A 113,776-nucleotide genomic window follows, 5' to 3' on the forward strand; every position below is an offset into this window, starting at 1 on the left:
TGTGGCCCCAGAAGCCCGTATGTCGGCCCACAAAGTTAGCCCAAAGTGTGATGTCTACTCCTTTGGAATTGTACTTTTGGAGATGCTAACGGGCCGGGCTCCTGACGATGGTGGGCCCGATAACGATGGGAAAGGGTTAGAGGGCTTTGTGAGGAAGGCGTTTCGGGATGAAAGACCGTTGACCGAGATTATTGACCCGGTGTTGTTACAAGAAGTTCATGCTAAAAAACAAGTTGTGGGTGCATTTCATATCGCGTTAAATTGCACCGAGATTGACCCGGAAGTTCGACCGAAGATGCGGTTGGTCTCGGATAGCCTAGACCGCATCAAATTGCAGTGAAGTTGGTTAAATTGTTTTGGTATGTAACTGACTCAAGAGTAGGAACAGAGATGAAAGCTTAAACAAAAGGTGCATTGTTCCTTTTGGCTGGTTTTTGATGTTAGAAATTGAAAATTTGTGTATGTTTTATGTTTTGTAATTAGGGTTAATTTGAGGGAGGTAATTGCAGTTAGAGTTAACTTGAGGGTGATAAGTGCAATTGGGTTGAACTTGAGGATGATAAGTGCATTTATGCTTAACTTAAGTTTTATATTTATTTCTCTTTAAAATCTAGAAATTTAAACATGGTTTAAATTTATACAAGTTGCTATTAACGATAATTACAATTATAAAGTGTGCATTACATCTACTAACTTGTATATGTATGCATTATAATTTCAGTTTAGTCTAAGGGGGTGTTTATTTTGGTTTCTTTAGATTGTAAATTATCTGGGCCTCCTTACACACACCATAAGGACTCTCAAACATTATTTAACTTTTCAAAATGTTAAAGAGTCATAAGACTATGTGTTGTTAAAGTTGGCGTGTGAATTCATCCAATCATATTGTCACGTGGTGATGACTGGACCCAACCCTTCAACCCTTGTCGGTCGCGTCGCCGGTGAATTCATCCATTCACGAGCCAACCCATCAATCTTCTTCCTTTAGCCCAAGCGACCACGCTCACCCTGGGTAGCGGCGAGTGGTGAGGTGAGGGTGTTGTGTTTGTGGCCAATGTGGCTCGCGCCACTCGCTGAAGCCGGTCGCTCGCTTGCCACAACGCATGGAATCCCAAACACCCCAAGTAAATCTAATTATAATTTTAGTGGTTTCTAAATTACAATCGTCACAATTCACAAACAAAGGCGTGTATACATCGACACGTATTATATGTATCATCTATCACTTGCTCTAGGTTATAATAGTAACAAACAAAAGCGTGTAATCTACATAACCCAAGTTGCATCGATACATGTTATTTTTTCAATTTTGTCTAAATTGTTTTGATAACAATAAAATCATCCATAACTTACTCTTAAGTTAAAAGTCAAAAGCTCACCGTAATCAAATCCATCAAGGAATTTAGTAGGGCGGTGGTGTGGTGTGGATTTTTGTTTTTGTTTTTTTTTTGGTTTTTTTTTTGCAACTTAAAAAATAAAAACAATATTTTACTAGAATATAATACAACTTAAAAATTATAATTAAAAAATAAAAGTTACAATAAACGTCTACTCCTCGTCTGAATCCAGAAATTCCAAACCTAAATAACCTATAAGTTCAACTAGATCCCATCTCAACCAATGGTGAATATTGTCATCCCGCAAGTCTAATTGCACATCATCGGGCCTCATGCGCGGCGTAAAGACGTGTCTTGTTGGTTTTCGTAGAAACTTTTTGCCATACAATTTAATAATCGCGTTAAAAAAGAATTGTAGACATTCACGTGAAGTTCTCTCAGACATTTGTAAGTATTCATCGAATTGGTCGGGTAGGTTACATGTCGCTAATTGACGAAAAGCGGATATGCATTTTTGAAGCGCCGTAAAACTTCGTTTGCCCCTCGCGTCGCAAGATTCTTGAAACCATTCTTTGCTTGCTTCGACGTCGGCTACAATATTTAAAAATAAAGATTTCGGCAAACGAAAGCGTTCCCTAAACGTCTCGTCATTGTATTTCGGCTCCTCCACAAAATAGTTGTTTATTAGCACTTCGTGGGCATGTATACGATCATGATCCACCATTTTTTTTTCTTTAGACGGCTCGGGCCTTCAAGTTCGTTATATAACAACGGGAACCATTCGAGAATGTCATCATCCGAAGATGAAGAGCTATCGGTGTCTAAGGAAACCAAGTTGTTCGGAAATTCCATATTTTTTTGTTTTGAATAAAGTGGAAGATTGAGAGTGTTTTGAGTTGGATTTGGTTTTGAATTAGATTGAAATGGTTGTTTATTTATATTGTTTAATTTTTTTTATTTAAATCCCCCCCCCCAACGGTCAAAACCCATCCCAACGGTAATATTTTTGGGTTTCCAACGCGTGATGGCCACCACGCTAACCCTCTCATCACGCGTGATGAGAGAGCCGGCGGCGGTGTTTGCCAAGCCATCACGTGTGATGGCTGCACACGATCCACCCGGTCCGCCCTAATACATCGATAAAAATAGATAAGAAAAAACAGATAAGAAAGTGAAGTCAATGCTAAAACCTTATAATCAAAAACTTTAAAAAAAAAATGATAAAAAACAATATTTTACAACCCAATCTATATATAGCTTTAAAAAAGTGTAATTGTTTACACCTGTAAAGTTACAATCACTATGCCACAAGGGAGTGTCGAGCAGTCACACGTACCAAGCGTATCAAAATTACAAAATAAATCATAATTATATTTATAAAAAAATACATATATTTATAATTATCTTTTCTAAATTGGTAGTTTTGATCATTTGTTTATGTGGCACATAAACATTCAAACGTCATCAAAACTTAGTAACAAATTTCTATTTTGGGAAATTTCCTAAATAACCCAGATGAAGAGAGAAAATTAAAAAGATCCAAAAGGTTCTAAGTTTCCTAATATAACCCAAATATTTGTACTGAAGGGACACATAGAAAATATAGCCGACGAGATTTAAGAACCATTTAAAAGCTGACATGTGGCAAGATTCTGACAAATCCGACCATATTTTTGAAAATCTTGGAGGTTCCGTCCAAATTTTTTCTTTAAATCTTTTTGTAAAAAACAGTATTTTCAGACGGTTTTTTTATGTTTCTTATCTGGTCCATTCAGATTTTAATTATCCCTAACTTCTTCATTTTCATCTACATCTTCCTTCATCTTCTTCAATCATCATCATCATCATCTTCATCTTCTTCAACTAATAATAAAAATATAAGAGGAGTATGAATTCAATGACGCCAGATCATAGTGGAAACGCGGGAGTCGGAATGGCGGCTAATCCGTTGCGGTTTCTTACACCTAGACCGGAACGTAGGCGTCCGGATTCAAGAGGTATAGATTGGAATTCGACTAAAGGCGACAAGGATCGCGATGAAGCAAATATCCAGTTTCTGATTAGATGCAGGTATATGTTGTTAATTTTAGCTAGATGTTTGATTTACGTGTGTTGTTTAGGATCCTGCTTGAATAATGGAATTGATTTATATTAAGGTTTGTGTATTCGTTGAAGAAATTTGTGTTAATTGGCTGCAAACAATATATTTTAAAGAGCCTTTTTTTTTTCTTTTCAACTGTGAAATCCTTTTTTAGTCTTAAAATCTTTAATTTGATTGATTGATTGAAGAAACCAACATGTTCATTGAAGATGAAGATGATAAAGATGAAGAAGATGAAGGAAGATGTAGATGAAGATGATGAAGTTAGAGATAATCAAAATATGAACGGACCAGGTAAGAAACATAAAAAAACGTCTGAAGAGACTGTTTTTTACAAAAAGATTTAAAGAAAAAATTTAGACGGAACCCCCAGGATTTTCAAAAATATGGTCGGATTTGTCAAAATCTTGCCACGTGTCAGCTTTTAAATGGTTTTTGAACCTCGTCGGTTGTATTTTCTATGCGTCGCCTCAGTACAAATTATTTGGGTTATATTGGAAAACTTGGAACTTTTTGAATCTTTTTAATTTTCTCTTTCTTCATTTGGGTTATTTAGGGAATTTTCCCTTCTATTTTTCTTCTAACGACTAACAAAGAAAAGTTTATTAAACAACCAAACGATATAACAAGATACTAACCAGGCCAGGTACGCTCTACCTCCGATGAAGAAAAACACCAAAAAAACAAAAACAAACGCCACAAAAACGCCTCCTTACAAGTTAAAAGACATCCAATTCTCCCACGTGATATCCGTCATTTTCGATCTATTCTACACCATAAATAGCCCAAAGCTTTTATATTTCCCGCTACAATACCTAAATATGCCGATTTCCCACTAAAATCACGTCATTCCGGGTCTTCCAAAGACACCAAATTGTCGTAAGGCAAATTACTTCACATTTTTTTATCAAGAAAAATGTCTAGGATAATGTTCATAAGTTTAACTGACCTGACCAGTGAACCAGTAAAACATCAATTTAGTTACCGCTCCGTTTGTGAAAACATTATATTTAACCATAGATGGATCCGAATTAAAACTCAAACCTACAAAATTACAAAGTAACCAACACAAAATACAACCAAAAAACATGATATCAAACATCATCCAACTGCAAAACAAAAGTTGGTCTTTTACTCCTACGTTGACTCAGGGTCAAAGTCAACATCTTTCTCCTCATAGCATGCAGTCAGTTCTTGCAGGCAATCTTCTAAAGAAGTTCAGTGGCACAGAAGGTAGTTTGCGACGAAACCTCGGGTGTCGCAAGACATAAAACCCGGTGAGAATTGCGATGACTTGGAAAGGCGTCACGTAAAGCACAACCGCGGCAAGTAAACAAAATATCACAAATAGCGACGTAGTTCGCGGGTCTCTCCAGCTTATGAGAGACTGAAACCGTTCACCTTCCGTCGCTAAATCACCAATCACCGTTTGCATCCGACCCGCAATACTTCTGATTCGATCATACCGATCATACCGCATACGAATCACATCCGGGGCCCGGCTTGTCGGGAACGTGTCGAATTCTTCGTCTAGCTCATCCGGGAGCGCTGTATCCGCACAGGATAACCGGGTATCCATATGTGGCGGGTTTTTAGGCTTCCATCGGTAATACCATATCCCGATTAGAAACATATACAAGAGAATCGTTGGGAGAATCAGTTCGGGGTATAGAACGAGTATTAGAAACAGAATGTGGATTAAAACAGTTGTGATCGGGTTTCTCCAGCTGCAAATTTGGTCGAACCATTTCCCGACAGCGATTAACCCGCTCAAAACCGACATGATTCTCAAAAAGTTAGCTTTACTTCTTCTCATACTCCACATATGTGACCCGACATCGAGCATATACTCGACTATTTCTTTTCTTAACGGTGGTTCGGCCCGACCCAACCGGGTTGACACGATCTGGGTCGCTTGGTGCCTCAAACTATCAAGCTGGCTAACCGTTAACGGGTGCACGTAATGCATTTTGGGTAACAACGGTTGCGAGTACATATGCATCATGTTTATCAAAGAAGAGCAAGTAAACCGAACCGCCAAATGGATCTCACCCATTTTCTTAACGCCCGACGGGTGCAAAACGAGAAGCGGGTACGAGTGAGTGTAAACCCGGTCCGTTTCAAGCGTGGATAACCGGATTCGAACCTTCCCTATTCTTGAATCGCGGGCCCACCGGGGTTATCTCCACCTTGTAAATGACAGTTGTCGAAAACCCCGATGGTTATAACCGTACACGGGTCGAAAACTTCCCACGTGTACTGCTCGTTCCACTTAGGCATGAAACTATCGACTATGGTTCGGGTTCGGACCCATTTCGTACCGTATTTCGCGACACAATAAGCGTCGGTTGTGGTCCGACCGTCCTTTGTTTTCATCGGGGAAAGCCCTTTAGCACTCAAGATCCCGACCTCAAGAACCCCGATACTACTTTTCCATAACTGTTTCGCGGTGGGTCTGAGATCGCTACTATAATGGGTCGACTCGTCAAGAACATGATACCCGCCATCTAAACAAACCCGCATGTGGACCCGACTCGCGAACTTAACTTCTTTCTTCTTTTCGCCTTCAACCATCACATGTTTTTCAAGATTAAACCACCGGGAGTTGATCATTCTATGGTCTAACCTCCGGTCAACATACTGTAACGAGATCCCGCACTTCCCGAGACACTCTTCTTTATTCGGCCCGACCCGATCCTCGACACTCAAAATCAACGGTTCCTCAAACGGTTCCGCTGCAACAAACATCAGATCCTCGTTCCATAACGGGTTTATCGTCTTGCTAGCCGAAACCCGGGTCCGTAAAACCTGATTCCCGAGCGTCGCTTTCACGTAAACCTCGGGAAACCGGGTTTTATCGTTCGGGACTAAATCTTGGGCCTCGATTACATTAACTCTAAGATACCAAAGTTTTGGTGATAAATACACTTTCGACTTAATATTAGCGAGCCCGTCAGCGGTTACCGCTGCGGCATCCGAATGCCACGCTTCTGGAAATGCTTCGTCCGCTTGCGTACCCCACCAAACCGCTAACATAAGCTCACCTTTCAGCTTATCGCCTTTTTGGTTGGCTAACTTGTACCATAGTGGAGCTAACGGGCTATCGGGTGGGACCCGTTTCGGGACCTCGTTAAGATCAAACAAAACCCCGCCTATGAAATCGTCTTTTAACACGTCTTTGTCTTTTATTATTACCTCGAGCATGATTGATTGAATTCGGTCTTTTGAGAATGCAAACACTTGGTTCCATTTGGGTTTAGTGTTTTTTTCAAAATGACGGGTTGTGCCCTTGTAGTTACCCATTCGGACCTCTACATACGGGTCACAGCTACCGGTTAAGTCTTTTGCGGGTAGGTCTTTTGCTTTTACCACACGAACGTATAAATATTGCATTTGTTCCACGAGGTCATAGGTGCTTGTGAGCTTGTCGCCTGTCGTTTTACCGCCACCGAGGTGCGGTTTGGTTTCTTTGAGTGAGAAGTCTTCGGGTGGTGGTCGGTTCATCATCTGCAGGTCCATAAAAATGAATACAAAATGGTTAATGATTAATAATTGAAACAAAAGGTTTGGATATGCGTTCTGAAAGCAATTTATGCTGTTTTAACCCGTTTGACCCGTTAGAAAAACAATGTTTGACTTTCGAGTTTCAAGTAATCACCAGCCTATATGGCCCTGTTTGACCTACTCGACTCGTCTGACAATTTTCCTATTTTACCCATTTGACCCGTTGAAACAAGATTTGACTTCTGAGCAATTAACAGCCTATTCAGGCCTGTTTGACCTGATCGACCTGTTTGACCCGTTAGAAATAAACATAATCTGTTTGACCCGCAATAGATTAAACTTAAACCAAATAATCTCATTCATCAGTTAATAGGTAAACTTGGTTAACAATCAGTAATTAGAGTTAGTGATTCCTTACGGGTGTAAATGAACCGAGCCGCTCGCGAGCTAACCGAGATCGGTTCATTAAAAGCTCAAACTAACCTAAATAGGAGCTCATGGATTAACCGAGCTCAAGCCCGAGCTTCATATACAAAACTTGACTAGCTTGAACTAGAAAAATTATTTTTTTTTTTATTTTTTTTTTCTTTCTGAATCCATCACAATCGAAGTTTTATATAATTTACTATAAAACGATTACAATAAAGTGGCAGGCAAACGGGCAACAAGCAGCGCCGCAACCCCCTTTTGAACAGCAAAGCCAATCCTGCTAAAAACGAAGCTTTGGGACCTAGAAGCTGAAGAGGTTCCGTGTACGACGCGCTGAACCCTACTCAAAAATTTCACAGCCTCTGGAGCCAGAAAACCAAATGTATCAAAGGCAAATGGTAGAAAGACATGTTGATTATCTAAACAAGCTTTCTCGTGTTTAACAACTTTGCCCGATTCAGCCTTCAACGCAGCCTGACCCACAACAAACCCACGGTCCCTGAGCCCAACAAGAGGAGACACTCCTGTAAGATCCACACAGGCGTGTTTCCCCACTGCCCACCCGAACACAAGAATATCAGCTGGTCGTAAAGTAGACCTCCCTTCAATAGGATCCGTGAGAATGTGTGTCAGTCATAAATTATTATTGAAATCACATTTTCAGCTAAAAAAATATAAAACTTTTTGAGGGAAACAATCAAAATCAAGAACTATAAAACCTAAGGCAAACAAAAATATCAAAAACCTGCAAAGATATGTATGAATGTGTGTCAGTCATAAATAGTAATCTATGCATATGGATATGGCTATTCCTTATAAAAACAGATTCCTATAAAGATTCTTGGGAAGGTTGCACAAATCAAAACCCTAACATAGTAATGTCATTTTCAGCTACAAAAACTAAAACTTTATGAGGGAAACAGTCAAATTCAAGATTCCAAACCTGATGCACACAAAAAAATATTAAAAGCCCACAAAGAACAAGAACAGTAGAGCAATATATGTCAGCCATAAATCATGATGATGTGTATATACATATACATATGCAAGAGTGATTTTTGTAAAGATTCTTTGGAAGATTTACTGAAATCAAAACCCCAACATAGTAATCACATTTTCAGCTAAAAAAACTGAAACTTTATGTGGGCAACATACAAATTCAAGATTTTCACCTTCATAAATACAAAAATTTCTAAAACCCACAAAAAAACAAGAATATTAGAGTAATATATGTCTGAATGTATGTCAGTCATAAATCATGTGCAGACATACACATATTAATGCATACATTTATTTATTGTCAAAAAGAAAGATTTCTGTAAAGATTTGCAGAAATCAAAACCCTAACAGGATAATGACATTTTCAGCAAAAAAAACAATGAGACTTTATGGGAGAAATAATCAAATTCAAGATTATAAACTTCATAAATACAAAAATATCAAAATCCCACAAAAAGGAAAGAATGTTAGAGCAAAATAATACACATATAAATGCATACATAAAGATTTGCAGAAATTAAAACCCTAACAAAATAAAGACATTTTCAGCTAAAAAATTGAAACTTTATGGCAGAAGCAATCAAATTCAAGATTATAAACTTCAGGCATACAAAAATATAAAACCCCACTAAAAACAATAATATTTTAGCAAAATATGTACTCAGTACTCATAAATCATATGATGTGCATACACATATAGATTATTGAAAATATTTGCAGAAATCAAAACCCTAACAGGGTAATGACATTTTCAGATAAAAGATTGAAACTTTATGGGAAAACAAACAAATTCAAGAGTTTATAGTGATATATGCATATGGGTATATTATATATACCTTGCTGTGTAAAGATTGTTGCAGAAATGTTGATGGAGGTTAAAAATAAAAACAGGGTTTTTTGTGTGTGAGAACAGAGGGTTTTAGAGAGAGAAACAAGGAAGGAAGGAGATGGAAAATGAGGACGCCTGTAAATCTGTGTGTTTTTGTCCCAGTGTGTGTTTCTCTCTTTATTGCATGTGACCTAAAAGTTGGCCAAATTAAATTTAAAAACCTTGTTTTTTTCTTTTCTTTTAACCGTTGGCAAATAGAAAATCGTATAAGTATTCCGTGTGGATTAATATAATGACAACAAGTCACCGTTAGTTAGTTTAACCCGGTCGTACGGAGCTCTTAAGCGCCTTCAATTTATCTCCCGAAAAAAACTCATCATGCGAAAAACCCACTGATGGTAACATTTAGATGCTCTCAGGATCGAATAAGAGATCATAACGATCTCAGTCTTCTTTTATCGAGCTACTCACCCCCCCCCCTAGTGTATGTGAAGATTGAGCATTAGTCTTCATTCATTGATAAACTAAACATTTATATCATTCTACCACATTCAAAATGACCTGTTTAATCAATCCATTAAACTTTTATCTCATTTCATTATATTCATTCATGTATGTATATCTCTGTTTCATTATTTTTTTTTTTACAAATAAATTAGCCCAAGTTTAGTTTTGATTATCAACCGAACCACCTAGAGTTAGTTATTTTTTTATTGTTTTGAACCGACAGTTAATCAAATAAACCGAAAGAACCTTATCATTCATATTTCCATATATATTTTTAATTTATATACCCTAATTGCATGTATTTATATCTTTATCTCTTTTATTTCTTAACAAAATGTGTAGCCTAGGTTTGATTTTGATTAATAACCGAACCGAAAGCCAATAAATAAACGAATAAACCGAATCGATCAATTGAAGACCAGTTATACATAGAATTAAAAGGCATGGTGGGTGTCGGAAGCACCATCCATGTCAAGGGTCATGTTTTAATTCGGTAACATCATTAACTTTTATTGTTTTACATGTCAAGGGTCATGTTTTGATGCTGCAACGAGCTCAACCGTTGACTCGTGTGTATGTGTTGGTTGGTTAATATAATAGATTAACCGATGATTTCGGTTTTGATTTTGCTTTCTGATTTAGACTAGTAATCAATTCCTTATCCACAAATAAATAATTACACTAGAAATTAATATATTTCTCTATTATTTTCAATCAAACGATATTTTTTTTATACATTTAACATTATTTTTTTTTCACAACAATTTCATAATATAATAATTTTTTTGTGGTGTGAACAGTATATTTCTAAATTTACCCATTGTAACAACGTGAAAATTTCGAGTTTAAAATAACAACTTTTTCAAAGTCTAGGGACTAAAATTGCCAAATTCCAAACCCCATGGTTTAAAGTGAAAATTCTGATTTCCTGACTTATCGCGTACCGCGATGGGGTACCTAACACATATTGACACGTGTGCCACGTGGCACACGGTGGCACTGGTTACCGCCACGTGTCACCACGTGGCAACACTGCTGCCACGTGGAGCGATGCCTGCCACGTGTCGACACGTGGCAGGTCTACACTGTGAGTCAGCAGACCTATATCGCGGTACGCGATAGGTCTGCTCAGGGACCCATCGCGTACCGCGATGGGAACCAATTTGAGCTCTATAAATAGCAACCTCCGGGATTTCATTTTCCACACACCAAACTGAGTTCTCAACTCTCTCTCTCTAACATCTCACTAGAATTCCAAGTTCGTATACTCGATCCACCTCGATAAACGTGCCATATTTCATCGTAAAGCGTGTCCGGAACCTTCATTTGTATACCGACGTTTCCTTTAAGTTTATACCACCCTCCACCCACATACCAAGAAGGTGTTTGTCGTTATGGCGATGAGTCTCGATAAGCGTGCCATCGTATGTTGAAGATTTGGCGTACCTCGATTTGCGTGTCGAGAAAAGAAAAGAAAAGCGGCATTGGAGTGCTGCTCGAGTCCCTAGAGTTCCCATACGCCAATAAGGTTAGGCGTAATATCGAATTCAATATAATTCAATATTATATTAAAGGTTTGAGTCTTAAGTCGAGGTTATAGTCGATACCTCAATAAAAGAAAAGAAATATAAACATAACAAAGAAATGAATAAAAGATTGATTATTGAATATTGTTGGATACGTATATATGTGTGTAAGTATATATATAAATATTATTTGTTATGAAATATTATTTAATGAATAAGATTATTCTTAAATAATAAAAGAAAAAAGATTACGTTTCTTGGAGAAGAAGAAACGTCGGGTTTTCATATAAACTAAAAGTTTATAATTTACTTTTAAACTAAAGGTTTTCAAGTAAAAGAAAATGAACTAAAGGTTCATCGAGGATTGAGATATAAGACTAAAGGTCTTAAGTCGGATCGTGTATCCGACTAACAAATATTTATACTTGTACTATAGGTGTGAGATAAAGAAAGGGAAAGACCCTTGGACGGTGAGTGAAGCCGATCCTAAAGCGAGAAGGTGAATACACCCCAAACTTTTACTTATTATAAAAATGAGTCAACTTGTTTTGTGAAATTGTTTACAATGAACTATGTGTTCCTAAAACCGTTATAAATAAAGGGTATAAACCTAGCCCTCAGGCTGTGGTATACGTATGTCTGGATCCTTACATAGGTGGTACTATGCGATGAATGGGCATGATCGCACCACCCTTGGTCGTAGGACGCTCTCCTGCAGGGAGTACGACCGTTGTGTATATTTACGGGTACTTAACTAAGTTGAACGCTGCGGTGTTTGCTGAGGTGACCTAGAGTAGAGGCTCATATTTATAATATGTTATTTGACTTTGTTATTCCTAAGCCACGTTGGGCCGAGGCAGGCGTAGTCTCGAGGGGTAATAAAGTAAAAGAAATATTTTTGAGTCAGCGTGTTCACCAGCATTCGTTGCTGACGTATTTTATTACATTTTACAGGTGAACAAGGATAGCGCTTGGAAATGACGAAGTTCTACTAATATCCGATGGCTCGGATTTCTTTTGTATAAAGTTAATATGGTGGTTTGTAAACATAAAACTAGTAATCTTTTGTTAACAACTTTAAACGGGTATTTTTATAATTCCCGTCTTTTGAATGTATATATAAATTACACTTATTATGTATGTTTTATTGCTAACTGAGTTTTAGACATTTTAGAGTTGGAATTCTATACATTTTTTTAGTTGAAAGTTTTGAATTAATGATATTTTGTAGTTTTATAATTTTATAATTGAAAAATTTTGTACGAAACCAAGCAAAACCAAGCCGAACCAAGCCGCTCAATTTAAAACCAAACCAAGTTCAAGCATAAACATATCGCTCGTTTCTTTAAATTCAAGCCGCTCGGTTCGGCTCGGTTTTAAACCAAACTAAGTATGAGCATGTCTGCGTTCGGTTCTGTTCGGTTCGTGAACAGCCCTAGTGACACCCATGAACACTAGCATTTTATTTCTCTTTCAGTTGGGCTATGTGTAGCGGAAAAGCTACAAAATAGGACGACTTGTGTCACGCGACGCCAGTAAGCAAATGGTGAGTTTTGTTTTTAGGGGGTGTAATGGTGTTGTAGCCCTATATATACATATATCACCCACATATAACATAATAATAATTATTCAAACCCAAACCAAGCGACAAATAACACTCGGCACTCGCCCCCTCCCCAATCGCCCATAATATTGCTGGTTGGGGGGGGGGGTTCCTCAAAAATGCTGCCCTCATCACCTCTTTTTGTATCTCCATTACGCATAGTCTTACAATTACTCACAATCAGATCCTATACCATAAGGGTGCAAACGAGCCGAGCTGTTCGCGAGATATCGTGAATAAGCTCGATCAAGCGAGCTTAAACGAACCTGAGTCTGAGCTCGAGCCTCGTTTAATAAACGAGCCCGCGTTTCATTTATTAGGTTTGAGTCGGCTCGTGAGCATAAACGATTCGTCATTTATACAAATTCTATAACATATATAAAAACAGTTATTAACTAGTAAATATAATGTAATGAAAAATATTAGATATAATTATAATTGAGAAAAAAATAGATAAAAATAATTATAAATACATAGAATATAACTAATAAGTGGTAACTAGCCCTTGAAAAACTACTCACGAGCCAATCTTAACGCCTTGTTCTTGAGTTTTTTAATTAAGGAAAGAAAAAGAAATGAGAGGGAATGATAAGAAATGGAAGTGAAGGGAATGAATTTTTTTTTAGTTAGGTGTGTTCTTGAGTTGGAAGAAAATTAGAGGAAAGAAAAAGATAACTATATTAAAAAATAGTTATCCTTAGTAATCATCTCATTTTTGAAAGGATAACTTATTAGGAAAATACATTAATTTAATCCTTCCTAACTCCTCCTACTCTTCCTTTCCATCATAAAAAAAACTAAAGAACACCCATTTTTTAACTATCTTTAGTTTTCCTTTCCTTCCTTCATTCCTTTAAAAAAAACTAAGAACAAGACGTAAGCTCATGCTTTACTCGTTTGCACTCCTAGTGACAAACCGAACCAAACCTAACCATACCATGACATTCCAGGCACACCGTCCGTCCACCGTCCATATGACCATAACCAACTATCATAAAAAAAGTCGTCTCCATTTTGACCTCTCCTGCCATCCTGCCACATCTCACACACACACACACACACACACACACACACTCTTTCATTTCAAATCCAATTTCCCCAAATTCCACTAACCCTAACACACACAGATCCATCCAATTCCACCAAATTCACCACCATGAACGACTCACCTGAACTACAACCACCATCACCATCACAACCACCACCACCAACTCACATCCACCCACGCCGTGAACCATTCGAGCACGGCTCATTCCCTTACAAAAACTCATCTTCACCGATGGCGCCCAAACCCTAACCTCCATCCGAGACAAATTACTCCAATCCTCTTCCAATTCCAACAACAACCGAGTCAACTCAGTTTCCGTATCCGAAACGTTACAGATCTCGCTGGAGCACGCGCGGCTGGTAGTGGATGCAATTGCGTCCGTTTTGCATTTGGATTCCGATCCCGTTGTGACTGCGAAACCGGATGAGGTGGATTCGGTTGGGGTTAATGTCTATGATTTGATGATGTTTTTGTATATACAGTCCTATAAGAGGTTGCTACCTAAAGGACATAAGGATTCCGCTGCCGTGGCGGATGTGTGGCCGTCTACGTCCGCGTTTGACGGGTTTCTGTCTGCGCTTACGCCGTTACAGGTGATTTTGATTGTTTGTTGTGACTTGTGTTTTTATTAATTATGCGGTTTAATTGTTGAAATTATGTTAGTTGCCATAATTAGATGATTAGATCGTGTATTGTAGTGGTATGTGTAGCTGTGTACTGAAAAATACCGAAAATGAGTGAAACCATATGCTGAATATTGAATATTGTATTGGTAAAGTTAGTGAAATGAATGGTACTGGTATCGAAAACGTGAAAATTGAGTACTGTTATGGACTATATTTGGTCGGTGTTGGTATTTGGTAAAAAATGATAATTCTTATTTGGATATGCTTTTGAATTTGTGATTTGTGATTTGAGATTGGGAATTATGATTAGTTAAGGAACTATTAGATTATTGTGAGGTGGAATGGATGAATAGGTAGTTTGGTTTTAGATTTTGCCATTTTGGTGATCATTTATGGCAATTATTGTTTATTTAATATTTAAGGAACATATAGATACAATGAACAAAAAAGGTACATTCTTGACTTCTTGTAATATGAAATGGAAGGAAGTTTTTCTCAAGTTAGGTTAAAAGAATGGATAAATAGGTAGTTTGGTTTTGCATTATTGATATCTATTTTCGGCAAATACTGTTTAGCTAAGGAATGTAGATAAATTGAAAGAAAGTACATTTTTGTAATGTGATTCATCATTCATGCGAAATGAAAGGAAAATTTTCTTAAGTTAGGTTTAAATAATGGATAGACCCATAGTAGGATTTTGTTTTGCTCTTTGATAAATGATTATCGGTTTTTTAGGTGGTATGAAATTATCAAAAACTTAAAATTTGACTCCTAGGTAGTCACATCTAAACCGGAATAGGTTCTTCAAACATTAGGATTTGGTTATTGATGATTAGCCCCGAAATGAACAAGTCAACAAACCACACTATTATTTCCATTGATTTTTACATCATGTATTTCTGTTTACATGCTTAGGAGTTTGGTGTACGCACTAAATTGATACATATAAAGCTCTAATTCGTAACACACACATGAATGTATGTTTTTATGTAGTATGTATATGTGTATGTATTTCTGATATCACCGACTTATTTACTGTGCATGAAAGGTCTAGCATTTGAACAGTACTGATAAATAAGATGCTGTTTTTATGCACGATAAATAAACATATTAGTTATTTCACTTAAAGCTCATACGGTCATGATATTTTGTGTGTAGCTTGTGCGAAGCAACAGCAGGAGGTCTATGCCATCACAAGCTGATGAAGAATCTCACCAGTTATCTTATTTACAAAAGCATATAGGCAATATAATCTCTCTTTTGGCTGACTCTGTGGAAGGTGAAGGCGAAGATACACTGGTTTGTCTTCTTACTCCACCAATGTTGCCATATTATTATAGTATCTACTGATATCTTTCAATTAGTAACCGCTTTATACTATTTTATATACCTGAGATCTGTACAAGCTTTGTGAATGAAAACTTGCGTCATTTCTAAATCTAGCTATAAGCTATATATTATGTCAACGATTGCCTCATCATCCAATCAATGGAAATTGAAAGCTAGTTAGCGCCTAATTGAGTGACACGTGTCCGGATCAAATAATTTTCCGTAACGAAGATTCATTTAATTAAAAACATCTCTGTAGTAGTTATTTGGATGCTTAAAAGCTTGCACCTTTTTGATTTTTGCTTCAAACTTTGCAGGTTTTAACGATGGAGAAATTTGAGCATCTCGGGTTTTTAATCTACTTCGGTGAAAAAGGAATGGAAAAAGTCCCTTTGAGCCAAAACGCACCGTTTTTTTGCAAATTCAGATCCCGATATGCCAGCTGTCCCTGTTCCCGCATCTCAGGTTCATGATTGGATTTTACAAAATATTTCTGATGCGTTGGATCGCATCTCAGAAAGAGCTGCTGCAAAAGAAAACGGTCAAACCAGTCCTTCTGACCAAGATGTTTTAATGACTGATGTCTCTCCTAATTTTAAAGCACCAACAAGTGGTAAAGGTCCCAGTTTTATAGAAGGTGTTTCTAAACAATCATATGTAAAACAAGCATCTGAACTTAAGGGATCTTTTGTAAAGGTTAGTTTTTTTTGCCTTAATAGTTATTCTTATGTCTTATATATGTAGAAGACAATAGTCTTAGATACGTGTTAGGGTTACTAGTTTGATTAGGATACATATTATTATCTATATGCATGAATTAGTATAATTATTTTGGTTATTTAACTTCGATTATTATTTTGATTCTTTGCAGGTTGTAAATTGTCACGAATCTGTGATTTATGTGTTAGCTCCATTGAAATATGCCACCATATACGGGTGCTCGGATGCCACTGTAGTGCTTGGTGCTGTTGGAAAGGTATGTTTAGAATCAGAGGACCTCTGATCGATTTTTGTCAAATTATTGTTAATGTGCTTAATTGCCACAATTAGCATAAATAATAGTATCTGTTGTAAGTTGATTATATGTTGCGTTTTTTTTTTTCAGGCTGTAAGAATTGAACACTGTGAAAGGGTTCATGTGATTGCAGCAGCAAAGCGAATCTGCATTGCTAATTGTCGTGAATGCGTATTCTTTTTGGGCGTAAACCAGCAACCCCTTATCGTTGGTGACAACCATAAGTTGCAGGTTTGTTTAATGAAATAATCATCATTTTTAATATCTAAATTCCAACATTTTTAACCTTTTATGATAATATATGGTTTTTAATCTGTAGGTGGCCCCATATAATACATTTTACCCGCAATTGGAAGAACACATAAAACAGGTAGGAGTCGAGGCTAGTCCAAACAGATGGGACGAGCCCGTTGCATTGGGCCTGGTTGATCCACATGATTCTCTCTCTCATCCAGCTGGCATATCCGACTGTCAAACTGAGTCAGCAACCTGTGTGGACCCTGATCAATTCACAAACTTCTTGGTATGCTTCTTTGTTGTTTCTTATCTTTTGAGTTTTGACCTAACATATTCACATCTAATAGTTTAAAACCACCTTATATGAAACGGGCCAAAATGGTATCCTTTACTTGACGCGCTTGTTTTGTGTTACAGATTCCCAATTGGTTAGAAGGTCAAGCATCTGGATCCACTAAAGATAATCCATTTCCACTGCCTGATGCTTATTTGTCATCTCAGCGAAGAAATGTATGATTTCTATTACATTATTTCATGATTTTATTATTTGTATTATTATTATTATTATTGTTATTATTATTATTATTATTTTATTATCTGTTATGTTTTTGCAGGACAATAATTTGGTGGAAGTTAAGCAGATACTGAAAGAAGCACCACTTGAAGATAGCAGGAAAAAAGAATTATCAACTGCACTTCATGTGCACTTTAAAGATTGGTTATACGGTAATATACTTATGGCTCTTTTTATATGCGCAGTTTTTATAAAAAGTTTAGCGATAATTGGCTAAATTTTATTGATTATTTTTTTGCAGCTTCTGGAAACATTAGACAGTTTTATTGTCTGCAAGGGGAGTAGAGATGTTAATTGTTAGTTGCAATTAAGCAAAAGATATAAACTCTCAGGTGGGGCAAATTACATTTTGCCATTAATATTGGTGTTGTTATATGTCCCTCTAGATGAATAGAATAAGAATATTCTGTTTTTTTGTTTAGGGTTTTTCAGCATCGTTGTGTTAGAAACATGCATCTTTGTTGTCCAAATCTTTTACGTTCATTATGATTTATTTTGGTATTGTTGCGTTGTTTTGTTTTAGAATAAACCAAATGGGGCTTTGTTCATGTTTTGCTTGTTAGGTAATGAAATGAAGTTGTTTATGTTTGTTTGTTGATGTGTTAAACAATTACAAATGAATCTTTTAACGAATAAATCTTGATTTAGGGTGAAATGACATTTTTTTGTTGATTTGTAGATGAAGTTAAATTGTTTAATATGTAACAGCTTATTCCATTGTCCTCTTGTCTTCTTGTATGTGATTAACATTTTTTTTCTTGATGTCCTAAAACCATACTAGTATTCTTTTGTGAGGGTGACATCCCTTATGCTAAAGGTCACAAACCGGGTATTTTTAAGAGCCGGAATTGTGTAGGAACCGGTTCCGGGTATAGTCGGGTATTTGACCGGTCTTTTCAGGTTTTTCCTGGGTTTTGAGTTAGGTAGGGTCGGGTTTTGATCGAGTATTGGTGGAACCGGTTCCATCGGGTCCGGGTCAGTTTTGGTTCCGGGTACAATTCTAGGGAGAAACCCAAAGCCCGTTCCCTACCCGTAGGTAGGGTAGTCCGGAACCGGTTTTTTTTGCACCTCTACCTTATACTTTGGTAGAGCAACATATGCACAAACCACAGCAATAAACCAAACTATGATCTAGGAGAAGTGGAAGCAGTGACTTTAAGAACATGAGACGACACAGGAAACAAACGAAAGAAGATGTGGGTAAGCTGAGAAGATAGGTTGGCACCTCATCGGCTATTAGTATATGTGGCCACTACACAAGACGGTAGAATGACATGGTCATGACCTGTGCCATGGATATTGACGTAGCGGTATGCACACATGAGTTGTATAAGGAAAACAGGGTCAACTATAGTGACAAAACGTGTGAGCCCTCTTTGAACCAAAAAGGATGTAACACCCTTCTCCCATAAGCATGTTCAAGACTTAGAGGCCTGATCACAAGTTTCCCATAGCGGAAATTTAATTTAAGCACTTAAATCATCGACACTAGATATAAGTCCCTCCTTTACTCTCTCACGTTAAAACCTGGTTGGTCTGTTGACCCCTGCCTCGGGTCAACATTTTAGAAATGCAACAAGAGAAATCCATTTCACCCATGACGATACTCATGGTGTTACTTGTTTCATTAAATCACTCCTGAGAAGTCCACCTCATTCGCCCACTATTATTGGAGTATGGACTCTTGTAGTAACACTATTAAAATAATTTGATCAAGGATGGTAAAATATTTGTAACTACATTTATTTATTAATTAAAACATATAGTTTATCTGGAATTCAGTGCAATTTGTTGCCGAATGACTTCAAAAAGCTTACCACCTGCATACTGATATTTTACCCGGATTCGAATCCTAAAACAATGATGTTCTCCCCAATTAGTGGCATACACTTGTTGAAATTAAACCGATACCCGTAGGAGGTTTCATAAAACTCTTGACACATGTGTGGTTTGAACCATGGTAACTCCCATTGACTCAAATTAGGTCTGCAAAGTAACCACAAACATGTTGGTGTTTGTTTGTTTGTTTAAATTTAAAACGAACACAAACAATTGCAATGTATCTTTGTGAGTTCGTTTTAAAAAATAAAAAAATAAAGCCTTCGGCGTTACAAAGGCGATATATAACCAGTAGTCAATACAAGTCACTGCAACAAACAACTTCATCATAATAATCGGCGATCGGAAGTATGCACAACTCCTCCTCTGACGACGTTCGCAACCTTCCCATCGACATCGCTTTTGCTCGTCTCAACGGTATATATCTATATCTATATCTATAACCTCCTCAATTACAACACTACTTTATTGTTCTCATTTCCCCCAAATTAATCAATTAATTGAAGAATGGCTGGTGGATCGGAAACGAATACCGTCCGATTGGAGGAAACGTGTGGCGGCTGTGAAAGCTAAGATCTCTGCAGCCTTTCAGTCTCTTCCCAAAGACGCTCATCCTTATTTCCAAACCCTAGACCTTGACGGTTACCTTACTTATTATTATTATTCATTACTTTTTCGATTTTGATTATCGGTTAATCAGTAGATTCTAAATGTGCTAATTAACTTCCCTACACATACTGATTGTTAGAATTAATTCATGCATATAGGGATGTTAATAAATGAACTGAATCGAATCGTACAAGGCCTTGTTCATGTTCGCTTGTTGAACAAGCAAACTGAACGGCATTTCTTGTTCATGTTCACTTGTTGAACAAGCAAACTGAACGCCATTTCTTGTTCATGTTCACTTGTTGAACAAGCAAACTGAATGGCATTTCTTGTTCATGTTCGTTTATTAAGGAAATGAACGCTTCACGAACTAGTGTTGTAGAACTCGCTGGGCGCTAATCGGCCGGTGGAGTACCGACTAGCGATTAATCGGCTAGGATTTTTTATATGTGGTTTTCAGTTATACACACACACACACACATGTTTATGTGTAATTTTCAGCTTTACACACACACACACACATACATTATTATTAACACAATTTGGCTGGTGATTTGGTCCGACTAGACCCAACTAGAGGCAATTTGGCTGATTAGCTAATAATTAGTCGGTATACCTCTGACTACCTACCAGTAGGGTGATTTTTATTTGATTTTCTTAACACTGTCACGAGCACGAACGAACGAACACAAATGAACACAAACAATGTTTTTTTTTATTTGGAAAACTGAGAATGGTCAGTGTCATAGGTTTGGTCCGGCTACGAAGTTTGTGTTGGTGTTTTTTTTAACATTCGTATTCATATGTTAATTTTGCATATAATTTAATCACATAACACTCATATGTATGTTTTTGCTTTGTAGATAATAATTTTGCTTAAATCGATATTATAAGATTAGAAATGGCATTAAAACTATTACAAACCTTTAACGAACAGACATAAATTAACAAACATTAATGGACATAAACGAACACAATATCGAATGTTCACTAACACAACTGAACGAACAAACATAAACGAACTTCCCGCTGATTGTTTAGTTCATTCATAGCCCTAGATTCATATATACAGAATTGTACGCATAGTTTAGTTTTGAGATGCATATATACAAATTGATGCAACTCATCTTAGATCCTACTGGTTTCATTCTATCTTTCATGAATTCATGGCCTTAACTTTAATGCTTATTCAAAATAATATTATTATGTGTTAAATAGGGATTGGATACTTGGAAGCTAAGAAAATATATGATATTCTTCTAAAATCAACTCCGGAAACCCGCAACATATTTGGCCGACTTTCTGGTGCTGCTGTAAGTCCATATTTCACATAACATACTCTTTATTTTGGTCACAATCTTTATTTTTTATTATTTTATGTTATGTAACTTTCAACTTTTGGCAGGGTGTTTGGGAAGCAATTGTTCATGCTTATGATAAGGACCATATCTACCTCGGGGAGGCTGCTCAACTTATGGTTCAAAATGTCAATTATGAAATGTATATATTATCAGAATGATTACATACTTACTATTACTGTATTAGCACTAATTGATTTTTTAATTTTGTTGATAGCCCGTATCAAAAAAAGCTTATTCAAAAGACTCAACAACAGCTTGCTGAGCTGGATAGGAAGGAAGCTGAAATCAAAAGAAATGCAGCTCTTTCAGCTGCTAAATATGCAGAGGCATGTCAGGAATTAGGATTGCAGGTTAGAAATTTTGGGTCAAATTAAAACATTTGATTTATTTTATACATTTATTTTTACTTAAATTATCTGTTTTTGTGTTGCAGGGAATTAATGTCAAGTTGGAACTAATAGAGACTGCATCAAGTTCATTACCTGACACATTTACTAAAATGCTTGAAGTTTTGAATTGTGATTCGGTTTCACGAGCGATTGAATATTATTCCAATTTTGTTAGAGATGCTCACACAGAGAAAGATGTAGGGTCATATCTGTCATTTCATGTTACGATATATACTTATATTGATCTAATTGATATAATTGTTTATTGACAGAAAATTGCAGAGATGGTATTACCAAACTTGAAGGACATAATTGAACACCCTCCAAATCTTGATGTTTTTGCAGCATCTGAAGTGGTTGATTCTGTTAATGTTTTAACAAACCCTAACGAACCGAATGACTTGACTTTTGAAGTCAACCCTGCAAGTGACAGCATTGACTGGGATATTACTGTAGATAGCTCACAGATAGATTGGGATATTGGCACCGTGGATGAACATAATGGTAATGGGTTGGGCCCATATGAAATTGTTGATGCCAGTGAGATTCCACAACATGATGACGTGGCATCTGATGAGGTTAATAAGGAAAATATTGTCTCGGAAATCTCTTGGGATATCTCTGTTGACCATCCTGAAGTTGAGTCGACTCAAGCAGATGCTTTTCAAAGTGAACATGTTTCGGGGATAAATGTGCTAAATGAAAGTCAAAGAATTGACCGTGTTAGGAGCCGGCTTTTGGAAACCGAGTACAGGAGTAGGATTCTCGATGATCTGTTTGAGGTATTAACTATAAACTTGCTATTTTTTTGCTATCGCTGAGTTGGCAATTATTGGTTTAGCTAAGTTTCTTTTTTTCTGATTTTTTGTGTCAGATTAAAGCGTTTTTGAATCAAAGAATTATGGAGTTGACCAACACGGAGACATTGACCTTACAAAATCAAGTTCAAGCAGTGGCTCCTTTTGTATTGCAGCAGTACACCTCTGATGCTATCCAATCGATGCTATCTGATATTTCATCAGCCATTTCTTTGCTAACAAATAGAAAAACAAGAGATCTGATTATGATTCTTAACTCTAAAAGGTATGCTTCATTTGAATAGTTTGTGATGAATATAATTAAAAAGATACATTATTAAATTAAAAATGTAAGTGATTTCGGACATACTTTTTAACATCTATCATTGGATATGTTAGGTTTTTAGAAAGATTGGTGAATAGTTTGGAAGAGAAGAAACATCATGAAGCAAAGTTGAAAGACGGGTTAAAGGATTTGGCAATCAAACGCATGGAGCTCCAAAATTCACTATCCTCTGTGTGGCCTAAACAGGTAACCCCCCCCTTCCCAAACCCAACCCAAAACACACATACACAAAGAAGATAAATTCTTTTACTTGGAATACTTTTAACTTTTGGCCCAAAATCGGTTTATGGGCAAAATAATAAAAAAATGCCAAGTAATCAAGAAAACGGCACCTCACCTACGAACTAAGCATTTATACTTGCTAAATAGAAGATTATAGATCTAAAACGAACTTATTTCTATCAAGAAAGGATAAAGAATGCTTGCATATTTTCTTTATGAAATCATGTATCCTTCAACAGTTGTATTACTTGTCGTATTGTTTATCACTAGTCTCATTGAAGTTTCTAAAATTGAAATTAGGTGTAAATTTTTTTCATTTTTGACTAAAAAAAGACTCAATTTATTAGGCAAAAGTTTATAATTTCTGTGGAAGGATTTTATTACATGTAAATAAGGTATTGAATGAGGAAAATAAAGGTTTTTAAGTTCTTTATTCAGTTTAGAGGTTATGAGATGGCTCAAATGCAATGTTTTCATACATCTGTTACCACTTACCTTACCAATCCACTAGTCGGATCGGTTTCAAAAACCGGATGACGTCATAAAAATTTAAAAGTTAAAATATTTATATATACAGTAATTTGAACAAAGTATGGATTTCAGTTTTAATAAAATAATTAAGCCTCAATTAGTAAGTTAATCAGTAAATTAGATTCTGACAGAAAAAAAAATATTGAAATTCGGCCAAAGAGGCTCAACTGACCGGTTTTTTACCCCAATCAGTTCGGTTTTGAAAATATTGCTTAGACGAGGAAAACTATTTTTAATGACCCAGTGAGACAAAAACATAAACACAGTAAATTGTCCGAAGGACATTTACTTTATACTAGGTAATAGAATTAGAAAAAATGTTATTTATTTTAAACGTGTTACTTAAATGGTTAAATGCAGGAAGCGGCAATTGCGAAAACAAGGGAGTTGAAGAAGGTTTGTGAGAGTACACTTTCATCCATGTTTGATGGAAGACCCGTAAAGATTATCGGAGAGATTAACAGCATGTTAAGTAATGCAGGTGCCTAAAGTAATAAGTTTTTTTTTTGTATACTTATAATCAGTTTCCATCAAGCATTTTGTTTTCTAATTTCTATAGATGTTAAATATGACCTGCTAGCTTTAAAACTTTTAACCTGTTATTTTCTTTTTCTTTTTTAATTTCTTTATTGACCTGCTTGAAGCGAGGCACAACCAAATCAGTAATTTCATAAGTAAATGGCTAAAAATGCATTTGGGTGCTGCAAAAACTTAGGTAGTTAAACACGCAAGGCATGAAGGACTCGCGTGCCACCTAAGTGCAAGGCGTGGATAAATGCCTGCTAGCCAAGAAATGAGTAATGGTAAAAAAGTTAGAGAAAATTACACGGAAGGTCCCTTCAAATCTTCAATTATGGATTTCGTTCCTAAAGGCTAAAAGTTATGAATAGGTTTGGGACATATCGGGTTTGGTCAGAACGAACCGATTTTTAAAATGGTTGATTTGGTTATGGTTAGGAATAGGATGGGCCACTTTAAAAGTTGCTGAACTCCCAAAAGAGAGACTAAAAGCTGTCGCATAAGTTTTTTTGACTTTCAAAGTTATTTGCATGCAAAGAACTCTACAACTTGCAATACAAAGCAACAGCTTTAAACGATAAAACAGAATTGGAGTTCACTTTTGACTTTTGAGTAATAGTTACTTTCCCGATTCTATGAGATATATACATAAATGTGTAAATTAAACTGCTGTTAAAACATGAAAGCAACATTATGAATGTACCTAACAATACTTGGCAATCAAGTCTAATCTTTTATGATGAAGCTAAATCAAATGAATGCAACTCAAGGTGGAGTTAGCCAAGTTTCTTTTGTAGCCATTTTGACAGTTGAATGACCAAACTCAAAAGATTGACATCACTTGCTAATTATGTTGACAATAAAAAAATGATTTTTTATATAAATATCACTGCAAGAGTTCATTCAACAAGAATCATGTGTAACCAATTTAAAAAAATAAATGTGTAACTCTCTCTCAAACAAACACTTGTAAACTATGGAAAAAAAATCAAAATTAATTTGTTTCGATCTCTACAAGGGTAGATATAATGAATCGCGTGCCACCAGTGGAGTCGAAAGAAGAATTAAAGGAGTCCAGTCGAAACAAGAAAGTGTAAGATCACCCGTAGTGGAAAACGGCAAAACGCTCCCACCTCCCATCTTCATTGGTTGGTTTCTCTCCTTGGCCCCACCATTTTATTCATCCAACGTTGTGTACAAAACGGTTGAGAAGAGTTTTTGAGGGCCAAAATGCCCAGGGGGCGGTGTTCTGGGAGTTTTGAGGGTGGGGAGCGCCCCATTACATGTGGTCTAATAAATTTGTTGAAGCTTTCTTTAAGTCGGCTAAGCTTGTTTTGTTTGGTAAAAATATATAATTTAAAATTTTAAAGACTTGTAAGAACTAAAAAAAGTTAGTTCTATTGTAAAATTTCATAAGTACGTTATCATGATCGGTAAAAACATGAAACTTGGTTGTTAATTTGGGTTGTTTAGCCATTACATAAAGTTCTTTATTAGTTGCCATATGGGGTCCTTCAACTTACTTTTTTGTCAGCAATAACACAAACTTGATCCAATAGACATTTGAATGAGCTATTCAAAATATAGGAGATATTGAAAACCCATCAATACTAATTGAACCATTCATACCGAAGCAAGCCGGCCGGTTTGATATCCTTACATTAGTTCATGGTTTGGTTTTTGCATTTTGACGGTTTCGGTCCCAGCCGTGTAAATCGAACTGTCCGTTTAAACATATATATATTTTTTGAAGAATGTTTGTGTGTATACATATATGCGCGTGTTATAATTACGAATCATTAAATGGTTTCAAACGGCCAAACATATTTTACTAATGATGTATATATGTGTGAACCCTCGGATGGGCAAAAGTGAAATTGCACTAATTTTGACGTTATTTTACTAATCTCGTGAAAATAACGTTAAAAGTGACGGATGGTTAATCAGGCATCATGTAGTGGCGTTGATAGCTGAAAGATAAGGGTACATGCACCGATCAGCCGGTGTCCCGATGATTGAGTGCTATGTGCCTTATGTCCAAGGCTTGATGCAAAACTACTATCGAGCCGGGGGTCTCACCGGAAGCAGCCTCTCTATCCCTATGGGGTAGAGGTAAGGCTGCCTACATCTTACCCTCCTCAGACCCTACCATAGCTTTGCTATTGGTGGGATATACTGAGTACGATGATGATGATGATGATGATGATGATGATGATGATGAAACGGCCAAACATCAAAATCAAACCATTAAACCCCCAAATTGACTATTCGGTTACCCATCAAACCCGGTTGAATTTGTTTGCCAAAACCGTAGTTTAGCCCATAATTTTTATCAAACTGACTAAACAGAACCGTGAGCAACCTTATAAATAAGGAATGGATTTTACTCTATGGATATTAATCTACTATTTAATATATTATTCTTCCTTTTTTAAGGCAAATGTATTAATATTCTATCCAATCCTATTGAATTATAGGATTTACTACGAGCAGTATAATAGGACAATATGTTCTTTTTTACATTATACTTGTATCTAGCGGTTCGAGTTGGCTGATTAACAGTTATCATATTCTCATACGAGTGATGATCCATACATGAAAACATCAACTTCAGGATTGTCATTTCTAACACTTTTAGCAATTATGTCAGTGTTTTGGTTGACATGGTTAATTAAGCATTTTGATCGAATCAAAATTATAATAAACAAAATAAAAAATATATATACATTTTATAAGGTAAATCAACCCATTTATTATTCTTTCAACTCATTTAAAACTTGATACAATTTATTTAAAATCTGTCAACTAGTTTTACTCATTTAGATAAATGGTTGCATTTATTATCCATTTAACGCATTTAAAACTTGATTACAGTTTTTTTTAAAACTTGTTTAACTAGTTTGACTGGTTGCATTTATTATCCATTTAACGCATTTAAAACTTGATTACAGTTTTTTTTAAAACTTGTTTAACTAGTTTGACCCGTTTAGATCACATATAGTTTACACGCGTCATCTTTGAGTTACACAATTTTAAGCTTGTTTTGATTATAGTTAAATTCTTTGACGTAAATAAATGTACGGGTAATGTTCGGGTTTATCAATTCAACCTGACACCTTATCACACTTAAATACACACTTAATTAAGGAACAAGATTTTACCAAAACTTGGTTAATATTATAAACCTGCAAAAAATGTCAATGCATCTAAAGCATTACAAAAGTTCATGAAATACGAAACAAAAAGAACCCGTTTATGACATGACCGAACCAAACCCGAAAATCCCTCAGCTTTTCAGCACCACCCAACTGCAAACTTCACATGCACTAACGCCAACTTCAGCCGCCCTTCGTGGCTTGTTTTTCCTCCTGCTTCCATTATGCCTAAACCCTGCAGGTTTTGTTAACTCAGGCTCGTTTGTTTCGGTCCCGACACTGTGTTCATCTTTCAACATGTCCAGGCTTTCCTCAGTCTCTGAAGACGGGTTCTTTCTCTTGTTTTCAAGTTTAGCGTCGGTTTTTTCATTAATCCTTTCGATTTCTTCTTCTTCTTTTTGAGCTTTTGTGGGCCGTCCTCTTCGTTTGGCGAGCTTGTTTTCTTCTTCTCCGCTTCGGTCCTCACGGTGAGCAATAACTGAGCTTTTTTTAGCTTTTCCCTTGCCTCTACCCATTGTAAATATAATAAAAAAGATGTGATTTTTTAATGATCAGGTGTGAGATCTGCAAGAAACATACAGTCGGTCATGTTTGTATTTAATAACGAAGTGTATATTAAGGGTGTAAACGAGCCAAACCGCTCGTTAGCTATTCGAGATCGGCTTGTTAACACTTAGCTAAGTTTAAACGATCCCGAGCCTAAAAAATAAGCCTGTTTGATAAACGGGCCCGGGCCAAAGCCTGAGCTTCATTTATGAAGCTCAAGCAGGCTCATGATCCTATTATTTTAAATAACTTTTATTTATTATATTAAATATATTATATATAATATTATGTAAAAATAACTAAATAATATATATTTATGCTATATTTAAATATTATAATATATATATATATATATGTAAAATAATTATAAATGTATATAAATTAATTCATATTTCATAAATAATAAACAAGTTGAGCCCAATACGAGTTTGAGCTTTAGAAATAGAGCTTGAAACAAGCTGAAGCTCAGGCTTGGCTTGACTCATTTACACCCCTAGTGTATATTGGTTCCAAATGCTAGTAAAAGTTTTTTAAGCGATCATTTGATGTTCAAAAATCACAAATCCGGTGTTTGGTATAAGCTTATCATAACTGATAATTTTATTATTGTGTTTCCATAGAATAATACATTGTTTTCAGAGTGTTTGGGAGTAACAGTTTTGAATAAGCAATCCCAAACATAAAGTAAAGAATATTCTGATAGATCAAACAAGATAGAAAGAAACAAAATCAACAAAATTTGTCAAACACGGGCAAAACTGATTATTACAACTTCAAATCACAATAATCAGGTTTGCAGCACCATCCAAACAAACCTTACAATTATTTTTATGCCAAAAAAAACAACTTCTACGATAAACTATGCAATCTTCGCGTACTTGTTTCCAATCAGTTTATAACAATATCACAACATTATAATAAACTCACACCAATTAAACAAAATCCAAATCTTGCACCTTTTTTTTTACATAGAATAAGAATAATTATCATGAACACAACATTTACTTCTTTGAATCAAGAAACAGTAACAAAAAAGAAAAATATAATTGTACCAACAAGAATAAAGAATCAAGAACAAGTCAAGAAACATAAAAGTACATATTTTGAGGTTCTTCATTCTCAACCTTAGTCAATGCAAAAACCTATGCAGTCAAATGCACACAAACCGCGCAGCTAACTAACATGCAAGCCCTTTAAAGTCACAACTACAAGAAACTAAAAGTGACCCAAGATTCATAAATTTGAAATCAACAAGAAACATATGAGTATATGCTACCTCTTGCATCAAAAGTCAAACTTTTAATTTTTTTAAATGCAAAATGAGATTTTTATTTTTGAAATTGATGTAAACTGTACCTATAGTTTACAAGAACACTTAGGAAATAATAACCTTGAGCAATAATCCGTATCTTAAATATTAGCATTAGAAGTATCAAGTTTGAATCTTTTCAAGTCAAACTTTGACTTTCATACTTGATAATCAATATTCAATAATACCTATAAAATCCCAAAAACTGTAACAGCTGAAATCTAAAAAACAAGAACTGGATTTAACCTAAAACACCCAACTTTCAATCAATTAAAAATATATAAATAAATAAATATATCAATTAAATAATCAAATCACCAATCAATCTAACAAAATAGCATAATATGAGACTGAATAAAAGACCACATACCAGTTGAAGATGAACTGATGAACATCAACAAAAAACCACCATTTGAATCTTTTAACAGAAACCCATTTCAGAAACAAGATTTGATTTATTGGGTTATTAAAGAAATCAATAAAACTGATGAAAAAAATGAAAAAGATTGTGTTTTTATGATAAAATAGGCAAAAAGATTGATGGGTTTGATCTGATATGAACAAGTTGTGAATCAGATCAGAAAAAAAGTGAAAAAAGATTGAAGATTTGAGAAAAAAAGATTAATAATAATAAAGATTTGAGAGTTTAATGGATTTGAAGCAAAGAGAGAAGAGAACGAGTGAAGAAGGGAAACAAGGAATTGTGGGCGTTTATCGTGGAAATATACAAGAAAAGTATGTATTCATTTCATTGAAATAAATAATAATATATAAATATAATAATAATCAAAATTGTAAATATGTGTACTTTTTTTTAACTAGGTTTACGTGCATTGACTATTTGAATATGGAGATAAGTGAAATGGAAGCAACTATCGAATTTGGAGATCGGCTAGGGACGAACTTACAAGGGTTCGAACAGCTTATTAAAAAATCAATTGAAGGTGAAAGGCGACAAACAGGTTTGAAATGAATTTATTGTCCTTGAATGTTAGAGGCATTGGGTCGGTTGGGAAACCGGCTTGGGTGAAAAAATTGGTGTCTAATCATAAAGTAGATGTTTTGGGTTTACAAGAGTCGATGTTGGCTGATGTGGGTAACTTCGACATAGCTTCGGTTTGGGGGAATGGTGGTTTTGAAGCTGATATAGTTGGGGCCAGGGGTAAATCAGGTGGCCTTATTACTCTCTGGAACAATAGGAAGTTTAAGAAAGTTTCTTCTATTAAGGAGCAACACTTTCTTTTGGTGTCCGGTAACTTAATAGAAGATGGGTCTTTGGTTAACATTGTGAATGTCTTTGCGCCACAGAAGGTTGGGGAGAAAAGGGTGTTATGGGATAGCCTTTTGGGTTTGATGCAGGGTAAGTTGGGTATGTGGATATTTTTTGAAGATTTCAATTCGGTTAGATGGGTGGAGGAAAGAAAAAAATCGAAGTTTAATGTTAGAGCGGCTCACGATTTTAACAATTTTATTAATGAAGCTTGTCTCCAAGAATTTAATATGCAGGGAAACAAGTTCACTTATTTGACGAGTATTGGTGATTCGATCAAGATGAGCAAGATAGACAGGTTCCTAGTTTGTCAAGATTTTTTTAACAGATGGCACGGGGCTTGTTTAAGGGCTTTAAACAGGGAATTATCAGATCATAATCCGATTTTGTTGACAGTTGTTGATACTAACTATGGGCCCAAACCATTCAAATGGTTCGACTCTTGGTTGGACAGGGATGATTGTTTTGATGTCGTTAAAAACGCTCTCTCCAATGCTTATTATGAGGGTCCTGCAGATATCTCCTTGTTTAAAAAGCTTGCTGAGGTAAAAAGGGAATTAAAGAATTGGTGGAAATGTGTGTCGACCAAAGAAGGGGAGGAGATAAGTCGGCTTTAGAAGGATATATCTCGGCTGGAAAATAAAATGGAAGACGAGGCTCTTGATGAACAAGACTTATGGATTTGGGAGGAGAGCAAGAAAGAGTGGGCTAGTTTAACGATGATGAAAAATAAAGATTTGAAGCAGAAATCGAGAGTGAAGTGGGCCTCCTTTGGTGATGATAATTTGGCTTACTTCCATCGTTGTGTGAATGGGAGAAAAGCGGCTAATATGATCCCAGGGGGTTTTGGTGAATGGGGAGTGGGTTTCAAAACATTCTTTAGTTAAGAGAGAAGTGTTGCGGTTTTATAAAGAGATGTTTAAAGAAAAGCATGTCAGCAGGCCGGGTTTAGTTTGTCCTGGGTTGAAAAAAGTATCCGAAGAAAATATTAGTATGTTGACTGCTCCGTTTTCGAAGGGTGAGATCAAAGACGCCGTGTTCGAGTGTGGGTCGGATAAGGCTCCAGGTCCTGATGGATTTAATTTTCGTTTCATTAAATGTTTTTGCCGAGTTTCATGACACGGGTATGATCAGCAAAGAGTGCAGTTTGTCATATATTACATTGGTCGCTAAAAATAAAACGCCTTTGGGTTTAAAGGACTACAGGCCTATAAACCTGGTTGGGGTTATAAATAAGGCGATATCGAAGGTAGTGGCTCGCAGGATTAAGAAAGTGTTGGGAGATGTGATTTCCGATTCACAGTCGGCTTTTCTTAAGGACAGACTCATCCTTGATGGTCCCCTTGTCCTTAATGAACTTGTTGGTTGGATGAAGAAGGTGGGGAAAAAGGCGCTTCTGTTTAAGTTAGATTTCGAGAAGGCGTATGACAACGTGAATTGGGAGTTCCTCATCTCCATCATGCAACAAATGGGGTTCCCGGATAAATGGTGTTCATGGGTTAGAGGTATTATTCAATCTGCTCGGTCCGCGGTTCTAGTGAACGGGTCCCCGACGTTCGAGTTTGATTGTAAAAATGGTCTCCGACAAGGCGACCCCTTGTCGCCTTTTTTGTTCTTGATAGTCATGGAGGCTTTGGCGTCTTTACTATCTAGAGCGGTTCAGTTAGGGGACAGTGAAGGTATTTTGGCTCCAGGTGATGGTCCTATTATCTCGCACATGTTGTATGCTGACGATGCTCTCATCATGGGTTCTTGGTCCCCCGAGAATATTGTTCAAGTTACAAGGCTGCTCTGTATTTTTCATATTGTTTCCGGGATGAAAATAAACGTCCATAAGTCGTTTCTTTATGGTGTGGGTATTCCGGAAGCCGAAGTTAGAAGTTTGGCAGACTCTATGGGATGTAGCGTTGGCGTATTTCCATTTCTATACCTGGGGATTAAAATCGGTGCTAACATGAACCGTATCTCCCATTGGGATATGGTGATTGAAAATGTTAGAAGCAGGCTGCAATCTTGGAAGGCGAAGGTCCTCTCCATTGGAGGTCGGATCACGTTAATAAAATCGGTGCTTGCGAGCCTACCGGTTTATTATTTATCTATATTTCGAGCGCCTAGTACTGTGGTAGATATCATTGAGAGATTGATGCAAAAGTTCTTATGGGTTGGAAATAAGGATGGGAAAGGGGTTCATTGGGTTGCTTGGGAAGTTGTCACGAGACCAAAAAATTTCGGGGGGTTGGGTATTTCTAAGATTTCCGAGGTGAATGCGGCATTACTGGTAAAGTGGGCATGGAGATTCAAAAACGAGCATGAGAGTATGTGGCAAAAATTTATTATCAGTCTTCATGGAGGTCGCAATAAATGGGCTTTTGTTCCTGGGAAAAAGTCTCTAGGTGGAGTTTGGAAATCAATTGTGTCTGTACTAAACAAAGTTCGGTTTGATGGCAGAAGGGTTGAGGACCTCTTTTCTTGTAAGCTTGGAGATAGAGATGTTCAAAACGGTTTGGGACTAGGAACCGGAACCGGTTCCTAACCGGTTCCAATATTCAAAACCCCCTTTGAAACCGGTTCCAGGCTCGAACCGGTTAGGGAACCGAACCGGTTCTCCCACCCTCGGACCCCTAACCTATGGAACCGGTTCTTACCGGTTCCTAAACCGGTTCCTGTACCGTAACCGGTCAAAAAACGGCTATTTTTGACCCCAACGGTCAAAAAACGGCCAAAAAAACGGTTAGGAACCGGTTCCGGTTCGGTTCCGGTTCCTACCCGCCCACACTCAGAAATGCAAGAACCGGTCACGGATCATCGGGTTGAATCAGATAGGGTCCGGTTCCTACAAAAAACGGGTAGGAACCGGTTCGGTTCCAGGAACCGGTTTTTTTGATCATCTCTACTTGGAGATGGGTCTCGTATTGATTTTTGGAAGGACGTGTGGTTCGGTTCAACTCCTCTGTACAGACGATGGCCTTTCCTTTTCTCAGCTGACAAGAACAAAAATGTCACGGTTGCTGCTCGTTTGAAGACATAAGGCGATCAGACATCGATTAAGGATCTTTGGCAGCTGGGTATGACTTCCGTTGAAGGGATTTCCGAGGTTCAAGATGTGGCTTACATGCTTTTGGTCGTTCGAATTACTAAGGTTGTTGACTGCTGGTTATGGGATCAAAACGCCCACAACGGTAAATTGTCCGATGTGCAATGTTGGTGAGGAGACAGTCAGCCATATTTTTGTTGCGTGTGGTTTTGCTTTCGGTGTTTGGAGCAAGGTATGGAGTTGGTGCCGCCTAGTTCCGGCCTCTAGTAACACTATCGAAGACTTGAAGACTTGGCCAGATTTCTCCTCAGTGGCGGGTAAAGGTAAAAGGATTGTTCGATGTGTTATTATGGTGACATGTTGGGCTATTTGGAAAGAGCGAAACAAGAAAGTCTTTCACAATTCGGACCCGAAGGTAATTGAGGTTGTGGCGGTAGTTAAAGCTATGTCGTTTTTATGGTTAAAGGCTAGATCGAATATAGATAAGATAGATTGGATTGATTGGGTCAAGTACCCCTTGTACATGTTGTAATTGGTTTGTTGAGGGGCCTTAGTTTTGAGGTCTCTCTCGTTTTTTTGAATGAAGTTTAATGTTTAAAAAAAAATGAGTTCGTTAGCTTTGTAAAAAACAGATTTAACTTGTGGTTAAAAGGACATGAATTTGGTTGTTATCAGTTAACTTTGTTATGACACTAGCATAAACCCAAAAGTTAAATTAGTAAATGCATAGAAAACTCGTGTAGCTTATGATACAAAAGATAACATATTTATAATGACGTTTATATGGTATGTAAGACTTTAGTGTTGCAGCGGCGAGTCGATGTAAATTAGTGACCCATGTGATCATGGTCAATTTTGAGTGACCCAAGTAAAATCGACGCTTTAGTTCTAAACTCTTTTTTGGCATATCGGTTTTTAAGAACATGCCAACCTATATTTGGTGTTATAAAAACATATATAGGATACATGACCGGTAAATCAAAAATTGCCATCTTGGTGATTATGTTACTTGTTAATGGATCGTAGCTAAATGATCTGAGCGTTATGAGTGATCTAGACAAAATCGATGATCTTGCCTGCTATCTTTCCCGATCGCTTGGTTTTTCAGATCATATCGACCTATTGAACAGGTGAACTAGAGAAGCCACTTATCCAGTTTTTAAATTGGAATTTACATAATTATGAGTGTAAGGTCATTAATCATGGGAAGGTAATATATATCATGGATTGATTTCTTTTGAGAACCGCTTTGAGTTTTAAGAACTCGAAGGAACTCAACGTAACAACTTTTTTTTTTGAAGTTTTGTTACACATGTGTAATACGTAAGTATAAGTAATGTACAAAAAATTACCGTAATTTTTTACACACCGAATCGACTTTTTACACATGTGTAACTAAAGTTTAAACTTGTGTAACTAACAAAAATCTTTATTCTCTCTCCTTATTCATTTTTTAATCAAATTTAATCTCAACCACATATTCTAACTCATTTAATTAAATGTGTGGTTCAAAATTGAGTTCTTAAAGTTCTTACAGTTCATCAAATTCTCAAAATATCCCTCTCCAATATATCATAACTTGTGATAAAATTAAAATTGAGACATTTCAATTAAATATTAACATGTGTAACTCAATTGGTATAAATAAATAGACAGAAATATTCTGATTTATGTATTTAAGGATTGTTTATGTCGTGATAACATAAAAATAATATAAAAACTAATGATCAATTTTATATAAATAATAATGATCTTATATGGTATGGTATGTGATACATAATTCATAAAAATACCTATCCATTAAATTTTAATTCCTATTTAATATAGGAAAAAATGATTTGTCTTTAAGTATCATGTATGAAATATGATGTAATGATCACATCAAAATATACGAATACAAAATATTATGAATATGAATTTTTATATGTTGTTTTCGTCCTAATAATTTGTCAAAATCTGCAGTTTTAGTCCAATAGTTTTAAATTTACGATTTCCGTCCATGTGGTTTCATTTCACTTGCAATTAAACCTGAATTCATTAACTCCGTTAAGTATGGTCGTCAAACCCATCAACGTGCCCCTCACATGAGAGGCATTTTTGTCCCTTTTCTCCCCAAATAAACACAAGTCGGCAAGTAGCAATTCACAAGCCGCCCTCACGTGAGGGGCTGTGTGTATTTGGGGGGGGGGGGGGGGGAAGACAAAACTGTCCATCACGTTAAGGGTACGCTGATGGGTTTAACCACCAAACTTAACGAGTTTAATGAATTCCGGTTTAATTTCAGGTGAAATGAAACCATATGAATGAAAATCGTAAATTTAAACTATTGGATTAAAATCGTAGATTTGGACAAATCACATGAACGAAAACCACAATTTACTCTATTATATATGATATTTAATTGCAAAGAAAAGGATAAGCAAATTGAAAAATTCCGAATAAATAGATTAATAAGTATATTTAAACAGAGCAAGGTTAAAATAAGAAGTAAATTTATTCTAAGAAGTGTAGAAAGTGTGTTTTCACCACTATATCTATTAAAACACACCGAACAAAAAACACACCACAACTAAAATAAAACACACCGAACAAAAAACACTTTCCATATCCACCGTCAAATCAACATATCTAACGCAACAGATTACTTCTTACACTTCTTAGACAAACTCCACTTCTTATTTTAACCCCACCCTATTTAAACAAACGTATACTTAACTATCAACGTCTAAGTTAAAATTTCATATTTCATGTTAGAAAATCAAAAATAAAAACTAATTCATCTTATAAAAATTGATCGTTTATGTTCATGAACCGTACATCTTCCTATTGAACAAACCTGTAGATGAATAGATGATCAAATACTCATGGTTAAAAATTAATAAAGCATCATTATCACCATGTTTAAACGGGCTGATCTTGAAAAATCAACTCATAAGCCAAGCTCAAGCTTTAGAAAAAAGCTTAAAACGAGTCAAGCTTGGTCTCGGCTCGGCTCGGTTATACGGTTTAAATTCTTTTGGTTAAAGAAATATTAGAAAGAAAGAAGTTTACTGAAACACGGTGTTGTTCCTGCCCATGATAACGTGTTGGTGGGCCACCCGGTTCAAATTCAAAAAGCCCCCATTTCCCACCTGTCGGAGAAACTTCACTTTTCCTAAACTACCCCTCACTTTCTTATAAACTCATACTTATATCTTATATTGTACCTAGGGCATTTTTGTCATTTTAAATGTAATTAATGGCTTCTAGCTGTGATCTGAAGACATATTCGTTGTTTGTTTTTAGAAAACATAGCATAAGTGGTCCTTGAAGTTATGTGCATATACAATATACACCCTTGTAGTTTTCAAAATTACATCCAGACCCTCCAAGATCCAATATTTTAAGTAGGGGCCAGGGGGTGTATATGAGCCGAGCCCAAACTTGACTAGGCTTGAACTCGGCCCGCGAACAATTTTTTCAAGCTCAAACTCCGCGCGTTTATAATTGATCAGTTTATAATTTTATATACAATTTCAATTATTTTATATGTTGAAAAAAAAAACTAAAAAGGGCCTAAGCTTGGCTCGAGCTCATGTGCATTACCTTATACGAGCAAAAGTTTGCTCGAGCTTGGCTATGCAATTTGAATTTAGTTAATATATAGAAGTTCAAAAGAGATTAAACTTAAAAATACACAAGGCTCGTTGAAACTCGGTGAACCTAAATGATCTTCCCATGCAACAATCGAGCTCGGGCTCGATAACTAAGCGAGCTTATCTGAGGCTCTGCCACTCAGGCTCTACTTGTTTCGAACCTTTTATCGATCCAATCTTAAATAGCTATTAAATAGCTAGTGAGAGACTAGACTCGTTTGCACCGTTAATTATAAGCACACTAAAAGTAAATAAGTGGAGTTTGAAACACAAAACTGGAGGTGTTAATGAGTCAAAGTTATTTGTTAACTACTTAATACTGACTCGTTAAACGCTTAAACGTTTGAGCCTTAATTATAGCTTATTTAATAAACGACCTCGAGCCCAAACTTTATACCAAGATTGACTAGGCTCACGAAAACAAACATGTATCCATTTATAAGTATACTAATTTTTACTTAATAATATAATTATTATGCTAATAAACAAAAAAGAAGTTTAATAATATTTAAATAATTTATTTATATAACTACAATTTTGGGAGGACTTGGCAATAAAGGTTGTACCTTATGCAGAGTTATTAGTACGTATTCATCAGGCATGTGGCTTCGTCAGGTTGGTTTGCCATGTCTTTGTGTCACAATTCTAGCTATTTTTGTTTTCTTTTTCGAGTCTCCTTTCACAAATAATTTGTTCTCCACCACTTCTAATGTACTTAGATCTAATTTTCACCCTAATTTGATATTTGTGAAGGCTTTGTGAAACCACGTCCGGTGTTGTTCCTTTGACTTCATGTGGTTTTTGGCATAGAGGCTATGATGATAACAACGTTTGAGACGGATCTGAGATGGCTTCAAAGAAGCAACCAGGTTGCGTCGTTTACTCTGAGCCTACAGCGATGTCGTCCTTGCTTATAATAATTGCCTAGACATGGTTGTCCTTTAACTTACTCCCTACATCAGTTTGCCTAGACATCGTTATGCTTAACTTATCACCACCAACATTTGTTTTAGTTTTACCCGGTGTTTAGGTGGTTTATTGGTTAAGTCTAAATATGATCAGTGTTTTTGTTGCGATGTTGTCGGAGGCTCTCCCGCCTTCTACGACGACAACTTTAAGTTGTTTGGATGATAAAGGATAGGGTGATGGCGTAATGGTAAAGACTATGATGATGACATATATACGAGCTTTCCTTCTTCGTTGGTTCTCAACCGTTTTTTTTATTTTCACTAGGTTCGGCAAATGTTGATCATGAAACATTTGACGGTCACAATGTGGGCTTTAATCGTTTTCTAAACACCGCCCACCGCCGCATCACGGCGGGGCAACCTACTAGTTAATAATAATCTGAACTCAAACTTAAAATATTCCGAGTCTGTTTACACTTTACACCAGCTCAATAATGCAACTACATCTAGAACAAATTAACAAATACTAACTTTATAAAAAAAATATTCAAAAAACTTATGGCCCACATAAAAATCTTGACTTTAACACTAAGTCAAATTTGACTTTCATAAGTCAAAAGTATACATTTTCTAGTTCATCTACATCTTTACAACCATCAAATCAGAAAACAAACTCAGTACACCAAAACTCATTAGTTGCTTCAATTTCAACCATATATTAAACCAAATAATGCAGCTTTCTCAGTAATCTATATAACTTTTTCATCAGGGAAAAACTGTTTCTTAAAATTATCCCAAACAATTAACCCTTCGGGATCGCGCTCTACATAAACTCTTACAAACATTTTATCAGAGGTAGCAAGAACCGTACTTAACGCTAAATTACTATTCACTTTCCCGCGATCCATTAACCAATTAAACATTGCGAATCTAAGTTTAATTTTCTGAATCGACGACCCTAAAAAAGCAGGATATTTAACTAACGATGAAACGTCATACCCTAAACCATTTACAAGAAAATCAATCTTCGTTTCAAGTACCTCTTTAGTCTGGTTGATAACATGAGGTGCATGCTGGACCATTTCTGCAACATCATCTCGGGTCAAACCTGCGTTGACCAAACAGTCAAACCTCTCTTGAAGCTCCGCTCCACTGCCTCTAAATGCATTCAAAGCTTTAGTCATTTTATCTGAGTTTTCAACAAATCCCAAATTCGATAAAAATCGAATCTTTTCCGGGGAAAACTTGTTTCTTGTTTTTGGTAACGGGGTCACTTTTTTCCAAACAACCCAATTCTTTAACTCAAACGGGTTTTCTTTTAAGATGTCACGGAGACGTTTTTTCCCGGTTTTCAATCCGTTTAACAAACTTTTAACGGTTTTTAGCGTACAAGATCCGAGCACATGCCAGTGGGTACGAATAATATTTGCAATATCATCATCATCCATCTCAATCTTGACAAGAAAATGACAGCAATTCTTTATGTTTGATTGCAAAGTTTGAATCTTGATTTGTCGGAGTTGCTTAAAACCTGATAATATGTCATCATTGGAAACTCCAAACTTAATCAAGAACACGAGTAACGAAACAGTCGCATCTCCCGATTTTTCCAAAAGAACATTTGGATTCTTACATAACAACTCTTTTAAATCCGCTTTGCTAAAACCAAACCCCTTAATCAAACACAAAGTTTCAAGAATCTTGTTCCAATTATAAGAATCTTCCTCCAAAACATTCTCCTCAAACCAACTATGCACGATCCCAAGATTCGTTAAAGATTGTAAAACCTTCAAGAAACCGTCATTTACCAAAACATTCGGGCTCGAAATCACAAGTTTTGCAACCCAGGATTGCGTAAAGCCCCTTGCTTGAAGTGACTTAAGTTGTGACAACAAAATCCCATCATCAAATCTAAATGCTTCTCGAGCTTCTAAACAAATCTTTCCTATTTTCTTCGGAGATATACCATACTCACATAACACATGATAATTCGACAGCAACCGTTGATCATCGGCTAAATACATCATATCACGCGGCAAAAGCGAAGAATACTCACTAAAATTCATACCCACGCTCTCGAAAAACGGCTCGAACTCGTTAACCGGGTGGTAACGAAACAATCTTCTTAATGATTGTTTAACATCCTTATTTTCCACACTTTTCACCAACTTTTTAACAAAAGTAGGTGAGTTTCGACTAATGTTTTCGGCATCAGAATACTGCAAGTTTCTTGTGGAGTGAAGATACTCAATCAGAGCATCTTGTGCTTCAATAACATTTTTGTTTTCTTTGGTCAAATCAGTTGACTGAATAATAATATGTGGCTTTCTACCATAGAACCTAGGGTTTTGGGTGAAATTAGTAAAAGCCCATTTGATATAAGAACAAGTTTGAAGCTTTAAGAGGTTGTTCATGATAAAGATGTATAAAGATTCAATCTTTATAAGGAATTGATTGTGTATAAGAGTTTGCTAACCTTAAATGCAGATTGGAAGCTTCAAAGATTCAATTTTGATTACGGTTTTGTATCGGCCATTTGAGAAGCTCAGGTTTTAGGGTTCGTGATTGAGGGTTTATGGAGGAGAGGGTGTATCATATTCTTATTAATATTATTATTATTCATGTTAATTTTTTTAATTATTTTTTTTAACAACCAACGAATAACGTCCGGCTATATAGGGTAGACGTGCACAAACCGAGTATTTTCAGGAGTTGGGTAGAAACCGGTTCTGGGCATAGTCGGGTATTTGACCAGCTTTTTCGGGTTTCGGGTAGGGTTAGGTCGGGTGTTGACCGGGTAAAGGTGGAACCGGTTATGTCGGGTCCGGGTCTGGTCCGGTTACATGAGTAGGAACCGGTTTCAGATCGGTATACCATGTTGGGTCGGAATGGGATATTCTGTGCACCTCTAACCTGGGGTAATCCAATGACAAAAGACAATCTCATATGCTCGCGATCACAAACAACACATGGTAGTCGAAGCCAACCATCTCCTATTTGGATTATACGAAGGCCCACTACAGTAAAACCTTTTATTTATTATGATACAGATTTTATTAGGTGAATTATACCTAGTTGTGTGTTTATATCCAACTTAATCATTTTTTTTAACGAACATAATAGACCGAACTGCTAATACACGGTTGGGGTAAAACAACAAATCAAAGTGATTGGGTTTGAGGGCTTGAATTGTTTTTCTTGTTTTTCATTCTTAAAGTTTTTGATGATTTGTATTAAAATTTCAAAATTAATATATAAACATGGAAAAATCATCATCATCATCATCATCATCATCATCATCATCATCATCATCATACTCAGTATATTCCACCAATAGCAAAGCTATGATAGGGTCTGAGGAGGGTAAGATGTAAACAACCTTACCTCTACCATTTAGGAATACAGATGTTGCTTCCGGTGAGACCCCCGGCTCAATAGTAGTTTGCATCAAGCCTTGGACATAAGGCATAAACATGGAAAAAATGAAAAGGTTAAAAAGTTACTTCAGGTTACACGGTTGTTTCATGTTCCCAACGTCTATTGAACCGTCAAATTGTCAAAAACAGAAATGTGAACCATCAAGTCTCAAACAAACCGGATACTCAGTTTTACAAGTCTACGAGCACCCCTCGACATAACAAATTAAACTATTACGTCTGATAAAAGTACAAGACCTTGTGTTAATAAAATTGTTTTTAGTGTTATATGACTCGCGTACTGTTTTTACTGTACTATATGTCCCTTCAAACAGTTAGGCATTTTGTTAACAAGTGAAATTAACTTCCAATTTGATTTTGTTTAGCAAAAAACTTGTTGATAAACGAATCTTAGATATTTTCAAAGAATGGAAAGATATTTTCCTTTTATGTATTTTGTTCTTGATAACTAAGAGAGTCAACTTCTATATATATAACACTACTTGATACCTGTGTTAGTTAACTTATAACTAAAAGTCAAACCAAGTCAACATTCTATTAGACACACAAAATAAGTTGCTCAATAATATTTAAGCTATACAAGCCAAACTCCACAATCTAATATACCCAGTTTAATAGACATTATAAAGACTCGATTTGTAAGCTAACGAGCATTTCTAACATGTTGACCCGAGGCAGGGATCAACAGACCAACCAGGGTTCACCATAGGTGGTGCAGCTGCAGTTTCTTTGCGCGGTGTGTACTGCATGTATGCCATTTGGGGCTGGACTGAGTACTGCAGAGGAGCGGCCGCAGGTAGTGGCTGTCGGTGATGGTAAGGAATGCCAACTGGATAATTGTAACCAGCCATGTGTACAGGAACCATTCTTACTTGTGGCTGCACACCTTTGTTCTTTGAGTTGTCAGCAGGTGTTACTGTAATAATCCTACCCTGCATTTCATCAAATTAAATTTCATATTATTATTATTATTATTATTAATATTAATAATAATATAAATAAATGAACACTTACCCACAACATCTTTTGTGGATCACCAATAGCTTTCTTTGCAGCCTCAACAGTCTTGTAAGTAATAAAACCGAAACCACTAACAAAGCATACAAAAAGAGAACGAATTCGCTTTAAAAAAGGGTAATGTACTAACATGATGAATATACATGTAAAGTATTTACCGTGATTTATATGTTTCCCTGTCATACGCAACAGAACCTTCTATATCACCATGTTTTTGGAAAAACAGAAGCAGCATTTCACTTGTTATTTCAGGGGCCAAACCGCCAATATAAAGCTTTCTTTGTGCTTGATCACTACTACTTGCAGTCCTCGCACCTTCACAAGCCAGGCTGCAAACTGTCATTCGGCCCTGCATATATAAAACAAAATATGTTTTAAGTCAAACGTTGATATAAGTATTTGGTTCTAGCATGATAATCACTGTATAAGGATTACTTACATCAATCAATTTAGCTGGTGTTCCTAAAGCCTTTCGAGTCGAATACATATCTTTATATGTGATAAAACCATACCCGCGTGCTCTTCCAGTTGTTTTATCAGTTATAACAACACCCTCCTCAATTTCACCATGTTTAAGAAACGCCTAGATGCAAATATGTAATCATAACAATTATCAACAATCTATGGCACAAGCATAACAGTAAGTGTTGTAAAAATCGGTTCTAGATAGCGATTAATCGGTCAAAGGCAGTCAAAATTGGTCAAAAGTGGTAAAATTTCGATCAGTTCATAACTTATTCATCCGGTCCAATTAATAAGTTTAAAAAAACTATAAATAAAATTTTGTATATATAGATATAAGTTTGAAAATTACATATAAAATTCTTTAATAAGTTTGAAAGGCAATTAATAACTTATTCATCCGGTCCAATTAATAAGTATGAAAGACAATCAGTTTTTTTACCACATTAACTGCATATTTGGACAACCCAGCTCGTTTTGCCACGTGTACCAAGAAGCATGAATAGGGCTGTAAACAAACCGAACCGAACCGGACGAGACCTTATTCTTGTTCGCCCGTTAAGCTTTTTTCCCGACAAACGGAAGGTTCGTGAACACTTTATCAAGTAAAATTTTGTGTCCGTGTTCGTGCGTTAAGGAATGGAGCTTGTTTGTGTTCGTCCGTGTCCGTTCATAAATTTTGTAAACGGACACAAACGAACGTTGCCGGACACTAAAGGACATAAAACAGAAAAGAACACAAACGGACATATAAATTGGAGAATAATAGTCACTAAATCAACACAAAATCACCAAAAAATCTTGAAATACACCACATAATTTCCAAAAGAAGCTTGATATAGTAACCATAAACATAGTTTCATCACAATAGTAATGGTATATAATAAATATATATAAAAATAAAAATAGTAAAAAGTATATAAATGAACATATATATGAAAACAAACATTAACGAACGTTAAATAATGAGCCTAAACGAACACATTACTGAACGTTCACGAACACAAATGAATGGACACAGAGTCTGTTCGCATTCGCTCGTTAAGCTTACCAAACGAAATTCTTTGTTCATGTTCGTTAATTTATAAAATGGACGAACATAAACGAACTTTCCACCGAACGGTTCGTTAGACGTTCGGTTCGCTTACAGCCTAAGCATGAACAAAGAAACTCACAGCACACAAGCTTTCAGTGGTGGTATTCCATGCCAATCGACAGACAAAAAGCTTTCGATTTGCTACATCCGCGCCTGCAACACTTTTAATTTCTTCAGCGATTGATGGGTGTTCGCACCCCCTTCGATTTCAAACATGCAAAGAACCAAATTAACATAAATTGCATAAAAATCACTGCTTTTGGGTATTTCTTGTGTTTTATCAACAAACCCTAATTTCAAATTTTCTTGAATCAAGAATCACAAATGGTATACATTTGGATAAAAATTACTGCTTTTAGGTGTATCTTGTGTTTTCTTGTATCAAGAATCACAACTGGGTCTAACATTTTATAAATTGTATAAAAATTACTACTTTTGGGTGTTTTTTTCTATTTTATAAACAAACCCTAATATCCTATTTTCTCGAATCAAGAACCACAATTGGGTTCTAAAATTTTATAAATTGCATAAAAAATACTGCTTTTAAGTGTTTCTTGTGTTTTATAAACAAACCCTAATTTCCAATTTCTTGAATCAAGAATTTGGGACTAAAACTTTATAATGTGGATAAAAATTACTGCTTTTGGGTGTTTTTTGTGTTAAGCAAACAAACCCTAATTTCCTGTCTATAAAATAGGAAACTTACAGCTTTGATAAAAGATATATGAGCTGAGTTTTGGCTAGTGGGTTTAACAGTGAATGTAATTCTTGTGACGTGTTAATGGCAATTTGGTCATTTTTGGTGTTTCGAGAGGTTGATTGGTGATATGTGGGTTTGGAGGGGTGATATGTGTTCATGTTGTCAAGTTTTGGGGAGTTACAAATGGGAGTAGCATCTTTCTTTTCATCTCAAAACTATGGAAATAAATGTCTTTATCGTCCGACTTATCCCGAAATAACTTTTAATTATTTAATTTAAAAAAAATAAAAGCGTAATATTTGCATTGTGCTCAACGGGATCTAACTGAAGGGCGTGGTGGGTTTCTTGACGAGTTAATTCGGCAAAAATACCACCGTTTACCTCTTTATTGGTTGGATGATTGGTTTCATATAAAGGGTATATTATTACGTCTTCATCTTTCAATATCATATTGTGTAATATAATGTAAGCATGTATTATATTTTTTTTAAAAAATTTTGGGCGGCTGCATTGTCAGTGCAGGGAGTTAAACTATAGCTCATTAAGATTTTGGAATACCATAAGGTCGTTCCAGGCCTTTTCTTACCACTTATTTTGTTACCTTGAACCTTATATGATTATCGATGTGATAAGCAAATGATTTTGAGAGTAACATAATACACATGCTTGTGTTGTATTCCATTAACCTCAAATGGACACGTCAATGCAGATCCATTTACATTCTCGTTAAATAATAGCGCTTAATTGAGGGCATTGAGGTCGTCGTTGGAACCTTGATCACTTCTCATGTACCAACCTCGCCATTCCATTGGGTGATTCCTCCAAAAAAAAATCTATGTTTACTTTCAGTTGACGAGATCTTGTGTTACAAGAAATTCCAGTGTTATTTTAATATATACTTGTGTATTTGTTTAATTGTACTATACGTCCCTTCAAGCTCAATCAGGCATTTTGTTTTAACAATTGAAAATGTATTCTAATATAATATTGATTTTGTTTAGCAAAAACTTGTTGATAAATATTTTCATTAGGTATTTTGTGTTGATAACAAATAGAGTGCAACCTCTCTATATATAACCAATACATCACCTAACTAACACAAGTTAACAAAAGACACAAGGTAACAAACTTATAACTAAAAGTCAAACCAAGTCAACACTCTATTAGACAGAAACAAAATAAGTTAGCCCATAATCTATAAGACACATAGACCATATTCCACAATCTAATCTACTCAGTTTTATAAGACATAATAAAGACTCGATTCACAAACTAACGAGCATTTCTAAACTTTGACCCGATGCATAGGTCAACAGACCAACCAGGGTTCAGCATAGGTGGTGCAGCAGACGGTCCTGCAGTTTCTTGGCGCTGTGTGTACTGATAGCATGACATTTGAGGTTGGACCGAGTACTGCAGAGGAGCAGCAGCAGCAGCAGGCGGTGGTTGTCGGTGGTGGTAAAGCATGCCGCCACCTGGATAACTGTAACCAGCCATGTGTACAGGAGCCATTCCTACTTGTGGTTGCACACCTTTGTTCTTTGAGTTGTAAGCAGGTTTTACTGATATACTCCTACCCTGCATTTTATCAAATTAAATTTCATATTATTATTATTATTTCAATATATATATATATATATATAATTGAACACTTACCCACAAAATCTTTTGTGGATCAACAATAGCCTTCCTTGCAGCCTTGACTGTCTTGTAGGTAATAAAACCGAAACAACTAAGAAACAAAAAGATAACGAATACGCGTTAAGAAAGGGAGAAAGGGTAATACGATGAATAAATATGTCCAGTATTTACCGCGATTCATTTGTTACTCTGTCATATGCAACATAACCTTCTTCTATATCACCATATTTTTCGAAAACCATAAGAAGCATTTCACTTGTAACTTCAAGGGGCAAACCGCCAATAAAAACCGTTCTTTGTGCTTGATCATCACTACTTTTGGTGCTCACACCACCACAAGCCAGGGTGCAAACTGTCATTTGGCCCTGCATATATCAAAGAAAATATTTTAACAAACAAAGAGAGGAGAATAATATTGTGCTTAGTCTAGCTTACATCAATCAATTTAGTTGGTGCTTGTAGAGCCTTCCGAGCCGAATCAATATCTTTATATGTGACAAAACCAAACCCGCGTGATTTTCCACTTGCTTTATCAGTTATAACAGTACCCTCCTCGATTTCACCATGCTTAAGAAACGCCTACATGTTATATCATAACCGTTATCAACAATCTACAACAAGGGCTGTTCACGAGCTGAGCCGAGCCAGGGCCAGCTTGGGCACGAATTCAAACTTAAACAAGCCAGAACTTCAAGCTCGGGCTCACCTCGTTAAAAGCTCGAACTAGCTCGTGACTCGTAAATTTTTTTATTTTATTATTTTTTAACAAAGATTGATATATAGAAGACAATTTTAACACACATATTACAAAATTTATAAATAAGAGAAGTTATAACATTATATGTATTAACCTCTTCTTTCTTTTTAAAGATACAGTAGAGAGCTATTATATATGTATTATATTTTATTTCTTTTAATATTTATATATGTTGTTATTATTATTATTATTATTATTACATATATTAAAAATTGGGGTTAAAATTTAACGAGCAATCGAGCGAGCTACAAGCCGGGCTCGAGCTCGGCTCGTTTACAAACCGAGCCGGCTCGGCTCTTATAGATACAAACTCTTTTCGAGAGAACTTCACGCGAGCCATGAACTTTTTGAGCACCCATATACAACACAAGCATCATAAGTAGAGTTGGCAGCACCAACCTGTTCACATACAAACGGGTCGATTTGGGAAATGTTTAACGGGTTGAAAGGGTTTAAAACCTCCTAAATCATTTCAAATCATTTTATTCAAAAACTTGATTTACTACTAAAAGAGTGTAATGTAGTTACTAATATACTAATTCATTATTAAAAAATGGACAAAAGATAAGTTGAACAACCCAACCCGGCCCATTTTGCCACCTGTAACAAGAAGCATGAACAAAGAACTCACAGCACACAAGCTTTCAGTAGTGGTCCTCCATGCTAATCAACGGACGAAAAGCCTTTGATTCGTTACATCTGCGCTTGCAACACTTTTTATCTCTTCAGCAATCAAAGGGTTTTCGCATCCGCTTCAATTTCAAACATTCAGAGAACCAAATTCAAAGCATAAATTGAAAATAAAAACTGTTTTTGGGTGTATCTTCTGTTTTATAAACATAATTTTCTGTTTCTTGAATCAAGAATCACAATTGGGTCTAACTATTTATTTATAAATTGGATAAAAATCACTGCTTGTTGGTGTATCTTTGGTTTGAAATCTTTGAACCCTCCCTTTCCGTCTCCGCCTCTCACCCACCACCGCCACTGCCGTTACACCCCCCCCCCATCTCCACCTCACTGCTCCACCCTTATTTTGCCACCGTCATCACCCATTCTCGGTTTTTGCTTATTTGGTCTTCTAGCATTTCATTTTCTAGGCGATTTGTTTTGAATGACATTAGTTTGGAGGTTTCGCTAGTAATGCCCGCCAGGTATTTGATTAAATGCCAACACCAAATTTTATTTTAATTTCCTTTGTTTCCAAAAACAAAAAAAGTTTTAATTTCTTAAGTGATTTATGAGGGCCTGTGGTGGAGAGCCCGGTCCTAGCTCGGGCACGGGGATTTGGCGTTGCCCCTTTAAAAATTTTCATGTTTGCAAAGATGGTATCCCGGGATACAAGGGGTACTCTAGGTTACTCATGCATTTTCAGTGGGATCACTTCAATGTAAAGGAAATGAGAGATCAGTTAAAGGAGCATCTTGCTTCGGACTTGGAACTCTACAATGACGTTGTCGAAACCTTGCGCTTGCTTAAGAACTGGTTATGCGGGGAGTGCATGGCCCTGCATGCCTTGAATAGGCCTTGTCTGCACGGAAAAGAAGTTGTTAAATGCACCCCACGTGCAGGAGGCGACTTTGATTTTATTGTGGGGATCCCTCAACCCCGCGATTCGCAGGTGGAACTTTGGAGTGGTCAGTCTGAAATGTTTGTGGTAGATGTCGCTCTCCTTGAGCACGTCCTCGCCATTCCTATTACCACTGTCAAGAGTATCCCGCCCGCGTGTCGCATGGCTTTTGCCCAGGCTTTGTCAGGGGGGCTCCGTAAGTGGTGGATGCCCCGAGGTCTATTGAGGCTTGGGTTAAACTTTTGTTGTTGCCTCGTTGCACGTTACGTGTTGTCAAACCAGCTACTAGGCAAGAACGAAGGTCTGGTAACAAGAAATCGCTTCAATGTAGCTCCATTATGCGGGCTTTGGCTGTTTGGAAAGATGGGGCAGGTTTAGAAGAGTTGGTGCTACCGCTCCTTGAACTTCCAGTGATGTGGGATTGCCAACATAAAGAAGATGGAGGGGGCAATATCAAGCAGTGCCTCCGGAAGGTAGCGGACGGCCATTACACAGCGGCGATCAAAGTCCTGTGTTCATCCGGGGCCGCGCCTGCCGGGGGGGATACTTTGAGAGCATTGATTGATAAACATCCTGTGGTGGACCCCCCGACCATGCCCTCTGTCGTGCCATCGGAACCAGCCTTGCAGGTGGACGGTGATTGTGTGTTGGAATGTATTAAAACCTTCCCGAAAGGTACATCTTGTGGGAGGGATGGTTTGCGGGCCCAACATATTTTAGACGCTTTCTGTGGCCAGGGGTCTCCGACCGCCTCCGGGCTCTTAAAGGCCATCACTAATGTTTTTAACTTGTGGCTTGGGGGGCTTTGTCCAAAAGTTCTAGCGGGGTTCATTGCTTCGGCACCGTTGACCCCTCTGTTGAAGCCTGACAATGGAATTAGACCCATCGCAGTGGGGGCCATTTGGAGAAGATTGGTGTCGAAAGTCGCTATGCGTAAAATAGGGAAAAAGGTGGCTGCTTATCTAGGGGATTTCCAATTCGGGGTTGGGATCCCTAATGGGGCAGAAGCGGTATTGCATAGTGCTAACAGATTTTTGAGCGCGTTTCATTCTGACGGGTCCCTGGCTATGCTCACTGTTGATTTTTCTAACGCCTTCAACGAGGTGGATCGGACGACCCTTCTCAGGGAAGTTAGCTGCATATGTCCATCCATCTTCCCATGGGTCCAGTTATATGCCCGTCCCGCCCGTTTATATGTGGGGGATACTTATATCGGGGCTTTTACTGGGGTGCAGCAAGGGGACCCCCTTGGCCCTCTTCTTTTGCGTTGGTCCTTCATCCGCTCATCCTTAGGGTGCAGGGGACCTGTTCCTTGCCCTTCCATGCTTGGTATTTAGACGATGGCATTATTATTGGTAAGGCTGAGGAGGTCGCTAGAGCGTTGGGCATTATTCGCTCAGAGGGGGCGTCTCTAGGGCTTAGGCTTAATATTCGAAAAACAGAGGTTTTTTGGCCGTCATGTGATGATTCGAAGAAAGTGTCGGGTTTATTCCCAGGAGAGATTAGCAGGCCTGCGATGGGAGTTAAACTCTTGGGGGGAGCGGTTAGTCGGGATGCAGGGTTTATTCGGTCTTTGGCAACTAAAAGAGCTTTGAGGGCGGTTGAACTTATGAAACGCCTGCCGGACCTGAGGGACCCCCAAAGTGAGCTCCTTTTGTTACGCTCGTGCATGGGGGTTGCTAAGTTAGTGTTTGGGCTCCGGACCTGTCAACCTGAACATGTCAAAGAGGCTGTGTCCATCTTTGATGCGGGCTGCGGGGGGCAATTGAAGATGTTGTGTGTGGAGGACCGCATTTTGGGGACCTCCGGTGGAGGTTGGCTTCCTTCCCTATGCGTTGCGGAGGCTTAGGAATTTTCTCGGCTGAGGATGTCTCCGCATATGCATTTGTGGCTTCCAGGTCTCAGTCGTGGAAATTGCAGGACCACGTCCTGCGAAACGCTGGTGTTACTGGGGTAGATCCTGACTCCTCTTTTGCACTTGGTAATATTGGAGCAACTCTCCCGAACCTTGATATAGGCGGTTTTACTGATAAGGAGACCGCCCCCAAGAAACCTCAACAAACCTTGGCGAGTGCTCTTTATGGTAAACACGTACATGATTTGGAGGAGCGATTCGATATGACCCCGAGACAAAAGTCAGTTTTAGCTTGTCTCAAGGGGGCTCATGCCCAGGATTTTTTGACTGTTGTGCCCATTGAAGGTCTTGGGCAACGGATGTCGGCAGTTGAATACAGAGCCATCCTTAAATACCGGCTTATGATTCCCCTTTTATCGTCATGACTGGGTTAGAGATGTGTTATGGGATGTGCTTAGACGTGCCGGGATCTCAGCCAAGAAGAGGCACCTGTTAACTTTTTGACTAATCTGCGTGAAGAAAGATCTACCCTGCGTCCTGCGGATGTTCTTGTGTTTGGCTGGGAAGGGGGTAAGCATGCGTGTGTTGACCTTACTGGGGTGTCCCCGTTGGTGGGGCTGAGAGACAGTGGCTTCGTACCGGGATAGGCGGTTTTAAGAGCGGAGTCTAGGAAGGTTGCTAAGCATGAGACATCGTGTTTGGAGAATCAACACGTGTTCATTCCATTTGCCTTCGACACTTTTGGATCCCTAGCTACCGAGGCGGTTCGCTTCTTGGAGCGGGTGCAGAAGGTGGTCCACAGTGACTCGCAGAGCCCGAGAAACCAAGGATTTATATTTAATAGAATAGGCTTTGCGATTCAAAAGGGGATAGCGGCGCAACTTGTTGCTCGCTTACCCATTATCCAGATGTAGTTCGGTTTGTGTTATATATAAAAGGATCAATATTTTCTCTAAAAAAAATGTGTATCTTGTATTGTATAAACAAACCCTAATTTCTTATTTCTTGAATCAAGAATCACACTCTTGTGTTTTATAAGCAAACCCCAATATTCTATTTCTTGAATCACAATTGGATCTAACATGTTATCAATTGCATAAAAATTGCTACTTTTGGGTGAATCTTGTGTTCTATAAACAAACCCTAAATTTCTATTTCTTGAATCAAGAATCACAATTTGGTCACAATTTATAAATTGAATAAAAGGACCTCTTTTGGGTGTATCTTGTGTTTTAGAAAAAAAAAAAACCCCAACTTCCTAATATAATCAAAATTGTATAAAAATACTGTTTTTTTTGTTTGTTTTATAAACAAACCCTAATTTCCTATTTCTTGAATCAAACATCACAATTGAGTCAACATTTTATTAATTTTATAATAAGAAACTTACAACTTTGACAGAAGATTGACTAGTTGGGTTTTGGCGAGGGGGTTCAACAGCGAACGTAATTCTTGTGATGCGTTAAGGGTAATTTGGTCAATTCGGGTGTTTTGGGAGGTTGATTGGTGGTATATGGTTTTCGAGGGGTGGTATATGTTCATGTTATCAATTTTTGGGGAGAGGCGTTACAAACGAGCATCAAGTTTTTCTTTCATCTCAAAACTATGGAAATGAACATCCTTTTTATCTCGGTGATCCAGATTTCAAATTTAATTACGTAATTAAAATAAATGAAAAAGTAATGCTGATGTTTTCAAGTTTCGGATAGAGGTGTTATAAATGATCGTTGAAGTTTCTTATTTATTTTTAATATTAAGATTACACACTTGTGGCCTAATGACATGAGACTTGGGTCACTTTGGTGGATTAAGGCAATAAAAGATTGCTAGGCCGTGTGTAAGGTTGTAAGTTCGAATTCTAGGCCTACCCGTGCTTTCGTCCCATCGTGTACGCCAGAGAGTTCTGTTCTTGTGGTGGCATAACGATTGTCAACTGCTCGCTGGCGGTCTGGTTTCCCGGCTAGAGGGTGACAACATGACTCTCCAATTTAGGAAGTGCGATGACCTAAACACAAAAAAATCGTTTCATAAATAAAATAAAAAATAAAAAAAAAAGATTAAAAAAGTAATCTTAAATATAGTGACTAATACTAAAGATATAAGACAATAATTACATTATTAAAGAAAAGCACAAGTTTAAATTTAAAACATGGAAAATAAGATGAAACCAGTTTATGAGTATCCCTTGACATACCTTTACGGCCATGCAATAACAAATTAAGTTTTTACATCAGATAATATTATAAACGATAAATGTACAAGTCCTTGTATTATAAACTTTTTTTGGATTACTCGCGTATTAGCGTATATGTTTTTATTGTACTACATGGCCCTTTGAACTCAATTAGACATTTTGTTTTAACAAGTGAAATTGAGTTCTAATTTGATTTTAATTGGCCAAAACTTAACAATAAATGAATTTTCGATATTTTATCGTTAAGAGATAGGAACTATATTTTCCTTTTAAGTATATACACTCCTAACCAACACAAGTTGTGTTAGTCAAGAAAAACACACAAAATAACCATCTTATAACTAAAAAGTCAAACCAGGTCAACATTCTAATAGACAAACAAAATAAGTTGCCTAATAATCTTTAAGCCACACAATCTAATCTACCCACTTTAGAAGACTTACTAATAACAAAGACGCAATATTTTAACAACGTTTGGAACTATCAACATTCCTAAGATGGGATATCAACTGTCCATACCGATTTTGACAGCAAAAACACCATTAAGGAGGAAACTCATCATTGTGAAAAAATCACCTGTCAGGTTTCGAACATGAGATATTAAAGGTCTCAAGCCTTAATCATCACCTCCATATCATTGGACTAGAAGGTCAATTGCACTCGAATTACAAACTAACGAGCATTTTTAACGCTTTGACCCATGGCACCGGTCAACAGACCACCCAGGTAGCACATCATGGATCATGTTTCATTTTTTCAAGAAATGATACATGTAAAACTACCTAGCTAACACTTAACTCCATTAAATGATCCTTTTGATTGTGGTTCTTAAAGTTGCAATAATCACGTTAGAAACACATTAAAATAATAATAAAAAAAACACCTAGAACAAAGAGAGTGTTATCTGATACCGAACCAAAATGTTATTCGGGTATTCACTTTTTAGGTTGGGTAGGGAGAAAACAATTTAAATAAACACATATGTTCACAAAATATATCTGGTCATAAGTATCAAAACATAGCAAGTTCTAAAACCATTCTTCTTGCACCTTTATTTCTGTATCCAATCCTATACAAAAAGAAAATGCAAATAACATAAGTATTAAAAGGGTATAAGATACAAATTTCATTTTCTTTCCTACAAAATATTATTAGTTAGCATTACGCCATCATCACATCATAAATAACAGTACACACTAACACACATTTTTTAAATGAGAAACTTTGCACCGAAATTAAAAGTGTATGACTCAGTTTTTGCATTTACATATTCATAGTTGACTTCAAATATTTATTGTTTTTTTTAAGTAAGAAAAAGAAATAACTTTATCATTAACTTGGATTCCAAGATGTAACAAAAGTTAAAAAAAGAGATAACTTGCATAAAAATGCAATTCAGATTCATAGTATGATTTTAAATATATATGACCAATAAGAAAATTCATTTAGTTAATCGAACAAAATTTCTTGTTCATGTTCGTTCATTTATTAAACGAATTAGCATAGACGAACTTCCCCTCTTAACTGTAAACTAACAGTTCACCAAACGTTCAGTTCATTTACAGATCTAATTGTTTAGCATCTTTTCAGCAATTTTTCAAGATTTCCATAGAAATTAAATAAAGCTACAAACTTTGAAACAAATTAACGGATTTCTAACCTGAATCGAAGGCTTCAGAGCTTCAATTTTCAGCAATTATGGTTCATACTTTAAAAGTTATTAATAAGAAAACTCCTACACCTAGTTCTGTCAACACCCAGAAATGTTTATTGTATTGCTTCGCTCGCAAGCAGGGCCGGCCATTGACCAGGGCGGAGTGGTCGACGGACCTAGGCCCGACTCCACGGTAGGCCCGAAAAATTTTTAAAAAATTTATATATTTTATATATAAATTATATTTCAGATTTCTTTTAACAAGGCCCAATTTCAATTTCCAATTGCCCAAATATGAAAGCCCATAAACAATTTATAATTTTCAGATTTTGATACATGGTGGTGCTGGTTATGAATTAGGAGACCAAGAGGCACGATACGAACGACGATCATCAGAAACTAAGAAACTTAAAACCCTTACCGCCGTGACATCCGTCGGCGTCCAGGCCCACTCCGGCCAGTCCGGCCAGTCACAGCGCCGCTACGCCGGCTTCTTTCAATCTTTGGTCTCACAGCGCTGCTCCGACTGTCCGTCTCCGACTGTCCGTCTTGTTGAGTTGAGACTTGAGGTTTGTTTCTTGTAATTAATATGTGAGAATTTAGAATTTAGATTGTATTTATGTTGAGGATTATGTTCGATTTAAAGAACCGAGGCTCCGACTGACAGCTGTTGGTCTGTTAGTGTTAGATTATGTTAGATTTTAGAATATTAATATATTATATATTGTACTTATATATATATATATATATATATATAGTATATTATATATTTAGCAGACTAGCACAGTAGGTTTTTTTAAATTATATTATTAGATGATTATATATTTAACTAATATAATCTTTATATATTTTTCAGAAAAAATGCCTCCTAAATACAAGTATCTATCGGGTAGTCAAAAACTTAAAAAGAGGAAACGCGCGGAAAAATTAACAAAGTCTCAGGTTGGGGATATATTTAAGTTTTTTTCAAAGGAACCTCAAACTTCAAGTGGTAAAGAAGAACAAGAATGAGTTTACGTTGATAAAGATAATGTGATTAATGTTGAAGCAAATGTTGATGGTAACATCAATGTGGATGAAGATGATATTGATGCGGATGGTCATGTGAATGAAGACGATATTGATGTGGATGTTCAAGTGGATAAAGATGATGTTGATTTGGATGAAGATGATGTTGATGCTAATATGGAAGGTGTTAATTTGGATGAATGTAATATGAATACAAATATTGATATTTTTGATCCTAGAAATTGGGATACCCTTAATCCGTACATGATCAATATCTTGGCTGAGAAAGGTCCAAAACGAGATTTGACTATTCATAAGGGCCCGGTGAATTCAATTGGAAGACGGTTTTCTTCAAGCATGTATACAAGACGTCTATCTAATGGGGAGACTTGTGATAGAGTATGGCTAGTGTATTCGAAAGAGGTTGACAAGCTATTTTGTTTTTGTTGTAAACTTTTTAGAAAAGGGCAACCGAAAGGTGGGTTGGATAGCGATGGTTTTGCGAATTGGAAACACTCTTCCATTAGACTTAAAAATCATGAATCTAGCATTGAACATATGAAGAATATGAAACAATGGTTTGAAATGCGTAAAAGGTTGAAATGTAAGGAAACAATTGACAAAGTAGCATACGAGCAATTCAAGAAAGAAAGAGATTATTGGAGAGAAGTTATTTTTAGGATTCTTGCACTTGTGAAATTTCTTGCTAAAAATGGTTTAGCATTTCGGGGATCCTACGAGAAGTTGTATCAAAAAAGTAATGGAAACTTTTTGTGATTGATTGAGATGTTAGAAGAGTTTGACCCAATTATAAAAGAACATGTACGACGTATTATGAATGATGAACTAAACGTACATTATCTTGGGCACAACATCCAAAACGAGTTAATAGGTTTGCTAGCACATCGGATTAGATCAGAAATCATCGAGAAGATAAAGCAAGTAAAGTATTATTCTATAATCCTCGATTGCACTCCTGATATAAGTCACCAAGAACAAATGTCGATAATTGTGAGGTATGTCAATGTCAATTTAAACTCTAATAAGGTTACTGTTGAGGAATCTTTTCTAGGTTTTCTAGTTGTTGATGATACCACCGGTAAGGGACTTTTTGATGTTACACTTGAAGAATTAAAGTCTCTTGGTCTTGATGTCAATAATATGCGTGGCCAAGGCTATGATAATGGATCAAACATGAAAGGAAAACATCAAGGAGTTCAAAAGAGATTCTTAGATATAAATCCTAGAGCTTTTTATGCCGCGTGTGGTTGTCATAGTCTTAACCTTGTATTATGTGACATGGGTAATACTTGCACTAAAGCTAGAGAATTCTTTGGTGTCATACAACGGATTTATTCCGTCTTTGCTAATTCTACTAAGAGGTGGGCGATTTTAAAAGACAATGTTAAAGGATTGACTCTTAAGTCAATGTGTCCTACTCATTGGGAAAGTCGTGTGGATAGTGTTAAACCGATTAGATTTCAACTTATTGATGTAAGAGAAGCTTTGCTTGAAGTTAGGGACCTCAATACCGACACCGATACTAAAACTCAAAGCAATGCTCGTTCGCTATCTAAGAATGAAACTTGTGAGTTTGAATTTTATTTAGCAACTGTCATATGGTATGAAATATTATCAACGGTGAATTTCGTGAGCAAAAGATTGCAATCCAAGAATATGATTCTCGATGTTGCTATTAAACAAGTGAAAAATTTGATTAAATTCTTCAAGAGTTATAGAGAAGTGGGCTTCTCTAAGGCTATTGATGAAGCTACCAAAATTGCCATTGAAATGGGTGTTGATCCGGTATTCTCTCAAAAGCGTCCGATTATTAGGAAAAAACAATTTGATGAGTCTCATGAGCAAGAAGTCTTATTTTCACCCGAGGAGAACTTTAAAGTTAATTACTTTTTATGTATCGTCGACCAAGCGATTGCTTCTCTTGAAACAAGATTTGAACAATATGAACAATACGAAAAACTATTTGGTTTTTTGTTTCCTAAAAACTTGAAGACGCTTGATGAAACAAAACTTAAGTCGTGTTGTTATACTCTTCAAGAAGCATTAAAGCATGGAGACGAGTCCGATGTTTATGCCGATGAGCTTTATTTGGAGTTGAAGTTATTTGAGACATTTTTATCTAGTGATATTGTCACACCTTTGGATGCTCTAAACAATGTGGTGCAACATGGTTTTTTCCCTAATGTGGTAAATGCGTATCGAGTGTTATTGACTATTCCGGTAACTGTGGCTTCGGCTGAAAGAAGTTTTTCAAAATTGAAGTTGTTGAAGACTTACATGCGGTCCACAATGTCCCAAGAAAGACTTAACGGCTTGGTGTTGATATCTATTGAGAGCGATGTATTGGAAAGCATAAATTATCAAGACTTGATCGAGGTTTTGCTTCAAAAAATGCTAGGAGAGCATCACGTTTCGTTTAGGTATGTAAATTAGATTATTTTTGCTACAATTTATATGTTTTGTGTATTGAAATTACAATTATCATCGTATGATCTACTTTTATTTGAGTTATCGTGTTTTATATTTTACTTAAGTCTTAAGGCCCGAATTTATACTCGCCTTCGGCCCAAATTTTTTTAACGGTTTTCGGAGCCGGGCCTGCTCGCAAGTCGCGAATGCACTTTCGAAAACTGCGATAGCTTTAGGAAGGAGGCTATTGATTACCATTAAGTTACACTTGGCATCATGTGCTTCCAATTCTTCGACACCATGCGAAAACGCGTAATCGAAAACCTTTTCTAAACACTCGGTACCGTATTTCTCACCATGTTTGAAGGTTAATCCAATGTTTTAAAAACTGGTATTTTACTTGTACTGGATTAGGCTAAAAACTGGTATAACCGGTTGAACCGGGTTATACCGGGAGGTTCAACCGAATAGTTTTTCTTATAATTTCCTATAAATTTAACTTTAACTCCAAAAATAATCCAAAAATAATTCAAAAATAAATAATTTCATAAAAAAAAATCAGAAAGTTAATCTATATTAAAAAATAATACAAAAGCACTCAATTTTAAAAAATAGTCCTAAAATATACACGTTTGAAGGTTAATTGTTGGGTTAAAAGTAATTTTGGAAAAATATGGGCTGCAAATATCAAAAATTTCTCATACGTAAACCGGCTTGCCGGTAAAAACCGGTATTTTAGAAAAAAACCGCCGGTACGATGGTTTTGCAAACCGGCCAAAAATACTGGCCTCAAAATACCGACCTGCTATACAAAATCCGGTTTAACCGGTTCATGTTGTAAACTTTGCAATTGAATTTGAGCCTTTGTGTTTATTATTGAATCAGGAATGAGTGTCTTCGTCTTCTCAACAAGACTAGATCATTTATTATTGATATTTGGACTGATAAGAAAGTATTGGCTTATTAAGTTTAGTTTTGAATTTTATATATATATATATATATATATATATATATATATATGGGATGGTTCATGCGAGAAGTGATATTACAGCGAGAAGTGAATCACATTCACTGATTTTGTTTGATCAACGGTCATTACTCAAAATGGCATTCTTGTAATATTAGTTTCACCATTTGAATGAAATTTAATACCAAATACCAAAATGGTATATTAGTATATTTGGTGTATTATCATTTAAAAAAAACTTGCACCTCACATTTAAATCCCCCAATTGTAGCTTCAAGCATTATGAAGGGTTTAATGTTTTGTATTTTGAGGTTGAAAAAGTAATATATAACCGATTCCTTACCTTATTTAATTGAATAAAAAATATAGGGCCTTTGTGGTGTAAACCAGATTGTAGTGTAGTTTTGATTGTTGTGTCGTTTTGCTTCTGTTTAAATATCATATACCATTTTTTGTATAGAACAATAATTTATATGCTTAATTTCATCTGTTTGGTATTATGGAATCCTAAACTTTATGTTTTTTCATTTGTGTATACGCAATAACTTAATTATAATATATAATACTACTAGTTTGAGGCCCGTGTATTACACGGGGTAATTGTTGAAAATGTTAAATTTTGACCATTAAGTGAAATACAAGTCTACAAATTGATCATATATTGTTAATACAATTACAATTAAATTAAAATAACAGAAATTACATAACTAAGATTACACAAATACGTTACAAACATGTAAAAACTTCCTTTTACACTACATTTGTGATTGTATTAGCAGGTATACATTATTTATCAAAAATGAAAATTTTTAGTCTATGTGTACTTGTAACTCTTAATAGAGGAACATATAAGTTTGCTTATAACTCTTGATATAGCTATATATAGTTGTCCGTGTGACAAAAAAATGTTCTCCAACATACCAACTCTAGATAAATGATAATATATATCCATTATACTAATAAAAAAATATTCATACACATACAATATCATAGCTTTAATCAATTAATATAATGTCATTTGAGAACATTTTCTCATGTTTATAAAAAAAACATGATTATCCCAAAAATCATATACCTAAACTTTGATGATAAATTATCCTTAGAATCTTTATAATTTGAAATTGATTGATCATGATAAATTTGTTGTCATTAATATTCTGCGTATAACAAATTTTTAATTGACTTTATATTTTACAATTAAAAATTGTATAATCAAGCAACATAAAAACCGAAAATTTAGATATAACAAAATAATTTGTTTATTTCATATGAATGTAATTGCCAAAAAAATGAAAAACACATACTAACATTAAAACCATGTTCAAATAATAATGATTATTCTGAGTTAAAAGAATATTAGAAGATTTAAAGTTGCATAAAATGAATGTAGTGATTCTTATTTATAATTGTTGAAAGTAGGGCTGTCACTTTTACCCGTAACATGAAACCCAACCCAAGAAACCCCGTATCTGAACCCAAATTAACCTGACCCGAGAAACTCGAACCCAATAAAATACTAACCCGAACCTGAACCGAAGTAATTCGGGTTGGTTCTTGGGTCCGAATTCTAGGTTTCGGGTCAACCCGAAAACTATTAGTTTGAAAATCATATGTATTTTTAGGTATTAAAGGCTAAGCCTTAGCCGCTGACGTTATCAGAATTTAGTCCAAGTCGATTGTTCTCATTCCACATATTATTAATCGAATGTTTATTGTTTATTATTTTGAATATAAACCATAATAAACACTCTAATTAACATTTCAAAATTCACTAATCGTCTCTTGCCAATACATATGGAGAATACTTATTATATATTTATATGTTGTAATGGATTTAGTTGGAATATTCATAAACCTATAATTTTAATGTCATATATTGAAATGACTTAAAAGATAATGACCACATATGAAAATTGGATGAAAAAAAGGCAAGGAGGACTATGGTATTGACAAGTGGCAAAAATGGTAGCCTTTTATTATAATAGATAGATTATTAGTTTGTGTTATTGTATCCACTAACATTTTATATTCATAGTATGATTTATGTTTTTGTATAGAAGTGCATGCTTTAGGTTATTGTGCATGTGAACCTCTTTAACTACAACTATGCACGGGTACGCTTACGTCCTACAATACAGTGTAGGTATTCAAGATATATGTGTATGTAAACCTACATAAGTACACCCGTATATGAAACTTATCCGTTATATAGGATGTTATGATTATTATGGAGTACATAAATGGTTTTAAGTATTGTGTGGGAGTATTATTTGTTGAGTAAGGTAGTAACTATGTAGTTGTATAGGGATTGTTATTGGTTGTGTAGATAGTAACAATGAAATTCATTTTTTATGTAGGTTCATTTATGTATGGATGGTTATTGTGTGTAGGGATTATTATCGTGTGTAGGTTCATTTGTATGCAGTTGTGTAGGGATCGTTATTATCTTATGTAGGTTCATTTGTATGAAGTTGTGTAGGGATTGTTATCGTATGTATGTTTATTAATGTACTGTGTAGGTGGTATTATGAATTCGATAACGCTGAATGTCTTTTTAGATTTGGTTAAGTTTGAAAACTTATGACGAACGAATTAATCATAGATTAAAAATGATAAAAAGAAAACAATTTAAAAAAACTAGCTTGTTACTTGTATCAAATAAAATTGTGATTAAAATGAAACATAATGTTGTTATACGTTTCAGGAAAAAAAAGAGGATAAAATGATTAATATTCAATTACATGTAGCTTTCAACTAGATCTTACCATATATAAAAATGCACATTTTTACTATCATGGCTCTATGTATAACTTTAATATTAAATAAATAATAAAAGAAAAAAAAAGATCTGATTGGTTGGATTAACTTCTCGCACTTCTCTTTCTAAGAAAGCTTATGAAATGAATATAATTCTCTCTCTCTGTATATATGTGTTATTAATTAATAAGTCTATAGTAAAACCTAGCAAAGTTTATGCTGCACATGAGGGATATGTTTATTAATGTAGTGGTTTGACTTCTTGATCTAGACTTTGTTGATATGTTTACTTTCACAAGAATCATAGTTGATATAGGATGTGCTATACCATATTTTTGGTGTGTGAACTTTTTATTTATGTTTATACAGATTCTTTACTGATGATAGCTGGTTTATGTGAGCAGCATTTAGACATATTTTGAACTAATTTGAATTGTTATAAAAAAGGGCATGAATAACATTATTATAAGATTGAGCACTGAGCAATGATTGAACCAGGTGAGATATACCATTAGATTATTAATTGGTTTATGATTTAGTTTTTGAGCCCACTTCAAGTATATTAGATCTCCCTTTATAAATCTGTAAACTTATGAAAAGCGTTGGTGTTCAACCATCCTATCGTCTTACTTCTGGTTGAATGCTATTAGCTATATTATTTATTCTTTATCTCATTCTATATATCTTTGATATCAATACATTTGTGGCAGGCTTAATCGTGATATATTCAACACATTCATGGATGCATTGAATCGTTACCTTCTACCAAGTTAAACAAGAATCTAGGACTCCCATTACTGGACAACTCGAGTCCTTAGTCTAAAGAATATTTATTGAACCAGTTTAATAGTATATCTGATAGGTTATTTTATTGAACATTCACAACTCTATTTGAATTGTAGTTAAGAGTTGTGGATTTAGTGAGACAGAGTTAATTATGTTTATAACTTTATACTTCTATTTACTCACATGAAACAACAAATGAGAGGGTTTATTTTTTAGGTTTTCTCTTTCGGTTCTATACCGAGTGTTGGTACCATATCAATATCGTAGCGAACCCAACCACTACTTTCCGTGTTCCCGCCGCAATGCGCGGATTATTTTTCTAGTTGAGCACTAAATTAGAGATTGTGTACTTAAGAGATGGGAAATTAGAGCATCTCTCACGGGGGTTGTGCCACTCGTCCGAATTGCGTGGCAGGGAACCAACAAGAAGGATACAGACGGGCACCATTACGGAGGTGAAGTTCACGGATGAGGAATTTGTGGACGGTAAGCTTGCTCCTTGGTAAAACTCGAGCGTTGTCAGTCACATGCGTTGAAGCTACGAGACTACTCGAATTTGTTGGTTTCCGTCAGTTCCGTTATGGTACCGGAACTAAAACAAATAAAATTTACATTTGGTCAGTTTATCTTACGTTCGTTGTGGTAATCGAACTAAATAAAAAAACAAATTCAAGGACTAATACGGTGCCGCCAAGTGATTCAACAGGGCACTTGCGACACCAAAGTTTTAATTTATATATAGTAGTAATTAATTTAATGTACGTCACCTTTTATATTTTTATTACTTTTATTTTGCACATCTTAAAAAAAATTAAAATAAAATAATTATGATAAGGACGCTTCATCCATTTCTACTAGAAGTGGAAAAAGTTAGAAGTGGAAAAAGTTATATTGTATACGTTGCGATGACCGGACGATAAAAAGTCGTTTTCCACCCCACAATTACACATACCAATCACAATTTGAGTATCCAATTGATCACTTTGTTGTTCTTGGATTATTTCGAACTTCCATCAATGCAACTAAAACACCCCACCATGTTGAATGACTTCTTTAATCTCTCAGGTTTATTATTATTATTATTATTATTATTATTATTATTATTATATACTTTGTAATTTGAACCCAAACAAACGAGGCATTACTTTTCTAACGGACCTTTATTACTATTACTTAAGGGTGGCAAACCCAACCCAAATAGATTGTTTTGGGTTAAGATGGATAAACTTTAAAAGTTAAATATGTTAGAAGGATCATAAAAATTCTTCAAGGGGGTCAGACTGGGTTGAAAATACACGAGTGAGTTTCATTTATTATTATTATTATTATTATTATTATTATTATATACTTTGTAATTTGAACCCAAACAAACGAGGCATTACTTTTCTAACGGACCTTTATTACTATTACTTAAGGGTGGCAAACCCAACCCAAATAGATTGTTTTGGGTTAAGATGGATAAACTTTAAAAGTTAAATATGTTAGAAGGATCATAAAAATTCTTCAAGGGGGTCAGACTGGGTTGAAAATACACGAGTGAGTTTCATTTATAGGTTAAAATGGGTCAAAACAAAATATCCAAATTATCCAAAATTTATCTAATTCAAAATACTCAAACTATCCCGTGCGAAACAAAACTCATTCGAAACCCAAAAAACGATAATACGAAACAAAAACCCCGAACCAACTAAAACGAAATTGAACCGAAATAGATAAACGACCAAAACGAAACAAAAAAAAACGGGAATGAAACCGAAAAACTGACCAAAACAAAACAAAAAGAGCGAAATGCAACCGAAAAGCTAACCTAACTAAACAAAAACACTGAATCGACCAAACCGAAACAAAACTGAATCGGAATAGAAAAACGACCAAAACGAAACAAAAAAACCGATATGAAACCGAATAGTTGATCAAAACGAAAAAAAAGCGAAATGCAACTGAAAAGCGGACCAAAACAAAACAAAAACATCGAACCAACCAAAACGAAACAAAAAAACCGAAACGAAACTGAATTGAAATAGAAAAACTGAAAACCAAAACGAAACTGAACCAAAACTAAAAAACGACAAAACGAAACAAAAAAAAAACGAAATGCAACTGAAAAGCTGACTGAACCGACCAAAGCGAAACAAAAAAACCGAAACGAAACTGAACCGAAATAGAAAAACGATCGAAACGAAACAAAAAACCGAATTGAAACTGAAAAACTGACTAAAAGGAAACATAAAAACACTAAATGCAATTTAAAAACCGGATCAAAACGAATCAAAAACACCGAACCCACCAAACGAAACAAAAAAACTGAACTGAAATAGAAAAACGACCAAAGCGATACAAAAAAACCGATATGAAACCGAAAAACTGACCAAAACGAAACAAAAAAAAACGAAATGCAATAAAAAAGCTTATCAAAACGAAACAAAAAAAACTGAAACGTAGCCGACCAAAATAAAACAAATGAATCGAAAAGAAACAAAAAAGCGAAATGAAACCGTAAAACCGACTAAAACAAAACAACACTGAAACCGATAAAAAGAGAAATCGAAACCGAAATCAATGAAACCGAGCAGATACCGAAACCGACCGAAATGAAAAAAATAAAACCGAACCGGAAAAAACCTCCGAAAAACTCGAACCTGAACCGGTACAAAACGGTTTTTTTTAATGCACGAGGATGATAGGGGAAACATTTTAGTTATTTTACATTTTGCGTTTTTTATTTGTATTTTGAGTTATTATTTTTTTAATAGTTTTTTTGAATATTTTTTTGAGGAGTTTTTAAAACCCTTTGTATGTCAACCTTCACTTGGGTCAAGATGAGTTAGTTTTACCCACACTGACTATATTCATCATAACCCTCTATTTTAAAAATCCATCTTGACCCTATATCCATCCTGACCCATACCCATCCTGACCCATCACCCAAATCCAACCCAACCCAACCCACTCTCATTGCCACCTCTACAATATTACTAATAGTAACAATTGAGAACTTTGGTGTCGTAAAGTCCCCATTGGGCCACTTTACGACACCTTATTAGTGAAATTTTTGTTTTGTTTTAGTTTCAGTTAGTAATAAATGTAACAAAAATCGACCGAATGCTAATTTAGTTTTTGTTTATATGTTTTAAGTATCAATACCATAATGTACGTGACGTAAAGTCGTAAACCAACTGAATTCGCGCAGACTCGCAACATTTTGTTTTAGTTGCATCACCGTAACGAAAACCGTCCGAATGTTATTTTTGTTTGTTTTTTAGTTCCGGTAACATAAAAAAACGTAACGGAAACCGCCCGAATTTACGTAGACTGACTGCCTCAATTCCCATAATCATCAACGACCAGGTTTCATCAACGATCAAGTTTTACCAACCAACACTACCATGTTAATCCATTTCTAGCTATTCACGATAAAATAACGTACGTAACTCGTGTACCCTTACCGCTTCAACCATTTCAGTGTGAAATGAGGGTTTTAACAGATCACACTCATCAGAACTTACAAGATCTCAATCTCAAGTCTCAACTCCATCTCAGACGACTACACACACTCTTTACTCCGAGGAGATCGCCACCGTAAACCACCACAATCCACCATCACCAGATCTAGCCGGAGATAGCTACGGGATGGCTTCTCCGGAAGCCGATTCCCGTCTAATCAACACCGTGTTACTTCCAGCCCTAGACAAGATAATCAAATCATGCTCATGGCGTAAACACTCCAAATTAGGTAACGAATGCAAATCCTTAATTGAACACATTACTAATAAACAATTAGACCTGGCCACGTCACCTAATTCACCTCACCAGTCAGGTGTGCTATTAGATTCCGGTAATAACGAACTTAACCTAGATGAATCTGAATTGTTATTTAAGTCCTCTTATTAAAGACTGCTGTTCCGGTGATGTTAAGATCGCCGAACCGGCGGTTGATTGTATACAGAAGTTGATTGCGTTCGGTTGCTTACGTGGCGAATCGGATCCGTCCGGTGGACCGGATTCGAAGCTGTTAGGAAGGTGATTGAGTCTGTGTGTAGGTGTAGTGAGTTAGGTGATGAGGGAAGACGATTTTGTCGGTGGTGACGTCGATTCAGTTGCGGATTCACGATGATATTTTGTTGGAGATTGTGAGGACTTGTTATGATGTGTTTTTGAATAGTAGGAATGTGGTGAACCAGACGACGGCGAAGGCGTCGTTGATTCAGATGCTGGTTGAAGAAACACGGATCCCCGGGTATGGGTTCTGGATCCAATGAGTCCACAGGGTAAAATACGATAACTACTAACACAGTATGAGCACAACTTCCCGAAGTCCAATAACCGGAAACTACAAAACAGACACCGTGAGTCTCGTTACTGGAAGGACAAAAGGGGGGGGGGTCTTCCTGTAACCACCCTCCGGCGTGAGAATCAGTATCGTTCGTAAAGAAGAAAGTACTAAAGTATACAGACTAAGTATATTCAGAGTATAAGTGAGTCAGAGTGAATGTGAATGAATGAATACCTCATGCAGGTTGACAAGGTATTTATAGCCAAAGGATGTAGGAAGGTGATTGGGCCTTGGTAACCGCCTGGACGCGTGTCCCTTTGTGATAGGTTGAGCTATACGTCACATGTGCATGGGTATAACAACCTGGACACGCGTTGTCTGATAATAGGACGGGTCAAACCCTGGCCATGTGCACGGTTATAACAACATGGCCAGGTGTCTTTTGCTCATTGGCTGGCGAGTCACGTATTCTTCAAGTAACAATCGTGGATACTCTTCTAGAGGATAGTTAGTTCATGACAGCTGTCCAGTTGGCATTTCCTTCCGGTCATTTTGGCGGACAGATGTCCTATCTCGCGGATGACTTCTGAGGGTGCCTGGATGCTTCCGCGTGTGGTGTGAGGACGTTATTCCTCTACCGAGTTATGCGGATGATCCATATTAGAGGTGCACAAACCGGTTTTTTTAAAAAAACCGGTTCGGTTATTAACCGGACCGGTTTTTTTTGGCCCGGAAAAAAACCGGTTCGGTTAATAACCGGACCGGTTATTAACCGGTTTTTTTGCCGTCAAAACCCTAACCGGTCTAACCGGTTAGGACCGGTTTAGAAACCGGTTAGAACCGGTTAATAAACCGGTTTTTTTATTAACCGGTTTTTTTTATTAACCGGTTTTTTTTTTTTTTTTTAAATTTCGCGGTTTCAAATACGAATATTTGTTTTTTATATTTTGTACTTAATGAAGACCATTATTTTTTCACAGTATAAACAAACCGGTAACTACAAGGCAAAACGGTAACTACAAGGCAAAACGGACTGACCGAAGCCATTATTTGCTTTCGTTGTTAGGGTTCTTTGCTTGGAAGATGAGTATGAGTGTGTGTTGGTGAATGTGTTTTCAACAAACCAAAGATTAAAAACACATAACTTTCATTTATAGTTTTTACATTAAAAATACAAACATTAAATCGTTATCGCATATTCGTAACTCAAAAATACAAACATTAAATCATTAACACTGAAGAAATCTCTGCCAAGAACTGTTGTTCATGATTTAACTCAAAAATACAAACATTAAATCGTGAACTAGCAGATGCTCCTGTTGTTCCCAATCGCAGTTTGTTCATGATTTGCCTCCATGTTTGCTGTTTCTTTAACTAAATTAGAAAAATCCAAATCAACAAGTAAATAAGAGCACATATTAGGAAAAAGAATGCTTAGACACGATTACATGAACAACTTGCTGTTTCTTACTCATGATTTGCCTTCATGTTTGCTGTTTCTTTAACTAATTTGCTTCGCTACCCGATCCCGAGCTATTTCTTAGGTAATCGTCGTACGCGGCTTCTTCATCGGTCATTGGTTGAGTGTGTCCTTCATTGACCTCGTCTTCATACAAGCCCGCTTCATACTCCATTTCCCCCTCGAGTGAGCGTTGATGTTGTGCCCTATCTAAAGAGTCCAAATAATCCTTGTAGCAAATCGACATCTCTATAGCTGGTGCAGTGAGTCGAGTCCTCCTAATCGATATAACCCTGCCAGAAACAGAAAAAGCAGACTCCGAAGCTACCGTGGAAGCTTGGACCGTTAGTAAATCTTTGGCCATGGCGGCGAGGATCGGAAACTCATCCTCCTTACCTCTCCACCAAGCCAGCAAATCAAGACTTCTAAATTCATCCGGAGTCATGTGTTTCACAAAGTTGGTACCACCATACCTTCCAAGTTCACTGCTTGGGGTGTTTACCTTTTGACGTTTACCGGCGTCTTCCCAAATCATGTAGTACATCCCCATTTCAAGGTCGGTTTTGGATTGGGATTGGGCAACAGCTCTTAACGAGTCATGAATTTGGGAAGACGACACGTATTTTGTAAGGTAGACATCATACATGTTTGACAAGGTGGTGTTGAAAGCATTCTTTAAAGTTTGGCTATAATAGGGGTTTTGATCGTCGTTTAACCCTAGCTCATCACAAATTTTTTCTATTAAAGCTTCAACACCACCAACATTGATGCAAGGGTTTAACGCAGCAGCACATGTCAAAACAGCGGGTAGTTCTTGAAAATATTTTCTAAATTATTTTTTCATTTTTACACCCATATCAAAATAAGGTGCACCCCTACAATGAAGTTCACTCAACTTTGTGCACATGACAGCAATTTTTGGTAAAGCAATGGGGCTTGTTGGATAGTAAACCCCGGATAAACTAGTTGTGCAAGATTTAAAAATTTGAAGGACCTCCGTAACGATCTCAATCAATAACCAGTTTCTAGGATCGTACGGTGCACATTTACCCCTACTTGACAAAATTTGATGAAACGCAATTAATGATTCTTTTTGTTGGATGGCTTTCTCAAACATATTACAAGTCGAGTTCCATCTTGTTGGACAATCCCAATTTGGCCCCAACCATTGACAATTAGCTTCTACACAAAATTTTTTGTATCTTGAAAATGTTTTATTGTTGCTAAAAACATCTCGTAACATTCTTTTAAAATTGTTTCTTTGCGTTTCGATCACGTTTAACCCATCTTGCACGGCCAAGTTGATAATATGTGCAATGCATCGGCTATGAAAAACGCTCTATCACAAATAGGTTTATACTTTAATTTTAAATGGCCAACCGCGGCCGTATTGTTGGACGCGTTATCAAACGAAATTGAAAAGATTTTATGTTCAATCTTGTATTGTCGAATGACTTTATCCAAGATTTGAAAAATATTTCTACCCGTGTGCGGGTAATCAAACAATTGAAACGCAACGGTTCGTTTCATCATTTGCCACGACTCGGGGTCAACCCAATGAGCCGTCACACAAATGTATGAGTCGGGCGAACCATGAGGTACCGACCACACATCCGTTGTTAAGTTTACACCAGTTTGTAAGTTTGAAAAGTATGAAATTAGTTCGGATTTAGCGTTTTTCCATGCTTTAAGACAATCTCTTCTAAGGGTCGAACGACTTACGTGTTGGTAGCGTGGTTGAACATAGTTTTGCATCATCTCCGTGAATTGAGGGTTGTCGAAGTGGTTGAAAGGAAGTGTTTGTTGAATCACAAAGTTTGAAAATTGTTGACGTACCGCTTCAACGTCGTACGTAAACACCGCTCCTTGATTCGTCATCTGCGGCTGCGAACTACTTCCCGATTCGTCCTTCAAGGCCTTGCAAAAGGGCCTTTGTACATGCGCTTTTAAAGTGGAGTTTGCATCTTTGCCATAAAACTTCAAACAATGTTTGCATCGAGCTTTTTGGCTACCGTTAGACATTTCGCATAGGTCGAAATGTTGCCAAACATCATGGTTTCGTTTCGTGGGGATGACCCGAACGACCGTTTCTCCCGTGTTCGAGGCACCCATGTTGAGGGATGAAGCAGCACTTTGGGAGGCCATGATAATCGACTACGAAATAAGAGTGGTATACTCGAGTATGAAATAAACGACTACGAAATAAGAGCGTATGGAGTGGTAATGTGGTATAATTGAGCGTGAGATAACAAAATAATCGCGTATGAAATAAACGTTTAGAGCGTTTGGAGTTGTATAATCGAGTGTGATCTAACCAGTACCCAACCTAAACTATATATAGATGTTTGTGGGGGTAAAATGGTAAAAAAAAAAAACGGTCCAAAAACAAAAAAAAACGGGCATATAGCCGTTATACAACGTTCAAAAACCGGTTTTTAACCGGTTAACCGGTTATGGAGAAACCGGTTAACCGGTTTTCCACAACGGTCAAAAACCGGTTAACCGGTTTTTCCATAACCGGTTAATAAAAAAAACCGGTTTTTCCATTAACCGGTTCGTTAACCGGTTTTGGATCTAGAACTTGTAACCGAAAGACGAACCGGCGGTTTGTAAACCGGTCAAACCGGTTTTTAAAAAACCGGTTTTCGTAAAAACCGGTAAACCGGTTCCCCAACCGGTTTTTTTGGCCATCTCTAATCCATATGTCCCGTGGGTGGTGTATGAGAGGTTTCTCTATGACCCGCGGGTGGTACTTAATGGTATTTAGGTCTTTTTGGTACCCTACCTCTATACTGGTGATTGTGTTTAGGAGGATGGAGGCGGATTCGTCGACCGTGCCGGTGCAGCCGATTGTTGTGGCCGAGTTGATGGATCCGCCGGAGAAGGGTGGGGATGAGTACGGGCAAGTGGCGGTGTTTGTGCAAGGGTTTATTAGTAAGGTTATGCAGGAGATTGACGGGGTTTTGAATCGGGCCTGCTCCGGAAGACCATCTAATTCTCCGGAAAGGATTAATTGAAAGCCTCTGATTGTTTCTGCTAAACCAACATATTTTCCCAGAGAACCCGTAAAGACTTCTGCTACGAAAAACGGTTGTGATAAGAAACACTCAATTTTTCACGCTCTTGCTACGGTGATACACTGGTAAAAGAAACATCATTTGTATTTGATCATTTTTTATGGCTTTTAATTTAACGACGTTTTTTAACATTTACATATTTTTTCCTTGTCTTCTCACCTAAGACATTACAACTGGTATGTTGAAGAGAGAGAGAGAGAGAGAGAGAGAAGTGTGAATGATACAATAGTAGGGTGATGTTTGTTAGGGCTGTTCATATCCGAACCTTTCAAATAGTGAAAATCACTATCCGAATTCGAATCCGAAACTTCGGATGTCCGAATATTCAAAAAAAGAAATAAGAAAATTTGGTGCCGCCGTGAGACGGAGACGGATGACTGGCTGACTGGTGCCGCCGTGACTGTGTGAGAGAAAGTGACAGAGACGGATGTGTGTGATCTAGGGTTTATGTGACCGGCGACGGCGAGGGTTAGTGTGAGAGAAAGAGGCGCCGCTGCTGCCTGCTTGTGTTGTCAGTTATGACTTATGTGTGTTATGTCTTATGTGTGATTATGTATGGTTTATATTATTATGTATAATATAAAATAAAATTAAAAAAAATATTAAAATTAAAATTCTGGATTATTAGGATAACTCGAATATCCGAAAAATCTAAAAACTGCTATCCGAATCTGAATTTTTGGATATACGGGATTCGGATTTCCGAATTTTCGGATATCCGAATTTTCGGATAGTTTGGATACGAATAGTTGGATAATTCGGATACGAATTTTGATAGTTTTGAACACCCTTAATACTTGTTACGTATATCTATTTAGTTATTTAGACATTTCTTTACGAGACAACTTTTCTGCTTTTGGATTATTTTGTTTTAATATTTATGTAACTCGTAACAATATTGTGGGATCTCCACATGAAACTAGAAATGGAAGAGTTATAATAAATTGGTATAGATAATTTTATTATATTTTATAAAACTAGAAATGGAAGAGTTATAATAAATTGGTATAGATAATTTTATTATATTTTATAATAAATGTTGAATGACTTCTTTATCCCTAATACCATTATAAATAGAGTAGATTCAACTATAAATATTGTAATCTAATATTTATATTCTCTCTCACACACGCACTTTTCTAACACTATGATAGAAACAGTATAAATGTATGTTACATTAACATATCATTGGGCGGCCCTCGACTAATAAATGCATCTACTGCATTTTATACTTAACATAAAATATTCCGACGCCCCCATTGCATCAATCATCATTTGGATTGGTAGTTCACCCGATAACCGTTGCGGTTAATTGTGGGATAATTCTTTCTATTCTTGGAGGTGTGTTCCAGGATGAGGGTATGGTATTAGGGCGCGACATGTACTCACTGTAAACTATAATTTTCAAGTTACTATTCTTTTTTCATCCCATTATAAGTCTTGTTTTTTATAGCTATGTTCTCGGAAAGAGCATTTTATCATTTACAGACCTAGGACAATATCTTCGTTTGACGATTTCAAGTGTCATATCCATATTTTGTTCTTTGGTGACTCTTACATGGGTTTCTCTTAGGCCGCCTAAAAGGAGGATATCGTCTTTTGTTGCCTCAACTTTCCACATGTTCCCACTACATGCCATACCGTACTCCCTTCTGATAGTATTTTATTCGGAGACCTTAGGCACCGAGTATACTGTCATCTTCAGTGTATTGTCGGGAAGTTTGTTTATGTTTATCGTTTTAACAGTAACAATTCTGATATCTACACATGTTTGATTCAAGATGATTATAGATTTCTTTATGAACTAGTGCTTTACCCGGGCGACGGGAATATAATATATGTAACATCCCAAAATTTATTAAAATAGTTATTAATATAGATAAAGTTTCATGGCCTCATCCGGGTAAAGCACTAGTTCATAAAGAAATCTATGATAATCTTGAATCAAACATGTGTAGATATCATAATTGTTACGGTTAAAACGATAAACATAAACCAACTTCCCAACAATACACTGAAGATGACATTATACTCGGTGCCTAAGGTCTCCGAATAAAATACTATTAGAAGGGAGTACGGTATGGCATGCAGTGGGAACAGGTGGAGAGTTGAGGCAACAAAAGATAATATCCTCCTTTTGGGCGGCCTAAGAAAAACCCATGTAAGAGTCGCCAAAGAACAAACTATGGATATCACTTGAAATCATCAAACGAAGATATTGTCCGGGGTCTGTAAACGATAAAATGTTCTTTCCAGGAATGTAGCTATAAAAACAAGACTTATAAGGGGATGAAAAAAGAATAGTAACTTGAAAATTTAAAGTTAACAGTGAGTACCTGTCGTGTGATACCATACCCACATCCTGAAACGCGCCTTTCAGAATAGAAAGAATTATCCCACAATTAACCGCAATGGTTATCGGGTTAACTACCAATCCAAATGACGATTGATGCAATGTGGGCGTCGGAAGATTTTCCGTTAAGTATAAAATGCAGTAGATGCATTTATTAGTCGAGCGACCGCCTACTGATATGTAAATGTAACGTACATGAATACTACTTCTATCATGGTGTTAGGAGAGAGAGAGAATAGAAATATTATATTACAATATTAGAGTTGAATCTATTCTATTTATAATGGTATCAGGGATAACGTATCATTCAATATAAAATATAATAAATTATTTATACAAATTTATTAAAACTCTTCCATTTCTAGTTTCATGCGGACATCCCACAATATTGTTATGAGTTACATAAATATTTAAACAAAAGAATCCAAAGGCATAAAAGCTGTCTCGTAAAGAAATGTTTAAATAATTAAATAAAAATATGTAACGAACATCACTCTACTATAGTGTTATTCGCACTTCTCTCTTTATCTATTCAACATACTAATTGTGATGTCTTAGGTGAGAAGACAAGACAAAAAATATGTAAATGTTAAAAAACGCCAAGTAAAATTTAAGGCCATAAAAAGATCATCAAATACAAATGATGTTTCTTTTACTTGTGCAGTCTTGATTCCAATTGATGAATTGATCAAGCCATCATGTGTATACAATTCCATAACCCTCTTATTAGTATGCGTATGTTTTATCAAACATATGTGAGTGTTTTTTTATCATTATCATCATTAATAAACATTATAAAGTGTCCGTGTAATAATTGAGTCACGATTCCTTGATTTATTATATATAAAGGCCCGTTAAAAAAATAATTATTTTTCATTTTTTTCTAAAATGTGGTGTGTCATAGCAATGGTTAGGTTTTATATACATTTGTATTCTTGTAAATTTATAATAAAAAGTACTAATATAGAAAATTATATAATAAATTCTAAATCGGGAACGGGTTGTGTTTGTTTCAACACGTATACATTTGTGTCATTCGGGTTCACATGTCTAACACAATCTTCGGTTTCGTGTCAAATTTTCGAGTTCATAGCAGGTTCAATTCGCCAACTACAAACACCCACATGCTTATTCAAAGATAGTTTATTCTAAGAGACGGGCTTCTTATTTTTTACAAAGGTCAAACTTGAATTTTCATTATTTTTAATAGTTTTAAGTTTTAACACCCTTTTCTTTTAATTTATAATAATCTTATATACCTTTGTAATTTTTAAGTTTTCCTTAAATTTTATAAATTCATACAACTTCTATAACTAAAAATAAATCGGCAAACATACCGGGCTTGATTACCTGACTTAAGATGTAATGGTCCGCGCGCCTTAGCTTGTCACGTCGCCGTAGGCTTGGACATTGAACTCTCCGCATCAGTTCAGCCTCATATATTTTAATATTCACTTATCCCGGTCTTCGTTCCTTATGGGTTCAAGTTATAATCACAATTTCATGTGCCAAGAGTTAAATGCTTTAAGATAAAATTTCATAATTGTGTTCAAACTAAAGCATGTAGAGAGACTTTAATGTGAAAAAATTGTTGATTACTTTTATGTGAAAAACGTAAAACATGTTGGCTGGTTTATGGCATTTACCCATTTTCTTTATTGATTCAATCATACTTTAGCGAGGAAAGAAACTATCAGTAAGAAGTTTATACACTATTTAAATTCAATAACAAACCGTATAACCTCTGATTGTTTAGTTTTCATAATTGAATTTAACAACAATATTCATGTTATTCAATTACGCTCGAAAAGCTTCTAGTGCATACACTTTGACCATATCCACAAAACGATATATATATAGGAAAGAGACAAGAGTTTGATCATATCTCACTCAAAAATGTGAATGAAAAAGACAAAATACACCAAGCTGCTAGACCAACAATAAAAACAACAATGAGATGTCTTAACTTTTATATCATATCATGTACAGGAAAGAGTTTTTACATACCACAAATATTATATAGAACTATAAACTTATAATCAAAACCATTCATTCATTTGTCTATTTATTCCAAATGACATGAATAGTAAAATGTGTCATCGTTAATAGATATATGCATATATAACTAGTTGCATAAATATATTTGTATTCATATATTATAAACATATGAACATCTACACACGTGTGATTCACTATAATACTTTGACCCATGAAAGTGTCTCAAGAAAGTGTGAGGTTGAGATCAAAGAAACAACATTCTTGCTTAGAGATGATATATATCTCAATAAGATCATTCAGAAAATAGCTAAAATGCATGTAGTAAAATTACACTAAATTAAGGTTCATTGATTTACAGTTATTAATAATAAAACTCCTCTAGCTAGTTCTGTCAACACCCAAAAATGTTTATTGATTTGCTTCGCTCGCAAATCGCGAATGCACTTTCAAAAAATGCGATAGCTTGAGGACGGAGACTATTGATTACCATTACGTTACACTTGGCATCACGTGACTTGGGTAGCAAGTAATCTTTCAAACCCGAAACAAGCTCAAACAAGTCTTCATTACAAAAAGAGCTAAAGTCGAGCTCCAAACACTTCAAGTCCCGAAAAGGTGAGTGTCCATTCACCGGAAACAATGTGAGCAGATGAACAACTGGCGAGAATACCTTGAGTGATCTGGCATTGTGTAAAGTATTAAACAACATTAGCAGATTATCAAACATCTTCCTCCCTACTCCTTGGAGCCAATAACCATTGTAGTCGATGACCACCGTGTCTAGAATAGGAAAACCGCCCTCGTGTGCTACCATATTTGGGAAATTACCCCCTCGCCACTCGAAATATCTAAGTTTTGGAGTCGTGAATTCACAGCGTTTGACATAACTGTAGCCCAAGAGGGTAAATTCCGAAAGTTGTGCCGCGTTCACATTTAAAACCTTGCCCTTTGTTCTAAGAAAGCAAAAGTCCAATCTTAACTTGTATAAGGCCGGAAACCCTAAGAACGGATCAAGATCCGTTATTGTTGCCCGTTTGAGATGTAAATTGGTGAGATTCTTGAACGATCCTGATATTGGTTCAAAAAACGAGTAACCCGCAAACTTTAAGCTTTTTAGTGAATCCGACGAAGTATGTAACCCGATCGGCCAGCTCTTGATGTAATCGATGTCTACTTCCAATTCTTGGACACCATGCAAAAACGTGTAATCGAAAACTTTTTGTAAAATCAAGTCCACGTCTTTTCCATCACGTTTGAAGGTTATTTTATCCAATTTCACCGGTTGACGATTAGATAAAACATTAACGACAAAGTTATCGAAAACATCTAGGTTTTCAAAACCATTGGAACTAAAACTGAGAACCGGAGTACAAGTCCATGAAGAGAACCATGATTTTGATAACAACGTTGTTTGAACAACATGTCTGGTGTCAAGACAAGAAAGAATGCGAAGCTGCAGGCATTCTGGCAGGTTTGCTAGCATGTCCGCCATTAAATGTGTGGCCGCTTCTTCTTCACGTAACCTTCTTAATTGCATATTATGAAGAATATTTTAGGGTTTGTATCGGGCTGCTTATTACTCCACGTAATTAATAACTTTGGGTTATATAAGAACATAAAACAAAATATATTTTACTTTGGGTCAGGTTTAGAGATGGGCAAATAAACCGGTTAATTGAAATAACCCGAAAAACAAACTGAAACATAAACGATTTGAAACTGATTATGTAGAAACCGGTTTGAAATCGATTGTAACCGGAACCAGTTTGTAAATTTCTTCTCCAAATGCGGTTCCAAACCAAAATCAGGCAAAACCCAAACCTAAACTAATCAAAACCCTAATCGAAGCCGAGCATAACCTGGTCAAGGAACCGGTCTCAACCTGATCCAAAACGATCATAAACCGATTTTGACTTTTGTGTTGACCAAACCGAACCAGTGTCAACCCAAACCGTTTTTGAGTTTTAAACCAATTTGTGCACCTCTGCTCATGAAATAAAAGGTTGGGGGGGGGGGATGAGAAAATTTTGTAGAAAAAAAATTATAACTCAAAATTTAATAAAAAACAAAAAAAGTAGAAACACAAAAAACGTTTTCAATGTCTTCCTCATTCTCAAACACACACACACACATAATATTGATGAACATAGATCAATGTGTCTTTTTATTTATTATTGTGTTTTGTATTTATTTTCGTCATTGATTGCGTCTTTTTTATCTTACATTTTTTATGTTATGTTATATTACTCAACATTGTGTTATATTTTGCGATCTATTTTGTATTTTTTTATTTATCATTGTGCACTTTGTTTATTTCCATCAATTGTCTTTTTTTATCAACATTGTATGTTTTCGTCTTCAAAGTATGCATTCCCATATTAATATGTTAATATTTTGTCACAAGAATGAACCGCAATTTTTTTTTCCTATGGATCGGGTCCAGTTAATTAGTGTCAGATAAATAAAATACAATATTATTATCATAACAAAAACGCAATAAAATGCAATATCATTCAACAAAGTAGAAAGTTATTTTAAATAAAAAAAAGATATTGCATGTACATATTACAATTGTTTCCTACTCGTTTCCATATATTTTGAAAACTGTTCATAACATCTTAAATTTCAACTTAAAATAATAATTCATTTTTTAGAAATAACATTTGAAGATACAGAAAAAAAATTGGCCGGCTCGCTTTTAAAAGATAGTTAATAGCACCTACATGTGCAAGTACAAAACAGGTAACACGTAACTTTAAGGGAAAATTCCGAAAATAAACCTTTATGAAAACAAATTTCAAGTTTTAGATGTCATTTGCAAGAAATTCTAAGAATATGTATTATAAACTAGTCATGCCGAGTATATTACGATAACACACGAGTATTTTATAGAAACCAATTAAAACTTGACACGCGCCCTTAAACTAACCGTAACGAGCAGGTTCACTAATCATTTACTCGTCACAACTAAATAAGTTTCATGCCTCGTAATCAACGTCCACGAGTAATTTATTAAGTCCTTTAGTCGCGACGGGTAGATTGTAAGGTTAAACTAGTCGTGACGAGTTAAATACTAATAAACTACTCGTATAGAGAATGTAAATCGGGTAAACTAGTCGTCGCGACTAAATGACTTATGAATTATTCGTGAGCGTTGACTACGAGGCATGAAACTTATTTAGTCGTGACGAGTAAATGATTAGTGAACATGCTTGTTACGGTTAGTTTAAGGGCACGTGTCAAGTTTTAATTGGTTCTATAAACTACTCGTGTGTTATCATAATATACACGTCATGACTAGTTTATAATACTTGTTTCTGGAATTTCTTGCAAATGACACCTAAAACTTGAAATTTGTTTTCATAAACGATTATTTTCGGAATTTTCCCTAATTTTAAACAAACGTACTACATTTTTTCATACTAGCCGGCGAGCCTACGCTTTGCGACGGGTATATACTTTGAAAACATGAACAAAATTCAAATATTGAATCCTTTATCAAAGTGACTTATATATGTAATCACCTCTTGCATTTGGTCATAGAGCATATCAAGGTAGCATTAATGTATACTGTTTTACAAACATTAACAAGATTTGACAAAAAAATAGCTTGGTCCAAATCCCTCCACTTGAATCTTCAAGTCCAAACATTAATTTTTAATATGCAAATTAGTAGTTCAAAAGCAATGTAAATAAACACATATATGTTCACAAAATATTACCTCTCAATAGTATATATCAAAACATATTAAGTTCCAAAACCATAAATATAAGTGTATCAGGTTTATAGTCTGATTTAAGTGTATCCCTAACGAGAAAATATCTCTAGTTCACGACAAATGCACTACCGAGAACTGCCATAGCTTGAGGACGAAGACTATCGGTTACCATGACGCTACACTTGACATCATGTGACTTAGGTAGCAAGTAAGCTTTCAAACCCGAAACAAGCTCTAACAATTCCATCAACGACTTGCACGGGCCTTCAAACAAGTCTTCACTACAAAAAGATCTAATATCCAGCTTCAAACACTTCAACTTCTGAAAAGATGAACATCCATTCAGCGGAAACAATGTGAGTAGATGAACAACTGGCGAGACTAGCGTGAGCGATCTGGCATTGCGTAAAGTATTAAACAACATCAGCAGATCATCAAACATCATCCTTTCTTGCTCTGGGCGGCATCGACCATTGAAGCCAATGACTGCTGTGTCAAGAATAGGAAGACCGTCGTGATGTGTTATCAACTGCGGGAAATTACTCCCTCTCCACTCGAAATATCTAAGCTTTGAAGTTGTGAATTCGCAGTGTTTGACATGCCTAATCGTGTGTGAGAAGGTAAATTCTGAAAGTTTTGGAGCGTGTACATTTAAAGCATTCCCTCTGTTCTAAGGCAACAACAATCTAATCTTAACTTGTCTAGCTCCGGAAACCCTGAGAATGGATCAAGTTCCGTAATAAGCACCTTTTCAAGATACAAATTGGTGAGATTCTTAAAAGATCCTGATCTTGGTTTCAAAAGTGAACAAGATGCGCCAAGTCGGCTCGCTAACTTCAAGCTTGTTAGTGAATCCGATGAAGTATGTAACTCGATCGGCCATTTCGGGCACTTGATGTATGCTTCCAATTCTTTGACGCCGTGCGAGAACGCGTAATCAAAAGCCTTTTCTAAACTCTTGGGACAGTATTTTGCATAATGTTGGAAGGTTAATCTGTCCAACTTCACTGGTTGACGACGTGATAAAGCATCAAGCACAAACTTATCGAAAGCTTCAACGTTCCTAAATCCACTGGAACTGAAATTGAGAACCGGAGTACAAGTCCATGTAGAGACCCATGATTTCGATAGCACCATTGTTTGAACAGCTTGCCTGGCGTCAAGACAAGAAAGAATGCGAAGCTGCAAGGATTCCGGCATGTCCGATAGCCTGTCCGCCTCGTTACATGACCTTCTAACCGCCATGTCTCTCCTCCCTTTCTACTGTCTACAACAGTTCTAATAAATAATATCAAGAACAAAACTAAATCAAAACAACAAGCAGATAGATAGATATCAAATGGCAATCAAAATAAGCTGTTAGATTTTGTGAGTGGGTTAGCAGTAACCGAGCCGTTAACCGAAACCGAATGGATCATCGGCCTTTTTGTAGCCTCAAATTAAGTGAATCGAACCATTCATATATTTCTAGCATTTATACATATTTGATGTGTTAGTCACAAAACCAACCAACCCAGAAGTGGTCAATGTAACTTTTTTCTAACCAAGGACCGAACCCATTTTAGTTTTTAGAACGGCTTGTCAAACGGGTCTTAGTCGTCGAACCTGACCCTGGACCCAATAATTTTAGTATTTGTAGGACCCAGAAACCGACCCCATATAATTTTAGTATTTTTAGTTGATGGTCACCCTGTAAAGTTACAATCTTTCATGATTAATAAAAATTACAAAGTTTCAGCAATTGATTTATAAAGCTATAATATTTCTTGTGTTTACAGTACAAGCTAGGATTATGGTTTTCGGACATAAAGATATAAACCTGAATCGCAAGCTTCGGAGCTCCAATTTCAGCAATTTGACAATCGGTCAAGATTTTAGGGTTTTAGGATTATGTAACAAGTTTAAGATTTTTTACTTACTACTTTTGTTTTTAGAAACATTGGATCACTTTTGTACTAATAATTTGATGATTTAATTATTATTATTATTATTATTGTCATTATTTTACGGTTTTAAACGGGGATAATTATGGGTCCCGCTGGAGACACCCATGCACCCTTTAATTGGCCGCGTATAGTACTATACGCCGTATTTTAAGGGGTGTTTGTCTTACATGGTGTACCCGGTAAGCCGTGTATAGTGTGTTATATGCGGCCTATAGGGTACGACTGACAACCTACGACTGCTTTTGACAGTCCTAGGTTGTCATATCGTACCCTATAGGCCGCGTATAGTACTATACGCGGCCTATTGGTCAAATTTGAATAATTGAGCTCACCAGCTCCCCCTTTCTTCTCTTTATTATATATACATATGCACACACAAATTCGCCATCACCTTTCGAGAATCAAAACCAAAAAAATAAAATGTGGTGGTTCGACAATATGTTTCCTGATAACGAGGAGAAGCCCGGATGCGCACATAGTATAAACAATACTAGACATAAAACATCAACACTAATATCCTTAGAAATCCGGTTTTATACACCTCTAGTTAGTATCCAATGATACTTAAACAACTTATTGATGATCATGAACGACTAGGATTCTTAAAATTGATGATTAATTTTTGTAGGGAATCCCTAAGATCACCAGATTTTCTGATATACCAAAAGTTTATATAATTTATTATTTTTTGTGGTGGTCCCACATTTTTTAATGTTTTTACTTTTACTTTTGTCTTAATTTATCACCAGTAAGGCTAATTTAATCATTTCACACGCACTTAACTACAAAAAACCAACATCCATCGATTTTGCAGTTCATGGTTGTAAATGCAAGAGTCTGCATAAGCCGATAAAAATAATGATAATTTCCTAAACCGAAACAAACCAAATTCATCAACATAAAATACTCAATTTTTACAAAGCTAACGGGCTTTTCCAATACTTTGACCCAAGGCACGGGTCAACAGACGAACAATGGTTCACTATTTGTTAAAATAATAAGGATAACTAGATAAACCCATAGGTGGTGGCGGCCCTGGGGTTTCTTTGCGTGGTGTATACCGAGTGTATCCCATTTGAGGTGGTGGGATCAGGTAGGGCAGAGGAGGGGCGGCAGGTGGTGGTGGCGGCGGTGATGGTTGATGACAGTAGGGAATGACACCGGGATAAGTGTAGCCAACATTAGGGTTCAGGTTCAGGGTCGGGTTTGGGTTTGCTGAGTCTGCATAACCGGCCATGTGTACAGGAACCATTCCTGCCGGTGGTTGCATTCCTACTTGTGGATGCACGCCTTTGTTCTTAGAGTTGTCAGCGAGTTTTACTGTAATACTCCTACCCTGCATTACATCAAATTAAATTTCATATTATTATTTCAACTACCACAGCAAGGTTTCTATAAGGGGTGTTTGGATGTGTTTTGTTAAATTGATTATCTGCTAAATAATCATATGATAAGTTAAACACCGAAACGATTGATTATCCGATTATTACAACTCCAAAGGGTAGAAGTACATCCACATGATATTTATTATGGTGCGTTTTACTACACGTATGGATTGTATCGGTACCAGTACTGAAAATACCGATACCGAATGTCTCAAAAAGTGGGTACCAAATCCATCGGTACCGGTAGTCAGTACCAAATGCTCATCCCTAGTTGTTACAACTATTATACGGATTATAAAACTCAATATCACATAATCAACTTCAAAACACACATCCAAACACCCGCTACTATATAATGCTAGATTTTGAATAACTACTTACCCCCAAAATCTTTTGTGGATCGTCAATAGCCTTCTTTGCAGCCTCTATAGTTTTGTAAGTAACAAAGCCGAACCCGCTAACAAAGCATACAAAAAGAAATAAGAATTCACTTTAAAAAGTACCAACAAAATTCATTTTTTTTGTATTATTCATAAAAGAAATTTTTTAAAAAAAAAGGTAGCACTGTTAACCGATAATATCTTTAGATATTATTGGTTTATTATAATTGTATTATCTTGTATCTTGTATTTATGAGTTTGTTAGGTTTGTTAGGCACGTTTCCTATTTCACCTCTTGACTTTGTACTATATTAAGGGGTTTACCAAGAATAATGGATATCGAAATATTCCCTCATCTCACATGGTATCATCCTCTGCAGTTTGAAACTTTCATTCTGCCACCATCCATTATCCTTCCATCGGATATCACAGTTTTCCGGTTATGGCAGACCCAAAATCACAAGCCTTACACCCCGTTTACACCGTCACTAACATCCAAAATAAGGTTCGCGTTCTTGATGAGTGAAGGTCTCTTACTCCTCCTGGGTAAAACTTTTCCAGCTCCATGCCAGAGAGGTTACGATGTGTTGAATCATATCGACGGTACGCCAGCCCCTGCCAACACACATGCGGACTACCCCTCCTGGATGAAGATCGATGCGGTGGTCCTCCAATGGATTTACGGGACCCTCTCTGATGACCTGCTTGTTCGGGTCCTTGACAACGAGTCCACTACTCTCGATGCTTGGAATCGTGTCAAAGGAATTTTCCTCAACAAGGGGTCGCGGGCCGCTGCTTTGGAACACGAGTTTACGAACTTGTCTCTCAAAGCTATGCCCTCACTTGAAGCTTACTGCCAACGCCTCAAGGAACTTGCGGATCAACTTGCGGATGTTGATTCGCCGGTTAGTGAACAACGACGAGTTCTTCAACTCGTTCATGGTCTTCCACCGGAGTATGATACTGTGGCCTCGTTTCTAAACCAATCTCTCCCGTCATGGGAGAATGCCTGTAGCATGTTGCAACTGGAGATGTAACGTCAACATGCTCGCGAGACACAAGTCCCAACACCCGTTGTAGCAGCTGCACTCACTGACCACCACTCGACCATTGTTCCACGGGACACCAATAACCGTGGGCCTACCCCTTCACAACGCCGCCCCAATAACAACTCTAGTAAGCGTGAGCACCCAAGATCCGGTAAGCCCAACAATACCCGTGGTTCTGGACCACAAACTCAGCCACCTACGGCCCACCCTGCTGTCCAGCCACCTCCATATCCGTATTGGCCCACTGCTCCATATTGGGCTCCGCCTCCTTGTCCGTTTCCAACTCAAGGATGGGCCCAACCATGGCAGCCCAGACAAGCTCACCGAAACAGTGGTCAAAACAGATCCGGTTCCTCTACAGCTCAAGTGAACCTGGCCGAGTATGACCCAACGGAGCCAACCCAGATTGCTCCTGCGTTTCAGGCTATGACTATGGAACAACCGGATGACCCTTGGCATTTGGACTCCGGAGCCACGTCTCATGTGACCTATGATCCAGGTAAACTCGATACATTTTCCTCGTATTCACCAATATCGTCAATATTTGTTGGAAATGGCAACAAAATTCCAATAATTGGATCGGGCACCGCCAATATCCAAACATCATCCAAACCGTATACATTAAAATCTGTTCTTTTTAATCCAAATATTATAAAGAACCTTATTTCTGTCCGACAATTTAATATTGACAATTGGACATCTATTGAATTTGACCCATTTGGATTTTCTGTGAAGGATTTCAAGGATGGGACGATCCTGAGTCGTCACAATAGTTTGGGTCACCTCTACCCGTTCACCAGCAATGGTTCCACCGCTATTGCGTGTTTTGCTTCCGCTCAAGAGTCTCCTTCATGGCACAACCGACTTGGGCACCCGGGTCAACCCGTCATGGAGATTCTACGTTTAAATAATTTTATTTCTTGCAATAAACAGTCATTTCCTTTTGTTTGTCATTCATGTCAATTGTCGAAGCATAAACGATTACCGTTTTCGGATTCAGTTTCTAAAACTTTGGTGCCATTTGCTATTTTACATTGTGATTTGTGGACTTCTCCTATTTCAAGTCATGCGGGATATAAATATTATATGGTTTTGGTGGATGATTTCACTCAATTTACATGGGTTTATCCTTTAAAATTTAAGTCTGAAACATTCACTAAATTTGTCCATTTTCATGCTTTTGTTCAAACCCAATTTAAAATGAAAATACAATCTTTCCAATGTGATTTGGGTGGGGAATTCAATAATCACTCGTTTACAAACTTTGCCAACCAACATGGCATTCAATTCCATTTCTCATGCCCACATACATCTCAACAAAACGGCAAATCTGAACGGATGATTCGTCGTCTAAACGAGATTATGTTTACATTGTTAACTCATGCTTCCCTCCCTTCCACGTTTTGGGTTGAAGCTCTTCACACGGCCTCTTATCTACATAATATTCTTCCCACCCCACTTCTCCAAAATCGATCCCCAACATCTACTCTATATCTTCGTGAACCATCTTATGAACACCTTCGTGTGTTCGGTTGCGCATGCTACCCAAACACTACCGCGACCCGTACCCACAAACTTGAACCTCGTTCCTCCCTATGCATTTTTCTCGGGTAACCATCAAATTACCGTGGCTATAGATGCTTAGAAATCACAACGGGCAAAACAATATTTTCTAGGCACGTCACTTTTGATGAACAAAAATTTCCATTTATAAACCCCAACACACCCACCCCTAATCATTCATTTCTTGACCCATCTCCAACACTCTTCACCCAACCATCATCATTCTCCCAAAGCTCAGCTATGAATCCACAAACCAACCCATCTGAACCTAACCTTAACAACCCAAACATGCCATCTTCTCAACCCACCTCACCCACATACTCTTCTACAACACCAACCCAACTCTCTACCCCTGTTCGCACTTCTACACCGGCCCAATTCACTACACCAGCTCATACAACTACCTTTTAGCCAACTTCCAACTCCACTGACAATTGAACAGAACCACAATCCGATTCCAATACCTTTCCCACACCCACATCCTCACCTTCACCACCACCACAACCTCTTCCCCCTCACCATATGGTCACACGATCCCAAACTGGCTCCACCAAACCACGTGTCCCGCTCAATTTAAATATAAATCACATCTCTCTGTTACCCAAGTCCCACCTAGCCGCGTTAAATGATCCAAATTGGAAAAATGCCATGTCTAACGAATATGAAGCTCTATTGGAAAATAATACGTGGGAATTAGTTCCGAGACCTGCCGATGCTTCGATTATTCGGTGCATATGATTGTTTAAGCATAAATATAAATCGGATGGTACATTGGAGCGATATAAGGCTCGACTAGTTGTGAAAGGTAAAAGTCAGACAGTAGGTATCGATTGTGAGGATACGTTTAGTCCGGTTGTCAAACCCACAACAATTCGGACGGTTCTCAGTTTAGCCGTTTCTCGATCATGGCCGGTTCACCAATTAGACGTCAAAAACGCATTTCTACATGAAAATTTAAAGGAAACTGTTTATATGTTTCAGCCACCAGGTTTTGTAAATGCCACTACGCCAAAATATGTTTGCAAATTGAAGAAATCACTCTACGGCTTGAAGCAAGCTCCGAGAGCATGGTACCATCGTTTTGCCGGTTTTCTTACAAAGTGCGGTTTCAAAAGTAGTGTTCCCGACACATCATTATTCATCTACAAACATGGGAATCAAAGGGCGTATCTTACTTTACGTAGATGACATAATACTAACCGCCTCCAACGATGCCCTTTTGAGTCGAATTATCAAGTTGTTATCCTCAGAATTCAAGATGACCGACCTGGGCTCGCTTCACCATTTCCTTGGCATCTCTGTTGAAAGGAAGAGCCATGGTTTATTTTTGTCTCAAACCACATATGCTATGGATATTTTATCAAGGGCAGACATGTCATATTGCAAACCCATAACCACCGCTGTTGAAATCGGTTCCAAGCTAAGTGCCACTGTTGGCCCCCCGGTCTCTGATCCGTCTATGTATCGAAGTCTTGCGGGAGCTTTGCAATACCTCACTTTTACTAGACCCGATCTTGCATACGCGGTACAACAAATATGCCATTTTATGCACGATCCAAGGGAGCCGCATCTTCAATTACTTAAACGTATCCTTCGCTACGATAAAGGTACGTTACACCTTGGCCTTCAAATTTCACCATCCAAGTCCTTGAAACTTACCGCTTATTCCAACGCGGATTGGGGTGGTTATCCCGACTCTCGTTGGTCGACGTCCGGATATTGTGTCTTTCTCGGCAACAATCTAATTTCTTGGTCATCCAAACGACAGCCGACCATCACTCGGTCAAGCGCCGAAGCAGAATATTGGGGAGTCGCAAACACAGTAGCTGAAACAAGTTGGGTCCGAAACCTTCTACTTGAACTTCATACACCCGTACGCGATGCCACTATTGTATATTGTGATAACATCTCCGCCGTATACCTATCTGAAACCCGGTACAACATCAACGAACTAAGCATGTTGAGCTTGACATCCATTTTGTCCGCGACAAAGTTCGGATCGGAGACGTACGTGTGTTACATATTCCCGCTGACTATCAATATGCGGATATTTTTACTAAGGGCCTACCGAAGCAATTATTTACCCGTTTTCGATCCAGTCTGTGCCTTCGGTCAACTATGGCTCACACTGTGGGGGAGTGTTAACCGATAATATCTTTAGATATTATTGGTTTATTATAATTGTATTATCTTGTATCTTGTATTTATGAGTTTGTTAGGTTTGTTAGGCACGTTTCCTATTTCACCTCTTGACTTTGTACTATATTAAGGGGTTTACCAAGAATAATGGATATCGAAATATTCCCCCATCTCATAAATACAAGATACATGATAATACAATTATAATAAACCAATAATATCTAAAGATATTATCGGTTAACAAGCACATTTTAATCTGATATTTATATTAAATATCACTTTTGCACAAATAACAAAATAAGATTAAACCTGATATGACTTGTTACTCAACCCGCTCATATTGTTGCCTCTATTAGAAGCAATGGATAACATATGCAAAGTATTTACCGTGATTTATTTGTTTCCTTGTCATATGCAACAGAGCCTTCTTCTATATCACCATGTTTTTTGAAAAACAGAAGAAGCATTTCACTTGTCGTTTCAGGGGACAACCCGCCAATATAAAGCTTCCTTTGTGCTTGATCACTACTACTTGTGGTAGTTACACCTTCACAAGCCAGAGTGCAAACCGCCATTCGACCCTAAACATATATAAAAACGAGCTTTTAGCAAAAAAAGAAAAAGGAAATAATATGCCACCAGCCTATCAAGAGCCATAAAAGTCGACATGCGTAACGAGTTCGAGTAAAAAAATGTGATTTTAAGTGTGGATGGCCCACAAACAATTTTGTATATCCGTATATATCATCGCAAAAATTATGTCATTATCACAAATTACATTCAACCCATTTTGACCATTTGATCTATTCGGCCATTTAACGTGTTAAGACAAGAAACATAACCGAAATCCATCAATTTGTAAGTAAATTGGTCCAAAACTGTCATTTAACCGAAATTTCATCAATCGTTGTCCTACTTCTACTTTCAATATCAATAATTAAAAACTGATACCAAATTACCAATAAATTTCGTAGATTGGTTCTATACTCACAATCATTAATAAAACATAAGATAACATTAAATATAATTCAAAATAATAAACAGATGTTTGTGTCGAAATAGTAGAAGAACAATAAGCAATTATACTTCCATTAGATACAAGTTACAAAGTGACAAGTTATTAACAAAAAACTTATTCAGACTGTTTTGAAGCACTTAAGAACTTGCAGCAGAAAAACGTCTTTTGAAAGATAAACGTGAACCACGTAGCCAACTCTTAACTTCATCAAAATGACCCTTTGATTGTGGTTCTTAAGGTTGCAATAATAACTTAGTAAACAGTTCACCAACATTAAAAAAAAAAAAAAAAAAAAACTAGAACTAGTAGAGAACGAACACGTAAAAGAACAATGAAGACTTACATCAATCAATTTACTTGGTGCTTCAAGAGCCTTCCGGGTCGAAACAATATCTTTATATGTGATAAAACCATACCCACGTGATTTTCCACTTGCTTTATCAATTATGACAGCACCCTCCTCGATTTCACCATGCTCAACAAACGCCTAGATATAAATATATAATCATAACGTTATTAACTGTACTTCATAAACCGTGTATGCTAGATCTTGAAATGTCACAAACTAACATCTTCAAAATACTAAAATCCAATTTAATGCACACATACACATACAACACAAGCATCACAACTAGAGGTGGCAACCCCAACGCCCATTTACATATAAACGTGTCAATTTGGGTAATGCTTTATCTCTAACGGTCAAAAGAGTTGAAACCTCCCAAATCATTTTATTCAAAAAGTACTCTTTGTAATCATATCTAACATACTAATTAATTATTAAAAGATGGACAAAGGGTAATTTTGGACAATCCGACCAGACCCGTTTTGACAAGCACAAAGATATTACACCCATGACTGGACCCGACCAATTTGCCACCTCAAACAACAAGCAATCAACAAAGCACTCACAGCACACAAGGTTTCAGTGGTGGTATTCCAGGCTAAGCCACGAACAAAAAGCTTTCGGTTGGCGGGATCAGCACTCGCAACACTTTTAATTTCTTCAGCAATTGAAGGGTATTCGCACCCGCTTCATTTTCAAACATGCAAACAAGCACACATCTCATCATCATTTCACACTACACTTATTAACCACAAACCCCTTTTGGTTTAAATCAAGATACACATAAATTAGAATTTTATACTAAAAAGCCTGCAACTTTACAACATAAATCTGATAAAAATTAAACCTTTTGGGTGTATCTTGAAAAATAAGCAAATTACGCATTCAGATTACAAGTGATCAACACACCCTAAATTTCCCATACTGAATAACAGATTAGATGTTAATACCAAAAAGTTAGCAAATTTAATTAAGATTAAACCTTTTTGGGTGCAACAACAAACCCAATATTTCTCATGTTTCGAATCACAAATTATGTAACAAATCGAAGAAAAAGATTATGGAATAAAATGTACACAAATTAGATGTAAATATTAAAAAGCATGCAACTTTACAACATAAATCTGATAAAAATTAAACCTTTTCAGATGTAACTTGAAAAACCCTAAATTTCCCAATTCTTGAATCACAAATTATGTAACATTTTATAACAATTTGAAGAAAAAGATTATCAAACAATATACACACAAATTAGATGTTAATATTAAAAAGCCTGCAACTTTACAACATAATTTGGATAAAAATTAAACATTTTCCGGTGTATCAACAAACCCTAAATTTCTTATGTCTTGAATTTCAAATTCTGTAACAGAATAGAAACTAACAGTATAAATCCTGCAAATTTATAACATAAATCTGATAAAAATCCAGTCTTTAGGTAACAAGACTACAAGTGATAACAAACCCTAAATTACCCATGTCTTGAATTAACAAAATTATGCAACAATTTACAACAAATTGAAGAAAAGGATAAATGAAATAAGAAACGTACAGCTTTGATAAGAGATCTACAAGCTGGGTTTTGGAAAGCGGGTCTAGGAGTGAACGCAGCTGTTCTTGTGATAATATGTTGTTAAGGGTAATTTGGCCATTGTTGTTGTTAAGGGTTTTGAGTGTTTGTTCAATGCTTCTTGTTTTGTGGATTTTAACGATTGCAAATAACCTATTTTCAGAATAATAAGTGTTTGTCGGGTCGGGTTACAACCCGGAAGTTGATGGGCCGTGTGTCAAATTGTTAATCTAAAGTTATAACTATAAACCAAAGTGAACACAATACTGGGCCAAACCGAACCTAACTGAGTTGGCTCGGTTTAAAGTATTACCAAGTTTGGGCTGGGCTATATGCTTAGCTTCGTTTGAAGACTTAAGATGAGTCGAGTTGGTTTGGTTTGTAAACGAGTCTGAGTTTGAGTTGACTCTGACCATCCAAGTTTGTTGGCTCAGGACCTGGTCGTGAATAGTTTATTGGTCAAAGACTTAAAACTAGTGATACTGATATGGTTTGTGACTTTTCTTGAATTCAAGAAAATGTTGTGCTTTTCACTTAATCAGTTGTAAAAGAACTTGAAATAAAGAAAATGTCGTGCTTTCCACTTAACGTATCTCATGCCTCAAATTTTAGCGCATGTGTTCCCAAATTTCATATGAATGTCACCTTCATTGCCAATTCGAAACACAGGTCATTTACATTTCGCGTATTGGAAACATCGATTTCTACAAAGCACGGACGATGCTAATGCTAGGATGTTTGTATTCACTATATTCATAGAGTGATAAAGAAAGAAGAGGCTTAATGGCTTAAAGTTATAGGCATCATTTGTTGGCAGTTCGATCTAATAGAGTGGGAGGATATCTTCGGTCTCATCAAAAATTCAAAATGAAGGACAATGACTCACTATCATTTATTTAGGTGTATTCTTTTAAATGTGTAGCAATATAAAATTTTCTGTGTTTATTGTTTTGCTTTCTTTGGATTTGTGAACATGAGTGCCAAGATTTTTGTTTATGTATTTATTAGTATTAGCATGACACTTAAGAGTCTTGACTAATCATATGGGGAATATGAAAGATAGCAGCATGTGTTGTATTAAACAAGTTGTGTTCTTCGCACGCTTAGAATGGACCTTTAAGTCTTTAACCCATCTATTTATACTAAAATATACTAATCCTACTCAAACTTAGCATACAAACTTAAACTTTTAACTTCAAAAAGTAAACTAGATAAATCTAAACATTCAAATTGTTAGCCAAATTCTAATTAACTAAACTAAACTTGTCACGTTAACTCCAATTTTTTTTATCTCGTTTTAAGATTAACTTTCAACACATATTAGGGGTTGATCCATATTGTTGATAAAAATGATCAATGGTTGGACGGTAGGACTTAGGAGTGCATCGTTGAAGTACCAAATACTCAAAACCCTATTTCTAGCCAGTGGTGGAACTAGAACTTCATTACCCAAGGATTATCATAAGGCTTTATTCTCTCCGGCTACAACTTGTAAATTACTTTTAGGGAAACTCAGATTTTATATATAAAAGTTCAATAAATTTTCCTGATCGAGGGGTTAGCAACCCCCCCCCCTCCCCGGGTAATGGTTCCGACCCATGTTTCCAACGTCCACCAATTGGTTCTTTCACCTATCTATCCATAGTCCATATATCCACGCTTCAAAACAATCAACGTCTATCTATGAATTTTCTTGATTCTTTACTTATTATTGGATGATCGTGAGACTTAACAAAAATCTAAATTTTTGATCAATGAAGGAGAAAATCATGTATTAGTCCATGTAAATTAATCCATTATATATAAAAGATAATTAATTTATAAATCAAAACTTCCCACAACACCAAGTCTTAAAACTAGAACCTTTTGGGATTTTAATACCATATTTCACATGAAATTTTTTGAGGTTTTCAATGATATAATATAGACCAAACTGGGGTGTTCATGATCCGATTTTGACAGTTTTTGGATCAAACGTAAGCCAAACTGTTAGTAACGGTTTTTATCATCGTAAACCGAAACCAAACCGTTACTAACGGTTTGGTTTCACGGTTTGGGCTGACTGTGAGTTTATAAAATCCGCATAAATTATAAAATGGCATATGAAAGAAACTGAATGTGTTAATTAAAAAAATTGTATATTTACGTTATTGTAGTTAGAATATTAGAATTAATATGTAGAAATGGAATTAATATGCAAAGGTTACATGTAGAATGGTTTTTGGAAACACATAACAAAAAATTATTAGACTTGATACTACACGGCAATGGAAGCACCCACAAAATCTAATATAATACATATACTTAAATATTTGTAATATAAAGTATATTAAAAAATCTAAAATATATATTGTTAAATCTCACGTTCCGATTTAGTATTATACGGTCGGTTTTCGAAATAAACCGTAGATCAAACCGTTCAGTACAGTTTGGAAATATTGAAACCGACCGACCGAAAGTAAAAGTAAAAACTGACCGCAAAACTAAACTGATGACAATTTTATACGGTTTTATGGTTTGAAACCAAACTATACTCTAGATTAAACTAATTTCCAACATTTTGTTTTTGTTTTTCTTTCTGTCTTTCTCGGAGTTTACAAACGAGTATTACAAGGCCGGTTGATAGAGTTTCCTAAATAACAAGGATACAAAGGATGTAGCTGTTTGTCGTTATACATAGACCACATTAATGTATTTCTACATGCTTATAAAAAGTATATATATAGAAAAAAGTTTGTCCAGAGTTAAAATTATGATTTTTTTTTTTTTGAATTTTTACTAAGTTTTCTAAGAACGGCTGTATTGGATTAAATTAAACACCAACTAGCATGAAGCTAGACGGGTGAAATGAAAAAAGTACATGTTTAGAAGAGGGTTATTCAACCACCTTACCCTAGAGATTTTATATTTTTTCCTACTTGAATACCAAAAAATCGAGAAATAAAATATCAAATAACAACTTTGTGAGTCTTTAAATGATTTTTCAAGAAAACCGTGTCATTCCGAAGATTCCAACTAGCCTATTTCTTTCTTAGCGAAATTTAATTGCCGAATTATTAAGCAAATCCATAAGATCTGAATGGAATCTCACAATCCGGAAATTCAATCTAACAACCCTTTAACCAAATCCCAAATATTTTAACCGATCTACACTCACCAAAAACATAAAGATTTGTTTCTAAACCATTTATACGCAAGGGATGAATTTTTATATATAAAATATAAGAGTTTTCTAGAAAAATATAATTAGTACCCTCTAGTTTAGCCAGTAGAGAAGATGACCTTATTATTGACCACCGATAAAGAAGTTTGATTCCGTTATTGTTCATATTGGGGGAACCTCATTGCATGTTAAGCATTGGCGAAGCTTATGAGGGGATGGGGGTGTCCCGGGTAACCTTCGTTTTTTCGCTTCGTAGGGTAAATTTTCACAATCTTGTCTGAAATTTTTATAGGTATTAAGTTCGATCATTCTTCAATAACTTCGATTATTCCTATAACTTAGCCCAAGCTTCGCAACTTAAACTTATATTATGCATATCATATGATGAAAAAGAAATTTCCATAATTAATGATTTATATTGTAAAGAGAATAAATTAAGGAGAGAGATTTTTATTATTTTAGCGGGCCACGAAAATTCGAGATTATTGTTTGTTACAAACAAAACATAATTTTGTCCTTTTGGTGGTTATGAAAGATTATTACTAGGTGCTTGTTATATGAAAGCCACATTATTGTTTGTTAGTACCTAAAATCCTTCCTCATTTGTCATTTTTTTTCTAATTAATGGCGTCCTTATTTGTCATTATTGTTGGGATATTTGTTTGTAACACACTGTTTCATAATGCAAGAACAAGTCTTAGTTTAGAACAAAACTTTCTTTTAAATGTTGAACAAAAGTATAAAGCTGCCAACCTGGAAAGTACAGAAAGTATTCCAAATTCATCACAAGAAAGTTTTATTTTATTTTTAACTAATAGTTTAATAATTTATGTTGGCAATAGTGCAAGAAGATGAATGTTTAATGCAGAAAGTATATAGATCACCAGGAATTAATAGGTTTTATAAGCAACCTTGAAGGCTAAGTCTATATCCATTTAGCGAGTGTGTCTTGTTAAGTTGTTATAGCTGAGTTATGGAGCTTGAATGATCGTTTTGGAATTTGATATAATGATCATAACTTCTTTCGTTAAATGACCATATGAAATCAACCCTCTTCATTTCTTGTAACGAAATGCGTAATTCTTATTGATTGTAAGAGCTAATTTGTACACAAAATAAGTGTACATATTGAGGCAAATAACACCATTCGAAAAGGAAAAAATCTATATTATTTGTACACAAGATAACAGTATAGTCATCAAGTATAAACACACGCGTTTGAATTCAAGATTATGTAGTCCATTCACAAAAAGCTCTTGTCTTGATCATCTACAACCTTTTTCTTTTTCTTGATCATGTGAAGATATTGCATTTCCTATCACTCTTAAAACACAAATGGATATTTCATCGAAACTCGAGTTTTCTTGATGAAAATCTAGCTTATTTTGGAAGGGAAAATAGTGCTTTCAGAATCATCTTCCAAATTCATAATCTCATCATCGTCATCAAGATTTGTAGAGTGGTAATCATCGGGCGAAGAGGACTTGTTCGCTTTAGGTTGTTGATGTTGATCAAACAACTTCTTTAGTTGTTTTGCTTGTTCTTCTATTCTCATTTGTAAGTTTCTTTGAATCTGAAATATCATTAGCAAATTTTGTTAACAAATTCTTTTATTAACTTTAAAACCAAAGCCTATGCTTCAAACTTTTATAAAAAATTCATAAATAAACTAGAATTTAATTACCTCTAGCTGCTCATGAAGTTGCCTTTGTACAGCAAGTTGCATTTGCAGTGCATCCTTAAATTGCATGCCACTGATGAACAATTCAAGTTTCACGTAAACAAAAGAATCCACATTAAGACGGAAATACAAAAAAATAAAAAACTACGTACGTTATATTTTCAATTTGCGATATGGTATCAATACTAGTTCTCTTCTCAGAATTACCTACACAACAAGAACCTTATTAGAACACAAAAAAGAACCTTAGATAATGAAAAACTAAATAAAATGATTGAAAAGAAAACCATTACCTTATTGCATAAAACCTGGCAAATCATTTTACAAAAGCAAATATATTATAGCTTTTGTAAACATATAAAACTATAATGTTTATAAGAATTATATTTCTTTAAACAAAAAGTGTTTCGCGTTAGCTCAACTAGAATCTTGAACCCGTTTTAAGATACAACCCACCCACATTTTCCCACATTCTACACGAACACGATGATTTAACAAAGTCTTCGTACCTTTTGCAGATTCCGGTAAGTATTTTGCTATTCTGTATTTCTGAAAAATAAACAGAAATCAATCACAATAAAAATGTAAAACCTACTAAAAGGGAAACAAAATTTGTTCCATGATATCCATTACTTGTAAATGACTTTTCACATGAAAAATTGTTAACCCTTCTGAGTCCATCAATTTCAGTATCGCCTTTGGTGTCGCCTCTAGTAAAATAAATAAATATTAACGAAAGTTCTAACACGCATAAAAGGTACAAATGTAACTTTACAAAAAAGTACTTACTTTCAGCACCACCTAAGCAATTCACACACTCCACAAACCGATCATGGAGATCTTGAGTCCAACTGATTCGTGTTTTACTTGGGGCTACACTTCCCGGACTTGTATTGTTGAATGAAACCTGACCCGAAGGCGGTTTAGAATGACCTAATTGCCCCTATAACAAACACAAACATCAATTTATCATAAAACAAATCCAAAAACAAAATAACGTACATAAGGCAAAAACTAAAAGAATTGAATCATAATAATAACTATAATAATAGATAATAATCTTGGCTAACCAAAACTTACACCAAGATCCAAATTTCCATCATAGCAAATAGTAGTTGGCGATTGTCTCCAGTCAGCTGATACATCAGATTCGTCAAGTAGTTTTCTTTTTAGCTCTCTAATCTGATCTTTTCCAGATTGATTAACGCACCTCATCTTGTATGATCTATCATAAGAACTGAAATACCTATTTTCAATACTAGGGTGCATAAAATAACTAGATTTCATCTGGGGTGTAGAAGAAACATGTGTTTCTTCATTAAAAAATCTTTGAACACCATTTTGAGAGAACCCTAAATATCGTTCGGTTGCTAAAAGTGCGGAAGATGGTGATCCAATCTGTTCCATAATTGTCTTACTATAAGGTGATGCTTGTTGTCTGTAACTTATCATCTGTTGTTGTTGTGGTTGATCGTCTTGATAGTTCTGGTTAATGATTTCGGATGGCAAAATGGTAACTCCAACTTGCCATGGTTGTTGTTGTGCACCACCAAAATCTCTAGCATTTAGATTGTAAACCATTTCTTGGTTACAACCCATCTTCTATCAAGAAACAAAGAGACGAAAAAAGAAAGTTTTTTCGATCAAAACTTGCGTCGAATTGTAATAAAGTCTTCAAGAATTCGATCAAGATTCAAGATAAGAACACGAAGAATACGAAGAAAAAAGTTACAAGAATTAAAAAAAATTGTGTCTTTATAATGCTAAAAAAGAGTATGCATTACATTATGAAGACAATGAAGGTCACTTATTAGACACTTCATATATATATATATATATATATATTATTCTGATAGCAGAAATCAACACCCATCCATTTTTAATTCGATGATTCCAACTCATTTTAAATTCAAATGAAATGGTTATAAAAATAATTCTTTCGCTATGCCGTCTTTATAATAAATAAAAATAAATTGTCTTTTGCATGATTCATCGTGTGGTCGATAAAAATTACATATATATGTTTCAGGGTCCGATTGATATATGATTCCTGGAATTTAATTTAATATAATTTAACTTGTGAGATAATAAGAGAATATTAGAGCCAAGGCATCTAATTTATTTTACTATATAATATGTGAATTTTAGCATATATTCATATCTATTGTCATATTTCACAATTTATTCCAAAGCACAAATTCAATAAAGCAAATCTTTAAGTGTGTTAGGTTGAATTAAATCAACTTGATGTACTTGAGATATAAGTGAGTGTAAACACATACACACAATGCTTTTTTATCAATAATTTATATATATTGTTTTTAATATTTTATTATTTTTAGACAAAATGACAAAAGACGTTTTTTTCGTTTGCACGGTTTTTCAATAGACGTCATTTAGCAAACTTAATGACAGAAAAGATCCTTTATGTTCAGAAAACGTTGCACGGTTCGTCCTTTTTACTAACGAGGTTTAGTTTTTCTTGTTAAATTCAGTCATGTGCACCTCATGTAAGGGCAATTTAGTCATTTTACCCCCTCAGGGGCTATTTGTGTGATTGACTTAAAATTTTAGACTTTAAATAAATAAAAGCTTTTTTTCTTTTAACCATCTTCTTCCCCAAATCTTCATAACCCACCATCAACCACCACCCATCATCATCATCCCATCCAAACTCCCACCACCACCGACAAACCACCCACCTCTGTACCCGCCGTTGGACCACCACTACCCTCCAACCGTAAAATAAAAACACACACACTCTCTCTCTCCTCTCCTTCTTCTTTCTTCAACCCACCAACTTCATCCTCATCTCCATTACAGTCCATCCAATCCACCAACCAAACAACCACCATTATGTTCTCTCTCTCGCTTACTAACTTCTCACCACGATCACCAGTTCCGGCCAGCAGCACGGAACCGACGACCACCCCCACCACCATGACGGCTCTATCTCCGGCGACCACAATAACGATCTACTCACTGTTCAGAACCATCTTCGGCGCCTCTCTCTGTTGTGAAATGCCATAAATTGCAAGTATTGTGTTTGTCTCCAACCCTAGGGTTTCGAAATCTAGGGTTTGTGGACGAATCCGGTGGCTGTTGTTCTGATGGTGGCGACTGCGGACGAAATCTAGGGTAATATAGAGGCAAGTGGTAGTGGCTGTGGTGGAAGGTGATGGGGTGGTGGTTGTTTGTTTGGTAGGTGAGTGATGGTGGTGATGGTTACTGTGGAAGAAGAAGATGAAGATTAGAGAGAGAGAGAGTTTTGTTTTTTATATTATTCTTTTAGATTGTTTGTTAATAAATAGATTGGAAAATTACAAAATTACCCTCATGTGCGTTGCACATGTCCAGATTTAACGAGAAAAATTAACGATGTTAGTGTCAAAGGACGTGATGTGAAATAGATTTGAAACATGAAGTATGCTTTCTGCTATAAGTTTTGCCAAAGGACGTCTATTGAAAAACCGTGCAGACGTAAAGGACGTCTTTTGCCATTTTATCTTACTTTTACATACAAATGTGTATAATCAAAGAGTTATTTTAGTTTGTTACATACACATTTGGAGGTAACGAGCAATCAAAGTGATTTGTTACATTTTAATTTTAAATGTAATTTTTGAATTTTAGAACAAGGTTAGTAGAAAAAAAAATATATTTTTATATTTTGTTACATACACATTTGGAGGTAACGAACAATCTAATTATTTTTTTTGAAGTTCTACATGTTCTCACACTAAACAGTGATTTGCTTGGATCTCTTCCACACACACACACAAAATTTGATTACAGAGGAAACTCTATTATTTGTGAAAACTTAGAAAGATTTTCATTTTTTCATGATTATCTACACCAACAGAGGATATTTTCTACCAAACCTAAAATTCAAAAACCCCCAAAGTACATTAAGTCTAAAATTTGACCCGCATAAAGACTTCACGCGAAAGAAACACTGGACTGGGGGACTTATAAAGGTAGGGTACCAAAAAGACCCAAATACCCTTAGGTATCACCCACGGGTCATTAAGAAACCTCTCATACACCGCATGCGGGACATATGGGTCATCCGCATAACTCGGTAGAAGAGGAACGTCCTCACACCACACGCGGAAGCATCCAGGAACCCCCAGAAGTCATCCGCGAGATAGGACATCTGTCCGCTAAAATGATCGAAAAGCAATGCCAACTGGACAGCTGTCATGAACTAATTATCCTCTAGAAGAGTATCCACGATTGTTACTTGAAGAATACGTGACTCGCCAGCCAATGAGCAAAGGACACCTGGCCAGGTTGTTATAACCGTGCACATGGCCAGGATGTGATACGTCCTATCATCAGACGACGCGTGTCCAGATTGTTATACCCATGCACATGGGACGTATAGCTTAACCTATCACAAAGGGACACACGTCTAGGCGGTTACCAAGATCTTATAGAAGAGGATAGTTGGCCCAATCACCTTCCTACATCATTCGGCTATAAATACCTTGTCAACCTGCATGAGGTATTCATTCATTCACATTCACTCTTACTCACATATACTCTGACTATTCTTAGTCTATATATTTCAGTACTTTCTTCATTACGAACGATACTGATTCTCACGCCGGAGGGTAGTTACAGGAAGACCCCCCCCCCCTCTTGTCCTTCCTGTAGCGAGACTCACGGTGTCTGTTTTGCAGGTTCCGGTTATTAGACTTCGGGAAGTTGTGCTCATACTGTGTTAGTAGTTATCATATTCTACCCTGTGGACTCATTGAATCCAGGACCCATATCAGGGGGATTGGATCCGTGTTTCTTCAATTCTCTAGTTATTATTAGTGAACTTTAATAAACTGGATCCGATTTGTTTTTCTAAACATATCATTTTTAATCATATATATATGGAAGATGATGAGTGGATGGAGCACACTTGTTGCCTGGGGAAATCTAATCTAAAAGCTAGAATCCAACTTGTTGATCTAAAAAGAGGCTCCTCGGCATTCGAACATATCTTTACATTTTGCTAACACACTAGATTGAAAAGAATCTGGTTGGGGTAGTTGAGATGTAACTATATTTCTTTTAAAAAACAATTTTAATCACTGACGGGCTAACTCAATCATCATCATTCCCCAAATACAGAATCGAGCTAGTCTGACACGTCTTTGAATAGAAGCTCGTACATCACTCTACCCATCGGGACCCCAGAGACCACCCTTAAGAGGAAACTCACCATACATGATTAAACTTCAGCCCAACTTGAAACCACTATTTTGTCATAGCTAAAAGTGAACCATTGAAAGTTTTAGGCATAACAGAACACGCATCTGCATAGTTAAATATAAAGTTGTAGTGATTACAAAGTAAGGAAGCCTGACTACGTACCTCAAAAGCTATGCGGTAGAAAGTTCGTCGCATTTAATAATAGTTACTTAATTTACATAATCGAAAATCAAAAATCAAGAAATGTAGTAATGATCTGAAAAAACCAGACATCAGTCTTGAAATTTTAAAATTGAAACAAACTTCAAACTTAGAAGAATAGCCCGTAGGAAGAGAATTTAAAAGAATAAATCTTTATGTGATTATACTTTGACCGGTTATTTCTCATATGTTCAGTTTGATACACTTTGTTCAATCTACATATTGTTACGAGCATCCAACTTGTATGAGTGAAGAAACACTAAGCGACCCCGGGCAGATTATGGATAATCTGGGGGCTAGATAATGTTTCCCACGAAGGTTAGGTCCAGCAGAGTAAGTTGTACTTTAGGGAACCTGCAAAACAGACACCGTAAGCTCGTCACTGAGAAGGGGGGGGTTCCTCCTTGTGACCACCCTCCGGCGTGAGAATCAGTCTATATTGCTCTTTGAATATAAAAGTATATGAATACTATTAGAGCAATTATCAAGTAAGTTATACGAGATAGTAGATGATCTTACCATTCCAAGATATTGGAGTATTTATAGCCGAAGGTAGGTTTTCTAGAAGGTACAGCCGGCTGAATAGTATTCCTGTTCAACCAACAGTGGATTACGCACAGGCCATACTGGTTGGTGGGTAGGTTACAGCCAACAGTAATAAAGTCGGCTGCACTATTCCACCAACTGTAGACCATGCACGTCCCACTGACTGTGGATTGTACGCAGGCCATGCTGGTTGGTGAATAGGTTACGGCCAACAGTAATACTATTCCACCAACTGTAGGCTGCGCCTGCTCCACAGTGAGGGTTGGTGAGTAGGCAGCGGCTAATAGTGACAAACAGTACTAGAGGGTGCTCCTCCTCGCACTGTTGTCGGTGAGCTGTCACCCTGTGATTGGCTCATGGGCTGTTCTGGTCAGATCGTCTGTCCTATCCATACCTTGGTAGGTATGGTACAAAAGATCTTTCAGAATCAGACTGGCTCATTTGGGCGGGATTGTTCCCGCCTTGCTCATGCCTTCATGTGACTGCTGAAGTAGCTAGTCTTGTACGTGTAGCCCTGCTGTCTGCGGGTAGCCTTCCCTGATGGCTTGTATCCGCAACTGCGGGAACAGGCGGGGTACTTCACCATTGGGAGGCTTTCCCTGCGTGTACAGCTTGCGTACTGCGCGTAAGATTCTATGAGCATGGTGGGTCCTGCGGGAGCAGATGGCCTCTGCGCAGACAACCCTGTTCAAGGTGAGTCTTGCGGGACCAACTGGTCTCTGCTGGGACCTACCTCTTCAAGTCCCCCCAGTCCAATGTTCTTCTCATGCGTGTTTAATAAAGTGAGGTGAACTTTTGGACTTAAGCAAAGGGTTTTGAAAAGGGTTTTGTAAGGTTTTCCATGGGAAGTCCTTGTCACTTGCAGAAATGCCCGAGTTTCCTGCTTGGTCTTTGGGTATGATGCGGGTAGGTCTGTAACCTCCTCGCAAGTCAGGAGCATTGAGTCCCAGTTGTATGTATTTTCCATGAGGTTTTGGTAGTTTCGAACATAGTGATCAATTATGTTAAGACCACCAATTCCATCTTGGAGCTTCAAACAACGTAGTTCTCGACGCTCCCGCTATGCGGGGATGTTATTTCCGTTTCCGCAAGCATTGCCCAGAAGATCCTTCTTGGTTTCAATTCCCAGCGGAGCGCTAGGTATGTGAAGGGTTTTGCCTTAACACTGTACCTGCGCTCGTCTTACGGTTACTTTACTTCCAAGGTATTCCTGGCGTTAATTCCCTGCGGGTGCTAGGTATGTGAAGGATTTTGCCTTTACACTGTACCCGCACCCGTCTTATAGTTACTTGGTTGCCGAGGAATACTTGGCTTCAATTCCCTGCGGGTGCTAGGTATGTGAAGGGTTTCGCCTTAACACTGTACCCGCATCCGTCTTATGGTTACTTGTTTGCCAAGGTTTTCTTGGCTTCAATTCCCTGCGGGTGCTAGGTGTGTGAAGGGTTTCGCCTTAACACTGTACCCGCATCCGTCTTACGGTTACTTGTTTGCCAAGGTAAGGGGGGATTTTCCCGCTTACTTTTTAATATTTTCGAATTTTGAATTTTGAAATTCGAAGAGTTGGTGAAAAGATAAGAACAGTCCAAACCTCTGAAACGTCGCGCGTCAGTTTCTTCTGACTGTCAGGACGTGCAGGAAGTTATGGTGACGTGACAGAACATGGTCATTCCAGTCGCTTTTTCAGGCGCGTGGGCGTGATTTTTCTGGCGCGTGGCCGCGAAATTACTGGCACACGTCCTTTCAACAGCTGTTGCCAGCCTGCTTTTTGCCACGTGTCATAGTTTCATTGCACCTTTGATTTCTCTCTCCTCCGCATTAAATTCACCGCATTAATTGCGATTACTATATAAAGGGGAAGAGAGTTATCTGTAATTCACACTTTCACCTTTCTTCTTCTTCTCAAGTAATTTCCGGCAAATTTTTCTGTTCAGTAAAGCCTTACTCTGAAATCTTTTTCTTTTTTCCACCATGTCTTCTCATGATACTGATGATCAGAAGACTGCTGGCGAATGCCAGTGTTCTCTTCCTGTCGATCTGTACCAGTATATCGTCAGGAAGTTCATGCTCGAGTCTCTCGAGCCTGAGTTTCCTGAACCCCACCATACTGTGTACGATGCCCCTAGTGGCAAGATCGGGGTTTATGCTGCATTCTTTGTCTACGGAAACCTTAGGTTTCCGTTGACAAAGTTTGTGTACCGTGTCCTGGAGAGGCACGGTGTGCACCTGACAGAGGTGCACCCCATGGCCATTGCCAAGGTCCGGCACTTTGAGTGGGTGTGCCGGATACTGGGCCTTGAGCCCTTTGTTGACCGTCTGATGACCTTCTACACTTGGAGGTGTATCCAGGGGTGGTACACTCTTACAACCCGTATAAAGGGTTTAAAGATTTGTACCACCGAGCGGAGTCTTCGCTCATGGAGAAGAGAGTTCTTCTTCATATCCGCTCGCGCCGTCCCCATCGCCATGAAGTTTAAGAATGGCCAGGCGCTTCCGAACCTTCCCGCCCTTAACTACGAGGAGGCGGAATGGTTTTCGAAGATATCCCGGGTCCAGTCCCCGGTTTTTCGTTTTCCGGAGTCGGCGATGGTGATGCTGGGGATGAGCCGGGTGTGGAAGGCGGCGAATGCGGATAAGGTTCCGATCGTCCTTGAATATGGTTCGAACTCTACCCCTTATGGTATGTCTTGTTTCTTTTTTACTGACTACGATTTTTTCTAACTTTTTTGTTGATTTCAGAGGGTAACGATCTTCAGTCGCTCCTGAATCCGCGGGAGGAAGATGGTCCTGCGCGGATGGGTACTCGTGCTCTGGACGAGAACGAGTTGCCCATCCTCGAGCAGACTGCGGGTCGGTTTGTGGAGGTTTACCCGCCAGGCCAAGAGATCCTGAGCCACCGTCGGCCAGGTAAGCCTATCTTCCACCCTGAACCTCTCAAAGCTGTGCCTGCTGCTGGAGTTCATGACATTTCTTCTTCTGAGGAATCCGCAGAAGGTCCTCCACTGGTGCGGAAGAGAAAGGCTGCCGTCGCGAAGGGCAAGGAGAAGGTGGCCTCTACGGCCGACCCGGTAGTCCTATCTGACTCGGAGTCAGATAATGCAGAGGTGGCGGGGAAGCCCGGTGGTGAAGAGACCACCGCTCCGGAGGCTGCAGGTGTCACCTCCGAGGAGGCAGCGGCAACGACGGTTACTGGTGGCAAGAGGCCGGCTCCATCGGGTTCGCCCCCGCTCGTCCGTGCGTTCAAGCTCAAGAAACCCCGTAAGTACCCCCATAATTCTTGTCTAGATTTGTTTAAAATAAATTTTTCTAACACTTTTGCTTGTGTAGGTGTGGATGTTGACGCATTCCAGGGTGGAGTTGGAGCAAGTATTCCCCCGCCAATGACGGTAGGCTCGGTCAGCCTTCCCGAGGCATCGACCCAGGCGTCTACGCCTGCTTCCGCTGGTTCCAGCCTTCCTGAGGCTGTTCCAGCTGAGAAGGTGTCTCCGCCGGCCGTGAGTGCAATTTTTACCGCATCTTTCACGGAGCCGGCGGTTACTGTTGCTGAGGAGGTGGCGCCAACCATGGCTACCACAGCGGCTGCCACTATACCTGCGCCACCGGCACCGACGGCCGGACCTTCAGGTATGCGCCAGGCTTCCCGCCGATCTATGCCACCTTCCCGTCTGCCTGACCTGTTGGATGGATTTCCTTTAGGTTCAGGTGATGGGTTTGGCGGCTATCGGCCTGTTATTGACCCTACAGGTACGTAGGGTTATTTTTCCTTTACATATTTTTATCATCTTTTCCTAACTGCCTTTGTTTCTTTTGCAGTGTCGGATTCCAATGAAGTGTATGTTCCAAGATGGAACATACGCCGAGGAACAACCCTTCGCACCCCTGTGGAGTGCGTGGACTGGGCTCGCCACGCTGCTCCTCATGGTGCGTTGGGGGAAGCCATGGCTAGCTACCAAGAGGGTAGGCTAACCAATGAGCTTCGGGTTCTCCAGGCCCGAACGCAGCCCCGCGTCGAGCTGCTTTGTCGTGAAAACGACAAGTTAAAAGCAGCTCGCGCCAAAGATATATCTGAAGCGCGGGCTCTTCGGGAGGAGAACCGGCAGTTGGCCGCTGCCGCAGCCGAGAAGGAGAAGGCATTCAAGGCCCTTGAGGTTGAAGTCCAGGCGCGACTCGAGGCCCGCTCCAAGGCTGCCCAAGCTGTGAATGAACAGCTTCGGCTGGCCAAGGAGACTGCGCGAAACTCAACTGAGAGGGCTGCCAAGGCTGAAGCTGTTGCTGAGCCACTTCGCGAAGAGAATGAGCAGCTTAAATGCAAATTAAAGGCTCTTCAGCATGCTCATGACGCCTTGGCAATGGAAGATGCCAAGAAGCTGCAGGAGATCCTTGACCAGAGGGGGGTGCTTGACCGTACTGAAAGGAAACTCAAAAGCGTCGAAGAAGCTGCCGCCAAGGAAGTTCAACTTGCCAACCTTGATAAAAGCGGAGCCGAACGTGCTTGTAAAGAAAGTCAAGCTACCCTCCAATGGTTGCTTCGAGAAGCGTTGCCTCAGGTATCCTCTTTTTCTTTACGCTTTCTGCTTGTAATTAGAAAATGTTCTAAGTATTCTTTTGTAGGTTGTGCGTCAGGTCCTCTCAGAGACCTCTTACGACGATGCAATGAGCGCAGCCCTCAACGCTTCTCATGAGGATGGGCAGAAGACTGGCTTCCTGCTTGGTCTAGGGTTTGCTGAGAGAGGCTTTCCGCCCTCCAACTTCCCTTTATTCAATGTTAATACTGAAGCTGCTTATGACCAAGCTGTGAATCAGTATGCTGCCTTCCCGCATCCAGTGGTGGAGAAGGTGAATGAAGTCGCTGCTGCTGATGATGGGCTAAACATCCTTAAGGCTTTCCTTGGGCAGCCGCGCTCTGATGGTGCTGGCCCAAGCGGAGGTGGCCCTGAAGCCTGATCCTGAAGATCCCTTCCCGCTGCTAGGATAGACTTAGCTTTGTATAGATTTCTTTTAGGCGGGTAGTTACCCAGCCCTTGTAATTGATTGTGAAATATTAATCTCTTTGCGTATAAGATTGTTATTTCCTTGGGTTCTTTGCTTTATAAACTTATGACTTGCATACTCAGTTTAAATTAGCAATTTCCCAAGTGCTTAGAATAAGAACCTTTGAACGTGGTTGATAATGGGTTAAAGTTTCGCCTCCTCCTTCGTGATTGTGCGGGCAAAACCGTCACTTGCACTTGGTAGGATGGCTAATCTTTACCCTTTATCTGACCTGCGTGTAGGTTTTTCAAAATTTCTAAGGCATTAAGTTAAACCTTTGAACGTGGTTGATAATGGACTAAAGTTTTCGCTCCCTCTTTCGTGATTGTGCGGGTGTAACCGTCACTTGCACTTACTAGGATGGCTTTAACTTTAGACCTATATCTGACCTGCGTGTAGGTTTTTCTTGTCCTTTTTTTTTTTTTTAGTGTTCATAAGTTAACCTTATAACGTGGTAGACGGTAAGTTAAGTTTGGCTTCCTTGTTCGTGATTGTGCGGGTAAGACCGTCACTTGCACTTCCAAGGATGGCTAAACTTTACCTACATCTGACCTGCGTGTAGGTTTTCCTTAGGAACTTTAACATTTTGGCGTTGTGTTTATGCGGGTATTGCCGCCTTCCACACGCAACTACTTCTTCCCGTAAGGGAAGTTCATAGGTTACAAGCTATCAATACATCGTGAAAGGAGAATCATTTCCATTAGAAGTGGCTCTAGGCCTTTTCTTTACAAGTTGGAATTGATCTACATATAACATTTGCGTAATTGAGCTCCATTCCATGTTCTAGGGATGGGAGTGCCATCGAGCCTTTCGAGCCGGTACGCGCCCTTTCCCAGAACTTCTTTGATGATGTATGGCCCTTCCCAAATCGGGGCCAACTTTCCTGGGCGTTGTTGGTTCGAAGCCTCGTTGTTACGCAGTATGTAGTCTCCTTCCTTGAAGTTGCAGAGTTTTACCCGCGTGTTGTAGTACTTTTGCATTTGTCGTTTGTAGTTTTCTTCACGCACGGCGGCTAAGTCTCTGCGCTCTTCGGTTAGCATAAGGTCTAACCGTCTTTCCGCATCATTGTCTTCTGGTTGGATTAAGACCCTTGGTGAGGGTAAACCGATTTCGACTGGGATCATGGCTTCAGTGCCATAAGTGAGACTGAACGGGGTTTCTCCCGTACTGGTCTTCTTCAGCGTTCTGTTTGCCCAAAGGACGTGCGGAAGCTCGTCCACCCAGCCGGATCTGTGTTCCAAGTCTTTTCTTGATGCCTTCGACGATGCTCTTGTTTGCTCTTTCTACCTCACCGTTACCTTGCGGGTGTGCCACTGAGGTAAAGGTGTGGGTGATTTGAAGTTCTTTCAGCCACTGCTGTAGCTTCTTGTCAGCAAAGTTGGTGCCATTGTCGCTTACCAAATTCTGTGGAAGTCCAAAACGGCAAATAATAAATTCCCAAATAAATTTTTTGATATGCTTTGCGGTTGTTTGGGCTAAAGGTTTCGCTTCTATCCATTTGGTGAAGTAGTCAATGGCCACCACTAGGAACTGAACATTCCCAGCTGCTGTTGGAAATGGGCCTGTCACGTCAATGGCCCACTTCTGAAATGGCCATGAGGAAGTGACAGGAACAAGTTCATTTTTCGGGCGATGCGTGTTGGGTGCGTAAAGCTGACAAGATCTGCATTTTCTGATGTATGCCAACGCGTCCATATGCATACCCGGCCAGAAGTATCCCGCGTTGTTTAGCTTGGCTACCACAGCGCGGGGGCCTGCGTGTACTCCACAGATGCCTTCGTGAACCTCCCTTAGGAGGTAGTCAGCATCTTGGTTGTCCACGCATCTTAACAATGGGCCAAGAAAGTTACGTCTGTAAAGGGTGTCATTGACCAGCTGATAATTCAGTGCTTTACAGCGTAGTTTTCTTGCCTGTGACTTCGACTCTGGTAACGTTCCTGCTTCAAGGTATTTTATTATTGGGGTCATCCATGTTTCTGTACCGGTTTGGATGACACAAATTTCCTTGTGCGGGACTGATGGTGTTTCGAGGAGTTCCACGCGGATGTCCTTACCCAAGTGGGTGAAGGCCAGTGATGCAAGCTTGCTTAACGCATCCGCAGATTTGTTTTCGCTGCGCTTGACATGTATCACTTTACAATCATTAAAATCGCGCATGATGGCTTTGGCCTGGGCAAGGTACAGGGCCATTGTGTCATTTACAGCCGTGTACGTCCCGTTTATTTGGTTTGCCACTAGCATGGAATCTACATGGGCTTCCAAATTTTTTACACCCATTTTACGCGCAATCCTCAATCCGGCCAGGAATGCTTCATATTCAGCTTCGTTATTCGTACTTGGGAAATCCAGCCGAATAGCATAAGTATATTCCTGGCCTGCTGGGTTTGTTAATTTTAACCCTGCGCCTGAACCCTCGTTACTAGCTGCTCCATCAGTATAGAGTCGCCAGACCTCATCGATTTCGTGTGCTGGGGAGGGTTGAACCTCCTCCTGGCACTCTTTCTCCCGCGCAGCGGGGACTTCAGCAATAAAATCAGCCAGGACCTGGCCTTTAATGGCTGGTCTCGGCTTGTATTGAATCGCATATTCTCCCAATTCAATTGCCCATTTGGCTAGGCGTCCCGATAACTCGGGTTTGCCTAGAACATTTGAGAGTTTGAAGTTGGTGAGAATAGTGATTGGGTGACCCTGGAAATATCGTCTCAACCTGCGTGAAGCGTGTATAAGTGCCAAGACCAGTTTTTCCAGGGTAGAGTACCGGGTTTCCGCGTCTGCCAGCACGCGGCTAACATAATAGATTGGCATCTGGATGCCTTTTCGTTCTACAAGCAGGACTGCCCCGGTTGCTCTATCTGTTGCGGAGAGGTATAGGATCAACTCCTCTCCCGCTTGTGGTGCTGTGAGTGTTGGGAGTTCGATCAGGCGTGATCGAATCTCCTGGAAAGCTGCTTCCGCTTCTGGTGTCCAGCGGAAGTGCGTTTTCTTTAAACAATTTCTTAGTGTTGACACAAAAGGGAACGACCTATCCGCATGATTTGCCAAAAAGCGGTTAAGCGCGACTAGTCGTCCATTAAGTGTTTGAGCCTGTTTTATGGTGGTAGGTGATTCCATTTTGACAATGGCTTCGACCTTTTCAGGGTTCGCTCTGAAGCCATCTTTAGTAATAATGACCCCTAAGAACTTCCCTTCTTCCACCCCAAATGAACACTTGCTCGGGTTGAGCTTCATGTTTATCTTTCTGAGCGTGTTGAAAGTTTCCTCAATGTCTTTCAACATCGTCTCTGGCTCGGGGCTTTTGATGACCAAATCATCCATATAGACTTCCAAGTTTCTCCCAATTTGGGCGTGAAACTCTTTGTCCATTAGTCGTTGGTACGTGGACCCCGCGTTCTTAAGTCCGAACGGCATCATTTTATAACAAAATGTGCCATCGGGCGTCCGAAAGGCGGTTTTGTCCTGGTCATCCACAGCCATGTGGATTTGATGGTACCCCTTATACGCATCCAAGAAGCATTTAAGGCGAAATGGTGCCACCGAATCCACCTTGAGATCAATTTCTGGCAACGGATAACAATCTTTGGGGCATGCTTTATTCAAATCTTTGAAATCTATGCACATGCGCCATTGTTTGTTATTCTTCGGTACCATTACGGGATTTGCAACCCATGTTTGATATTTGCTAACGCGCACGATGCCCGCATCAAGGAGTTCCTTGACTTGGGTTCTGCACGCGTTGGTTTGCTCGGGCCCCATTACTCTGCGCTTTTGTACGATCGGCGTTACGGCCGGATCGCATTTGAGCTTATGCTCTGCCTTTCCCCGGGGTACACCAGTCATGTCGGCTGGTGTCCACGCGAAGATGTCTGCGTTTCGCTGCAGTAAGCGCTTGAGTAAGGTGCGTGTTGGATCAACAATTGTCGGGCCAATGGTAACGGCCTGATCGGGATATTTCCCATTGAATGCCCACTGTTCAGGCTCAGTGATGGTTTGTTTGGCCATCTTCGGTTTGGGTTTAGAGGAGACAGATGCGATGCATACCTGGGGAATGCCCGTGATCATCGCTACGCCTTCAGTTGTTGGCCATCCCATCATGCCGTGGACTGAGGATACCACAGCGTTGAATCTTGCCATCCCGTCTCTCCCGAATAGGATGTCATACGTATGATGTGGTTTTTTCATCACAACAAAATCCACATCCTCCGTGCGTGAATAATTCCCATCAGTGAGAGTGACGGGGAAAGATAGGATGCCCAAGGGAGTGTTCATGCTGCCGTCAAACCCTTCCATTGAAGCGTAGACCGTCTCCAGGCGTTCCTTGTCTTCATCATCGAGCTTGTCGAAGAACTGCCTGTACATCACTGTCGACGATGCGCCATTGTCAACGAGGGTGCGGGAGGTGATGTAGTGCCCCAGCTGGCTTTTAATGACAATGGGGCCTTCTTTGTTTGGGCCTCCCGGCACTCGCGGGAAGCGCACTTCTGCTTCCTTCCATGCGCATGATTCGGTCATTGGTCTCTTTCTTCCTCTGACCTTACCATGGACCATGTTGATGCTAATGTCGACGGGCTTCCGTCCGTTACCCCTGTACCTGTTGTCGTTCCTTCCTCCCTTCTTGATAGATGCCACGAGGTGTGCGAGCCTCCCATCCTTGACGAATGTCTCGACGATGTCCCTCAAGGATGTGCACTCCTCAGTGCTATGGCCCTTTGTCCCATGGAAGTCACAAGACTTGCTTTGATCCGCATTGGGTTTCTGTCGGATCACTGGAGCTTTTGGCCATGGCAGTTTTTCCGTGGCAAATATCTCCGTGACGCTCTTGGTGAGTGGCGTCCAGCGGTTTTTTCGGTTCAAAGGGTGCGTTTTGTCCCTTCCGCCAACCAGAGGGCGAGAGCTTGAGGGGGCGTCAAAGTTTATCCTTGACTGCCAAATACCTTGCCGCCTCTTTTTGTTTAGCCGGGCGGTTCTTACATTATTCTCCCTTGTCCTCTGCGTGTAGAGGTTTGTATTGTGGGGGAGATCTCTTCCCAGCTGTTTCTCTGTTTCGGCAAAGCGCTTGGCTGCCGTCATTATGGCATCCCACGTGGATGGCATACCGTCTTTACCCGTCAGAGTGCGGATGAGTTCTGGGTATTCAGCGCCCTGAATGAAAGCGGCGCGAACGAGGTCTTCACTGATGTTGCCCAGACTCACCTTCTTGGAGTTGAAGCGGGTGATGAAGTCTAGTAAGGATTCATCCCCTTCTCTGACACAGTTGAGGATCGTCCACTGCTCCTCAGTGTGTTTCCTCTGTTGACTAAACTGTTGACTGAACTTGTTCTGGAAGTCTGCCCAGTCATAAATGTGGTGGACCGGTAAACGGTCGAACCATGCTCTGGCTGCTCCTACCAGAGTCATCTGGAACATGTAGCACCACGTGGGTTCCGTCCAGTTACTGACGGTTGCCCCCGCAATGAACCTGTTCAGATGGTCATCTGGGTCGGATAGACCATCGTATGTGCCAACGTTGGACATTTGTTTGGCACTCCTCGGGGCGATTGCTTCTGCAATGTCCCTTGCAAATTTTGACCTTCCTGCGTTTGTAGCAGTAGGTCTAAAGGCCTTGGAGAAGTCGCGAGAGCTTTTTTCCGTGACTGGTTGGAATGCTTCCCCAAAGTTCCTTTTTGGCTGGGGATCCGTTCCCTTACGCTTCCCTTTCGCCCTATGGCGAGGGTTCGCGTCGGTGTCGGAGTCTTCCCCCTCGCCGTCTGAGTACTCGTGCTCACTACTCATGTTGAGGTGCTGGCGAGTACTACCGAATTCCTCAGCTTGTTGGACTGAACGCAAGCGTTCGTCCAACTCAGCCTGAAATTCTCTTTGACGTGCCTCGGCCCATGCCTTCACTTGATCAAGTGTTTGGCGAGGGGCTCGAGGTCGTTTTTCCAGCTGGGCATCAGTGAATCCCAGTGGAATATTTACTCCACTTGCCCCTACATGAGTGACTGGGGTAGTGTTCGTAAAATGTATTTCACTTGCCCCAGCTTGGGTGGCTGGGGTAGTGTTTGTAAACATTGTGTTGCCGGTGTTAACCCCAGTGGCTGGGGTTGTGGTTACCGGAATTTCTCTAGTCATCTTGGAAGTTTTGAAAAACTGGAGAAAGATGTAGTTCTAGCTTTATGCACGGATGGCGCCAATGAAGAAACACTAAGTGACCCCGGGCAGATTATGGATAATCTGGGGGCTAGATAATGTTTCCCACGAAGGTTAAGTCCAGCAGAGTAAGTTGTACTTTAGGGAACCTGCAAAACAGACACCGTAAGCTCGTCACTGAGAAGGGGGGGGTTCCTCCTTGTGACCACCCTCCGGCGTGAGAATCAGTCTATATTGCTCTTTGAATATAAAAGTATATGAATACTATTAGAGCAATTATCAAGTAAGTTATACGAGATAGTAGATGATCTTACCATTCCAAGATATTGGAGTATTTATAGCCGAAGGTAGGTTTTCTAGAAGGTACAGCCGGCTGAATAGTATTCCTGTTCAACCAACAGTGGATTACGCACAGGCCATACTGGTTGGTGGGTAGGTTACAGCCAACAGTAATAAAGTCGGCTGCACTATTCCACCAACTGTAGACCATGCACGTCCCACTGACTGTGGATTGTACGCAGGCCATGCTGGTTGGTGAATAGGTTACGGCCAACAGTAATACTATTCCACCAACTGTAGGCTGCGCCTGCTCCACAGTGAGGGTTGGTGAGTAGGCAGCGGCTAATAGTGACAAACAGTACTAGAGGGTGCTCCTCCTCGCACTGTTGTCGGTGAGCTGTCACCCTGTGATTGGCTCATGGGCTGTTCTGGTCAGATCGTCTGTCCTATCCATACCTTGGTAGGTATGGTACAAAAGATCTTTCAGAATCAGACTGGCTCATTTGGGCGGGATTGTTCCCGCCTTGCTCATGCCTTCATGTGACTGCTGAAGTAGCTAGTCTTGTACGTGTAGCCCTGCTGTCTGCGGGTAGCCTTCCCTGATGGCTTGTATCCGCAACTGCGGGAACAGGCGGGGTACTTCACCATTGGGAGGCTTTCCCTGCGTGTACAGCTTGCGTACTGCGCGTAAGATTCTATGAGCATGGTGGGTCCTGCGGGAGCAGATGGCCTTTGCGCAGACAACCCTGTTGAAGGTGAGTCTTGCGGGACCAACTGGTCTCTGCTGGGACCTACCTCTTCATG

At 37.6% G+C, this 113,776-nt stretch overlaps 10 protein-coding genes, 1 long non-coding RNA gene and 4 pseudogenes across 13 annotated transcripts; 6 read left to right on the forward strand and 9 right to left on the reverse strand.

Moving 5' to 3' along the window:
- Positions 1-19: 19 nt before the first annotated feature.
- On the forward strand, positions 20-340 carry LOC143612173 (receptor protein kinase-like protein ZAR1). The gene has a single exon (XM_077086217.1). The coding sequence runs from the start codon at positions 20-22 to the stop codon at positions 338-340; it is 321 nt and encodes a 106-aa protein (XP_076942332.1).
- A 4,128-nt stretch (positions 341-4,468) lies between these two features.
- On the reverse strand, positions 4,469-9,274 carry LOC143612165 (FT-interacting protein 3-like; annotated as a pseudogene). Its single transcript, XR_013149904.1, has 2 exons — positions 9,207-9,274; positions 4,469-6,945 (listed from the first exon to the last, which is right to left on the reverse strand). The product of XR_013149904.1 is annotated as an FT-interacting protein 3-like (transcript).
- A 4,618-nt stretch (positions 9,275-13,892) lies between these two features.
- LOC143612164 (uncharacterized) lies at positions 13,893-18,209 on the forward strand (annotated as a pseudogene). The gene is made up of 9 exons (XR_013149903.1): positions 13,893-14,476; positions 15,668-15,808; positions 16,156-16,534; positions 16,710-16,814; positions 16,944-17,084; positions 17,173-17,376; positions 17,508-17,600; positions 17,705-17,816; positions 17,906-18,209. The product of XR_013149903.1 is annotated as an uncharacterized LOC143612164 (transcript).
- A 1,556-nt stretch (positions 18,210-19,765) lies between these two features.
- On the forward strand, positions 19,766-24,353 carry LOC143612169 (CDK5RAP3 protein homolog). The gene is made up of 10 exons (XM_077086215.1): positions 19,766-19,920; positions 20,010-20,144; positions 21,331-21,425; positions 21,518-21,612; positions 21,688-21,823; positions 21,907-22,059; positions 22,135-22,644; positions 22,737-22,945; positions 23,059-23,191; positions 24,119-24,353. Exons 1-10 carry the CDS (start codon positions 19,854-19,856, stop codon positions 24,245-24,247), a joined length of 1,662 nt encoding a protein of 553 aa, XP_076942330.1. The 5' UTR covers positions 19,766-19,853; the 3' UTR covers positions 24,248-24,353.
- Positions 24,354-27,419: 3,066 nt separating this feature from the next.
- Positions 27,420-30,002, reverse strand: LOC143612167 (uncharacterized). Its single transcript, XR_013149905.1, has 2 exons — positions 29,658-30,002; positions 27,420-27,996 (listed from the first exon to the last, which is right to left on the reverse strand). It is a non-coding gene; the product is annotated as an uncharacterized LOC143612167 (long non-coding RNA).
- Positions 30,003-30,256: 254 nt separating this feature from the next.
- Positions 30,257-31,174, forward strand: LOC143612158 (uncharacterized). Its single transcript, XM_077086208.1, has one exon. The coding sequence runs from the start codon at positions 30,257-30,259 to the stop codon at positions 31,172-31,174; it is 918 nt and encodes a 305-aa protein (XP_076942323.1).
- A 7,709-nt stretch (positions 31,175-38,883) lies between these two features.
- LOC143612168 (transcription termination factor MTEF18, mitochondrial-like) lies at positions 38,884-40,592 on the reverse strand. Its single transcript, XM_077086214.1, has one exon. It carries the CDS (start codon positions 40,546-40,548, stop codon positions 38,884-38,886), a length of 1,665 nt encoding a protein of 554 aa, XP_076942329.1. The 5' UTR covers positions 40,549-40,592.
- A 1,477-nt stretch (positions 40,593-42,069) lies between these two features.
- On the reverse strand, positions 42,070-45,312 carry LOC143612171 (UBP1-associated protein 2C-like). Its single transcript, XM_077086216.1, has 6 exons — positions 44,853-45,312; positions 44,226-44,346; positions 43,028-43,171; positions 42,747-42,937; positions 42,586-42,661; positions 42,070-42,503 (listed from the first exon to the last, which is right to left on the reverse strand). Exons 1-6 carry the CDS (start codon positions 45,002-45,004, stop codon positions 42,228-42,230), a joined length of 960 nt encoding a protein of 319 aa, XP_076942331.1. The 5' UTR covers positions 45,005-45,312; the 3' UTR covers positions 42,070-42,227.
- Positions 45,313-46,118: 806 nt separating this feature from the next.
- Positions 46,119-52,211, reverse strand: LOC143612159 (UBP1-associated protein 2C-like; annotated as a pseudogene).
- Positions 52,212-55,378: 3,167 nt separating this feature from the next.
- Positions 55,379-56,302, forward strand: LOC143612161 (uncharacterized). The gene is made up of 2 exons (XM_077086209.1): positions 55,379-55,508; positions 55,566-56,302. Exons 1-2 carry the CDS (start codon positions 55,379-55,381, stop codon positions 56,300-56,302), a joined length of 867 nt encoding a protein of 288 aa, XP_076942324.1.
- Positions 56,303-56,359: 57 nt separating this feature from the next.
- LOC143612162 (uncharacterized) lies at positions 56,360-57,979 on the forward strand. The gene has a single exon (XM_077086210.1). The coding sequence runs from the start codon at positions 56,360-56,362 to the stop codon at positions 57,977-57,979; it is 1,620 nt and encodes a 539-aa protein (XP_076942325.1).
- Positions 57,980-75,809: 17,830 nt separating this feature from the next.
- LOC143612174 (F-box/LRR-repeat protein 13-like) lies at positions 75,810-77,155 on the reverse strand. The gene has a single exon (XM_077086218.1). The coding sequence runs from the start codon at positions 77,115-77,117 to the stop codon at positions 76,017-76,019; it is 1,101 nt and encodes a 366-aa protein (XP_076942333.1). The 5' UTR covers positions 77,118-77,155; the 3' UTR covers positions 75,810-76,016.
- Positions 77,156-79,440: 2,285 nt separating this feature from the next.
- Positions 79,441-80,600, reverse strand: LOC143612170 (putative F-box/FBD/LRR-repeat protein At4g03220; annotated as a pseudogene).
- Positions 80,601-82,147: 1,547 nt separating this feature from the next.
- On the reverse strand, positions 82,148-91,156 carry LOC143612163 (UBP1-associated protein 2C-like). The gene is made up of 7 exons (XM_077086211.1): positions 91,008-91,156; positions 90,723-90,893; positions 89,737-89,857; positions 89,168-89,311; positions 88,194-88,387; positions 83,057-83,132; positions 82,148-82,626 (listed from the first exon to the last, which is right to left on the reverse strand). The coding sequence occupies exons 1-7, from the start codon at positions 91,154-91,156 to the stop codon at positions 82,273-82,275; spliced, it is 1,209 nt and encodes a 402-aa protein (XP_076942326.1). The 3' UTR covers positions 82,148-82,272.
- A 3,884-nt stretch (positions 91,157-95,040) lies between these two features.
- Positions 95,041-97,372, reverse strand: LOC143612166 (uncharacterized). Its single transcript, XM_077086213.1, has 7 exons — positions 96,665-97,372; positions 96,374-96,527; positions 96,218-96,294; positions 96,094-96,133; positions 95,737-95,791; positions 95,588-95,657; positions 95,041-95,476 (listed from the first exon to the last, which is right to left on the reverse strand). The coding sequence occupies exons 1-7, from the start codon at positions 97,181-97,183 to the stop codon at positions 95,279-95,281; spliced, it is 1,113 nt and encodes a 370-aa protein (XP_076942328.1). The 5' UTR covers positions 97,184-97,372; the 3' UTR covers positions 95,041-95,278.
- Positions 97,373-113,776: the final 16,404 nt, after the last annotated feature.

The sequence above is a fragment of the Bidens hawaiensis genome, unplaced genomic scaffold (genome assembly GCF_021521415.1).
Source record: "Bidens hawaiensis isolate Kalapana, Puna unplaced genomic scaffold, B.hawaiensis_p1.1 tig00033826_1, whole genome shotgun sequence".
NCBI classification, from domain to species: domain Eukaryota; kingdom Viridiplantae; phylum Streptophyta; class Magnoliopsida; order Asterales; family Asteraceae; genus Bidens; species Bidens hawaiensis.

Excerpts from the sequence above, each read along its gene's own strand:
- LOC143612162 (XM_077086210.1), top strand. The coding sequence starts at position 56,360 with ATGAATGATGAACTAAACGTACATTATCTTGGGCACAACATCCAAAAC.
- LOC143612171 (XM_077086216.1), bottom strand. The coding sequence starts at position 45,004 with ATGAACACATATCACCCCTCCAAACCCACATATCACCAATCAACCTCT. Across the intron at positions 43,172-44,225 it reads CCACTGAAAGCTTGTGTGCT|GCGTTTCTTAAACATGGTGA; the intron begins GTGAGTTTCTTT and ends ATTTGCATCTAG. Across the intron at positions 42,662-42,746 it reads AGGGAAACATATAAATCACG|TGGTTTCGGTTTTATTACTT; the intron begins GTAAATACTTTA and ends ATGCTTTGTTAG.
- LOC143612163 (XM_077086211.1), bottom strand. The coding sequence starts at position 91,156 with ATGGTCAGAGTCAACTCAAACTCAGACTCGTTTACAAACCAAACCAAC. Across the intron at positions 90,894-91,007 it reads GTTAGGTTCGGTTTGGCCCA|GTTATTTGCAATCGTTAAAA; the intron begins GTATTGTGTTCA and ends TTCTGAAAATAG. Across the intron at positions 82,627-83,056 it reads ATCCACAAAAGATTTTGGGG|GGTAGGAGTATTACAGTAAA; the intron begins GTAAGTAGTTAT and ends GATGTAATGCAG.
- LOC143612168 (XM_077086214.1), bottom strand. The coding sequence starts at position 40,548 with ATGAACAACCTCTTAAAGCTTCAAACTTGTTCTTATATCAAATGGGCT.
- LOC143612158 (XM_077086208.1), top strand. The coding sequence starts at position 30,257 with ATGAATTTATTGTCCTTGAATGTTAGAGGCATTGGGTCGGTTGGGAAA.
- LOC143612166 (XM_077086213.1), bottom strand. The coding sequence starts at position 97,183 with ATGGGTTGTAACCAAGAAATGGTTTACAATCTAAATGCTAGAGATTTT. Across the intron at positions 96,295-96,373 it reads TTGCTTAGGTGGTGCTGAAA|AGGCGACACCAAAGGCGATA; the intron begins GTAAGTACTTTT and ends TTATTTTACTAG. Across the intron at positions 95,658-95,736 it reads TCGCAAATTGAAAATATAAC|TGGCATGCAATTTAAGGATG; the intron begins GTACGTAGTTTT and ends ATTGTTCATCAG.
- LOC143612173 (XM_077086217.1), top strand. The coding sequence starts at position 20 with ATGTCGGCCCACAAAGTTAGCCCAAAGTGTGATGTCTACTCCTTTGGA.
- LOC143612174 (XM_077086218.1), bottom strand. The coding sequence starts at position 77,117 with ATGGCGGACATGCTAGCAAACCTGCCAGAATGCCTGCAGCTTCGCATT.
- LOC143612161 (XM_077086209.1), top strand. The coding sequence starts at position 55,379 with ATGCCTCCTAAATACAAGTATCTATCGGGTAGTCAAAAACTTAAAAAG. Across the intron at positions 55,509-55,565 it reads GGAACCTCAAACTTCAAGTG|CAAATGTTGATGGTAACATC; the intron begins GTAAAGAAGAAC and ends TTAATGTTGAAG.
- LOC143612169 (XM_077086215.1), top strand. The coding sequence starts at position 19,854 with ATGCACAACTCCTCCTCTGACGACGTTCGCAACCTTCCCATCGACATC. Across the intron at positions 20,145-21,330 it reads CCAAACCCTAGACCTTGACG|GGATTGGATACTTGGAAGCT; the intron begins GTTACCTTACTT and ends TGTGTTAAATAG. Across the intron at positions 21,824-21,906 it reads GTCAGGAATTAGGATTGCAG|GGAATTAATGTCAAGTTGGA; the intron begins GTTAGAAATTTT and ends TTTGTGTTGCAG.